Consider the following 123546-nt stretch of genomic DNA (forward strand, 5'->3'; position numbering starts at 1 on the left):
GTTCGAACCCTCAAGAAGCCCTGAGAAGGGTAGTAAGAAATTTGAGCATCCTGAGATCACCATGCTGGAGAGGACACATGGAGGTGCCCTGGTTGACCATCCCTGCTGAGCCCAGACTTCTAGCCAACCCTGCTGAGCCATCAGACGTAAGCAAAACCATCCTGGGCCCTCCAGGCCAGCTTACCCCACAGTTGAATACCGAGTGACTAAGTTGACACCTTACCCTGCCCAAATTTCTGACACACAATTGTAAACTATTAAAAGAAAGAAAGAAAAAAAAAGCTGTTTTCAGGCACTAAATTTTGGGGTTCTTTGTGACACAGCAGCAAATAATCAGAACAGAAGAAAACAAAACTATTTTATTACTTAATATTTTAATAATCAGTGCACAGAATACCAGGAATAGGGTGTTTGCTCGCATAATAATCTCATTTCCCAAACTAATACCAAGATCATACATAAGGGTGAAGCAAAAGGAATGTATTCATCAACGTCAAAAAAACAAGAATGATTACTCTCAAAATTATCATTTAGGTTTTCTGGAATTTTAGGTGCATTTCAATGAGCAATAGTAACACAAAACTCATTTATTCTTTTTGGTATCTGATACCTGGCCAGTCCTGACATCCTCTCAGCCCACACTTTCCTCCAGTCACTGCTGGGAAATCTGTTTTTTTGCAGGTGTAATCTGGAAGCACCTTCCTTCAGCTTCCCCTCGCTTCTCTAACTGTTCTGCCCCCGGGGTTTCTCTGACATCCAGAAAGATGCCTGCCAGAACCTGCTTAGCACCCAGGTAGACACCTAGGGCCGGAGAGCTTGATCATGAGACTTGTGCAGCGTCACAGGCTCTGTGCTCAGAAGGGCCCCAGGCTTGATTTAAGACTCTTCTATCATTCATTGTCTTGAATTTCTTACTACTTTTTGAACAAGGATCTATAAATTCATTTTGCACTAGACCTCATGAATTTTATACCTGGTCCCACATGCACCCATTGAAATAACAGCCCTTGACCAGAGTCGCAACAGAATCTAGTGGGTAGATACCCACTTCCTCTGTCCCTTGAATGGACAGTTCTGAGACACATTCTACGTGGCTGCACAGCAAAAGCCTGTCTCCACGATCCCCTGTCTTTGAGTAGCCACGTGAGGACAAACATTTGTATTGGCTCTCCTGCTTCACTGTTTTTCTTCTCCAACCCCCAGGCTTACGTGAAATCACTTCCCCCAAATGCACGCAAGTCCTGCTAGCAGACATCATTTTCTAGGAATAATACAGGCTAAAGTATTGTTTTTCAAGTGCTTTCCATGCCATAGTTCTGGATACCAGGGATTCAGACGTAATCAGATGTAATCAGAACAAACCAAATCCAGGTGGCAAACACATGGTTAATTAGTGAACAAATAAACAGGATCATTATAGATTGTGATAAGTGCCTTGAAGAACACAAACAAGGTGCTCTAAGAGTGGGAAGTGTGGGGACATGGTTATTGAACTTGATCCCTGAGGGGCTTCTTTGGTGATTCAGATGGTAAAGAATCTGCCTGCAATGAAGGAAACCTGGGTTAGATCCCTGGGTTGGGAAGATCCTCTGGAGAAGGGAATGGCAACCTACTCCAGTATTCTTGCCTGGAGAATTTCATGGACAGAGGAGACTGGCGGGCTACAGTCCATGGGGTCACAAAAAGTTGGACACGATTGGGTGACTAACAAACACACATGAGGCCTGAATCATAAGAAGGTGAACATATGCCAAGGGCTAGAGTGAAAAACACGTTCCAGTCAGAAGGAGTAGCAAGTCCAAAGGAACTGAGGTGACAATGCCCTTTGTGTGTTCTAGAGAAAGAAAGAAGGCAGAGTGGTAGGAGCCCAGAGAACAAGGACAAGAGAGTATTAGATGCTATTAGAGATAGAAAGGGCTTCCCTTGTGGCTCAGCTGGTAAAGAATCCACCTCCAATGCGGGAGACCTGGGTTGGATCCTTGGGTTGGGAAGACCCCCTGGAGAAGAAAAGGCTACCCACTCCAGTATTCTGGCCTAGAGAAATCCATGGACTGTATAGTCCAAATCACATGGCACCATGTTAAGGAGTTTGCGTTTCATTCTAAGCCCTATTGTTAGCGAGAGAGTATGTGCATGGGATCCAGTTGCTCACTGCTCAAAAGCCAATAAACAGGCCAAGTTGGTGGAAAGAAAAGTTTGCTTTATTTCAGATGCTGGAAACTGTGGGGTGGAAGGGTGGCAAGCTGTCCAAAGGCCAACTCCCCCAACTGACAAGCATGGGGTGAGGCCTTGTGGCGGGGGAGAGGGGGGGTTGCTACATATAGAAACAGCACAATCATCTCTAAGTCATCTTCAAATTGGTCATCAGCAGTCTGACCAGCATTATCTTGATTGTTTTAGGTACAGTTAATCTTCAGTTCCAGGGTCCATTCATTCCCATTTCTTTGCTGTCAATTCTCAGAATTGTGGCAGCTCATGTCCTAGGAATAGTCTGGTCATCATATAGTTAACTTTTCCACCTGGGGTTTTGGTATCCACAAGACAGCTCATAGGAATATTATCTGTAACCCTTGAGAGAGAACTAAAGGTCCTTGACTATGCTTAATGACATTATTATTATTATTTCATCTCCTTTGACTGTTTTCCTTTGTTTTAGCATTTCTCACTTCTCTGATTAAACTTATTCTTTGACTAAAATTTTCCACAGACAAAAAGCAGGCAGAGTACATGGGGACATGATGGCGGGTTGGGGGTGGCAAAGACCGTAGTGTCCTGTTCCATTTCACAATGGGGACTGAAAAGTTTTTAACAAGGGAGTGTATTTCTGATTTTGGCTTTTAAAATATGTCCCTGAAAAAAATAAAAAATAAAAAAAATAAAATATGTCCCTGAGAGGAGAATGGATTGGAGAGGAACTAATGCAAGTGTCAATGTGAGTGCTCTTGGTGGCTTATAGGAAGCTGGGAGCAGGGAAGATGGAGAGAAGGGAGGAATTGCATCAGAACAGGAGCTTCCCAGGTGGTGAGGTGGTTAAGAATCTGCCTGCCAATGCAGGAGATGCAAGAGACACAGGCTTGATCCATGTGTCAGGAAGGTCCCCTGGAGAAGGGAATGGCTGTCCACTCCAGTATTCTTGCCTGGAGAATTCCATAGACAGAGGAGCTTGGTGGGCTACAGTCCATGGGGTCACAATGAGTTGGACATGACTGAGTGACTAACACTTTCACTTTCAGGAGCACTAAGGACTCTTAGAGCTGATCCAGGGTCCTATCCCTGGCCAAAGATGAACGGGCTCCTAGTAGAACTAGAAGCATGTCAGCAACTTCTTTCCTGGATGCAGAGGCTACAGCCCCTGCCATATCCTCCCTCATAGAAGGAGGAGAGGGAAAAGCAGGGCTCCTGGCAGAGAAATGGAAAACAAAGGATCGCTGACAAGAGTAGGTCAAGAGCCACCCCTCAGGTTGCAGCAATTGTGCTGTGCAGGCTTCTCTGCCTCTTCCCAGATAAGCAGATAAGCACCACCCTTGCTCCTCTCCCCACCCTCAACTCATCCTCTGCAAATTTGTCAAAGAAGTGGAGAGCACAGGGAAGAAAAGATTGCTTTAGACATAGCATTTTCCACACATTTTTGATAATTAACAATATCCATGAAACAAAAAAGATACAATTATTTGAAAAACATTAACGTTATGCCAGATGATCTGATTATGAACCAAGAAAATCCGATTGACTCAACCATTGTAGTTTATTCATTACATCATGTCTGACTTTTTCCAACCCCGTGGGCTGCAGCCTGCCAGGCTTCCTGTCCTCCACTATCTCCCGGAGTTTGCTCACATCATGTCCATTGAATCAATGGTGCTATCTAACCATCTCATCCTCTGCCTCCCTCTTCTCCTTTTGCCTTCAACCATGTCTTTGAAATTCCTAAGAAAGTTCCTCAGAGCAGTCAAATGCAAAACAGCCAGAAATCTGTAGATGCCCCATATGTCCACAATAAGTTCAGTAATACAGTGGGAGAAACAAGCCAATTTATAATTTAAAAATATTTTTTAAACTGTAGAAATAATCCTAGTAAGAAACATATAGGGCTATATGAAAACAACCACAAAAACAGTAAATCTGTGTAACTTTAAAGCTAAAATTGTAATAAATGAAAAAACAGTTCACCTTCCTAAAGCAGATTTAATTTATGAGTTAAATCTTAGTCTAATTAAAAAGATTTTCCGTGTATGGGAACTTTACAACACGATATGAAAACAACTGCGAAACAAATACTTCCTGCCAAATCAGTAAATGAAGATTTCACAGTCCTCAGTAATTGCAGCTCTCCAATGTGAGTGGGTGAACCCTAAAGGAACCCAGGAAGGAGAATACCTGCTATCTAGCAGCCATCAGGCTACAGTTCAATTCAGTCACTCAGTCGTGTCCTACTCTTTGCAACCCCATGAATTGCAGCATGCCAGGCCTCCCTGTCCATCACCAACTCCCAGAGTTTACTCAAACTCATGCCCATCGAGTTGGTGATGCCACCCAGCCATCTCATCCTCTGTCGTCCCCTTCTCCTCCTGCCCCCAAGCCCTCCCAGCATCAGGGTCTTTTCCAACGAGTCAACTCTTTGCATGAGGTGGCCAAAGTATTGGAGTTTCAGCTTCAGCATCAGTCCTTCCAATGAACACCCAGGACTGATCTCCTTGAAGATGGACTGGTTGGATCTCCTTGCAGTCCAAGGGACTCTCAAGAGTCTTCTCCAACACCACAGTTCAAAAGCATCAATTTTTCGGCGCTCAGCTTTCTTCACAGTCCAACTCTCACAGCCAAACATGACCACTGGAAAAACCATAGCCTTGACCAGACGGACTTTTGTTGGCAAAGTAATGTCTCTGCTTTTTAATATGCCATCTAGGTTGGTCATAACTTTCCTTCCAAGGAGTAAGCGTCTTTTAATTTCATGGCTGCAGTCACCATCTGCAGTGATTTTGGAGCCCAAAAAAATAAAGTCTGACACTGTTTCCACTGTCTCCCCATCTATTTCCCATGAGGTGATGGGACCAGATGCCATGATCTTATTTTTCTGAATATTAAGCTTTAAGCCAACTTTTTCACTCTCCTCTTTCACTTTCATCAAGAGGCTTTTAGTTCCTCTTCACTTTCTGCCATAAGGGTGGTGTCATCTGCATATCTGAGGTTATTGATATTTCTCCCAGCAATCTTGATTCCAGCTTGTGCTTCTTCCAGCCCAGCATTTCTCATGATGTACTCCGCATATAAGTTAAATAAGCAGGGTGACAATATACAGCCTTGACGTACTCCTTTTCCTATTTTTAACCAGTCTGTTGTTCCATGTTCAGTTCTAACTGTTGTTTCCTGACCTGCATACAGGTTTCTCAAGAGGAAGGTTTCTCATCAGGCTATACCCACTCCCTAAGGTGAGCCCTGAGGAACTCAGGATGTGAAAACAGGATACTAGCCCCAGATAGCTGAGTGAGTGAAAAGTGAAGTCGCTCAGTGGTGTCCAACTCTTTGTGACCCCATGAACTGTAGCCTACCGAGTTGCTCTGTCCATGGGATTTTCCAGGCAAGAATACTGGAGTGGGTTGCCATTTCCTTCTCCAGTTGACCTTCCCGAACCAGGGATTGAACCCAGGTCTCCCGCATTGTAGGCAGATGCTTTATCGTCTGAGCCACCAGGGAAGTGGGTCATGTCAAAGGAATGGTTTCACTGAGGCCAGACTCTTGCATCTTCCCATATGTAGAAAAGTTCCTAAATTCTTTAACTTGAAATATCTGGTTTTCTTTAATTTACAAAATCTTTTGAAATTCAAGCCACCTGCCCTTTGCTGCAAAACTTCTATATAAAGTACAACCACCCCTCACCTCCTCAGAGCAGTACTCTCAGGCCACTTGAAATGCTATCTCTTAGTCTTGGAGTCTTAAAAATTTCCACCAAATAAAACATAACTCTCCACTTGTAGGTTGCATGTATTTTTTCAGTCGACATAATTATAAACTGAAAGAAAAAGAATTAAAGAATATCTAAGAAATATTTGAAAGAAAAAAGCTATCAGGTATTATAACATAAAGCTAGAATAATTAAAACACGGTATTACTGATGCAAAAATGGTATCTCTTAGTGAATCTCAAAACAGACTTAGGAATATAAAAAATCCAATTTATTAATGAATGAATGATAAAGAATGTATTATAAACTAACGTGGGCAAAGGGCTGGATTTCTAAGTATAAAAGCAATAGAAAAATATGTCAAAGATGACATTATATTTGACCACACAGAAATTTAAACTTTTATATAACAAAAAAATTTATAAAGATTAAAAGCAAATCACAAACTGGGAAAAAATATTGGCAGTATAAGGGACATGCATGAAGTAAATCTCCTTACTATGGATAAGTCCCAAAAAAATCTGTAACAAGAAAACTGCAATCCCAGTTGAGAGTAGTCAATGGACAGGAATAGTAATTCACAGACATACATATTGGCCAAGAAGCATGAAAAATATTTATCATCACTAATAATCAAAGAATGCAATTTAATGTAACAATGAGATAGTTTTCATATATCAGATTGGAAGGGAATTTTACTGATGATCATAGACCAGCATTTATTGGGTATTTACTATGTACTAGGTACTCTTCTGAGTGTTTATGTATAATATGTCATTTAAATGTCATAACAACTCTACAGAGTAAGCAATATTGCTTAGCCCACTTAATAGAAGAGAAACTAAGACACAGAACAGCTAAGCAACCCCTCCCAGCCAAGCAACTCTTCCTAGTCCACATAGCTAGGATGTGGTCAAGATTCAGTTTTAGACAGTTTGATTCAGGAGCCTGATCCCAGTGCTAACCTATGAGGCAAGAGTTACTGTTGGGAGGAAATCATTAAACAAACACTCTTCTGAGCTCCTGGTGGTGGAATAAGTTGGTAATGTCTCTTTGAAAAGCAGTTTGACTCTAAGTATCAAGGCTCTCAAAAGGATCTTTGGTTCTTGATTCCAATAATTTCATTTCCAAGATTCAAATTCTAAGGATGTTCGAAATAGAGAATTACATGAAGAATATTTATTATAGAATTATGTATAAGACTGAAAAATTTAGACACAAGCCAAAGTGTTCAACAATAGGAAAGCATCTACTAAAATAAATATGCATTTTAAAATACATTTAATGACATGAGGAAATGCAATAATATAAAATACTAAATTTAAAAAAGCAAGATATAATATGTATAGTATGGTCCAGGTATTTTAATACAGGACAGAAAGACTTGAGTAAACACATCAAGGTGTTCACAGTGTTTATCTCCAAGAGGTAGAATTACAGGTGAACTTGATTTCCTCTTAATGCTCTTCTGTGACTTGCAAACTTTCTATAAAGAAATCTATGAGATTTTTTTTTTCTGTAATCAGTAAAAAGCCAATGAACATTAGGTTACACTTTAACAGAATTATTTGGAACATTATGAATGACTTTTACTCCTTTCAGGAGATAAACTGCATACCAGTTTGAGGTATCTCCCAATCTTATCCACCCAAAACTAAAAACAGCAGCAGTGTGATTATTTCTGTCAAAAGCAGAGCTGCAGAGAGAAGGCCACAACTCTTTCCTCCTGGAGTCAGAAGAGGAACCACCTGAACTGCCCAAGATGTGAGCAAAGGATGCTGACAAACTTACAGCCTCAGTTTTTGTTGGTGTGCTTGCGCTCAGTCACGTCTGTCTCTTTGTGACCCTATGGACTGTAGCCCACCAGGCTCCTCTGTCCATGAGATAGTCCCAGCAAGAATACTGGAGCGAGTTGCCATTTCCTTCTCTAGGGGATCTTCCCGACCCAGGGATCGAACCTGCATCTCTTGCATCTCCTGTATCTCTTGCATTGGCAGGTGGATTCTTTACCACTGTGCCACCTGGGAAGCCCTTAGTGGGAGGAAACAAAATACATTAGAATACCCTCTTAAAACAATTTGCTTTGATAAGCACAGCTAAGGTCTGAAGAAAAAAATGTCCATACTCTCTTGCTGTTGTATTTTTATAGCATCCTATTGAAGAGTTGATGCCAGAAGACATGAACTCAGCTCTAAATTTCTCAGCTGCATGACTGTGAGCCAATCATTTTATTAGTCTCTCTGAATTTTAATAATGTCATTTCCCAACTAGGAATGCTAAAAGTGCAGGGCCAATCAGCTTAAATGCCTTTAAATGTATAGGAGTCATTTGGATATAAAAAATTCCTTAGGTAAATGAAAATTATTATTATAATTATACCTTTCTCCATACCCAAAAAGACTGATTATCATCAATGGAACAGGTTCAGTTCAGTTCAGTTCACTCGCTCAGTCATGTCCAACTCTTTGCGACCCCATGAATCGCAGCATGCCAGGCCTCCCTGTCCATCACCAACTCCCAGAGTTTACTCAAACTCATGCCCATCGAGTTGGTGATGCCACCCAGCCATCTCATCCTCTGTCGTCCCCTTCTCCTCCTGCCCCCAAGCCCTCCCAGCATCAGGGTCTTTTCCAATAAGTCAACTCTTCGCATGAGGTGGCCAAAGTATTGGAGTTTCAGCTTCAGCATCAGTCCTTCCAATGAACACCCAGGACTGATCTCCTTGAAGATGGACTGGTTGGATCTCCTTGCAGTCCAAGGGACTCTCAAGAGTCTTCTCCAACACCACAGTTCAAAAGCATCAATTTTTCGGCGCTCAGCTTTCTTCACAGTCCAACTCTCACAGCCAAACATGACCACTGGAAAAACCATAGCCTTGACCAGACGGACTTTTGTTGGCAAAGTAATGTCTCTGCTTTTTAATATGCCATCTAGGTTGGTCATAACTTTCCTTCCAAGGAGTAAGCGTCTTTTAATTTCATGGCTGCAGTCACCATCTGCAGTGATTTTGGAGCCCAAAAAAATAAAGTCTGACACTGTTTCCACTGTCTCCCCATCTATTTCCCATGAGGTGATGGGACCAGATGCCATGATCTTATTTTTCTGAATATTAAGCTTTAAGCCAACTTTTTCACTCTCCTCTTTCACTTTCATCAAGAGGCTTTTTAGTTCCTCTTCACTTTCTGCCATAAGGGTGGTGTCATCTGCATATCTGAGGTTATTGATATTTCTCCCAGCAATCTTGATTCCAGCTTGTGCTTCTTCCAGCCCAGCATTTCTCATGATGTACTCTGCATATAAGTTAAATAAGCAGGGTGACAATATACAGCCTTGACGTACTCCTTTTCCTATTTGGAACCAGTCAAAAGTCTGTTGTTCCATGTTCAGTTCTAACTGTTGCTTCCTGACCTGCAAACAGGTCTGGAACAGGTTACCTATCATCAAAAAAAGGACAGAAGCTGCATAGAACTCCAGATGTGCTGGACCACGTTCCTTTAAACCTTGATCTTCTGAGGTCCTACCTGCTCCCCTCTCAATGCCCCCAGGCCTTCAGGAATGAGAGAGAACATGAGCTCCTTTACTGAACTACATCTTGGCCTCCTCTGCTGCTGCTGCTAAGTCATTTCAGTTATGTCAGACTCTGTGCGACCCCATAGATGGCAGCCCACCAGGCTCCCCTGTCCCTGGGATTCTCCGGGCAAAAACAAAGGAGTGGGTTGCCATTTCCTTCTCCAATGCATGAAAGTGAAAATTGAAAGTGAAGTCGCTCAGTCGTGTCCGACTCTTAGCGACCCCATGGACTGCAGCCTACCATGGCCTCCTCTACCCACCTTCAAAAGTGCTTCCTTCTAGTGACCTCAGTAGACTTTTAATGTAAACAAACATTTCCTTTGAATCTCAAAGGGCCGTATTTGCTATAGTCATATGTTTGTCTTAATGGGGTGAATAACAGTGTGTAAATATTCAAAGTCTTGCCCTAAAAACTTATTAAGCACTTGTTCCTAAGTTAATAAGTATAAAGAAAATGCAAATAATTACATGGCAGCTATGTATGATTTTTAACCAAATGCTTTTGTCTCATCAACCCTGGGTCAAGCAGACATGAGTAGCTCTGGCCCACAATGAGGCAAGAATTCTCTCCCTTTCTTTTAAATAATTTTATTTATTTATTTTTGGCTGTGCTGAGTCTTTGTTGCTGTAAGGGCTTTTATCTAGCTGCAGCGAGCCGGGGCTACTCTCTAGTTGTAGTGTACTCTTTGCGGTAGCTTCTTTTGTTGCACGACAGAAGCTCTAGGGCAAGCAAGCTTCGGTAGTTGTGATACGTGGGCTCAGTGGTTGTGGCTCCCAGGTTCTAGCAGGCAGGCTCAATAGTTGTGGTATACAAGCTCAGTTGCTCTGCAGCATGTGGGATCCTTCCAGATCAGGGATTGAACCCGTGTCTCCTACATTGACAAGCAGATTCTTTACCACTGAGCCACCAGGGAAGCCCAAGAACTCTTAAAGCATTCTCCAAAGTTCTCCTAGCAAACTGAGTAGGCCTCTGGAAGTTAATCCAAAAATTGGGAAACTTGAGCTAATAATTAAAAAGAGTATCTGCCCAAGATTTTAGAGATCCAAAGTCTCAGCAAGGTTCTCTGCAAACTCTGGAAAGTCTGTAGACCTCAGTTTCTCCAATTGTAAAACCAAGGCCAAATGACCCCTAAGGTAATTTCTAGCTGAAAAGTCCATGACCATAATTGCCAAGATCCATTTAGTTCTTGGGTTTCCTCAATGACTCCAGCAGTAAAGAATCTGCATGCAATGCAGGAGACATGAGTTCGATCCCTGAATCAGGAAGATCCCCTGGAGGAGGAAATGGCAATTCATTCCAGTATTCTTGCCTGAAAAGTCCCCTGGACTGGGGAGCCTCCGGGCTACAGTATAAAGGATGGAAAAGAGTTGGATCTTGGCCTAAACTCCCAGGCTCAGTCTCTCTCCCTAGACCAAATATAACTGAAATTCATAGATTCTCCACTTCCTGAGAAGGACCATGTTTAGGGCTCAAAAGGATTCCTGCCCTGAGGCCCTCTTTTTAGAGGAACTCTTTTGAAGAGCTCTCCTCTGGTTGCTTTTCCTCCACACAGATCAAAGACTCTGCAGGGCCAAGGGATGGGCCCAACAGGAGCCTTCCCCACATTCCCTGTATTAGTCAACTCCAGCTGTCATAAGAAAATACTACAGACTGGAGGCTTAAATACTAGACATGTATTTTCTCACAGTGTAGGGGTTACAGGTTTCCCAGGTGGCTCAGTGGTAAAGAATCTGCCTGCCAATTCAAGAGACACAGGAAACATGGGTTTGATCCCTGGGTTGGGAAGATCCTCTGGAGGAGGAAATGGCAACCCACTCCGTAATCTTGCCAGGAAAGTCCCATAAACAGGGGAGTCTGGCAGGCTACAGTCCATGGGGTCACAAAGAATCAGATACGACCGGGCAACTGAGCACTCATACACACTTCCTTAGAGGCCCTATCTCCAAATAGAGCCATACTGGAAGTCAGGACTTCAAAATATAAATTCAGGGGTTGGGGTGGGGGCCACAACATTTAGTGTATAACATTCCCCTTAGAAGGAGTTCCTAGTATCCAGGACTCCACCTGGAACTTCCCTCGAGACTGCTAGGTAGCACACTTTCAACCCTGATTGTGTATGGTAGTGGGGATGAGGAGGGTACACCTTCAACGCTGAGACGGGGCACAGGAAGAAGCTGGCAATGGAAGAGGCTTGGGGCCAGGGGCTGGCCTCTGGCTCCATTTCTACCTCCAAATTCTGGAACGGAACTCTGAGGAGTGGTTGTAAAGAAATATTTCTCAAGATAGGAGAATTTTGCTAATGTCTTACTTAACAGCTTTCTAGCTTGATTAACATTTTTCCATTTTTATTGAGATATAATTGACACATGACATTGTATAAGTTTAAGGTCTACCACTTAACGATGTATGTATATACTGTGAAATGATTAATGCAATAAGCTTAGTTAACATCCATCACCTCCTATGCGTACAGCTTTTTTCTTGTGGTAAGAACATTGCTATTGACTCTCTTAACTTCCAAATGTGTAATACAGTATTGTTAACAATAGTCACCGTGCTATACCTTACATCCCCAGAACAAATTTATTTATTTATGAGGTATAGTTTACTTGATCTATGACATTTAAGCAGTTAAAACATGGTAAGTGGGGCTGGTTAATACTCTGTCTGGTGCCCTACAGACGTGAGGGGCAAACCTGGTGGGAGTGCTGTCCAAGTTCCCTCTGGACTCCCTTTTCACTTCTCTCTCTGATAAATTAGCCAGCCTTCATCAGGTAAGGATGTTAAGGAGATAAATACTAGTCTGATTCTACCTGAGAGCAGGTTCTTGACTCATCCCTACTATATCCTGAGAAGAATTCCATGTCATGATTCCTATATCACAGGACTAATACTTAATTCAGATTTATGCCAATACTTCATTCAGCTATATGCCAATTGATGTCATAAGCCCTTTACATGCACTGATTCATTTGATCCTCCAGCAACCTGTGAAATAACATTATTACTATTCCTATTTTATAAATAAGGAAATAGAAACACAAAGAAGTTAGGAAACATATCCAAGATCATCCAGCTAGTAAGTGGCAAAGCTCAGATTTGAACTACAGTTTGGCCTCAAGATCCTGTTCTTAACCATTTTGCTGTAAACCACTCAAATAAGAGGTAATATTTATTGAGCTCTCCCTGTGTAACAGACCCTGTGCTATTGCTAATACTATGAGGTTGGTACTATTATTTCCTCATTTTATAGATGGGGAAACTGTACTTTAAAAAGACTAAGAAACCACCCAGAGGTATACCCCTTTCAAGCCATGCTGGTAGATTTGAACATGGGTAATCTGATCCAAGCACATGCCCTTGATTAGACCATTTCTGTTTGTTCAATGTCTTTCCTTGAAGGAGAAGACACAAATGGCCAGGGGAGCCTGATATATCATTGGGTCAGATTGTGACAGTTACCACAGAGGAAATTCATCTATGCTCAATGAAGAAATAGGCTGTTTTGAGTAATATGGCCATTTGAGGAAGTTAAATGGATTAAGATTACAGGTTGTGTTTCGCATTAGGAAATATAGTTGCATTTTTAGTTCCTGTGGCTTGATATGAAATCTCAGAGTGAATCATTAGATTCTGACTTTAAACATGTCTTCCGTCCCCATAAGAGTGATCTATTCCTCGAGAATTTATGAGCTATATATGAAGCAGGTGAGATCTTAAAGCAGCCTATCCCTCAGACCTGTTTCAGTTTATAATAAATTCCTCCACAACAAAGAAATCTGAAAGTTTGTCAGCAGGGAGGCTTTTCCAATGATATCACAGTTTTCCTGCTTAGGGCATTGCTGAAGTCCTCACTGATGTGATCAAAAGCTGGAAACATAACATGAAGCATGTGTGAAAACACACAGCTGCCCACCTCCGAAGTTTCATATCTAAAGGTTCCCTCAGAGCCAACAGGATCACTGAGGGACAAAATGGATCAGGAAATATCATTTTTCAGTTCCAACTATGATGACACAGCTCTCTGGTGTGACCAAATCATGTTATGGCTGTAGTCAAGGACCCAGTGGATTCCCAGGGACATGTCTTGGCTCAGGGTGACTTCAAGCGTTTTCAGTCCTTCTGTCTAGTGCAAGGTTTTGTTTGCTGATCTTCATTGTCTTTGAAAATATTGTTTGATTATAGGGAAGGGCCTACGTTGAGTAGGTTAAAATTTAAGCTCACAGTCAACACAAAAAGAGCTTAGCTCAGGGGAGAAGATGTCTGCCTATGCAGTGTGATTTCTTGGGAAAGAACCTATACCTCAAAGCTGAGTCCTCTTCAGTTACTGTCTTAGATTTCTATAGACACTCTTTATTTAGCCAAGCAAAGCCTTATCTATATTCACGTTTATAACTAAAATGTTCTCTCTGTCAGAAAAAAATAGGTATCTAACCCAATTACGGTCTTCACCAGTGGCTCAGCAGTAAAGACTGCCTGCAATGCAGGAGCTGCAGGAGACAGGGGTTCAATCCCTGGGTCAGGAAGATTTCCTGGAGGAGGGTATGGCAACCCATTCCAGTATTCTTGCCAGGAGAATCCCATAGGCAGAAGAGCCTGGAGGGCTACAATTCATGGGGTTGCAAAAAGTCTGACAAGACTGAAGCAACTTAGCATGCATGCAGGCAACCCAATTATATTCAAATTACAAGTTCAGAATACTATAGGTTAAGTTAGGACAGTGGATCTCAAATTTTACTATACATTGCAATCATCTGCAGGGTTTTTTAAAACAAAGATTTCTGGACCTCACCCTGAGAGTCTCTAATTTAGTAAGTCTGGAGTTAAGCCTGAGAACATGCATTTTCAAAAAGTTACCAGGTGATCCTGATGCTGCTGGTGTGTGAACTATAGTTTAAGAGTCACTGGGCTGACGGTCCCCAACTTTTTTCTTCACACTCACACACCTGGGCTTAGGACATGGAGGATGGGTTGCTCTCCTGTCAGCCACAGGGGATCACCAGGGCGGTGATCCTGGCTGTGCATTAAAAACACATTAGAGCTTTCAAAAAATGTCATTCAGGATTGTACCTTAGACCAAAGAACTCAGAACACCTGGAGGTGGGCCTCGGAGGTGGGCCTCAGGCCTGGGAATTTCATTTTTAATTCCCCAGGTAATTATAAAGTGCAACCAGGGTTGAGAATCTTCACTAGCATGAGATCATCTTGGGAAGGTCTAAGGCAGAGATTCCCAGTTTAACACCACTCCATCAGGTATTTTTGGGTTTCTCTGGTGGCTCAGATGGTAAAGAATCTGCTTGCAATGCAGAAGACCCGGGTTGGATCCCTGGGTCAGGAAGATCCCCTGGAGAAGGGAATAGCAACCTGCTCCAGTATTTTTACCTAGACAGAGGAGCCTGAACGGTTACAGTCCATGGAGTCTCGAAGAGTCGGACACAATTGAGCAACTAACACTTTCACTTTGTTTTCTTTCTCAGGTATTTTTAATACATCTTCATGGGGTAATATGCCTTCTGTCCATTTTGTAACCAGATTGAAAACCACCAGATAACAGTGTTCAAAAGTTAAGGCGTGAACACGTGCAGGGTCAAGCCAGTCCAGAAGTTCTCTTGCTCTTTGTCCATCCCTTGCTCAGCCAGCCCTGCCTTACCAACATCGTGCTCATGTGAACATGCTTGCCCCCTGCCTCAGTGAGTGACCGTTCTAACCCTTAGGCCAGAACAACTTCACCTGCTAATTTACTAAGGGAAAACTTCTGCCCTCGTGATGGTCATTCACCTGAGGGGCTGGGGGGGAATGTGGTTCAGCTGCCTGTTTCCTGGGTAGCTGATGAGTCCATCTGAGGTCAATTTCTCCTAGAAATGGTAGCCTCCTCCCTGCCGCCCCCCACCCCCCCACCACACCAAGAGCAATTACTGCCACATTCTGCCTACTGTCTGCCATACAGTGGCATGTTGCTCCAGCTCCTTTTGCTGCAGACGTGAAAGATCCCCTCCTCAATACATCATCGTGGTCTCTGTCACTGTTTACATGCTCCATTCAGCCGCCAGGCTGGGCAACTACAAGGCTTGCAGGTCTGCGGGTGCAGCCTAACAACATGACATTCCCAAAAGCTAAATGGTCAGTGGCACTTGTCTAGATTCTTTTATGATTGTCATCTTCCTTTTTTGTTGTTGTTGTTCCTATAATTGATTAGGAGAAGGATAAGTTACAAGCTGGGCTTCCCTGGTGGCTCAGAGGTTAAAGCATCTGCCTGCAATGTGGGAGACCTGGGTTCGATCCCTGGGTTGGGAAGATTCCCTGGAGAAGGAAACGGCAACCCACTCCAATACTCTTGCCTGGAGAATCCCATGGACAGAGGAGCCTGGTGGGCTACAGTCCACGGGGTCGCAAAGAGTCGGACACGACTGAGCGACTTAACTTTAAGTTACAAGCTGGGAGTAGCAGTAAAATAAAGGAACTGGAATAAACATGATTGCTTCCTTCTTCTGGCCTTTTCTCCTGCCCCACTTTCACCCCTACACCCTCCTTCTGTATCTGCTGATATCTGGACTAGAGGGAAGGCTGGGCCCCATTGGCTAAGACAGATGACCTGGAGCATCCTGAGAACTGCTGCTACCTGAGGCCTTTTGACGCTGAGAATGTGGACCCCAGAAACAGGGGAGATCAGAATGGGTGTTACAGTGAAAGGCCCCTGGCTCCCAGAGATGCTTGGAGCCAAAACTACGTGATCTCTTATACTAACTGACTCAAAATCAGATGTTGCTAGATAGTGACCCTGAAATCTACAGTTTCCCACTGCAATACTAACACTGCCTGAATGACTAAATACAAGATACCTATCTTCCTGGAGTTTCAAGTTTCCCCACATATACAACAAGGAAAGCATGCTAATCTATCTACCAGAGGGGTATTTTAAGACCAACCAACATGTTCTTATACAATGGTAAAAACAAAAAAATGAAAAATACTCATAGCTCAGCTTTATTCTTTGCATTAAAACATACTGCCATTTTTTAACTTCACAATATTTCTAGACACCTAATTCTACCTTTATAAATATCCAAGAATTCTAGAGTTCATAATTCTTTAATTATAACTTTAAAACATGTACATATAATTCAACCTTCTGCATAACAAGCAGTCCATAAATATTTGTTGACTAAATGATGGATGATGGGTCAATTGACTAAATGAAGGCATTTCAAAATCAGATATATCACTAATAAATAAAATCACAAGTTGTTACTCTAAGTGAATAACTCAGTGACTATTTCCTAAGCTGAATTAATTACCAGAGTCTATAACAGCTCTGCATTAGAGATATTAAATATGTGAAATACATAATAAGTTTCCAAAGTGATCAATTTATTCATGGTTGAGTTTGAGGCAACAGAAACGGAAAAAGTTAACAACTATGTTAATGAACAGGTGCTTCTTTCTGTGCTCTGACCAGAAGAATGTAATCCCCAGAACTCCTGCTCTGCTTTCCTTTCCCTTGTTTTCCATAGAATTTAGCCCCTTCCAACATACTGTATAATTGACTTACATGTTATGTAAACCAATTGGCTCTTGGGATTCACAGCTATATGGTGAAATCCCATTGACGATTGAAAAATGAGGAAGTTAGGGACACCCATGCACTCAGATATCTGAGTTTAACTTTCTAGTCAGCCTTCCACATCCAACTTTCCACATTCATGATTCAATCAACTGAAGATCATGTAGTACTATTTATTGTGGGTGGGGTAGAAATTTTTAAGTTTAAACCTGTGTTGTCCAAGGGTCAACTGTGTCAGTTTTTTAAAATTTCTACATTTTTCTTCATATGTTCTCATACTTGGTATGAGCCTATTGGATTACAGGACCCAGAAAGAAACTCACTTTTAAAAATATGCAGATTTTGGGTGGCCATAAATTTAAGTTGTAAATAATGTGTTCCTGAAAACCTAAAACCAACATTTGTATGGCCCACAGGAACACATGCAATCTAGTGTAAAGGAAATAATGTTTGAATGTATTCTGCACTGGTCAGAATGAATTTAGAATACTCTATGTCCATTTTTAGACAACTTTCTTTCAACGAGACAGACCCAAGCTTCACAGCAATTAGGTAAAATAGAACTCATTGTGAATCTTCATTTTAAAGACTGTGTTAGGATGGGCATGACAGCTGATACCTCTGGTATTGAAAAGGCAGCCTGTACAGCATATCTTCGTCAGCTCAGGTCACTATAACAAAATACTGTAGTGTGTGTGTGCTAAGTCGCTTCAGTCGTGTTTGACTCTTTGTGATCCTGTAGACTCTAGCCCAACAGGCGCCTCTGTCCATCAGATTCTCCAAGCAAGAATACTGGAGTGAGTTACCATTTCCTCCTCCAGGGGGATCTTCCCGACCTAGGGATTGAACCTGTGTCTCTTATGTCTCTTTCATTGGTTCTTTACCACTAGCGCTACCTGGGAAGCCCCAAAATACTGTAGACTGAGTGACTTAAATGCAGAAATTTATTTCTCACAGTTCTGGAGGCTAGAAGTTCAAGATCAAAGCGCCAGTCTATTCAGTTTCTGTTGAGAGCGCTCCTCGAGGCTTGCAGATGGCTGTTTTCTCACTGAGTCCCCACATGGCCTTTTCTCACTCAGTGCATGCAATGGAGAGAAACAGACCTTTCTTCCTCTCTCCTTTTAAGACCGCTCATCCTCTTAGATTAAGATACCACCCTTATCACCGCATTTGGGGCTTCCCTGGTAGCTCAGCTGGTAAAGAATCCACCTGCAATTCAGGAGACCCCAATTCAATTCTTGGGTTGGGAAGATCCCCTGGAGAAAGGGATAAGATACCCACTCCCGTATTTTTGGGCTTTCCTGGTAGCTCAGGTAGTAAAGAATCTGCCTGTTATGTGGGAACCTGGGTTGGGAAGATCCCTTGGAGGAGAGCAAACCCACTCTAGTATTCTTGCCTGGAGAATCCCCATGTACAGAGGAGCCTGGTGGGCTGCAGTCCATGGGGTCGCAAAGAGTCAGGCATGACTGAGTGACCAAGCACAGCACAGCACAGTTGTAACTCCCTCTAAGAAAACTTTCTAGCAAAACTTTTCAACAATGAAACCAATCCCCCACCCTTTGAGACTGTGGCCTTCCTATCACTGGAAGCAGTAACTCAGTTTTAAAGAAACTTTTTCCCAGTGATGTTAGAGAGGGGATTCCTAAATGATCAGCAGCTTAGAGAAGAAGACTGCTAGGCTCTCTCCAACTCAAAACTTCTACCTTGTTTAAACTTTTATAATATTGCTATTTTGCTAGTTTCACCCCAAGTTGTCTCCCTCTCAAAGGATTGAAACCATAAGTGGCTACATTGGCATAAGGAGAAAAGTCTATTAAAAGGCTTGGAACAACACAATTCAAACAATTTTGAATTAAGTAAAATTTCACAATTCTTGGTTTTGCAAAGAGGAATGAGATATCTATGATTCTCATCTAGAATTTGCTTGAATTTGTGATTTTGTGTGGGGTTGGGAGGAAGTGGTTTAAGTAAACTCTTAAGCTGCACCCCAAACACTGCTTGCTATCAGTTTCTTAAGAAACTCAAGAGGTTAAATATGATTTTATGAATAAGGTGGGAGCTGTCTGATATGTAAGATCATTTCAAACCTAGTCTTGGTAACCTTTAGGTAGAAGAAACTAAGAAAAGTGTACTAGATTAAGAAAGAAAAACATGAATATTCTTTCACTGCTTTTCTTCCAGAAACTACATGGCCTCCTACTATGACTGCCAGATGTAATAAATTTTCAACAAAAATTTTTAGTTCTGGATGAATCAAAAGTACTTGGCAACTAACACTATTTATTAATTCTGAACTCTGTTTTACTGTGAACTGCCTTATGGTCAAAGATTTTAAAATAGAATATTTTAGATTAATATAAATGTTTCATATTTTCACAAAAATTATAAGTCAATAAACATAAGACATTAAATGAGTTATTTGCAATTGATGCCTTACAGCTTAGTAAAATAGTAAAGTCTGCTACCTGCCACTGCAGCAGACATAAAGAGACTCGGATATGATCCCTGGGTTGGGAAGATCCCCTGGAGGAGGGCATGGCAACCCACTCCAGTATTCTTGCCTGGAGAATCCCCATGGACAGAGGAGCCTGGTGGGCCTCAGTCTATAGGGCCACAAAGAGTCAGACATAACTGAAGCAACATGAAGCTTAAAAAAATGAGTTATACTGTTAAGAACATTAAGCAAAAACGGTATCAAAAGCTATACTTATTTTATGAATAGAGAATAGTTTCCTGATAAATTAAGAGCAGTGCTCCTACCACACATCAGTCAGGACCCAACAGTCCTGACTGTTAATGGGTTGATGGTTGATACTGTTTTACATCCTTGGACACAGGACAAAGAAGAGATTTCCCAGTTGGAATACATACTTTATTGATAAATCCTAGCCTGACCCCCAAAAAAAAAAAAAAAATCCTAGCCTGGGCTCACTTGTAGGGAAAGGTCTCTGTCTTCAGATAATGGCTTCATCCAGCAACTAAACAGTGCCAGTCACATATATCTGACTATACCTTATAGATATATCTGATTATATCTTATAGTCAAATAGTCATGCAATTTATATGTGAAAGTGACAGGGGCACTTTTGAGAGTAAAGGAGACATAATCACACTGGCTTAACAGGCATAAACAAGAACTGTGTGCCAGATAAACATTTAGTGGCCATATCCATAGGAGACATTGTGTTCGAGGCCCCAACCTCCACTTCACCCCCAATATGAATAATCATTCTAAGATAGTGCTCCCCAAAGTGTGGTTCCAGACCAAGTAGTACTAATCATATAGCAACTTGTTAGAAATGTAAATTCCAACCCAAGACCTACTGAGCCAGAAACTCTGAGGTAGAACAAGGTGGCAATATGTGTTTGTATGAGCCCTCCCAGGTGAGTCCAATGTAGACTGAGGTTTGAGATCCACTGATACAAGCCATTCATAATATTCAATTTCCTTCAATGATGGGTTTAGGAACAGGCAGGCCTAAAGCCAGTTTGAGCCAATGAAATACATAGACAGATTAGTTTGAGATTTTTGGTTAAGATAAATCAATCATTCTTTTGTTGGATATGAACAAGGGAATACACTGCCCGACTGTTAAATGTGACACCAAGAACTGCAGAGCAGAGACATGAAAACCTGGCACTGTTTAGTTGCTGGATGAAACCATCCCGAAGCCCCTCCAACTTCTGGACTGTATTAAAGAATTAATGTGTGGAAGCCATTTCTGGCCCAATGAGCAGAAAGCATCCTTACACACTAGTGCTCATTCCCACTTTTCTTGAACCTACCTTGGCACTAAACCTTCTTCCACAATGCCATCCTTTCTCAAACCTTTCTCCCTTCAATCCCCACCCATTTTCACATAGTCAAATTTCATTCCTCTTTCAAAGTCCAATTCACTCCATCCTTCATAAAGCTCATCCTGACTTCTCCACCCCAAATTGTCTCCTCTTCTTTAGAATTCAGTTACTTTCTGAGCCACCGATTTGTTTTCATCATATACTATCTTCTATGACTTTCTTTTAAGTTTAAGTGCCTTATCATCTGTAAGTCCCTGGCACCTGGCTTTGTGTGTGGCATTCCAGCCATGCTCAGGAAATATTTCCTACAGGTGGTGATTCCATTGGTCCATGAAGGTAAGAGTTGGTGTGCCACCAGTTGCTGTCACTTTTAGCAACTGTTCCCCATCTCCAGGTCACAGACATTCCTTGGTTTATGACCACCACATCAAACCCTGGCTTGTGACTTCCCTAACGGTCCAATGGTTGAGAATCCACCATCCAGTTCAGGGGTCATGGGTTCGGTCCCTGGTCAGGGAACCAAGATCCTACATGCCATAACTAGGCCCACAAGCCACAACTAGACAGGCCTGCACACTGCAACGATTCAGCCCTGGCACTCTAGAGCCCATGCTCCGCACCAAGAGAAGCCCGTGTACACCACAAGACCCAGCACAGCCAAAAAAAGAAAAACCCTGACTTAATTACAATGCTAATCCTGTGGTGGCCTAAAATTAAGGTTAGACAACTTTATAACATCTATTAGCCAGAATCTCCAGCAGCAAAAAGACACAGGTAACCAGATAAAAGGTTGGTCACCCTTCCAGGACAGTACTTCACTGCATTGATGCAGCTCTACATGGTGAGTCGGAAATGGAGTTTCTAGATCATCATTAGCACTTCATCATTAGCACTTCTCTGCATTTGCTTTCTTCAGAATCTGGATCCCAGCAGTGGGGTTTTGTTTGGTGGCAGGAAGCTAAGGGTGTGAGAAGGTATGTGAGCCAGAGATTACTCGGGCTTCTAAGAAGACAGTACATCTCAGTGTTTGAGGATGTGGGTTTTAGAGTCAGACTACCTGGATTAGACTCTCACTGAAGACTGCTGTCTACTTAAAATCTTGGGCAAATCATTGGACTGCTCTGACTCTCGGTTTCCTTGTCTATAAAATGGGATAATGCTCATACCTATCTCATGTTCTGACATGCAAAATAAATAAGATCATGTATGTAAAATCCTTGGTATCACGCCTGACACATAGTAGATAGCAGTTATTGTTAGGAACCCAACCTCTCTGTGGCTCAGTGCTGACTTCCCTGCTCTCTGTGGTTGTGGGATGTAAAGGGCCTAGTTCTTCCCTGTTCACAGACTAGGCAGTGAGTGAACAGTGCAGAGTGGAACTGGAGTCTCACATACAGTAGAGAGAGCAGGCTTGGCCCTGGCTTTCTGCCTGCCTGGCAGCTGTGGGTTAACATCTGAAAGTAAACACTACCAATGTCCTCCTTAGCACCACACTTCCACCTGCTCCCCACCTCCCCACCCACTACCCTCTCACAGAAGTCACTCTCAAAGCAAGGAAGTTCTGCGGTTGCTACTAACTCCCTACATCTCCTTAGCTCTTTGCGGTCTTTGTCTCATTTGGCCCTCATACCATCCCTGTGCAGTACCCAGGCGCGGCCTTTGTTAGTCCCATTTTACCCATCAGGAAAGTGAAATTCAGAGAGATTATGTGAATTTCTCTTCCAAAAGCTGAACAGTCAGGAAGTTACAGAACCAGGACTCAAAGATGTTCTGACCCTTGTCATCTGCCCACCCGCTTCACGGCCCATATGCCTGTCACATGGAATGAGGTTTTCCAAAGTAAAGCATATTGTGTATGTTCTACGTGTAAGATAATTGAAGTCAGATTGTAGAATAGTAAAAATTTTCTCACCTTCCTCTCCAGGATCTTTTGCTCAGTATTCAAGTATGTGTACTGCTCCCAGGAAACACACGGTTCAGGTCTGTTCTTCAGTTAGTTATCCAAAAAAGTATCTAAGGTCGTGTTTTAGGGCTTCCCTTGTGACTCAGTTGGCAAAGAATTCGCCTGCAATGGGAGAGACCTGGATTCAATCCCTGGGGTTGGGAAAATCCCCTGGAGAAGGGAACAGCTACCCACTCCAGTATTCTGGCCTGGAGAACTCCATGGACTGTATAGTCTGTGTTGCGTTTTAACCCTAAGCTGTAATCAAATCCTATTTAACTTGAGTGTTTGCCCAAGTCTCTACTTCTTGTGTTTATTCAAACCAAAGTTTCCATATGTGACTAGGTATAATGATTCTTTTCCTTCCCTTCAAATTCCAGGCAGGAACGTGAAGTGTTTAGAAAGATTTGGAGAGTTGGGGTCACTGCAGTGTGAATTCACTGTAACAAGGAACATTCCAAGCACTTATTTGAAGTAGAGAATTTTAACAGTGTGAATTACATTAAGCAAGAAACTCCATCTTAGGACAACTAATTTTGGAGGCAGAAGTTTTGTTTTCAAATTAGCTAGGAACTAAAGATATGGCTATCAATGAGACAAGCAGTCTTTGTCCCTGAGTTGTCCATATTAACTAAGTGGTAGAAAGAACCTGGGTTTCATTGCCTTATCGACCTGGCTTAGAATCCTGGGTCTGACATTTACTAGGTCTGTCACCTTGAATAAGCTCCCTAGTCTCTCTGAGCTTTGATTTCAGTAAAATGGGAAACTAGTACCAACTTTCCAGATTGGTGGAAAGATAAAGTTACCTTAAGTAGAATACCTTCACATAATACATGGTTAACTCATAATGGTGGGCATAATTTCTTATCCTAAGCAGTTAACAAGAATTATACTATGGCAGTGTTTCCTAAACAATCCTTAAGATGATACAATGTATGATATCAGAACAATCTATCTCTGACTTCTATCAGGCTCAGCCAGTTACTCAAAACCCTCAATTATTTGTAGACAAAAGACTGTTATCTCCATGTAATGGAATCACTGGAGGGTTTAACATCAGACCCAGGCTGCTCCACTGGATCCTGTATCTTACCTACCTGGAAAAATGGAAAGAGCCTAGGACTGTGGGTTATCATCCCAATTCTGCCATTAACTATTTATTTGAACCACGGTCTAATTAGAAGCAGAGCAGGTCCCAAATTTCTCATCTATAAAATAAGGTTGGATGTACAGTCAAATTTCTGGAGTATTTACCAATTCTTAAAAGTTAATGATTCTGGAATTTGAAAGAATCCTGAGTTGACTTGCAAATGGGTAGCAAAAACTAGAAACATCAAAAAAAACAGAAAAAAAAACGACAAAACACCACCACATCATTACCAAGAACACCAAGTAGACAAATTGCTGTGTGTGTGTGTGTATGTGTCTGTCTGTGAGTCTATGTGTAGAATCAGGATAGATATTTATGTTTGTTTTTGTAAAATGGGAGACTAGTACCAACATTTACGTTTTTGTTGTTATTTTGAGACCCTAAGCCACAGATCTCTACCAAGCTATCACAGTTCACTAGGCAGTATGCAAGTGTTTGAATGGTTAAACTTAATAATAATTTTAATGACAATAATAACATACCTTAACATTTATATTTTTCTGTATAAATCAACTTTACATATACTATCTGATTTAGATTTCATAATAACTTGTATTTTTATAATTTTTTAGAATATGGCTGATTTACAATGTGTTAGTTTCAGGTATGCAGCAAAGCAAATTATATATATATATATATATATATGTATATATAATATAGTGAAAATGTTGGTTGCTCAATCATGTCCAACTCTTTGCCACCCCATAGACTGTAGCCTACCAGGCTCCTCTGTCCACGGAATTCTGCAGGCAAGAATAGTGGAGTGGGTAGCCATGCCCTACTCCAGGGAATCTTCCCAACCCAGGGATTGAACCCATGTCTCCCACATTGCAGGCAGATTGTTTACTGTCTGAGTCCCCAGGGAAACCCCATATATAGGCATACTCATTCTTCTTCAGATTCTTTTCTCATATAAGTTCTTAGAAAATACTGGGTAGCTAGCTCCCTGTGCTATGCAATAGGTTCTTACCAGTTATCTACTTTATATACAGTAGTGTGTATGTTAATCCCAATCTCCTAATTTATCACTTCTCCCAAAGTTTCCCTTTTGGTAACCATACATTTGATTTGGAGATCTCTGAGTCAGTTTCTGGCTTGTAAATAAGTTCATCTGTATCATTTGTTATTTGATTTCACATATGAAAGTGAAAGTTGCTCAGTTGTGTTCAACTCTTTGCGACCCCACGGACTATACAGTCCATGGAATTCTCCAGGCCAGAATACTAGAGTGGGTAGCCATTCTCTTCTCCAGAGGATCTTCCCAACCCAGGAATTGAACCCAGGTCTCCCAAAGTGCAGGCTGATCCTTTCCCAGTTGAGCCACCAGGAAGTCCAAGAATACTGGAGTGGGTAGCCTATCCCTTCTCCAGTGGATCTCTCTGACCCAGGAATCAAACCAGGGTCTCCTGCATTGCAGGTGGATTCTTCACCAGCTGAGCTACGAGAGAAGCCCAGATTTCACACATAAGTGATAGCAGATGATATTTGTTTTTCTCTGTCTGACATAGTCAGTATGATACTCTCTAAACCCATCCATGGTGCTGCAAATGGCATTATTTCATCCTTTTTTATGGCTGAGTAAAATTCCATTGTACATATATTCCACATCTCGATTCATTCCTCGGTTAGTGGACATTTACGTTGCTTCCATGTCTGAGCTTTTGTAAAGAGTGCTGCAATGAATGTTGCACATATCTTTTTGAATTATGGTTTTCTCCAGATATATGCCCAAGAGTGCGATTGCTAGATCACATGGTATTTCTATTTTTAGTTTTTTAAGGAATCTCCATACTGTTCTTTATATGACCATAATAACTTATGGAAAGAGATTATATTCCCATTTTACAGATGAGGAAATGGAGGTTCAGATGAGACCTTCCTAAAGTTAGTGACCTGCCTAAAGTTACTAGACCGGAGAAGTGGTAGAGCTGTTTGGTCTTCTGTCTCTTCTCCAGTGACTCTTCTCAGACCCATAATATAAACACCAAATCATAACTAATTGCCCCTCATGTGAAAGACGTCTGTCTGCCTCTCTTCACCTAACTGGTTGCTTCCATCCAGGCCCAGCAGAACAGAAATCAGAGCCAACAGCTGCCCACCGCTTGGCCAGTGCCTTGCAGCATCACGCATAATGTGATCACTATGAACTTTGCTTAGAGACTAACACACAAAGCGTCAAGTCATCTGAGAGCACAAAACACTGATTAATAGTTCTCCATATTTGTATAATTCCCACTTTTCTAGAATGTTAGCTTTACAAATACGATCATATAACCCCCACCCCACCCCCGCCAAGGCAGTGTTAATGATGTGACCTATTTCCTTATGTGTGAAAGGCCCAAGTAGAATATTGGAACTTGTTACTTGCCTCAAAGAGGAAAATATTTTGTTTGGCACATATTGACTGTTAATCCACAAGTTCAACCTGCCTATTCTACTTAGGAAAAGCACAAATGAGTATGGACCCACAAATTCAGGATCTAAAATATTCTGTCCAAATCCAAGAGAAACTGGCCCTCTTACAAGTGAAAATCCAACCAAAGTGAAAAACACGTCTCACAGAGACGATACTGTATGTCTTCAGAGACTGATGCCAGGGCCATGCTGGGGGTTTTCAGAGTCATGCAGTGGAAGCTCCTTCCACCCATAACTTGCCATAATCCTAATTAATTTCTCCCCATTGTTTGGTCTTTTTACTCAAGCTATAGAGTTTCTCAGGTCATGAAGGAGTAGATGTTGGTGTCTACAGTTTTTTCTGTTGGGGATAATGGTGACGAAGCAAAAGAGGCTGAATACTGCTGGGAAGTTAGAACCTACATTCTCCTCATCCTCTCCCCTCACAAACCAAACCCCAAAAGCCATGTAAAGAGGGACTTGAAGCTTGGCTGTAGGAGAGGCAAGAGTAGTGGGGAGCAAAAGCCGTACAGATGGCAGTAGTCACATGAAAAGATACTTGACATCACTAATTATTAGAGAAATACTAACAAAAACTGCAATGAGGTACCACCTCACACCAGTCAGAATGGCCATCATTAAAAAGTCTACAAATGCAAATGCTGGAGAAGGTGTGGAGAAAAGGAAACCTTCCTAACCTGTTGGTAGGAATGTAAATTGGTACGGCCACTATGGATAACAGTATGGAGTTGCCTCATAAAACTAAAAATAGAATTACTGTATGATCCAATAATCCCACTCTTGAGCATATACACAGGCAAAACTATAATTAAAAAAAAAAGACATGTGATCAGGTAGAGAAGGAGGTGGGAGGGGGGATCCGGATGGGGAATACATGTAACTCCATGGCTGATTCATGTCAATGTATGACAAAACCCACTACAATATAAAAAAAAGAAAAAAAAAAAGACATGTACCCTAGTGTGTTCATAGCAGCACTATTCACAATAGCTAACAGAAACAACCTAAATGTCCATTGACAGATGAGTGGATAAAGAAGATGTGGTACATATATACAATGGAATACTACTCAGTCATAAAAAGAAAAAATAATGACATTTGCAACAACATGGATGCAACTAGAGATTATCATACTAAATGAAGTAAGTCAGAAAGAGAAAAACAAATACCATATGATATCATTCATATGTAGAATCTAAAATATGACACAGATGAACATATCTATGAAAGAGAAACAGACTCACAGATATAGAAACTTGTGGTTGTCAAGGCAGGGGAGAGGGAGAGAGATGAACTGGGAATTGGAGTTAATAAATGCAAACTATTACATTTAGGAGGTATATCAACAAGGTCCTAATACCACAGGGAACCATATCCAACCTCCTGAGATAAATTATAATTGAAAAGAATAGTTGAAAATATATGTGTGAGTATAAAACTGAGTCACTTTGCTGTGTAACAGAGATTGGAACAACATCATAAATCAACTGTACTTCAATTAAAAAAAAAAAGAGTAGTGGGGAACAGCCTGGCAGCTGCCTCTTTCCAAGACCACACCCAGGCTAATTTGAAATTGCTATGCCTTCTAGGTGGGCTTCCCAACTGGCACTAGTGATAAAAAATCCACCTGTAATGCGGGAGATGCAGGAGATTTGAATTTGATCCCTGGGTCAGGAAGATTCCCTGGAGGAGGGCATGGCAACCCACTCCAGTATTCTTGTCTGGAGAATCCCATGGACAGAAGAGCCTGGCGGGCTATAGTCCATGAGGTCACAAAAAGTTGGACATGACTGACTACATACGTATATCCTCCAGCTATGTCTATTCTTAGTATCTATATCAGAGGGATTTATTTGAAGACTTCTTAGAGCTAATAAACACATGATGAGTGTAGTCAGTAGAATAAGCTTCTAACAATATTGGAAATTGCTTGGGCCATAACGGTAGGATGAAGAAACAAAAAGTATATGGAATTAAAACATATTCTTAGAAAATAGGAATAATTCTCAGCCGTAGGAGCATGGGTGTCATTGGCAATTGCCATTTCCTGCCCAGCATATATTCTCCCTCCATGAAATAACCCCCTGTATTTGCTTTGGGGAACCATCCTCTCATTCTTAGACATGTCTCTTGTGTGAAATACATAAGTGGAACCCAGCGAACTGAAGCTAATCAGTTCAGCTCATTCTCTTGGCCATGGTTTATGTGTGGACATGCAACCTAATTAGAGCCAATGAGACATGAGATGTTTGCTAGAGCTTTGGGGAAAGGCAAGCTTTCACTCTTCTCCCATTAAAATGATGTAGTAATGTTAACTTTCAAACTTTTGCAGGTATTTTGTCACCATAGAATGAAAACATGTAATGACTCAGGTGACCTCTTAGTAGAGCCGAAGGCTCTAACTATACTATGGAAGCAGAGTAAAGAGATAAGAGAAAAGACACATCTGGGGTGCCAACATTTGAGCCATTGGATCAAAGTTTTCCTGGAGCCTCTGGACTTCTCTCAGAAGTAGTACTGGGTTATTCTGTTATTTACAGCATAAGGAGCCCTAGTTGATCTAGACATTGATGGCTGACTACGTATTTTAAATTATAAAAATAACTTGATACACTATAATTTATAAACAGCTGTTTCTAGAGTGTTCAACAGCACAGTCTCAGGATTCAAGTCCCAGATTCTCCATTTAGCAGCAGTGAGATCTTGGGAAAATTGCTTCACCACTGAGACTCAGTCTTTTTCTTTTTTTATTTATTTAATGGCTGCCCCAGGTCTTAGTTGTAGCATGCAAACTCTTAGTTGCGGGATTTGGGATCTAGTTCCCTGGCCAGGGATGGAACCCTGGCCCCCTGCACTGGGAGCGTGGAGTCTTGGTCACCAGACCACCAGGGAAGTCCCTCAGTTTTCCCATTTCTAAAACAGAGATAATAACTATACCGATTTCATAGAATTGTCTTGAGAATTGAAAATTAAGACATAAAGCACTTAGGAAAATGTCTAGCGCATAGTAAGCACTAAATGTTTGTTATTATCACTCTGATTTTCACACATAGTAAACCTTACTCAGAGAAATTAGTGCCATGACATCCCTGAATTAGACGGAACAACATGACAGAACTTTGTGGCTAGAAAAGACTTTTCTCCAAAGTCTCTCTCAATACGATCTGATAAGTTCAAAATGGTATTCCCTGGTGGCTCAGTGGTAAAAATCTGCCTGCAATGCAGGAGATGCAGGCAGGAGATAAAGGTTCCATCCGTGAGTCAGGAAGACCCTATGGAAGAGGAAATGGCAATCCATTCCAGTATTCTTGCCTGGAAAATACCAATCCATGGGGTCGCAAAAGAGTCAGACATGACTGGAAGACTAAATAACAAACAACAACAGCTTTCTTATTACCTCCTACCAGGTAAACACTTCAGAGCTATTGCTCATTCTTTCATTTCTTGTTCTGCCTTCACACACGCAGCCAAAGACAGGATATGGAAAAACATTTGTGATTATGATGTTAAGAGGTAAGAGAGTATAAGAGAAAGGAAAGCATGAAGAAAGCCAAAGGGGGAGAGATGTGTGACAGGAATCCTACCTCCCACAGTTGCACAATGCACAACTGAGTGAGCCACAAAAGAAGTTTGGTGCCAGGCAGTTTTTCAGTTTCCCCCTTTATTCACCACAATAGAGAGTGTGACCTACCTTGAAAGTCACTGGCAAATTTTCTACATGACCTCTGAGGCTCAGTCCCAAGTCAATCAACCCCTAGGAAAATATCCCGTTCCAAGCTCTGGCCTAGATGGTGGTGGTGTTTAGTTGCTAAGTCATATCCAACTCTTTTGTAACTCCATGGACTGTAGACCCTGTGGACTAGAGTGAGTTGCCATTTCCTTCTCCAGGGATCAAACCCACGTCTCCCGCATTGACAGGCAGGTTCTTTATCGCTGAGTCACCAGGGAAGCCCCTGGCGCAGGTACTTGAAAGCAATTTTCATCTAGTTGATCTTTCCCCTCTTCTATCCACACAGCAGATATCAGACTAAAAAAGTAGACACTCTTCATTCCAGTGTGAATCCAGTATGACTTCATTCAGGTCAACACCTATGACTGTGTTGGCCAATGTGAGAAGAGGAAGCCTAGATTTGGAAGAGCTAAAAGCTTTATTCTGGTATGTTAAAATATTTTCGTATTCATTCCAAAGTATGCTTTTTCTCTTTGCACCCCCCTTTTACTAAATTTTTCCCATTGCTTTAGAAAAATTAGTTCATCATTAGCAGAGAATCAAGTTGTCAGACTCTTAACATCCAAGTTCAGAAAATTGGATCCAGGTATAAGACAGAGAGACTTGGGAAGAGTGTGTGCTGATCAGGTTTAACTGCCCCTCTACTAACATCAAGCTCCCATCCATCCCCACCTTCAGGCAAGATAAAGACTTTCCAAGTTGAGGATCACAGAAGTGGATAAATGAGGGTAGGCAAGAGAATTCAAGGTACTGAAGGTGTAAGAAAGTGTCCTTCTCCATGCCCCTTACCTTGAGGTTGGCTCCAAGGTGGGGAAAGATGATGAAGGCTCATGATGCTGTCAGGAATCTGTTACTGTATGAAATCCTGGGAGGCAAGATCCTCGTAGATGTTTCTTAGTCCACAAGGTTGTGACAGTGGTGAGTTAAAGATGACCACACAGTGTGCCACAGGTAAGGAAAGCCTGAGACAGCCTTTCTAAATCTCTAACAGCCCCAGAGAGGCAGAGGCAAAGAGTTAACTTGCCCCTCTGCCCCCCAAAAGGGCACAGAATTTAGCTGACAAAAGGCCCAAGAGGCTACGTAATTGAGACGAGTCATGAAAGTGGAAAGTGGCATGAAGTGTATATCAAGAGTCCAGTTGGGCCAAAGACATCTCCATAGGCGCCTGATGTGGGGGTGATGACACCTAAGCACAGGGCTATTGCTCATCTCAACAGATGCCAGGGCATGTCAAGACTGAGGACAGAAGCCCTCTCCTACTGACCCAGAACTCAGCTTATTCTGGAAAAAAGGAGATAGTGGATAATGCCTAGAATTATTTGCATTCTTTTTCTGTGAGTTTCTCAGGGCTTAGGGCTGGGAGAAGTCAAAAAAGACTTCTGGAAGGAGGATATAACTCCCAAGATATTGAAGGAAAGTGACCAAGTTAGATAAAGAGAATGAGGAAGACAGGGATAGGCCAAGGGAGCAGCATAAGCTATCTTTGCTTGGCGTGGAAGCAGGAAATTGTATGCTGGAGGCTGGCCCGGGCGCCATTAGCAAATTGGTAATGTGATGGCCAAGAGTTAGAAGTTATATTAGAGATAAGGCTAGAGAAGTGAGTAGAGGTCAGGTGAAGGGGGACTCTTACGACTTATAAAAGGGGCTAAGGTAATAGGAAGGCATTGACAGACCCTCAAGGAGTGAGATGGTCAGATTTTCAGCACTGTGCGTTTGGATGTGAGGGTTTCCTCTGGATATTTACTGCTCCCTAACAAAACTTAGTGACTGAAAATAACAAACAGTTTACTATATCTCACAATTTCATGGGTGAGAAATTTCAGCAAGACTCAGCGAGGCAGATTTTCTGCTCTATGTGGCCCTGATTGGCATCACAATAATATTTGCCTTGCAGCTGATACAGTTTGAAGGTTCTAAGGTGGCTTCATTCACATGCCTTGTGCCAGGACATGTGCCTGGTGCCTGGTCTCTCTCCATGTCACTCTCACCATGTGACATATGGTCTCCATATAGTCTAAGAAGGCAGGGGGACTTATAATGACAGCTTAGGATTTCCAGAGACCAAAGTGAAAGCTCCTCTAAAAGGCTAGCCAACTGGCATACTGTCACTTTCTCTGCACTCTATTGAATAATCAGTGCAGTACTCAAGCCTATGTAAGTGAGGGAGGAAGGGAATAGACCTCATCTTCCACAGATGATTATTAAAAAATTTGTGGCCATCTTTAACCCACCACAGTCTGAGGATGTGAGATTGGAGGTAGAGAAGAGTGCAGAGTTCCTATAATCCCCAGTTCCTGAAGTATTTGTGCAGGAATATTCCCAGAATGGGCTTCCCAATGAGTCATAAAGAATCCGCCTGCAGTGCAGGAGCCTCAGGAGACAGGGGTTCAATCCCTGGGTTGGAAAGATCCCCTGGAGGAGGGCATGGCAACCCGCTCCAGTATTCTTGCCTAGAGAATCCCATGGACAGAGGAGCCTGGTGGGCTACAGTCCATGGATTCAGGTCGCAAAGGGTCAGACAAGACTGAAGCAACTTGACGTGCATGTATTCCCAGAATGCTCTTACATAGAAAGCTCTCTTACTTTAGTATAATTGATGATTTATTTAATCCCTCTTTCTCTCACTAAATTTTGAGGGAAGAAAAATATGTGTCTTATATAGATCTCAATCTGAGTGTCTAATACATAGTTGATACTCAATAAACATTTATGGAAAAAATAAACTGAATAAATTGAAATGATTGAGAGCCCCTTAATTTCTGGGTGTTTAGGACACCAGAGCAGCCTCCTGTTTGATATAATTTCTTCATCAGATACAGATCTTCTTATTGACTTAAGAACTGCTTGAACTGAATATATAAAAATAACACTCACTATGAACATTTACATGAAGAACTTTCAGCTTTTGTTGGCTGTATGAGTCTTCTAATGCGGTATCCCACCAGCCTCTAATGGAGGCAGGGCTTTTGTCAGAGGCTCTGGAGGGCAATGAGGGCGGAAGAGTGGCCTCCTTCACATTTACCTGGGAGTCTCCACATGCCTTCTCTAGGAACCTCGGGGGTACTTGGCACTTAACAGCTCCTCCCCTAAACCTTCAGGCCCCAAGTTGCCCACAGCTGATGCAGCATTGATTGCAGGATACCAGCAGCATTCTTGGAGCATTGCATCCTGATTGCAGGATACCAATCTGAGGATCTCCAAGTAGCTGAGTCATACTGGGTATCATGGCCACCAGGGCAGGTCCCAGGGGACCAGACTGGTAGGTTGCATTGCCCACAGCCAAGGTGTCCACACAGCAGGGTCCTTGTCTCCAAGCCCCAGCAGCAGAAGGTTGAGCCGTCCTTCCTGGCTCAGCAGGGCCCCACATAGGGCCATGTTATGTTGGAGCAAGTGTCCCAAGAGCCCATAAGTACAGGCCCGCACAGAATTCTACTAAAAACTTAGCATCTTCAAACAACACGCATTTATCTCACAGTTTCTGTGGGTCAGGATTCCAAGCACAGCTTGACTGGATTCTCTCCCTTGGGTCTCCAAAGGCCGTGATCAAGTTGTTGGCTGGGGATGCTGTCTCATTTGGGGTTTGACTGGGGCAGGATCTGCTTTTGTTGGCAGAACTCAGTTCCTTGAGGTTGTAAGACTGAAGGCTTCAGTTTTGTACTAACAGTTGGCCAGAAGCCAGCCTCTGTTCCTTGACACACAGATCTCTCTATGGTAGCTTGTTCATCAAAGCTGGCAAGGGAGAAAGAAAGAGTCTCCTCACAAGACGAGCACTATAATCTCATGTAATATAGAGGCCACAACATGGAAATTTGATTTTTCAAAGCCACGATGAAGAGACTCTTGTAAGATGGCACTAAAATCTATGCAACACAGTCACACATATCCCTTTACACTCCTGGGAAGAAAATCACATGAAGAGCACTGGAAAGCAGCAGGTCAGAGAGTTCACCCCACGAGTCTGCTTACCATGTTGCTTATAACAACATTATGATTCTCATAAGATGAAATATGAAGTAGATTAGCTTTCTTTCCAGTGTAATTGGACTCTGAAACAGAATTCCACTTGTTATTTGTCAATCATGGAAAATGACCAACCCCTAAAATTCTAAAGAAAAATCAGGACAGACAGTTTTCAGAACATTCCAGTTATCTCAGAAAGTAGTGTTATTTAATTTTTGCCTTTTCATCAGGCACTGCCATCTTCCCTTGGGGAGACAGACGTGCATTTGCCTAAGCCACAATTTAATGCAATTAGTATCGTATCTTTATCCAAATGCTAGCCAAGGGGCTGGGAATTCTTACCCATACAAGCCCACAAAGCACATATTTTTAAACATTCATGTTGGTACTTTCTCACCTATCTAGTTTTAGTATAAGTATCAGACTTGGAGCTAAGGAATGTATTTTGCAACTGAGGAGGATTCCTTCAAACAAGGGCCAACAAAGGAGAGCCCCTTCTTCTGCAGGAGTGGTCAGAGTAAGCAAAAAGAAAATCTGCTCCAACTCCTCAGGATGGTGTTCTGAAAGCAGTCTGGGCCATCCCAAAGCTGTGGTCCCAATACCTGACTTCTTTATCCTATATGCATGTCTAGGAACAGTATGAACCTAACTGCTACTAATTCCTGCATTAGCCTTTCCTTCTCTGGAGCCAAGCTCCCTGTGAAAAAGGTAATACAACATTATTGACCAGCACTGGGCCATTTGACAGGGTTTTCCAGAAATCCAGAATTACCAGAAGCTGGACTCCCTCGGCTTCAATTTGTGTTGTGTGACCTTTTGACAGAGTAGTACTTATTTCATTTCAAACTCTCTTGCTTTACTATAGTTATTCATTAAAATGAAATCACATAAGAAATAACATTAAGATGTTTCTGCTAACATCTCAATTTTAAAATGACAGTCATAAAACTCTGGTATTACAAGTCTAAATATGGTCAACAATAATATAAGTGGCCTTCCAGTAACTAGTAGGGAGGAGGAGTGGCTTTTTGAAGTTCTGGTCATGTTCTGGTTCTTGATCTAGGTGCAAGTTATGTGGCTGTGTTCAGTTTGTGAACATTTTTCAAACTGTACTCTTACAGTATGCTCATTTTTCTGAATATATATTATTCTTAAGTAATATTTTAAGTGTTTAAGCCATTTTGAGTTGATCTTTGTGTATGGTGTGAGGATGTGTTCTAACTTCATTGATTTACATTAGCTGTTCAACTTTACTGTCTGAGCCATTACAGAAGCCCAGACTTTCCCAGCACCACTTGCTGAAGAGACGGTCTCATCTTCATTGTATTAATATATTCTGGCCTCCTTTGCCAAAGATTAATTGACTGTAGGTGTGTGGGTTTATTTCTGGGCTCTCTACTCTGTTCCAATGATCCATATGTCCGTTTTTATGCCAATACCATGCTGTTTTCATTACAGTAGCTTTGTATTCAGTAGAATTTTTGAAATGGAGACATAATGTTGCTAAGTTTTGTTGCCATAAAATGAATTTTTCCTGTTTTCTAGTTTAGAAATTTACTTACAACTTGATTTAAGTTCATATTTCATTACAAACTTCTTTTATTAAGTGGATTACAATGTGCCTTAAATAGCTTCATTTTGAAACATATATTTAATTAATTACTTTTAATTCTTTTCAGTGAATTAGATGTTATTAGGTTCCAAATAGGTCGGGTCATGGTGGAGAGGTCTGACGGAATGTGGTCTACAGGAGAAGGGAATGGCAAACCACTTCAGTATTTTTGCCTTGAGAACCCCATGAACAGTATGAGAAGGCAAAATGATAGGATAGTGAAAGAGGAACTCCCCAGGTCAGTAGGTGCCCAATATGCTACTGGAGATGAGTGGAGAAATAACTCCAGAAAGAATGAACGGATGGAGCCAAAGCAAAAACAATACCCAGTTGTGGATGGGACTGGTGAAAGAAGCAAGGTCCAATGCTGTAAAGAGCAATATTGCATAACAGTTGCAATATTAGGAATGTTAGGTCCATGAATCAAGGCAAGTTGGAAGTGGTCAAACAGGAGATGGCAAGAGTGAATGTCGACATTCTAGGAATCAGCGAACTAAAATGGACTGGAATGGGTGAATTTAACTCAGATGACCATTATATCCACTACTGTGGGCAGGAATCCCTTAGAAGAAATGGAGTAGCCATCACAGTCAACAAAAGAGTTCGAAATGAAGTACTTGGATGCAATCTCAAAAATGACAGAATGATCTCTGATCGTTTCCAAGGCAAGCCATTCAGTATCACAGTAATCCAAGCCTATGCCCCAACTAGTAATGCTGAAGAAGCTGAAGTTGAATGGTTCTATGAAGACCTACAAGACCTTTTAGAACTAACACCCAAAAAAGATGTCCTTTTCATTATAAGGGACTGGAATGCAAAACTAGGAAGTCAAGAAACACCTGGAGTAACAGGCAAATTTGGCCTTGGAGGACGGAATGAAGCAGGGCAAAGGCTAATAGAGTTTTGCCAAGAGAACGCACTTGTCATAGCAAACACCCTCTTCCAACAACACAAGAGAAGACCCTACACATAGACATCACCTGATGGTCAACACCGAAATCAGACTGATTATACTCTTTGCAGCCAAAGATGGAGAAGCTCTATACAGTCCACAAAAACAAGACCTAGAGCTGACTGTGGCTCAGATCATGAACTCCTTATTGCCAAATTCAGACTTAAACTGAAGAAAGTAGGGATAACCACAAGACCATTCAGGTATTACCTAAATCAAGTCCCTTATGACTATACAGTGGAAGTGAGAAATAGATTTAAGGGACTAGATCTGATAGACAGAGAGCCTGATGAACTATGGACGGAGGTTCGTGACATTGTACAGGAGACAGGGATCAAGACCATCCCCATGGAAAAGAAATGCAAAAAGGCAAAATGGTTGCCTGAGGAGACCTTACAACTATTTGTGAAATGAAGAGAAGCAAAAAGCAAAGGCGAAAAGGAAAGATATTCCCATTTGAATGCAGAGTTCCAAAGAATAGCCAGGAGAGATAAGAAAGCCTTCCTCAGTGATCACTGCAAAAAAATAGAGGAAAACAGCAGAATGGGAAAGACTAGATATCTCTTCAAGAAAATTAGAGATACTGAGGGAACATTTCATGCAAAAATGGGCTCGATAAAGGACAGAAATGGTATGGACCTAACAGAAGCAGAAGATATTAAGAAGAGGTGGCAAGAATACACAGAAGAACTGTAAAAAAAGATCTTCACGACCCAGATAATCACAATGGTGTGATCACTCACCTAGAGCCAGACATCTTGGAATGTGAAGTCAAGTGGGCCTTAGAAAGCATCACTACGAACAAAGCTAGTGGATGTGATGGAATTCCAGTTGAGCTATTTCAAATCCTGAAAGATGATGCTGTGAAAGTGCTACACTCAATATGCTAGCAAATTTGGAAAACTCAGCAGTGGCCACAGGACTGGAAAAGGTCAGTTTTCATTCCAGTCCCAAAGAAAGGCAACCCGAAAGAATGGTCAAACTACCGCACAATTGCACTCATCTCACACGCTAGTAAAGTAATGCTCAAAATTCTCCAAGCCAGGCTTTAGCAATACATGAACCGAGAACTTCTGGATGTTCAAGCTGGTTTTAGAAAAGGCAGAGGAACCAGAGATCAAATTGTCAACATCTGCTGGATCATCTAAAAGGCAAGAGAGTTTCAGAAAAAATCTATTTCTTCTTTATTGACTATGCCAAAGCCTTTGACTGTGTGGGTCACAATAAACTGTGGAAAATTCTTCAAGAGATGGGAATACCAGACCACTTGACCTGCCTCTTGAGAATTCTGTATGTAGGTCAGGAAGCAACAGTCAGAACTGAACATGGAACAACAGACTGGTTAAAAATAGGAAAAGGAGTACGTCAAGGCTGTATATTGTCACCCTGCTTATTTAACTTATATGCAGAATACATCATGAGAAATGCTGGGCTGGAAGAAGCACAAGCTGGAATCAAGATTGCCGGGAGAAATATCAATAACCTCAGATATGCAGATGACACCACCCTTATGGCAGAAAGTGAAGAGGAACTAAAAAGTCTCTTGATGAAAGTGAAAGAGGAGAGTGAAAAAGTTGGCTTAAAGCTTAATATTCAGAAAAATAAGATCATGGCATCTGGTCCCATCACCTCATGGGAAATAGACGGGGAGACAGTGGAAACAGTGTCAGACTGTTTATTTTTTGGGCTCCAAAATCACTGCAGATGGTGACTGCAGCCATGAAATTAAAAGACGCTTACTCCTTGGAAGGAAAGTTATGACCAACCTAGATGGCATATTAAAAAGCAGAGATATTACTTTGCCAACAAAGGTCTGTCTGGTCAAGGCTATGGTTTTTCCAGTGGTCATTTATGGATGTGAGAGTTGGACTGTGAAGAAAGTTGAGTGCCGAAAAATGATGCTTTTGAACTGTGGTGTTGGAGAAGACTCTTGAGAGTCCCTTGGACTGCAAGGAGATCCAACCAGTCCATCCTCAAGGAGATCAGTCCTGGGTGTTCATTGGAAGGACTGATGCTGAAGCTGAAACTCCAATACTTTGGCCACCTCATGTGAAGAGTTGACTCGTTGGAAAAGACCCTGATTGGGGGCAGGAGGAGAAGGGGTCGACAGAGGATGACATGGCTGGATGGCATCACTGAATCGATGGGCATGAGTTTGAGTAAACTCCAGGAGTTTGTGATGGATAGGGAGGCCCGGCGTGCTGCGATTCATGGGGTCGCAAAGAGTCGGACACGACTGAGCGACTGAACTGAACTGAACTGAGGTTCCAAAGATTTTAAGACACACAGCAATACTGTCTCCAGTTCTTTGAGCTGATGTTTAATTTTTTAATTTTCCAAAGTATTTTATACTAATAATGAAAACTATAAAACTATGAACCTGGTTAAAGCAGGACCAAAAACTGAGAAGGATGGAAACTTTTTAAAGAATAAGATTGTTCTTCTTGGGCATTCAGAAGAGAGGAAAAAGATACTAAAGAATGATGGTCCTGGTTTTTCCAGGGAATAATGAAACAAGGCTCCGCTATAGTGTTGGGATAGAGCTGCCAGTTCAGGGAATTAGGAAATAACGCTGACAAGGTGTCATGGCTGAAGGTCAAGGGAATTAAAGATACTAGTGAGAGTGCAACTAAAATGGTTGATAAAAGGGTTCTCAGAGTTTAGGAAGATAAGAGAAGGTGGGAAGTAACAGATGAACTATGAGAAAAAAGATTGGAGGTCACACTAAGGACAAATGACAGACTCAGTGGGAGTAAGTAAGAGAGGCAGAAGGTGGGTGGCTGTGGGTAGAGAGGGAAACACAATCCAAAATTTTGCAGGTAGTGTACTTTCATCTGATGACTGGCTTCAAGGTGTGGCTACATGTGTGGGTTCCTGATATAGAGTGAAGTTGAAGATGACTGAAAAAAAGAAAGATGAGAAATTGTGAGGTCAGGGTGCTAATGAGTCATTATCATGAATGCTGATATCATTGGGTCGATGAAGGACTTGGGGATAGTTCAAGGCTGACACAGAGTTTCAGAAACACAGTTGGGCACAGGCAGGGAAGTGGATGGCCAACCTGGGTAGGGCCAGATTTATGCAAATAGCAAGGCAGGCAGTTGGTCTTTGAAATTTATCACCTTTGTTTGTTCTGTAGCAGTTTCTCTTAGTTTTGTTCATTTACTCTCAAGTAGCCTCCAAGTTCTCATGTCCTCTCACTGTACAGGTTCCCCCTCTGATTCTGATATATCTAAAATCCTGAATAAGTCTCAAAGCACAAATGGAAAGTTCTCAATTGTTATATCATTTTTTCCCACTTTTCTTTGCATTTTACAGGGTATTCTAATGACAAATCCTTATCCTGAAAGCGGTTGTTTCAGGACCAGTACCTTACAGAGGTTTTGCAAAGTCAGATAATTCCAGCCCAGGGGAGATGAGCTCTTGCTGTCCTGAAAAATCTTTCTCCAATATTGATTTATTGTTTTAGCCAAGGACTTTAACCATTCCCTGGGCTTCCATGATGGCTTGGCAGTAAAGAATTTTCCTGCAATGCAGGAGATGCAGTTTGACCCCTAGGTCAGGAAGATCTCCTGGAGGAGGAAACGGCAACCCATTCCAGTATTCTTGAATGGAAAACTTCATGGACAGAAGAGCCTAGTGGGCTATAGTCCATGGGGTTGTAAAGATGTAAAGTCCACGATGGAGTGAAGCACACAAATTAACCATTCCCCACAAAATGGGAGTCTTTTATGGGTTAGTGTTAGCCAACACAAAAATATCCACAAAAGGACTCACTCAGTTATTTGCTTTCCCGCCTAGTGTACAATACAGGCTACTGTGCTGTAATACATTGATTCCCTCTGTCTACCTCTATGCCAGAGAAGTATTGTCATTTTCAGTATACACTGCAATACAAACAAAAAGGTTGAGGAAGCACTTTCACAGTAGACATTCAAGAAAGATAACAGCAGATGTTTATTGAGCATCTACTGTGTGCCAAGCATTTCATGTATTTTAGTTCATTTAACCTTGGGAGCAATTCTGTTAGGTTGGTACTGTCAACTACAAATTGGCATTTGCCATCTATCTCTACACAGACTAAATAATTTACTGCTGCAGCTGCTGATTTTCAATACCTCCTGAAAGGAGTTCAGGAAGTCAGAGCAGAAATGAGGCATTCTATGCTCTGGGAAAAACTGGCAGGACAGGTCTTCAGATGGTTAGATATTTTCAGGAGCTGATTTCAAGAGCCCAGTTCTTGTATCTCTTCATATCTAGAAAAGCACCAAAATCCTTCATGGTGATGACTGCTCCTTGTGACTAGCAGAAACCTGTAAAAAAAAAAAAAAAAAAGTGCTTTAGTGCATATACTCCCCTTTCACCAAAATCCTGGATATATGGACCTTCCCCCTACCTCTTTGGAGCAGTTTCTCGGAGGTATCTGAGGTGCTGTCTCCTGCACTATTGTCTTCATTTTGCCCCAGATGAAACTTAACTTGCAACTCTCACATTTTACACTTTTTTTTAAGTTGACAGTACTGTTTTTTTCTCATTTGATTGAAGAATCTGAGAAGACCTGCCCAAGTTCATAGACGTGGAAGATAGCAGCACCAGTATTCAAACCCATGCAATCTGAAAACAGAAAATACACTTAACGGGTATCAGTTCAGCTCAGTTCAGTCACTCAGTCGTGTCCTACTCTTTGCAACCCCATGAATCGCAGCACGCCAGGTGTTCCTGTCCATCACCAACTCCCAGAGTCTACCCAAACCCATGTCCATTGAGTCGGTGACGCCATCCAGCCATCTTATCCTCTGTCATCCCCTTCTCCTTCTGCCCCCAATCCTTCCCAGCATTAGGGTCTTTTCCAATGAGTCAACTCTTTGCATGAGGTGGCCAAAGTATTGGAGTTTCAGCTTCAGCATCAGTCCTTCCAATGAACACCCAAGACTGATCTCCTTGAGGATGGACTGGTTGGATCTCCTTGCAGTCCAAGGGACTCTCAAGAGTCTTCTCCAACACCACAGTTCAAAAGCATCAATTCTTCTATGCTCAGCTTTCTTCACAGTCCAACTCTCACATCCATACATAACCACTGGAAAAACCATAGCCTTGATTAGATGGACCTTTGTTGGCCAAGTAATACCTCTGCTTTTAAATATGCTATCTAGGTTTGTCATAACTTTCCTTCCAAGGAGTAAGCATCTTTTAATTTCATGGCTGCAATAATCATCTGCAGTGATTTTGGAGCCCCCCAAAATAAAGTCTGACACTGTTTCCACTGTTTCCCAATCTATTTCCCATGAAGTGATGGGACTAGATGCCATGATCTTAGTTTTCTGAATGTTAAGCTTTAAGCCAACTTTTTCACTCTCCTCCTTCACTTTCATCAAGAGGCTTTTTAGTTCCTCTTCACTTTCTGCCATAAGGGTGGTGTCATCTGCATGTCTGAGGTTATTAGTATACATTGCCCCTAAATAAATGTCCATTAGATTTAAATGAAATTTTTAAGGTTTTTTTTTTTTTTTTTTTTTTTGGCTGTTTTGGGTCTTCGCTGCTGCATGGGTTTTTCTCCAGTTGTGGCAAGCAGGGGCTACTCTGTAGCTCTCTAGTTTCAGTTTGCAGGCTTCTCATTATGGTGGCTTCTCTTGTTGCAGAGCACAGGCTCCAAAGTGTGCAGGCTTCAATTGTTGCAGCACATGAGCTCAGTAGCTGTGGCTCCCCGACTCTAGAGCACAGGCTCAATAGTTGTGGCACAGGGACTCAGCTGCTCTGCAGTACGTGGGATGATCCCAGGTCAGGGATCAAACCTGTGTCTCCTGCATTGGCTGGTGAATTCTTTACCACTGACCCACTAGAGAAGCCTCAAAATTTTTTTTTTTATTTTTTAATTGAATAATACTTTATTTACAATGTTGTGTTAGGTTCAAGAGTATAGCAAAGCGATTCAGTTACATATACTATTTTTTCAGATTATTTTCCCTTATTGTTGCTGTTCAGTCACTAACGTGTCCAACTCTTTGAAACCCCATGGAGAGCACCACACCAGGCTTCTCTGTCCTCCACTATCTCCCTGAGTTTGCTCAAACTCATGTCCATTGAGTCAGTGATGCCATTCAACCGTCTCATCCTCTGTCACCCGCTCTCCTCTTGCCCTCAATCTTTCCCAGCATGAAAGTCTTTTCCAATGAGTTGGCTCTTTGAATCATGTGGTCAAAGTATTGGAGCTTCAGCTTTAGCCCTTCCAATGAATATTCAGGACTGATTTCCTTTAGGATTGACTGATTTGATCTCCTTGCTGTCCAAGGGACTCTCAAGAGTCTTCTCCAGCACCATGGTTTGACAGAATCAGTTTGGTGCTCAGCTTTCTTTATAGTCCAACTCTCACATCTGTACATGACTACTGGAAAAACCATAGCTTTGACTAGATGGACCTTTGTTGGCAAAGTAATGTCTCCACTTTTTAATATGCTGTCTAGGTGGGTCACAACTTTTCTTCCAAGGAGCAAGTGTCTTTTAATTTCGAGGCTGCAGTCACTGTCAACAGTGGTTTTGGACCCCAAGAAAATAAAATCTATCACTGTTTCCACTTTTTCCCCATCCATTTGCCATGGAGTGATGAAACAGGGTGCCATGGTTTTAGTTTAGTTTTGTTTTTTTTTTTTTTCATCATCTTAGTTTTTAATGTTGAGTTTTAAGCCAGCTTTTTCACTCTCCTCTTTCACCTTCATCAAGAGACTCTTTAGTTCCTCTTAACTTTCTGCCTTTAGGGTGGTATTATCTGCATATCTGAGGTTGTTGATATTGATTATAGTTCCCTGCGCTATACAGTAGGTCCTTGGTTATCTGATTTATATATAGTAGTGTACATATAAAACTCCTAATTTATCCCCCCTCATTTAACATTTTATAAGTTTGCTTTAAAATAAATACCTCCATAAATGGCTGAGCTAGAATACACTCCAGTCACTCTCTGGGGGTTAGATATAGGATGACAGGAAGCAGCAAGAACCAAAGACACAATGAAGCTTTGTCTCTTCTGCAGCACAATCCCCAGCTGGCCTGGGACTCCCTTAGCTAGACACAAAACAGGCCCACTTTCCTGTGATTTAAAAATGATCTGATCAACTAAGAGATCATAATTTGCTTTGTGTTTTACTGTATCTGAATCCTCAATATAATGAAGAACCTTACAATTGTTAATTTATGGGTATAATTTGTTCAAGTCCATTAAATCATTATTGCCCTCCAATAGCCTGCCATTCTTCCACAAAAGGCGCTGGCCTTGGGTGTGTTTCTTGATAAACACACACACACATTTATCTTTTAAGCTTCTCATCTTACTTTGAAAAAAATATATATCAAAGTGAGCCTAAAGGTTCATTTTCCAGACCACTAGCGGGAAAGAGAAAGGTTGTAATGAAACTGGTTTTTATTTGGTATTTTTGTCACAGATTGGGAGGTACAAATTGCAAGAAAAACTAGTTTCTTGGCGTGTCACCAACTCTGAGTTTCTCTGATCAATCACGCCCAAACATATTAACTTAAAAACATATATTATGGCAAGGTTCTTTTATGTAAGACTTGGACCAAAGCCGCCACAATCTGCGGTAATCTCACGTGGAATCATTGTCACCAAGCCCTTCACGTTCCCTGAGGAACTCCCACGCTTCCCCAGTCCCCAAGGACAGCCGGCGGTCCCTCGCGGCTCCGAGGTCCCTGGGGAAGGCACTGAACGCAGGCCAAAAGAGCCGCGGCAAGAATCGAGGACGGACGGCGCAGGTAGCACCCGGGCTTTAGTTCACGACCCCGTTATTCCACGGGAAAATGGAACATTCCGCTCCTTCCGCCCGCAGAGGGAAGGTGGGGGAACCCTTCGATCTAGTCTGGGAGAGGCGACGCGGGCGCAGCCACCGGAATCCGGGACGCCAGGAACCGCGTTACGGGAATAGCAGCCTCTCGGAGTACCGCCTCCTCGCCTTCGGGCTACAGCTGAACCAATGCCGGAGCGCGCCGGGTATCACAGGGGCCAATCAGTTTACAGAGTCCAAGTCCGGGGGCGGGGCGTTACGGGGCGCCGCGGGGCGGGGTCAGGGGGCGCTTTGCCCCGCAGCGGGAGGAGGGCCGCGTGCAGCGTCTGCTGGAAGGTCCCGGGAGCTACCCGGAGCTGGGACAAGGAGCCGACAGGCCAGCGGAGCCGCGCGGGGAAGGCCCGGGCGCAGCTGAGCTGGGGGGCCGCGGCTGCCGGCGGACGGACTCGGCCGGGCCAGGCGCCGAGTGGGACGTGCTCTGTAGAGTCGCGGAGGAGCGAGTCACCGCGGCCTGAGGTGAGGAGGGGCCTTGGCCGGGTTGAAGGGCCGTGTAGCCGGAGGGTGAGGGCTGCGTCGGGGCGGCCGGGTCAGGGGACTCGAGGGGGCCATCCTTCGCCGGGGGAGGGGCGCCCCGACAGCGCGCGCCCCAAACTTCTTGTTATTCCAGCCTGGAAATCCCCACATTCCTTTCTCTCCCTGTTCCCACATCTCCGAATTTGATCTCCACAAGTTTATCACCTAGATTTCCCAACGCTAAAAAAAGCCTCACTTACACACAAACACACACGCACACACGACACACACACACACCCACCTTCTTAAACCTCTAGTTTCCAACGCCTTTCTTGACTTTACCCCTTTTTGGCTACCAAGTCCTGGTTTTCCCCCCGTCACCTTCTGTCTCCCTTAAATTCCATTAGCCCCGCACTTGACCCTTCATTTTCAACTCAGAGATTAATTTCCTTTTCATCATTGTAACCCTTCAAGATTGCTGAAAGTTACACCGTGTACTAAAATTCCTCACTAACGCCTCTTTTCATCTTTTGATTGCTCACAGAGCCAGGCCCTAATGAACCCCACATACCACTGTAACCTGAAGGCGCCGGATTTTTAAAAAATTCTATCACCCCTCCCCCAAGTTTAAAGATCATTCCAAGCAGCAGAGTTCTGTTTTTCAGTATTTTTTCGAACTGAAAAAGAAAAAAAATCACAGCTTAAAAATAAGACCTGCCACTTTTGTTCTTTTCTTTTTTTTTTTCCCATTTCGGTTTGATTTGTGTAGTATTGGACATTTCAGCGATTATACTGCTTTAAAATAATTGTTAGGGTGCCAGGATGAAATTCTAAAAGATTGGAGTGTTTGGTTTAGTCAGTACTGTAAACAAACCCTTTAGACTGTGTGACTGCCAGCTTCAAGTTGGAACAACTCTTAATTTGAAATTACTGACTCAGATCATCATATGAGCTATTCGCCATTATCATAATTTCTTAAATTCATCTTAATTCCTATTTGGAAGTTTTTTTGAACTGTAAACTGGAATACTACAATTATAGAACCAACTTGCTATTAAGTTAAATTATGCTTTCCAAATATTTCTCTTTGGGGACAATTTTGAATACTTGTTTTAATCACAAGTGGAAGAAAAAATTACTGGATGGAGAAAGTGTCATAAAAGATAAATTTTATGGTAGAATTTTTCCTTCATCCCAATTCTGTATTATTGACTCTACATGTTTAATTTTCTCATAGGTAATTTGGACTGTACATGGCTAATTTAATGCATTTTCTTATGTACTGAAAAATGTGTTCAGTTATTTATGAATTACCATATTTTCAATTTGTTTAAAATTTTTCCAAGGGGATTTACATTTCAGGTAAATGTTAGGGTGGATGTCGATTGTCGGATACCTGTGAAGTTGATGTTACAGTACACACTTTATAAAGAAGGAAACTAAAGCTCAGTGTCCCTTTGAAACATAGATCTGTGTAATTCCAAATCCTCAATCAGTCATTTTGTCATGCTAACACATTTCTCATAGAGGGTTCACTGCTACAATTTGGTTTGGGAAGAACTCCCCAAAATTCCTCTGCAGGGAGGGTTTTTTTCCTCCCAGAAGCTATTTGAGAGCAGCTTATTTTAATGGGAGTCAGTCTTCCCTGGCGCTAATACATTTGCAGTTTGGCTCTTAGAGAAGCATGGAATGTTCTCCCAGTCTTCTCCATTTCTTTGATTGCAAAGACATTTTGATCAGAGTTGAAGTTTCTACTGAGCTTTATTATTTTACATAACAAGTACTAAACACTTAGTAGTTACTTTAGGAACTCAGAAAAATGCATGAATTGTCCTTAGGACCTTCAAAGAGTTTACAGCAATTGGGTAGACATTTTGTGAAAAACAACAAGAATGCAAGATAGTTTTAATTAAATGCAGAGTGATACAGAAGATGCTATAAATATCCAGATTAGGAAGTAATCATTTATGGGTTGAAATGATCAAAGGATTTACCAGAGGTCATCAACCTTGAAACCTGGGTATGGGTAGGTGGTGGTTTAGTCGATAAGTTGTGTCCGACTTTTTCAACCCTGTGGACTGTAGCTTGCCAGGCTCTTCTGTCCATGGGATTTTCCAGGCAAGAATACTGGAGTAGGTGAAACCTGGGTAAGATTTGGATAAGGGGAAAAATGAAAGGAGCCCATTCCAAATAGAGATTTATGTGGAAAGGGTCAAAAATAATCAAGGTATAGTAAGGATAGTAGTACAATGTGTGTGTAATACTTATTTTGTGTCAGTCACTGTTTTGAACACTTTGCTTATATTAATTCATTTAATCCTCATAACCTTATAAAGTAGATCATATTATTTTTCTTTTATAAAGAAAGAAGCCAAAGCATAGAGAGCTTAATTAACTCACCTGGTGCCACGGGGCTATTAAGTGGTGGTGGTTATTGTTCATTCGCTAAGTTGGTTCTGACTCTACAGACTTGTGAACTGCAGCACACCAGGCTTCCCTGTCCATCACTATCTTCCAGAGTTTGCTCAAACTCATATCCATTGAGTCGATGATGCCATCCAACCATCTCATCCCGTTACCCCTTTCTCCTCTTGCCTTCGATCTTCCCTAGCAGCAGGGTCTTTTCCAGTGAGTCAGCTCTTCACATCAGGTGGCCTAAGTATTGGAGCTTCTGCTTCAGCTTCAGTCCTTCCAATGAATATAAAGGGTTAATTTCCTTTAGGATTGACTGGTTTGATCTCCTTACTGTCCAAGAGACTCACAGTTTGAAAGGATCAATTCTTCAGCCTTCTTTATGGTCCAGATCTCACATCCGTGTATGACTTCTGGAAAACCATGACTTTAACTAGATGAACCTTTGTCGACAAAGTGACGTCTTTGCTTTTTAATACACTGCCGAGGCTTTGTCATGGCTTTTCTTCCAAGGAGCAAGTGTCTTTTAATTTCATGGCTGCAGTCACTGTCTGCAGTGATTTTGAAGCCCAAGGAAATAAAATCTGTCACCATTTCCCCCATCTATTTGCCATGAAGTGATGGGACTGGATCCATGATCTTAGTTTTTGAATGTTGAGTTTTAAGCCAGCTTTTTCACTCTCCTCTTTCACCTTCATCAGGAGGCTCTTTAGTTCCTCTTCGCTTTCTGCCATTGAAGTGGTATCTTCTGAGATATATCCAGAATTTATACCTAGACATCCTGACTTCAGAATCTGAACTCCTAAAGCTGTAAGTATACTACCTCTTCATACAGTATACTTGAGTGACAGCTGGAATAATATGGCCATTCCAGAAGGTCTTTTAAAACCTACTCTTAATTGTCCACTGTGTGCTTCAGAGGGCTTCCCTGTTGGCTCAGTGGTAAAGAATCCACTTGCCAATGCAGGAGATGTGAGTTCAATCCCTGGGTCTCAAAGATCTGCTGGAGAACGAAATGGCAACCCACTCCAGTCTGCTTGTCTGAGAAATCCCATGGACAGAGGAACCTGGGGGGCTGTAGTCCATGGGGTTGCAAAAGAGTCATACATGACTTAACAACTAAACAACAGCAACAGTGTGCTTTAAAGTATGTTAGATTCTCAGGATATAAAAAATATAAACAAAAATTACATTGTAAATGCTCTGAATCCTATTAGGGAACTATATACAAGTGCTTTGGGAGCAAAGATGTTTATGGGAGTGGGGAGGAATTCCACAGAAAAGATGATGTTTCATCTGAGTTATAAACCATTACTACAAAGCAGAGTTTGGGGAAAGACATTTCTAGAGTCACGGAACAGCATTTGTGGAAGCACACTCTGAAAAAAAAAGTGTGTTAGAGAAAGCAGTAGTTTGCTGTGACTTGAGCTTAAAGTCTGTAAGGGTAGCTAGGAGGACGTGATATAAGGAAAGAGCAAATTGTGTGGCATGGTAAAGTTAAGTAAAATGAAGAGCTTAATTATTTGCTTTGCATTTAGGAAACTATAAAAATAATTTCAGCATGATCAGAGTAGAAACCAGATTAGTTGTAGTTTTCTCTAGAGCTTGAGGGCAAAATCTGAATAGAGGGTTTTGGTTTTTTTTAAGAATAGATTTAAATATTAAAAAGAGAAATTGGACAAGCACGCTGAAACCAAATTTTCAAGTTCTTAAGTAGCTAAAATATTGGGCATCATTATTCACCCTTTAAAAAGCTATGAGGAAAAGAATGACAAGTTTGAAATATGTTTAGAGATATTTCACCCATCAGTAATAATATGCAGAATGAGTTGGAGGGAAGAAAGAGACCAGAAACAGGAAGGCAATTTGTAAGAACTGAGGTGATCAGTGCCTAAATTAGGTTGGTCATGGTAGAGAGTAGAAAAGAAAAACAAGTGGGAAAGGTTATGAAAGAAGATTGAATAAGATTTGTAACTGAGAAAAGCTAGAACGTAATGGATAGGCAAGAGACAACGATGGACCCTACTGAAGAAAATTCAAGAAGGATGTGTTTTTAGATGAGGATTCCGTGCTAGCTCAGTTGATAAAGAATCCGCCTGCAATGCTCAAGACCCTGGTTTGATTCCTGAGTTGGGAAGATACCTTGGAGAAGGGATAGGCTACCCACTCCAATATTCTTGGGCTTCCCTTGTGGCTCAGCTGGTAAAGAATCTGCCCGCAATGCGGGAGACCTGGGTTCTATCCCTGGGTTGGAAAGATCCCCTGGAGAAGGGAAAGGCTACCCACTCCAATGTTCTGGCCTGGAGAATTCCATGGACTGTATAGTCCATGGGCTTGCAGAGTCGAACAGGACTGAGTGACTTGCAGAAAGCACTGTGATTTTTTTTTTTTTAAGTGGGTGCATTTATATATTTATGTGTGTGTTGAGTGTGTATTTTTAGACCTATTAAACTTATTTGAGTTACAGGCAGAATATCTAAGATGATGATATATAACTGAACTTAGAGGAAGATCTCAGAATATTTGAAATTATTTTGTGTGAAGGTAGCAGTTGAAGTCATACATTTTCAAAGAAGTTGGTATTTTAAAAGAAGAATAGATGCCAAATACTTTTGGGTACATTCAGAGCTAGAAGATAAGACCTAGCAGAGAATTCTGTGAATGAGACAGTAAAGTGAATAAAGGAAAGAATTCAACCTCATGATATGGTTACATAGAAACTGAGAGATAAGAAAATTCAGGAAGCAGAGATAATCAATGTGAAATGCTTCAGAATGTTTGTGACATTGTTAAATGGCTACAGTCTCTTTTTTATTCTATTTATTATATCTTACTGCAATTTCATGAGAAATATTAGCCAATTGACTTGAGCCAATTGACTTGAATAAGAGAGCTCCATCCCTTGAAATGTGGTATATTATGAATTATTGTTTTAAAGCTGAATGTATATATATCCATAGAAGGAACTTCATTCTTTTCAGCACAATGAATTTGTTGCCCTGTGAAAATCTGAATATTCTGCTTCTAAATTCTCATTTGCTTTTGACCCAAATGAACTAGTTTCACCGTTTGCTCTAAGATAGATTGGTTTTATCATTACTTCTGAATAGTGCATTTTATATTGGTCTTCTGTGCAGTCTGTTTTTGTTTGGGTGTTCTGTGGTATGTGTTCCCCTGTAGTAATAATTTGTAAGAGACTTTCTCCAACTCTAAGGTCAAAAATAGACTGTATTTTCTTCAGTAGTCCTACAATTTTGGTTTTGCATTTAGATCCTTAATCAATCTGGGATATATATGCTCTTTATTTTTTTGCTTGTGGAACCAGTTGTCTCAATGCTATTTATTGAATAGTCCTGTATTTCCCCAGTGATAGCAGTAGCTTTTTTTCCCATAAAATATTAAATTCTTATACACACAGAGACACACATACACATACACACTTGTGTCTGTTTCTGGACTTTTTGTTTTATACCTGATTTAATTGTTCCTATGCCAATGCCATGTTTTAATTACTATAACTTTATATAGTATGTCAATAGATGTAACATCAAGTATTCTGTTTATTCTTTTTGAAAATTGGCTTCAGGCTGTTCTCTAATATTTTATGTAAAATTTTAAGTTGGTTTGTAAAGTAAACCACATTGCAAGTTAAATTAAAATTATATTGCATTAATATATTTGTGAAGAACTGATGTGTCTATATGTGTGTATATATATTTTTTCTTTCCACGGTGTTTAGGTCTTACTAATCAACAATTTTTAGTAAAGTTTTGTAGTTTTCTCCATAAACTTATGGCATTGCTCAGATTTTACTGTTTTGCCTAGATATATTTTATTATTTTAAATGCTATTGTCAATAGGATTTTTGTTTTCTATTACATTTTCTAACTGGATATTGCCAGTGTACAGGAGAGGGATTTTTTCATGATCTTTTTGTTCAACTGTTATGTTACACTCTCAGTGGTCTTAGTAGTTTGTTAATTGATTCCCTTTGTTTTCATATCATCTACAAGTTTTTCTTTTTCCATTTTTATATCTTATCAGTTTATTATTTTTTGTTTAAGCCTGCTAGAACAATGTTGAATAACTGTTGACTCAAAGCATCTTGTTTGACGCCTGACCTTAATAGGAATGCTTCTGATTTTTTTCTTTAAATATGTTTACTATAGGTTTCTGATAAAGTACTATGGCAGAAACAGCAAGAGCAGCACTGCTAACAGCTGTTACTGTTTATTGAGTATGAGGCAAATGGATTCTAAGCAGTCTGTGTGTGCTGACTTATTTACTCCTGACATTTCAGTAGGTGGTGGTATTATCCTCATTTTTATAAATAGGGAAAATGAAATTTAGAGCTAGTAAATAACTTGCTTAAGATGTTTTACAAAAAATAGAGGATCTAGAATTTTAATACAGGCAGTCTGATTATAGAGTCCATCCTCTTATCTACTTCATTAAGAGAAAGATCCGTCTCTTTCAGTTGTAGTTTTGCAGTACCTTGTTGTTATTTAAAAATTTTAAATGAACAGTTGTTGAATAGTATGAGATGCTTTTGAAGCATCTAGTGCAATGATTGTGTTGTTTTCTTTTCAATCTTTTAATAAATCTAGGGGATAGCATTGGTGTATTTTCTTATGCTGAAAGATACTTGTGTTGTTTAGGCAGAATACTTATTCAGTTCAGTCACTCAGTCATGTCTGACTCTTTATGACCCCATGGACTGCAGCATGCCAGGCTTCCCTGTCCATCACCAACTCCCAGAGCTTGTACAAACTTATGTCCATGGAGTTGGTGATGTCATCCAACCATTTCATTGTCTGTTGTCCTCTTCTCTTCCTCCCTTCAATCTTTCCCAGCATCAGGGTCTTTTCCAGTGAGTCAGTTCTTCACATCAGGTGGCCAAAGTATTTGAGCTTCAGCTTCAGCCTCAGTCCTTCCAATAAATATTCAGGATTGATTTCCTTTGGGATGGACTGGTTTGATCTCCTTGCTGTCCAAGGGACTCACAAGAGTCTTCTCCAACACCACAGTTCAAAAGCATCAATCCTTTGGTGCTCAACTTTCTTTATGGTCCGACTCTTACATCCATACATGACTACTGGAAAAACCATGACTAGATGGACCTTTGTCGGTAAGGTAATGTCTCTGCTTTTTAATATGCTGTCTAGATTTGTCATAGCTTTTCTTCTAAGAAACAAACGTCTTTTAATTTCATGGCTGAGGTCACCATCAACAGTGATTTTGGAGCCCAAGAAAATAAAATCTGTCACTGTTTTCATTGTTTCTACATCTGTTGGCCATTAAATGAAGGGGCCAGATATGATCTTTTTTTCTGAATGTTGAGTTTTAAACCAGCTTTTTCACTCTCCTCTTTCACTTTCATCAAGAGGCTCTTAAGTTCCTCTTCGCTTTCTGCCATAAAGGTGGTGTCATCTGCCTATCTGAGGTTACTGATATCCTCCCAGCAGTCTTGATTCCAGCTGGTGCTTCATTCGTCTGGCATTTTGCATGATGTAATCTGTATATGAGTTAAATGACCAGGGTGACAGTATACAGCCTTGACGTGCGTACTCCTTTCTCAACTTGGAACCAGTTTGTTTTTCCATGTCCAGTTCTAACTATTGCTTCTTGACCTGCATACAGATTGTTCAGGAGGCAGATAAGGCAGTTGTATTCCCATCTCTTGAAGAATTTTTCAGAATTTGCTGTGATCCACACAGACAAAGGCTTTAGCATAGTCAGTGAAGCAAAAATAGCTGTTTTCTGGAATTCTCTTGCTTTTTATATGATCCAGTGAATGTTAGCATTTTGATCTTTGGTTTCTCTGTCTTTTCTAAATCCAGCTTGAACATCTGGAAGTTCTCAGTTCACGTACTGGTGAAGCCTGGCTTGGAGAATTTTGAGCATTACTTTGCTAGCGTGTGAAATGAGTGCAATTGAGTGGTAGTTTGAACATTCTTTGGCATTGTCTTTCTTTGGGATTGGAATGAAAACTGACCTTTTCCAGTCCTGTGGCCACTACTGAGTTTTACAAATTTGCTGGTATATTGAGTGCAGCACTTTCACAGCATCATCTTTTAGGATTTGAAATAGCTCAACTGGAATCCCATCACTTCCACTAGCTTTGTTCATAGTGATGCGTCCTAAGGCCCACTTGACTTTGCATTCCAGGATGTCTGGCTCTAGGTGAGTGATCACACCATCGTGGTTTCTAGGTCATTAAGATCTTTTCTCTATAGTCCTGTGTATTCTTGCCATGTCTTCTTAATATTTTCTGCTTCTGTTAGGTCCATACCATTGCTGTCCTTTATTGTGCCCATCTTTGCATAAAATGTCCCCTTGCTATCTCTAATTCTCTTAAAGGTATCTCTAGTCTTTTCCATTTTATTGTTTTCCTCTATTTCTTTGCATTGGTCACTGAGGAAGGCTTTCTTATCTCTCCTTGCTATTCTTTGGAACTCTGCATTCAAGTGGGTATACCTTTCCTTTTCTCCTTTGCCTTTCACTTCTCTTCTTTACTCATCTTTTTGTAAGGCCTCCTCAGGCAACCATTTTGCCTTTTTGCACTTATTCTTCTTGGGGATGGTTTTGATCAGTGCTTCCTATACAATGTCATGAACCTTTGTCCATAGTTCTTCAGGCACTCTGTCTATCAGACCTAATCCCTTGAATCTATTTGTCACTTCCACTGTATAATAGTAAGGGATATGATTTAAGTCATACCTGAATGGTCTAGTGGTTTTCCCCAATTTAAGTCTGAATTTGGCAATAAGGGGTTCATGATCTGAGCTACAGTCAGCTCCTGGTTTTGTCTTTGCTGACTGCATGGAGCTTCTCCATCTTTGGCTGCAAAGAGTATAATCAGTTTGATTTCGCTATTGACCACCTGGTGATGTCCATGTGTAGAGTTATTTCTTGTGTTGTTGGAAGAGGGTGTTTGCTATGACCTGTGTGTTCTCTTGGCAGAACTCTGTTAGTGTTTGCCTTGCTTCATTTTATACTCCAAGGCCAAATTTGACTGTTATTCCAGGTTTTTCCTGACTTCCTACTTTTGCCTTCCAGTCCACTATGATGAAAAGGACATCTTTTTTTAGTGTTAGTTCTAAGAAGGTCTTTTAGGTCTTCATAGAACTGTTCAACATCAGCTTCTTCAGCATTAGTGGTTGAGGCATAGACTTGGATTACTGTGATGTTGAATGGTTTGCCTTGGAAATGAACCAAGATCATTCTGTCATTTTTGAGATTGCACCCAACTACTGCTTTTCAGACTCTTTTGTTGACTCTGAGGGCTATTCCATTTCTTCTAATGGATTCTTGCCCACAGTAGTAGATATAATGGCCATCTGAATTAAATTCACCCATTCCAGTCCATTTTTGTTCACTGATTCCTAAAATGTTGATGTTCACTCTTGCCATCTCCTGTTTGAGCACTTCCAGTGTACCTTGATTGATGAACCGAAGATCCCAGTTTCCTATGTAATATTGTTCTTCACAGCATTGGACTTTCCTTCCATCACCAGTCGCATCCTCAGCTGGGCATTGTTTTTGCTTTGGTTCCGTCTCTTCATTCTTTCTGGAGTTCTTTTTCCTCTCTTCTCCAGTAGCATATTGGGCCTGGGAGTTCATCTTTCACTGTCCTATCTTTTTGCCTTTTCATACTGTTCATGGGGTTCTCAAGGCAAGAATGCTTAAGTGGTTTGCCATTCCCTTCTCCAGTGGACCACTTTTTATCAGAACTACCCATCATGACCCATCTGTCTTGGGTGGCCCTACACGGCATGACTCGTAGTTTCATTGAGTTAGACAAGGCTGTGGTCCAAGTGATCAGTTTGGTTAGTTTTCTGTAATTGTTAGCATACAAAGAATAGTCATAATCAAGAGACTCGACACTTGGTGGTGAAAGGCAATGATCTTGCAAGATGGGAGAAAGTGAGCCTGTGATTGAACTAGCTTACCACCTTGAGAGGGCTTCCCTGGTGGCGCAGTGGTACATAATCTGCCTACCAATGCAGGAGATGCAAGAGATGCAGGTTTGAGATCCCCTGGAGAAGTAAATGGCATCCCACTCCAGTATTCTTTCCTGAAAAATTCCATGGACAGGGGAGCTTGTACTGTCTTGGGGTTGCAAAGAGTGGGACATAACTGAGTGACTGAGCGTGCACACGTGAGCACACACACACTACATTGAGTTTACAAACCATGTCAGAGGTAGGAGAAATCTAGGTCTAGGCTAAGCCCAGTGGATACTTTTTGAGTTAAAGTGACGACTAGGGACCCCAAGATGGGTGGAGTTCATAGAATAGAATACTGGAGAGCTCTTGAAGTAAGAGGATTCTTAAATGCTTCAGCGCGCCCCTTCAACTATTGAGCCGAGTACTGACCAGTGGGTGCATATAAAGAAACTGCTGGAACTTCCCTGGCAGTCAGTAGTTAAGACTTTGCCTTCCAGTGCCAGGGGTGCATGTTCGATACCTGGTTGGGGAGCTTAAATCCCACATGCCTCCAAGCCAAAAGCCAAGACACAATACAGAAGCAATATTGTAACAAATTCATTAAAGTCTTTTTTAAAAAATGATAATGAAAGATATTTTAGATATACAGAAATTTTAAAAATTTATCACCAGTTGACCCATATTCTGAAAAGAATGTTAAAGGAGTCCTTCAAACAGAGGGGAAGTATCATATGGACATGTGGCTCTATACAAAGAAGTGAGACACTCTGGTCACTACATGGGTAAATACATAAAATTTTCCTATTGTTTAAGTCTCTCTTAAAATAATTGTTCAAACAAAATATGCATGGGGAGTTTATAACATATAAAAGTTACATTCCAAAATAGCACAAAGTCAAGAGAGGAGAAATGGGTATATACTCCATGTAAAGAGTTTACTTTACATGAGGTGATAACAGTATCACATGCAGGTAGATTGTGATACATTAAAGATATATGAAAGTGAAAGTGTTAATCGCTCAGTCTGTCTCTGTGATCCCGTGAAACAATGTATATTATAAACCATGAAGCAATCTCTAAAATAAAAAACAAAGAATTATAGATTATAAGTCAACCAAAGGTGACAAGTGACAAACAAAAACAAATGCTTAGTTAACAAAAATAAGGACAGGACTTCCTTGGCGGTCCAGTAGTTAAGACTCTGTGCTTCCACTGCAGCAAGTACAGGTTCCATCCCTGGTCAGGGAATTAAGATCCTGCATACTGCACCCTACAGCAAAAAAAAAAGATAGGGACAGAAAAACAACAAAAAAAAAGGAGAACAAAAACCAGGAAACAAGTACATGCTGCTTAGAAAACCAAAGCAAAACAAACACCAGCAACAAAGAAGATAGTACTCTAAATATGAAGAGACAAACAGTCTAAACATAATAGGATGGGGAAAGATACATATATCAATAGTGCCAAAAGAGCCTAAAATATTTACTGTGTGGTGCTGTAGGTAATAAGCTATGTCAAGAACTATCAGCTGCCACCAGAAGTTATGAATAGGCGAAGAAGAAATCTATCTAGAGTCTCAGAAGGACTTTTGATCTACAGAATTTTAAGAGAATAAGTTTGTTTTAAGTTTGTGGTACTTTGTTACAACAGCCCTAGGAAACTAATACTTTGTTTGTGTCCTCAAAATAGAGTATAAGGATTTTGCATGTTTTGCTCCATTCTGTATTCCTAGTATCTAGAATCACACTCAGCATAGTAAACACTTAATATTTATTTGTTGAATGAATAAACTGAGTTCATTTTTGAAGCAGGTGGATAACATATATTGCTGTAATAATATATATATAATTCGGGGCTTCCCTGGTGGCTCACTGGTACAAGAATCTTCCTGCTAATGCAGGAGATATGGTTTTGATCCTGGGTCAGGAAGATCCACTAGAGAAGGGAATGGCAACCCATTCCAGTATTCTTGCCTGGGAAATCCCATGGACAGAGGAGCCTGATGGGGTCGCAGAGTTGGACACAGTGTAGTGACTAAACATCTTCTGCTTCATTGACTACGCTAAAGCCTTTGACTGTGTGGATCACAACAAACTGGAAAACTCTTCAAGAGATGGGAATACCGGACCCCCTTACCTGCCTCCTGTGAAATCTGTATGCAGGTTAAGAAGCAACAGTTAGAACCAGACATGGAACAACAAACAGTTTCCAAATTGTGAAGGGAGTACATCCAGGCTGTATATTATCACCCTGCTTATTTAACTTATATGCAGAGTACATCATGCAAAATTCTGGGCTGGATGAAGCACCAGCTGGAATCAAGATTGCTGGGAGAAATATCAATAACCTCAGATATGTAGATGACACCACCCCTTATGGCTGTAGAGGCTCCCTCCCAGTGAAGAAGAACTAAAGAGCCTCTTGATGAAAGTGAAAGAAGCGAGTGAAAAAGTTGGCTTAAAGCTCAGCATCAAAAAACAAAGATCATGGCATCCAGTCCCATCATTTCATGGCAAATAGATGTGGAAACAATGGAAACAGTGACAGACTTTTCTTGAGCTCCAAAATCACTACATATGGTGACCTCAGCCATGAAATTAAAAGATGCTTGCTCCTTGGAAGAAAAACTGTGACAAACCTAGACAGCATATTAAAAAGCAGAGACATTTCTTTACCAACAAAGGTCTAGTCATGGTTTTTCCAGTAGTCATGTATGGATGTGAGAGTTGGACCATAAAGAAAGCTGAGCACCGAAGGATTGATGGCTTTTGGGCTGTGGTGTTGGAGGACTCTTGAGAGTCCTTTGGACAGCAAGGAGATCCAACCAGTCAATCCTAAAGGAAATCAGTCCTAAATATTCATTGAAAGTACTGACGCTGAAGCTCCAATACTTTGGTCAGCTTATGTGAAGAACTGACTCACTGGAAAAGACCCTGATGCTGGGAAAGATTGAAGGGAAGAGGTGAAGGGGACGACAGACAATGAGATGGTTGGATGGCATCACCAACTCAAAGGACATGAGTTTGAGTAAGCTCTGAGAGTTGGTGATGGACAGGGAAACCTGGCGTGCTGCAGTCCATGGGGTCACAAAGAGTCGGACGTGACTGAGCGACAATTAAACTGAACCATTCTGTCAATTTTAAAACAAGGTAAGCCCTCGAATAAAAAAAGCAAAAGAATTAGAAAAAAACATGTATTTCTGCCTTATTGATTAAGCCAAAGCCTTTAACTCTGTGGATCACAGTGAACTGCGGAAAATTCTTCAAGAGATGGGAATACAAGACCACCTTCCCTTCCTCCTGAGAAATCTGTATGCAGGTCAAGAAGCAACAGTTAGAACCATACATAGAACAGTGAACTGGTTCCAAATTATGAAGGGAGTACATCAAGGCAGTATATTATCACCCTGCTAAGTTAACTTGTATGTGGAATACATCATGCGAAATGCCGAACAGGGAAGCCTGGCTTGCTGCAGTCCACGGGATTGCAAAGAGGTAGACACGACTGAGCAACGACTGAACTGAACTGAAACCCTCAAATGGGCTATATTACACATAACGTTTTTGATAGTACTCTTGTGTCTCCATCTCTTAGGTTGGACTATGAAATCAAGTTTCTTAATAGATGTTCCTTTATCACATTTCAGTGACAGTCCTATAAAAATTAGGAAACATTACTTTCTAACAGTTAAAATGTGAAACCTACCTTTGCCTATTTTCCTTTTACTGTGTTTCATGGCACTACTCCCATAAATCTAATTGCTTTGAAGTAATAAGTACTTTCATGGGACTTCTTGTTTCAGAGTTTTGTTATGAGACTATGGTGCATAAATAGAAAGATTGCCCTTTTTCGGAACTATACAGAAACCTCTCTACAGTGTGAACAAGGTACTTGCTAGGGTAGTGGGTCAGGATGACATGACCACATAGTACTTTGCATGCATACTCAGTTGCTGTGGTGTCAGACTCTTTGTGACCCTGTGTATTATAACCCAGAGGCTTCTCTGTCCATGGCAAGAGAATTATCCAGGCAAGAATACTGGAGTGGGTTGCCATTTCTTCTTCCAGAGCATCTTCCCAACCCAGGGCTTGAACCCATCTCCCGCATTGGCAGGTGGATTCTTTACCACTGAGACACCTGAGAATCCCCTCGTAGTACTCTACCAAAATGTATGTATCTTTTGTTCTGTTGCTTTGATGAACAGTTGAATGACATGGTAGATTTTTCTATTCTAGGACTATTCAAAGTGGGGAAGTAAAGGAGTAAAGCAGGTAGAAAAAAAGGGATCCTGCAACTTAGTTCATTTTTATAGCTTCACCTGAGACAGTTTAAAGAATTCACTATGAAATTGCTTTGTTATAGATTGACTATTACCTGGTTAGGGAATATAAAAGTGAAGTTAGCATTAGTATTTCATGAAATAATACTGTTTCATACATAGTACTCTGAAGTCCTCATCAAGAAGTTAGTAGTTTTATCTGGGAGATAAAACACATTAAGTAAGTGTTTTTTAATTTAAATTTTATTTACTTTCTAGTACTGAAGCCACATGGTACAAAGTCAGAAAGGTACAAAGAGTGTACTGTATAGAGGCTCCCTCCCAGTCTAGTGTCTCAGACAGCCCGTCGCAGCTAGTATTTGAATTTTTATCCTTGCTGAGATATTTTATGTACATATTTAAATTAGTATGTGTTTTGTCTTTTTTGCTGTGTCTTTGCCCATGAATAATAAATACACTGTTTATACTTTAGCAATGTATTTTATATACACTTCTATATCTGTACATGTTTTATGACTACAGTATGCTATATTTGTATATGCCATAGTTTACCTAGTCCCTTATTCACAAACATTTAGGTTGCTGCAGGCTTTTACTATTAAATTGAATGCTATAGTGAATAACTTTAACTTTGTACATGTGTTGTTTTGCTTATATCCATAGCATACTGTAGTAGAAGTAGAATAATTAGATTCAAACATGTGTACTTTAATTTTGATAGAGCAACACTGGCCATACACCTTGTGTAGGTAGGGTTTTTGTTTTTAACTGAGGTCTAATGTACAAACAATGAAATTCACAGTTTTAGGTGTAGAATTTGAGGGGAAGGTTATGCTAGTTTACACTGTAACTATCAGTTTATGAGAATGCTTTTATGTCATATTTCACAACACTTAATTACTTTTTAGTCTTTAATTTTTTTGCCAGCACTCAAGGTGAGAATATTGCAGTACTTTTGTTTGTTTACTATTTTTACTAAATACAACTTACATACAATGAAGTACACAAATCATAGTATAGAGCTCATGGTTCACTATCCCAGAGTGTTTTCTCTGCCCTTACACTACCCTCCCTACAAAAGATAACCACTATTGTGACCTATCCCCATAGATTTAAGTTAGCTTATTTTTGAACTTAATATAAAGGAAATCATATAGACCATACTTGTATTGCATTTGGATTCTTCTGTATTATATGTGAAATTTAGTTATGTTGCTGTGAGTACCTTTATTTTATCCTTTTTCATTGCTGTGATTTAGTTACTTGAATATACCACAATTTATTCTACTGCTTGTGGATTTTTGGTTTGGTTGCTTCTACTTTTCAACTTTCATGAATACGATTTCTGTGAAAATTCTTCTACATTTCTTGAAGAAATTTAGCACTCATTTCTTTTGCCTGGACGTGTTATCTGGATAGGTTTTATTTGTTTTTAATTGAGGTCAATTTATAAACAATAAAATTGACCAACTTTTCCTGTACAGTTATTTAGAAAGCAATTTCCCCTGGGTCTCTTGCATTTCTACATGTCTTACGAGCAATAGCCCTAACTGCCTTTCCTTCCAGACTATCTTTTCAAGGATATTGAAAGATAGAAATGGTATCTCTTCATAAAGCAAAGAGCAGGTTTCTGACAGCCGTGGAAAGCAGATACCGTGTTTCCCTCCAGAGTAGAGGGCAGGGGTACTTGTGTGTGTGTGTGTTAGTCGCTCGGCCACGTCTGACTCTTGGCAACCCCGTGGACTGTAGCCGGCCAGGCTTCTCCATGCCTGGGATTTTCCAGGCGAGAATACTGGGGTGGGTTGCCATCTCCTTCTCCAGCAGGGGTGCTTCCTGCCATTTTAAAAGACAGGCTTCCATAGGCTTAGTCTTCCTCTCCTGGAACACAACCCTCTGCAGGTACAGGTGTTCCATGACTCCTTTCACAGTGTTCTGTGAATTGGGGTTTGGGCACCTGGCACAGGAAAATGCTGTTAATTCTAACTGGTGTTCCTGGTATGAGTAATAAAATCATATGTATCTGACTCAAGAGTCTCGTGTCTTCTGCCAGTATCCATGAAACTAACAGGTTAACTTGTTAACTTGTAAGTAGGATTAAATCTCAGAGCCTTCATAATTCTTGACACAATGTGGTAAATTTTGACAAATGTGTAGAATCTTATTACCATCCTAGTCAATTCATAGCACATTTCTGTCCCAAAAAGCTCCTTTGTGCCCCTTTGTATCTATTCCCCTTTCCCTAGTTTTGCCATTTACTGAATTTCTCATACATAGAATTTTATATTATATCAGCTCAGTTCACTTGCTTAGTCATGTCCGACACTTTGCGACCCCATGGACTGCAGCATGCCAGGCCTCCCTGTCCATCACCAACTCCCAGAGTTTACTCAAACTCGTGTCCATTGAGTCAGTGATGCCATCCAACCATCTCATTCTGTGTCATCCCCTTCTTCTCCTGCCTTCAATCTTTCTCAGCCTCAGGGTCTTTTCAAATGAGTCAGTTCTTTGCATCAGGTGGCCAAAGATTTGGAGTTTCAGCTTCAGCATCAGCCCTTCCAATGAATATTCAGTACTTATTTCCTTTAGGATGGACTGGTTGCAGTCCAAGGGACTCTGAAGACTCTTCTTCAACACCACAGTTCAAAAGCATTACTTCTTTGGCACTTAGTTTTCTTTATAGTCCAACTCACATATCCATACATGACTACTGGAAAAACCATAGCCTTGACTAGATGGACCTTTGTTGGCAAAGTAACGTCTCTGCTTTTTAATATGCCGTCTAGGTTTGTCATAGCTTTTCTTCCAAGGAGCAAGTGTCTTTTAACTTCATGGCTGCAATCACCATCTGCAGTTATTTTGGAGCCCCAAAAGATAAAGTCTGTCACTGTTTCCACTGTTTCCCCATCTGTTTGCCCTGAAGTGATGGGACCGGATGCCATGATCTTAGTTTTCTGAATGTTGAGCTTTAAGCCAACTTTTTCACTCTCCTCTTTTCAGTTTCATCAAGAGGCTCTTTAGTTCTTCACTTTCTACCATAAGGTTGGTGTTATCTGCATATCTGAGGTTATTGATATTTTTCCCGGCAATCTTGATTCCAGCTTGTACTTTATCTAGCCCAGTGTTTCTCATGATGAACTCTGCATATAAGTTAAATAAGCAGGATGACAATATACAGCCTTGACATACTCCTTTCCCTATTTGGAATATAGCCTGTTTTTTATGGCTTCTTTCATTCAACATAGTGCTTTTGAGATTTGTTCATGCTGTTGCCTATATCACTAGTTTGTCCCCTTTTATTGCTGAGTAGTATTCTATTGTCAGAGAAGGCAATGGCAGCCCACTCCAGTACTCTTGCCTGGAAAATCCCATGGGCAGAGGAGCCTGGTAGGCTGCAGTCCATGGAGTCGCAAAGAGTCAGACACGACTGAGCAACTTCACTTTCACTTTTCACTTTCATGCCTTGGAGAAGGAAATGGCAACCCACTCCAGTGTTCTTGCCTGGAGAATCCCAGGGGCGGCGGAGCCTGGTGGGCTGCCGTCTATGGGGTCACACAGAGTCGCACACGACTGAAGTGACTTAGCAGCAGCAGCAGCAGCAGCAGCAGCAGTATTCTATTGTATGGATATACTACTGTTTGGATATTTGTTTATCCTTTCACCAGTTGATTCACATTTGGATTGTTTCTAGTTTGGGACTATTATAAACAAAACTGCTGTAGGTTTGGATATAAGTCTTCATGTGGACATTTATTTTTCTTTCTCTTGGATACATTATTAGGAGTGGAAATGCTAAGTCTTATGATGTGCTTTTAATTCGTAAAGAACTGCCAAATTGTTTTCCAAAGTGTTTGTATCATCTTACATTCCTATCTGACTTAATTTATATCTCATTATGAGTGAGGTTGAAAGTATCTTTTCATATGTTTGAGTTACTTGTATTTCCTTCTCTATAAATTGCCTGTTTGGCTCATCTTACATGTTTTCTTCTAAACAGGGAAGGTGAGGTGTTGGAATTTTTGTAATGATTTGTAGGCATTCTTCATATATTGGGATAATTTTGGTTAGGCTATGAATTACAAGCTTCTTTTTTCCCATTTGGCTATTATCTTTTGAACTTGCCAATGGTGAGGTTTTGCCATGTAGAAATTTGTCTCTCTGAACTCTTCAGTCTCAGAGAGTATTTACTAGCAGTGCAAGACTTCATAATATAGAAACAGGTTTGCTCTTTTAATTGACCTTAAAGTATAAATTGGGCTTCCCTGGTGGCTCAGTCAGTCAAGAATATGCCTGCAATGCAGGAGACCTGGATTTAATCCCTGGGTCCAGAAGATCCCCTGGAGAAGGAAATGGCAACTCACTCCAGTATTCTTGCCTGGGAAATCTCATGGACACAGGAGTCTGGTGGGCTCCAGTCCATGGGGTCCCAAGAGTTGGACATGACTTAGTGACTAAAACCACCAAAGTATAAATTATGTTTCCCAGCAGTATTTTATGTAGCCATAACGTTAGGGGGGATAAAGAAAAATATTCTAAAGAGTTAAGTTTGTTTTCTGCATTCTTACAAGAATTTTACCACCTTTTAGAAAAACAACTATACAGTGGAAACAAAAGAGCTTTAGAACTTGTGTCTTTATTATGCACAGTAAGAGTAAAATATTGAAAATAATATTGCATGTGTCTTTTACAGAAATATCTATGCAAGATGTTCACATTGCAAACTTGGATAGTGCAAGCCTTGTTTATTTTCCTCACCACTGAATCTATAGGTAAGGTTCATGAGATATCCTACCTCCCAATCCCACAAATTAGGTTTGTGTATTGCTGAATAATTATATAATTATGCTTACATATTTATTCTTTAGGATCATTATTGAAAGAACGATGTTGTCTTAAAAATGGGCTCAAGTTAAAATGCTCTTGACAAATTATAATTTGTATCATTTGAGTTGAAGCAGTCTATAATCCTAAATCTTGTTCAGCTGTACTAATAGTTAAGTTTAATGTTGAGAAGGAAAAACGGGGATTTTGTTTATTTTTTTAAATAAAGAAACAGGATCAGGTTTGTTAACTTTTAGCACTTCACTCCTTAATAGCCAAAGATGTCACTGAGCAGCAGTGAGATTGTGATATCAGAAGAAAGATCACCTAGAGCAGTACTGCCTCAACTGGTCCACAGCCTGAGAACTGGTTGTTATTGGTCCATAATGAGATGGATACAGAAATTAAGAATAAATGTTTAGAAACTCTTTTAACAATTTGACATAGCCATGATATCCAAGCATGTGATCAGTGGATTTGCCTCATCAAACGTAATGTAAAACAAAAGTGTATGTCTGTAAAGGATTGGGTAAAGAAAACCTAAACTGCTCCTTCACCCCAGATAATTTGAGAAGCATTGCTGTAAGTCAAACCCTCTCCAAATTCAAGAATGCAGCCTCTTGTTAAACACTGAAAATGATACAAACCTTACGCTGAAATTTTTTCTCATTTAAAAGTCTTTCCTTAGTCTTAAACCCAAATTTTCTTCCTTGTAACTTTTTCTCATTAATCTTAAAAATCCTTCTATTGTAGTTCCACTTTCCTTTGCCACTGCTCAAGTCTTCAAGTATTGAAGGACTGCTTTCTAACACCTCTCTTGCCCAAATTAAATTTACCTAGTTATCCTAATTATTCTTTGTAGGACTTGGCTTCCAATCTGTATGCACTGATTACCCTCCTGACTCTTCTCTTGATTTTCCATATCATATTTAACATATAATGCCATCCCACTTAATTCTAGTTAACAACAATGAAACTTTAGCCATTCACTTAATCTGTGTCTCAGTTTCATGATCTGTAAGATGGGGATAGTAATGTCTCTAACTTCTAGGGTTATTGTGAGACTTAAATGAGTTAATACACAGAAGGCATTTGGGTAGTACCTGGCGCATAGTATGCTTTATAAAAAGAAATGTAATAGTATATTTATTATTTATTATTAAGGTTTGAATAAAATGCACTTAAGGAAAAAATATATCAGAACTTGACATATTCTGAGTATAGTGATTTTATTATTTACTTTTGAAGGATCATCTTTATTAAAGCAACATAATTTTTTGCCAGTTAAGATACACTGTAGTTTTATGTTAAGCTATCTACCAGTCATTGAAAATTCTCAGATTGTTTTCATGTCAGTTACTTTTAAGCCATTTCCCCTTCACTCTATATTTATTTATCAAACTAAACAGAAGATGATTTTGCCAAATTTATTAGCCTATCAGTCTAGTCCTTCAGCACAATTTTGAATCCTGACATTATCCAAATTGTTAGCAATCCATTATAATCTTTTGCTGATTTGATAAGTGTGTGTGTCTCTTTTCCCCCTAAGTTGTTGATAAAAAGATTGAAAATGACAGGACTACATTATTTGTTGCTGCCAGACAGATTACTCTAAAGCTTCATGCCTTAAAATGGCATTACTTATTATTTTTCATGGTTTATGTGTGACAGGCTGTCAGACACACAGTTTCTCCTTTTCTCTGTGATATCTGGGTCCTCAGCTAGAATATTCAGAGATGAGGACCTGGAGTCATCTGAAGTCTCATTCACTTACTATGTCTGGTGTTGATGCTGGCTGTAGATTGAGGGCTTTTGGGCTCTTGGCTAGAACACGACATGTGGTCTCTCCTTGCGGCCTTGGCTTCCTTACATGTGGCTGGATTCCATGGCAAATGTCGCAAGAGAAAAAGAGAGCTAGTCAGAAGTTGTATTTTTTGATCATCTAGCCTTGGAAGTCATTTAGCACACTCTGTTGGCTAGGGCAGGCATAAGCACTCTTAAAGATCTGAGAGCAAAAGGGAAACATAGACCCTCATTTCTTTGGAGGAGTATTTGTCACTTTGTAAGATGAGCATGTTGAATGGGATACATTTATAAGTATGACCTTCTTTGGAAAGGACAGTCTGCCCCAAGGTTTGCGGGGAGGCACTTCAGCATACTACTATAGCCCCCCTCTCATTGACTTTTTTTAGTCAGTGATTTTTTTATATGTAGGTAATCAATCAAGTGAAAATCTATTAGTTTGAGGTTATGAAATACCTGTTTTTATAGATCAAGAGTAGTCAAAAATCAGCCTAGTAGCCCTTAAACACGGGTTTCATTTGGCACAGGATGGTTTCAGTGAGCCTGTGTTTCATTTCAAAAACTGGAACATTTGCCTGTTTCTAGTATTTCTTATTCTGTGTGATTAAAAATTGTTATTTAGTCTCTGGCTATATCTCATGTTCTTTAGTACTTTAGTACTTTAGTACTAAAGTACTTTAGTACTCTGAAGTATATTCCTAGGTTAAGGTTCCCTCTCATTATTAAAGAGAAAGTCAAACAGGAATGATTTTACCAAGGAACAAAGTAAGATTGGAGGAGTTTTAAGGACTTGCTCATTATCACAAGGTAACTTACTAGCATGTCACAAGATGGAAATTGAAAGGAGTTTGTGCACTAGGACTTGCCATTGACATGAATCAATAATGGCAAGGTCATGTAAATAGGCCGCATCATGAGTTTTGAAACAAACATTTTGACTCTGGGCCTTATGAGCTTAATGACAGATATGGAATAAGAAGTTAATTGTTTAGTTTTTAAAAGTAGTTTTTTCCTTTGTGCAGTCTAGCCTGGGACCAAGTTGAGAATTGGAAAAATCTGCCAGATATTTGAGGTTGACTCCATAAAAGTATCTTAGTGTTCTTTATAAAATAAAGGATTGAAGTAAATTCTCTCCACGGTTTTTGTCAGTTTTTTTATTCTCTGATTCTGTACATCTTTTACCTTAACTGCTAGAACCAGTCACCTCTGAGAGACCTTTCCAGATTCTGTCAGTGTGACTAGATTACTTGTCTCTGGATAGTAGTAGTAATGATGATTTGTTGTTGTTTAGTCTCTAAGTCATATCCGACTCTTCTGCAGTGCCAGGGACGGTAGCCCACCAGGCTCTGCTGTCCATGGGATTTCCTGGGCAAGAATACTAGAGTGGGTTGCCATTTCCTTCTCCAGAGGATCTTCCCAACCCAGGGAGCAAACCTGCATCTCCTGCATTGGCAGGTGGATTCTTTACCACTAAGACACCAGGGAAGCCAAGTAATGGTGATAGGCTACCATTTATTGGAGGCCTTGTGAAGACCAGGCATTGTAGTAGGTTCTTTACATAACTAATATCTGATCTCAAGAAACTTTCAAGATAGCCATGATTAACTTCATTTTCCAAGTGAATAAATTGAAGCTGTTAGAACTTCAAATTCCATTGGCAAATGGGATTCACTCAAGAAAGCTGCCTTAAGTTTCTAGACAGGATAGAGAAGGAGGATGGAATCATGTCAAATATTGAGCATTTTATCTTGATGGTAATAGGTAGTCATTAAATAATTTAAAATAGGGAAATGGCATAATCATTTTTGAACAGTAACTTTGGGAGCTGTATGTTTAAGATAAACGAGAAGGAGGTCAGATTGTGGTATAATATGATAGCCTGAGGGCCAGCAGCCAAAATAGGGTTGATGAGAAGAGGTTGCTTTACATTCTAAGAATGTGGAAACAAAAAGAGCCAGGGAGTGTGGGAGGAGGCTAATTAGAGAGGGAGGACTACAAAGTTATCTAGCCTAGGTGACTAGATGGGAGTGGTGTTGTTCGCAGCAATAGAGAAATAATAAGAAGAAAGAATAAGTTTGGAAGGGACTGTGATACATAGCCTATGCCCCGACCAGGAAGGCTGAAGAAGCTGAAGTTGAACAGTTCTATGAAGACCTACAAGACCTTCTAGAACTAACACCCAAAAAAGATGTCCTTTTCATCATAGGGGACTGGAATGCAAAAGCAGGAAGTCAAGAAATATCTGAAGTAACAGGCAGATTTGGCCTTGCAGTACAGAATGAAGGAGGGCAAAGGCTAACAGTTGTGCCGAGAGAACGCCCTGGTCATAGCAAATACCCTCTTCCAACAACACAAGAGAAGACTCTACATATAAACATCACCAGATGGTCAATAGCGAAATCAGATTGATTATATCCTTTGCAGCCTAAGATGGAGAAGTTCTATACCGTCAGCAAAAACAAGACCTGGAGCTACTATGGCTCAGATCATGAGCACCTTATTGTCAAATTCAGACTTAAATTGAAGAAAGTATGGAACACCACTAGACCCTTCAGGTATGACCTAAATTAAATCCCTTATGATTATACAGTGGAAGTGACAAATAGATTCAGGGGATTAGATCTGACAGACAGAGTACCTGAAAAACTATGAATGGAGGTTCATGACATTGTACAGGAGGCATTAATCAAGACCATCCCCAAGAAAAAGAAATGCAAAAAGGCAAAATGGTTGTCTGAAGAGGCCTTACAAACAGCTATGAAAAGAAGAGAAGTGAAAGGCAAAGGAGAAAAGGAAAGATATACCCATTTGAATGCAGAGTTCCAAAGAATAGCAAGGAGAGATAAGAAGGCCTTCCTCAGCGATCAATGCAAAGAAATAGAGGAAAACAATAGAATGAAAAAAAAACTAGCGATTTCTTCTAGAAAATTAGAGATATTAAGGGAACTTTTCATGCAAAGATGGGCACAATAAAGGACAGAAATGGTAGGGACCTAACAGAAGCAGAAGATATTAAGAATAGGTGGCAGGGACACACAGAAGAACTATACAAAAAAGATCTTCACAACCCAGATAATCATGATTATATGATCACTCACCTAAAGCCAGACATCCTGAAATGTGAAGTCAAGTGGGCCTTAGGACGCATCACTATGAACAAAGCTAGTGGATGTGATGGAATTCCAGTTGAGCTATTTCAAATCCTAAAAGATGATGCTGTAAAAGTGTTGCACTTTGTATGCCAGCAAATTTGGAAAACTCAGCAGTGGCCACAGGACTGGAAAAGGTCCGTTTTCATTCCAATCCCAAAGAAAGGCAATGCCGGAGAATGCTCAAACTACGGCACAGTTGGACTCATCTCACATGCTAGCAAAGTAATACTCAAAATTCTCCAAGCCAGGCTTCACCAGTATGTGACCTGAGAACTTCCAGATGTTCAAGCTGGTTTTAGAAAAGGCAGAGGAACCAGAGATCAGATTGCCAGCATCCAATGGATCATCGAAAAAGCAAGAGAGTTTCAGAACATTTATTTCTGCTTTATTGACTATGCCAAAGCCTTTGTGTGAATCACAACAAACTGTGGAAAATTCTTCAAGAAATGGGTATACCAAACCACCTGACCTGCCTCCTGACCAATCTGTATGCAGGTCAAGAAGCAACAGTTAGAACTGGACATGGACACAGACTGGTTCCAAATCAGGAAAGGAGTATGTCAAGGCTGTATATTGTCACCCTGCTTATTTAATTTATATGCAGAGTACATCATGAGAAATGCTGGACTGGATGAAGCACAAGCTGGAATCAAGATTGCCAGGAAAAATATCAATAACCTCAGATATGCAGATGACACCACCTTTACTGCAGAAAGTGAAGAGGAACTAAAGAGCCTCTTGATGAAACTGAAAGAGGAGAGTGAAAAAGTTGGCTTAAAGCTCAACATTCAGAAAACTAAGATCATGGCATCCGGTCCCATCACTTCAGGGCAAATAGATGGGGAAACAGTGGAAACAGTGACAGACTTTATTTTGGGGGCCTCCAGAATCACTGCAGATGGTGACTGCAGCCATGAAATTAAAAGATGCTTGCTTCTTGGAAGAAAAGCTATGACCAACCTAGACAGCTTATTAATAAGCAGAGACATTACTTTGCCAACAAAGATCCATCTAGTCAAAGCTATGGTTTTTCCAGTGGTCGTGCATGGATGTGAGAGTTGGACTATAAAGAAAACTGAGTGCCAAAGAATTGATGCTTTTGAACTGTGGTGTTGGAAAAGACCCTTGAGAGTCCCATGGACTACAAGGATATCCAACTAATTCATCCAAAAGGAAATCAGTCCTGAATATTCATTGGAAGGAATGATGCTGAAGCTGAAACTCCAGTACTTTGGCTATCTTATGCGAAGAACTGACTCATTTGGAAAGACCCTGATGCTGAGAAAGATTGAGGATGAGAGGAGAAGGGACAACGGAGGATGAGATGGTTGGGTGGCATCACCGACTTGATGGATATGAGTTTGAGTAAACTCCGGGAGTTGGTGATGGAAGCCTGGTATGGTGCAGTCCGTGGGGTTACAAAGAGTCGGACACAACTGAGTGACTAAACTGAACTATGATACATAAAATTTTAGACATGTTCATTTTAAAGTACTTATGAAGTATCTCAGGTGGATGTCTTATAAGCCACTGAAAACAGGAAGTTAGAGTCAGAAAGAGGGTTTTAGATGTCGTCAACATGGAGTAGGTCATAGGTAAATCGTGTAGTTGCATTTTATTTTTTTATATAATTTGGTTCTTTGTTTTTTAATATGAGATTGTATCCCATATACTTATTGTTAAAACCAATGTATTTGGTCATCTTATTTTACTCATCCTGTTTTTATTTTACTACACCCTTGCTCTTTTTGTCTGATTTTGACATACGAACAACGTATACTGTCTTTGCATGCCCCCATCTGCACCCTCAACGGCATTCAGGACTGGCGAGAGCAGAGACCACTGCCTGTGTTCTGGTGGGTCTGTTTAGACACTGGGTGTGAGTTGAGAAACACAATTGGTGGCGGAGCAAATATGAATCACCCTGCAGGCAAACTGTTTCCTAAAGCAAAGTAGATTGTTATAAAAACGGCTGAAATTTGCATAGGTTTTTTTTCTTTTTTTCTCTGTAAAATCCAGCTTCATCTGCCACGTAATTGGTATAATTCTTTTCAAATTTAGACATTAAATTCTGGTGATACTAACTTTCACTGTGTTTCTTCTTTTTCTGTGTCTTTAGAGATATTTTAGTGATGATAGAGGAACTGTACTAATATAGAATGTCATTTTGTACCAGGAAATTTCAGTTTATTCTTACATTTTCTGTTATTATTCCTTTCCAGGTGAACTTATAGTTCCATGTGCTCATATCCACCCTGAATCTTCAGTTGTACAAATTGGTTCGAATTTCACGGCAGTTTGTGTGCTAAAGGAAAAATGTATGGATGATTATCATGTGAATGCTGATGACATTTTCTGGAAAATAAACCGTGCTACTGTTTCTCGTGATCAATATACTATCATAAACAGAACATCATCTAGTGTCACATTTTTAAATATACCTTTAATAAATGTTCTGCTCACTTGCAATATTCGTATGTTTGGACAGATTAATCGGAGTGTTTATGGAATCAGAATCATTTCAGGCTGTAAGTTTTGTTTTACCTTTTTTATTTCAGACTTTGTCATGACTGTTGAATTGCATCTTTAATGTCCATTGTCTTTTGGTCTTTTTGAAATGCAGTAACTGTCAGCTCAGTGAGTTTTGGATTTTTTTTAACGTTTTAAAAAAAAATAAGCTTAGAAGTAGAACTGCACTTGCATTACAAATGTATAAAAGCCTAAAGAGTAACACAAGTTTTATATTTTTCCTGAAAGTCAAGCATCTGTCAACTTTCTAGAAAAATATTTTGACATGAGACACCCACCAAAAATGTTGAGTTGAAATCTGTGGCTGTGTTCATAGTAACTTTCAATATCCCTTAGTTGTGGAGAAAATTCAGTGTAAAGCCGCTATCTGAAGAAGGTGAATCAATACTGGAGAACCCTTTTATATTGAAGTAGACAAATAAATTTATTGTGATCCAAGAATGGATCGCCAAATTTGTGGATTATCTAACACCATAATTTTAGCATTTGCTTTCTCTCCAGCAGAGTTTGGGAAGGGAGAGATATAAATGAATCATTTTTGCTTCTAATTACTTGCCTCTTACTAATGTTCAAGTGTTAGTTTCTAAAATACACTTGAGAAGTCAGTTGATAATGCTTTCCAGCTATAAATGAAAGTTGACTTTGTCTAGAAAGTTAATTTGAAACATACCTATTAATGACAGGTATGATAGAAAATGTATGTTACTATCTAAAATGTTTGAATTTACATAGAAAAGAAATGAATTTTTTTAGTCACCAGTATTCCGTTATGTCTTTTCTTGGTTTTGTTTTTTTCTGTCTAATTTTGGTTATCTTAAATGTCTGGAGGAGTATATAAATTGCATGCTTTTTGTGAATATGAAGCTTTTTGAAAATTGCTAATTTTTCCCTTTTAGTGCCTCCTGAAAAACCTGAAAATTTGAGTTGCATTGTGAATGAAGGAAAGAGAATGATGTGTCAGTGGGATCTTGGAAGGGAAACACACCTGGAAACAAACTACACTTTAAAATCTGAATGGCAAGTTATTTTAAATTTGTTGTACATTGAATTTATTAAGTTTGCCTTTGTGGTAGAATTTTTATCTTGTGAGGTAGTATTATTAAATGCAAATTTTAAATGTTTTTTATTTTAGAACACCTGAAACATGAAAGTAGAAAGAATAGTGTAAGAAATCCTCACGCTTATCACCGAGCGTCAATAATTATCAGCTCATTACTAGTCTTACTTTATATAATCCCCACACTCAGATTATTTTAAAGAAATAGACATCATATCATCTCATCCATAAATATTTTAGTACTTTTATGGAAAAGATAAGGACACTTTAAAAAAAATCCAAATATAATTGAAAATACTCTCATATTGTTACATTTTTAGTGTTCAAATTTTCCCAGTTGTCTCATGAATGTATGTATATATTTTGACACTTGTCAAATCAAGATTTAAGTAATCACCATATATTGCTAATTCATATATCTTGTCTCTCCTAACCATAGGTTCTCCCTTCTTTCTTTGCAGTTCAGTTGTTAAAATAATGGTTATACATTATTTAACACATTCCTCTGTCTGTCCCTTTATTTACTAAAACTTGCCATTAGATCTAGACAGTTAATCAGTTTTTTTTCCCCCAAAAAAATAATTCATAGAGGAGTTATATATATTTTCATTAGGAACAACCATATAATGTTTGTTTGTTTTTCTTTTTCTTATATTAAAATTTGAGCAATGGTTTCAGGTATTACAGAATTTCTGTTTGGTTTTTTTTTCAAATATAAAGAAAAGTTGAAAGAATTTTACAGTGAACATTTCTACATGCTTGTTACCTAGATTCTACAGTTGACATTTTACTGTACTTGTCTCCATCTACCAACCCATCTCTTTTTAATGAATTTCAGAGTGAGTTAGAGACATCCATATACTTCCACCTTAATCACTTGAGCATTTACATCATTAATTAGAGTAATGAATCCCTAGCATCTTCCAACGGAGAAGGCAATGGCAACCCACTCCAGTACTCTTGCCTGGAGAATCCCATGGGCGGAGGAGCCTGGTAGGCTGCAGTCCATGGGGTCGCTAAGAGTCAGACATGACTGAGCGACTTCACTTTCACTTTTCACTTTCATGCATTGGAGAAGGAAATGGCAGCCCACTCCAGTATTCTTGCCTGGAGAATCCCAGGGACAGAGGAGCCTCTTGGGCTGCCATCTATGGGGTCGCACAGAGTCAGACACGACTGACGTGACTTAGCAGCAGCAGCAGCAGCATCTTCCAAAGGTAGATACAAGGGATTTTTCTCCTCATTATGAATTCATATTTAAACATTGGATGTCTTGTTATTTATTTATCTGGCTGCGCCAGGTCTTAGTTGTAGCATGCAGGATCTTTGATCTTCATTACATCATTCAGTTTCTTTAGTTGCAACATGCAAACTCTTAAGTTGTGGCATGTGGGATTTAGTTCCCAGATCAGGGGTGGAACCCTGACCACCTGCATTGGGAGCACAGAGTCTTAGCTACTGGACCATTGGGAATTCCTGATTTGATGTGTTTTAGTCCATTACAGTTATTCTTCTTAATACTTAAATTGTCCCATCTTTGGTTAGTGGGAACTTTTCAGTTTTATCCTTTTGACACAACTTCATTAGTTCTTTGATAGCTTCCTGATTTCTAAAGTGACATGATGTTCCAGGTTCATCTTAATATGTTTTCTGCTCCAGACCTAGAATCAACCAATTCCCAAGTAATCATGGTTCCACTTAGTGTGGAATACAATTTAGAGACTGTAGTCTGGGTGTTGGGGAGCTTATTGCTACTGGGTTGTTGTTTTTAGGCTTTTTTAGTGAAAAGAACTAAAAATGTTTTTAAGATAAAATACATCATGAACTCGTACTGGTATTTCCAATTTAAAATCCAGACTATAGGGTTTTAGTTAATTCACCTATCTAACATCTATATCTCCCTTCTTCTAGCTGTTTCATTTTGCTTGTGGTTATTAAGAATTTTCTTCATTGTATAAAGTAATAAATTAATCCACACAAATTTCTAAGACAAAGTATGTTTCTAGAAGTCTCTGTTCCCTGTCTCCTTTATCTTACTTCCCCCCTCCTCCCAAAGGATACCTGTTTTGATTTGGTTTTGATTTATCCTATTTTAAAAAACAGTGTGTGTGTGTATATATACACACACACATATGCATACATATGCATATATATTCTTAATTGATGCATGATTTAAACATATGTGAGTAAATTTAGTCATATCACTTGAAACTTTCTATGATAATAGAAATTAGAAAGTGGTTGGAAAGGGCTGAGGGAATTTTCTGGAAGGATAGAAATTCTACCCCTGCTCTATCACCTCCTGTCATATTGTGTTTTGAAAAAGCATACTGTGATTAAAGAGACATTGCTGATACCGTAAAGATTCTGTTCAAGGAAAAGAAAGAAACAGCACTGATATCACTAATAAGTTTTGGTTGGAGAAGGGTCATTGGGTTAGAGCATAAGATTCTAAATATGATATTCTTAAAGTAAAATTTTGAAAATAATCTTGTGTTTTAAGATATAGATCAAACTCAGTTTTGAAGAAAAACAGATGAATGTTTAACAAATTTTGTTTCTAGTGTTCAACAGTTTGTTTTAAACTTATTGAAATTAACTTATTTATTCTAAGCTGTGATAATCTGGGTCTCATCAAACTCGATTTTCAAGTAACCTTTTTCACTCTAATTTATTCAAATCTGTTTTTAATGACTGATTTTTACCATTTTTGTATTTAGGGCAACAGAGAAGTTTGAGGATTGTAAAGCAAAACGTGACACCCCCACCTCATGCACTGTTGCTTATCCTTCTGTGTATTTTGTCAACATTGAAGTCTGGGTAGAAGCAGAGAATGCCCTTGGGAAGGTTGCCTCAGATCATATCAATTTTGATCCTATAGATAAAGGTATTTATAAACCTAAATTTGAGGATTTATTAGAATATATGTGTCTTATAAATTTGTTTTGAGTTTAATTAATGTAAAAATAATAAGTATTTATTTTCTTAGTGACTTCTACAAATTAACTTTATCAAGAACATTAAAAATACTTTGGAAAAAGAAAAATATCCGTAATCCAACCACACTGACAGCTGTTTTTACTTTTAATATTATCTCTGATATCTATTCAGATATCAAACATCTTGTAGCATTATAGTCATAGTATATATGCTTCATTTTTATTTTTTTAAATTCCATATGTCATCACTATTTAACTTTTAATATCTGAACCTGAAAATATTAACAAATGTAATAAATTGACAAGGAAAAGAACTAGAATTTCTTTAGGAACCTTTTCCTTCCATTATAGTAGTATGGTATAGCATTTTTTTAGACAAATTTGTTCATTTGGTGAGAATAAATGCATATTGTGAAATAAAATATAGAGTATATTGGACTTTGTAAGAAGTTGTAAAAGTAAACCATGGTAAACATTAGGATCTTTTTTATTTTTCAGTGAAGCTCAATCCACCGCATATTTTATCAGTCAACAACTCAAAGGAACTGTCTAGTATTTTAAAATTGACATGGACTGACTCACCTTTTAAGAGTTTTATAACTCTGAAATATGACATTCAATATAGGACCAAAGATGCCTCAACTTGGAACCAGGTAAATTGAAAGTTACTGTTTATTCAAGTAGTCTTTTCTTTAACCCACTAACCTAAAGTCTCAGTCATTTTCTGAATGTCTTAAATTTCTGGTTATGTGAAGTAGTTTGCTTGACACTTCTAGATCTGTATTTCAAGCAAGGACCAACAGGAAGACATCCAGATAGAGAATACAATTTTGCTCAGCACAGTAGATTTTAAGTGAACTATGGAAGTGATGCAGAATGAGAAGGAATAGCATTTTTGGTGAGAGGTGAAATGACCACAGATAACAGGAAGCAGATTAGGTAGAGGAGTAAGAATGAAGAGGTTATATGGGTAAGGTAGAGCAGGCATTAACAAACTACATCTGTAGGCCAAATTCAGCCTCTCATCTGTTTTTGTAAATAAAGTGTTATTGGAACACAGCCACAAACATTTGTTTACGTATTCTTTCTGATGATTTTTATGCTACATAGAAAGAGTTGAATAACTGCAACAGAGACCATCTGGCCCACAGCCTAAAGTATTTACAGTCCAGCCCTTTATAGAAAGATTGCCAGCCCATGAAATAGAGGGATTATAAGATTGAAAAATAAAAGGACTGTATACCCAAAGTTACAATAAACTGTGGAAAATTCTTAGAGATGGGAGTATCTTACCTGCCTCCTGAGAAACCTATATGCAGGTCAAGAAGCAGCAGTTAGAACCAAACACGGAACAATGGACTGGTTCAAAATTGGGAAAGGACCACGTCAAGGCTATATATTGTCACCCTTCTTATTTAACTTATATGCAGAGTACATCATGTGAGCTTCCCTGGTGGCTCAGATGGCGAAGAATCTGCTTGCAGCACAGCAAACTCAGGTTCAGTCCCTGGGTCGGGAAGATCCCCTGGAGAAGGGAATGGCAATCCACTCCATTGTTCTTGCCTGGAGAATTCCATGGACAGAAGAGCCTGATAGGCTACAGTCCGTGAAGTTGCAAAGTTGGACATGACTGAGCAACTAACACTTTACTTTTAACTTTCTTTCATATCATGTGAAATGTTGCACTGGGTGAGTCACCAACTGAAATCAAGATTGCTGGAGAAATATCAACAACCTCAGATATGCAGATAATACCACCCTAATGGCAGAAATTGAAGAGGAACTTAAGAGCCTGTTGATGAAGGTGAAAAAGAAGAGTGAACAAGCTGGCTTAAAACTCAGCATTCAAAAACCTAAGATTATGGCATCTGGTCACATCACTTTATGGCAGATAGACAGGGAAAAAATGGAAACAGTAGTAGATTTTATTTTCTTGGGCTCCAAAATCACTGTGGATGGTGACTGCAGCCATGAAATTAAAAGACACTTGCTCTTTGGAAGAAAAGCTATCACAAACCTAGACAGTGTATTAAAAAGCAGAGACATCATTTTGCTAACAAAGGTCCATCTAGTCAAAGCTATAGTTTTTCCACTAGTCACATATAGATGTGAGAGTTGGACCATAACAGAAGGCTGAGCACCAAAGTATTGATCCTTTCAAACTGTGGTGCTGGAGAAGACTCTTGAGAGTCCTTTGAACTGCAGGGAGATCAAACCAGTCAATCCTAAAGGAAATCAACCCTGAATATTCATTGGAAGGACTGATGCTAAAGCTGAAGTGTCAATATTTTGGCCACCTGATGTGAAGAGCCAACTCACTGGAAAAGACCCTGATGCTAGGAAAGATTGAGAGCAGGAGGAGAAGGCGGTTACAGAGGATGAGATGGTTGGATGGCATCATTGACTTAGTGGACATGAGTTTGAGCAAACTTCGAGAAATAGTGAAGGACAGGGAAGCCTGGCGTACTGCAGCCCATGGGGTTGCAAAGAGTCAGATCCGACTTAGTGACTGAATACCACCACCACCACCCAAAGATGATGTTATAAGCAGAAGAAATACTAGGAGCTTTTAATTTAAAAGGCCATCATCATAGCATTAGATCTGCATACTACTCTTCTGTTGTAACTCGGTTTACCACTAACAGTATGCCTTTGCTTTGTTTCTCTGGTTGCAATAATGAGCTCTGAAGGGAATTGAGCCCGTGACTTTCCTGCTTCTGTCCTCCATTCCACATGGACTCAGAATACAATCAGAAAAAGCAGCAAACTAAAGTGGATTAATGCTTCATGTTGTACGTGAGGATTGTACAGAGAAGATACCTACCAGAAGTTCTTCAAAATTTTTTCAATACCATAGAATCTTAATTCACTTATAGAAAAAAGACTGACACATTTTGTATTCAATATTGAGATCTCAGAGTGGTAGAAAGAACCTGTTATTTGTCTATGTTTGAAGTGAAGTGAAGAGAAGTCGCCCAGTTGTTGCGACTCCATGGACTGGGGCCTGCCAGGATCCTCCATCCATGAAATACTCCAGGCAAGGATACTGGAGTGGGTTGCCATTTCCTTCTCCAGGGGATCCTCCTGACCTAGGAATAGAACCTGGGTCTCCTGCATTGTAGGCAAAGGCTTTACTGCCTGAGCCACCAGGGAAGTCACTAAATCTATGTTTAGTCTACTCTCTTTTTTTCTGAAAACCTAGTTTATCTACAAAGATAGTTTTTGTTTTTCGTAATTGGGCTGGATATCTTCCTTTTGCCCATCTAGATTTATATTCTACCCTTCTCCACCTACTCTTGGTCTTGGTATGCAGACCTGTATGGATTTTATCTGTTGGTTCTCTAGTTTACTAGTAAGTTCCTAGTTAATGGGTAGAGGGGTCTTGGCAAGAGGGAGGAGAGAGAGAAGTGAGATCAGCATATTTTTTTGCGCTGCTTCCTCCCTAGAGCTTTCCTGTCTCAACCTAAAGTCAATACTGCTCTCAGGTTAACCCTTTGTGACCCTGTTCTTCCAGGTTCTGGTACCACCCCTCTTCCCTTTGATTCTAAAGGTGGTAACACCACTAAGCTCCAGAGTACTGCCTATACTGCCTAGTAAGGTTTCTTACACTCTGCTCATATTTCCTTTAGTAAACCCTTCTTGAATTAAATTTTAATTGGAATTTCTCTTTTTCCTATTAAGACCATGAGTGTTATAGGAGCATAGAAGAAAGAAATAAAGGATGAAAAGAAATAAAGGATGAAAAGATTAATAATAGTTGTTTCCATATTTCCCAAACCTATTAACTTTTACTAATTTTGACTGCTTTTTTCACTTGAATTTATTTCTCTGCAGAGCTTGAGTCAAATTAGTTTTTTTTCATTAGTTATTAGGCTTGTTTCATTAATTAGCTTCTAAATATTAGGCAGTTTAGAAGATCTGTAATAAATACCTCTGGACTTTTTGTTGGTCAATTTGCTTTGTTTTCAGGTTCCTCCTGAAGATACATCATCTACCCGATCTTCATTCACTGTTCAGGACCTTAAACCTTTTACAGAATATGTGTTTAGGATTCGTTGTATGAAGGAAGATGGTAAAGGATTTTGGAGTGACTGGAGTGAAGAAGCAAGTGGTATCACATATGAAGATAGTAAGTAGATAAATACATGAAGAAAAAAAATTTGAATTTTGACTATAAATTTTATCTGCTTTTAATAATATAGACTTCATTGCATCTTTTGTGGCCATTTTATTCAAACTGTTATTTTACACTTTTTAAAGGATCTCAAGATGTAAAATTTAATATACATTATTGATAGTACAAATCTATTTAATACCTAATTAAAGGAAATTGTGGAATGGTGTCTTAGGTACAAAGAGAAAACCATTAATAGTTGGTAAATCCAGGACATTTTATTAAAGGAGAGTAGTCTAGAAATATCTCTTAACTGGAGGATCATATCCTGAATCTTTAAAATCATACTACCTACCAAAATATGCATTAGACCTTCACTATCAAAAAGATAGCTGTAGTGTAGCTTTTATTCATTTTTTTATCAGTACTTAGTAAGCCCCTGAAAAAGCATTTTTGTGTTTTGATTGGTTGGTTTATTTTCATTTTCCCTTTGTTTTTCATGATAATACAGTGCATATAGCGTAGAATCCAAAAGGCATAAAAGGATACACGATATAAAGTAAGACTCCTTCCCCAAAGCATCTGATGTTACTAATTTCATCTATAACCATCAAGAAATAATCCTATGGAGGGGGGAAGACAAGATGGCAAAGGAGTAGTGGACATGGAGTACATCTCCACAAATGTTTCAGGAATGCATCTTCAGATACAGATCTTTCAGAATACCAGCTGAGAGCAGGCAGGAGTCCCTGACCCCTGGAAAGGAATATATAGATCCACATAAAACTTGGTAGGACGAAGGAAGGAAGTGAAAAAGAGGAGAGTAAGCAGGACTGGACCCATACATGGAGGGTGAGGGAACTGAAGCAGGGGTCAGATCACCACACTGGGGCATTGTTTGGGATGCAGGGAAGCATTTGAGGCTGTTAGAGAGTGCAGCAATTGATCTGTGACAGTCTGAATGGAGTGAGAACCCCACAGATGATCCTTGCCGCATCCATATGTATCCCAGACAGGAATGCAAGTCCTCTAGAATGCATGGTGGCTGGGAGCTGGAATGTAGGGATTGGGGAGCAATCCCAGGGTGAGGTCTGCTGTTGACTGCAGGGAGATGGCCCCCAGGGACGTGAGGGAGGAGATCTCAGAGGCGAATGACTCTGGAGGAAAGTCGGGTAGTCATGGAGGTAGGGTGATACTGCTGAGTCACATGCAGGGGGATGGAGCCATCACTGTAGTCTGTCTCTCCCCACATGCCAGCTGATCAGCAGAGAAAGAACCCAGAGAGGGAGGCCCTTCGAGTGCACTGAGCAAGAGAAGCACCCAGCCAGCTTCCCTGGTGACTCAGACAGTAAAGTGTCTGCCTGTCGTGCTGGAGGCCCGGGTTCAATTCCTGGGTTGGGAAGGTTCCCTGAAGAAGGGAGTGACAAGCCCCTCCAGTTTGCTTGCCTGGAGAATGCCATGGACAGGAACCCAGTGGGCTGCAGTCCATGGGGTTGCAGAGTCAGACATGACTGAGTGACTAACACTTTGACACTTCATCACCACCCTAGGAGGGACCTTTGAGTGCCTTCTTTACCAAGAAACAAGAAAAGGACCAGCCAGGGAGACCCTTTGAGGCTAGAAAAAAACTCTTAATAGTGCCACCGCTCCTGCACCTGAGGCAGCTGGCATCCCTGCACACTTTGTGACTCCAGGGTGAGAGGGTAACAGGCAGGAAGGCCAGGGATCTCCAGACGGAGGAAGTAGGCTGCAAGTGTCAGACGTATTTTCTGTCTCTTAAGTGGCAGGAGGAAACAAACTACAAGTGACAGATTTTTTTTTCCCCCTTCTCTATACAAAATTATTTATTTTGTATATATATATGGGGCTTCCCTCATAGCTTAGTTGGTAAAGAATCTGCCAGCAATGCAGGAGACCTGGGTTCGATTCCTGGTTTGGGAAGATCACCTGGAGAAGGAAACAGCAACCCACTCCAGTATTCTTGCCTGGAGAATCCCATGGACAAAGGAGCCTGGCAGGCTAGTCTGTGGGGTCACAAGAGTCAGAAATGGCTGAGCGACTAAGCGCCCACACATACACAGAACCGACAATGGCTCAACAAACCAGTGTATTTTACTCATACAGTTGTCCTCCTACTCTGTGTTAATGAGACTATGTATTTGTTTGGAAACCTGCCTTTCTTCAAGATTCATGTCAATCATTTTATGGCCTGAGATGACTCACCTTGTACCAATGTTATCTCAAAATGAATTTTGTGGGTGAGGGGTTTGGTGCCATTCTCTGAAGTTTTGAGCCATTTCCTTTCTCTAATTAGCAGCCTGCTAGTAGGTGTATATATATATATATATAACTTCCTGCTAAAGACCAGCAGGGGAGCACTCTTTCTGCCCCCTTCTGATGTCTATGTCAGAAGTGTTCTCCGTCTCTTTTATACTTTAATAAAACTTTATTACACAAAAGCTCTGAGCGATCAAGCCTCGTTACTGGCCCTGGGTTGAATTCCTCTCCTCTGGAGGCCAAGAATCCTTGCATCTTTCATGGCTCAGCAACAACCTTTCAAGGGTCCTCGCAATCCAAGCAACTGTATTACCTCCACACTTGATCTCTACTGGGGCAGAGCTGCCAGAGGCTAGAAAAAACTGTAACATACCTCCTGTGTCCATGGCCACAGGCTCCCCTGTGCTGCCAAGGTCCCTATGATCCAAGTAGCCACACCACCTCCATGCTCTATCCTCTGTGGGGCGGAGTGGCCAGAAGCTAGAAAAACCCTAAGAGCACTATATCTCCTGTACCCGTGGCCACCAGCTCCCCTACATTCCTGGCACTGCCAGGGCCCCATAATCGAAGTAGCTGCACCATCGCCACACCCGGTCCTCACTGAGGCAGACGCAAGTCCTCCAGGGCAGCCTCAGGAGCAAACTCCTGTGGACGACTCACATTCAGAGGTGGGGATAAAACCACAATTGAACTTCAGGGGCAGTGTGGCTAAGGAAGAGGATTGAAAACCTTTCACCTTTCCACCAGCTGTACAAGCTGCAGATTAAACCCACACAGTCAAGTACGCAGACCCTGTGTGTGTGGAATATAGAAAAGGAGAATGAGAATTCCCACAAAAGAAAATGCCTAACTCTGGCAGCTGTGGACATTGGAGGCAAGAACATTCAGGAATACGGCCAGATTATAGAGTCTGAGCTGTCCCCACAGCAGGTCCAGAGACCAGTCTGGTATTGGAGGGCATCCTAGGGAGGCAGAGGTGATTCACAGTGAGGAAAAGGATGCTGACAGTTGAGATCAGAGAAAAACATTTATTATTTTTCTTCTGATTTATTCTGTAGTTGGTTCTGGAATTTTTTTTTTCCCCTGTTGCTTTGCTGTGGTTGTTCATTTTATTATTATTAACTCTATTTAAGCTTTGGAGAACTTTTTTTTTTACATCACACTTTGTATTTCCTTTATATACTTCTACATCTGTGTTTTCTTTTTGCAGTTTTATGGGGTTTTTTTCTTTTGAAAATTGTTTTGCTTGTTTATTTTTCTTATTCTTTTCCTGGTATATTCTTTAATATATATAAATCTTTTTAAATATACTTTATTTAACTTTGCTTTTCTATCTTTTGCCTTCCTTTTCTTTGACCCTGTTATTTCACCCTATTCATTAGTCTGTTGTTGTTGTTTTTTTTCTTTATTCCCCAGTTGGCAGTCTGTTTTTGTCTTGTTTTCTGATTTGTGTTTTGTTTTTAATTGGTTGATACCGTTTTTGGTTTCCTTTGTTCACCAGGTCACTCTCTTATACTTTCTTTTCTTTGGACTGTTCTGCTTTTGTGTGTGTGTGTGTGCGCGCATGCACATGCCTTTGTTTTTGATATTTGTCTGATTTTGTATTTACTATTTGGGATTCATTTTTTGTTTCTTGTTTTGTTTTCTGTTTTGTGTGTTTGTTGTGAAAGTCACTCAGTCATTCCGATTCTGTGTGACCCCATGAAACTGTAGCCTGCCAGGCTCTTCTGTCCATAGGATTCTCCAGGAAAGAATACTGGAGTGGGTTGCCATGCTCTTCTCCAGGGGATCTTTCTGACCCAGGGATAGAACCTGGGTCTCCTACATTGAAGGCGAATTCTTTACCATCTGAGCTACCTGGGAAGCCCTGTGTTTGTTTCAGTCCTCTTTAATGCCATAACAAATGGCTTGTGGAATCTTGGTTCCCTGGCCAGATATCAGGCCCTGAGCCTTTGGAGTGAGAGGGACGCATCCAGGACACTAGACTGCCAAAGAACTCCTGACCCCATGAAGTGTTAATCAGTGAGAACTCCCATGAAGACTTCCACCTGTATCCAGGACCCAGCAGCACCCAGTACAGGATTCTTCACCCAAAGAACAAGCAAGACAAAAACAAACCCAGTCATCGGCAGACCAGCTTCCCACAGACACTCGAAAATACCACCTTACACAGCCCTGCCCATCAGAGGGAAAAAACTCACCTCCTCCCCTCAGAAGGCAGGCACAAGTCCTTCCCAACCAAAGCCTACCACTGGAACAACCTCACCCACCAAGGGCAGAAACCAAAAGGAAGAAGGAATACAACCTTAAAGGCTGGGAAAAGGAGACTCAAACACAGTTATCATGCCAGTATGGTACTGGCACAAAAACAGAAATATAGACCAATGAAAGAAGATTAATTAAAAGCCCAGAGATAAACACATGCACCTGTGGGCACCTTATCTTTGACAAAGGAGGCAAGGATATACAATGGAGAAAAGATAGTCTCTTCAATAAGTGATGCTGGGAAAACCAGACAGCTACCTGAAAAAGAATGAACTTGGAACACTTAATAAACTCAAGAAAAATAAACTCAAAATGGATTAAAGACCTAAATGTAAGACAGAAACTATGAAACTCTTAGAGGAAAACATAGGCAAAACACTCTGACATAAATCACAGCAAGCTCCTCTATGACCTACCTCCTTGAATAATGGAAATAAAATCAAAAACAAGTGGGACCTAATTAAAAGTTTTTGTACAGCAAAGGAAACTAAAAACATGGTGAAAAGACAGCCCTTAGAATGGGAGAAAATAATAGCAAATGGAACAACTGGCAAAGGATTAATCTCCAAAATAAACAAGCAGCTCATGCAACTCAATACCAGAAAAACAACCCAATCAAAAAGTGGGCAGAAGACCTAAGCGGACATTTCACCAAAGACAGATGGCTGATAAATACATGCAAAGATGCTTAACATCACTCATTATTAGAGAAATGCAAATCAAAATTACAATGAGAAATCACCTTATACCAGTCAGAATTGCCATCATCAAAAAATCTACAAACAGTAAATGCTGGAGAGGGTGTGGAGAAAAGGGTACCCTCTTGCACTGTTGATGAGAATGCAAATTGATATAGCCCACTATAGAGGACAGTATGGGGATTCCTTTAAAAACTAGGAATAAAACTACCATATGACCCAACAATCCCATTACTGGCGTATACCCTGAGAAAACCATTATTGAAAAAGACACATGTACCCCAGTGTTCACTGCAGCGTGATTTACAGTAGCAAGGACGTGGAAGCAACCTAGATGTCCATTGACAGATGAATGGATAGAGGCTGTGGTACATGTATACAATGGAATGTTACTCGGCCATAAAAAGGAACGCATTTGAGTCAGTTCTAATGAGGTGGATGAACCTACAGCCTATTATACAGAATGAAATAAATCAGAAAGAGAAAAATAAACATTGTATATTAACACATAAATGGAATCCAGAAAGTTGGTACTGATGAACCTACTTGCAGGGCAGCAGTGGAGACACATACGTAAGAGAACAGACTTGTGGACACAGGGGAGGAGGAGAGGGCTGGACGAATGGAGAGTAGCATGGAAGCATACATGCTGCCATATGTAAGACAGACAGCCAGTGGGGATTTGCTGATGACTCAGGGGGTTTAAACCCGTGTCTGTGACAACCCAGAGGGGTGGGGTGGGGTGGGAGGTGGGAGCAAGGTTCAAGAGGGAAGGGACATGTGTATACCTGTGGCTGGTTTATGGTGATACATGACAGAGACCAACACAATATTATAAAGCAGTTAGCCTTCAATTAAAAATAATCCTATGGAATACAGATTTTTTTTTTTCTGAACGTTTTCTTGTCACAGTCACCCTCTTGAGGTGTCAGTGGCAGCAGCTATGACTTTGAAACCTTCCCTACCTCCTAAATCCCTTCACTTCCACAGAGCTCTGCCAGAGGTTTCATGAGAGTTGTGTGAATTGAGAATGTCAAAGGCAGAAAAGTAAAGTAACATTCTCCACCACAAATTTTCTCTTATTCTGAAAAATGCCAAGAAAGAAAGTAATCCTACTCTCGCTGGTTTGGGAGTCAGATTCCTTTGTCTTGGCTAGGAATTTTGAAACTGGTATTCTTGAAGAGTTTAAAAGTACATTGATCAGTTTGGGGGAGTTCCTAAACTACTTTAAGAGGTAGACAAAATATTTGGGTTCATACTTGTGTGCATTTTCTGGAGAGAGGGCATATAACCTTTGTCAAATCAAAAGAGATTTCTGGTGTCCCAAAAGTTATGAACAATTCGATTATGCATTTCCTCAAATTAGTGAAAGAAGCCAGGGTTTTTTTTAACATTAGAAACAGTTTCTAGCCTCTAAAATTTCCTTTATAGCTTTGTGTTCTTTATTCTTTCAGGGTGCTGCACTGTACTCATGTATATATCTATTCAAACCCCCTGTACCAGCAGCTTTCCCCCCAGCCTTCCTGGTGTGCCTTTCCCGTTTGTTTTGTCCACCTGTAGTTACTTCTTCACGATCAGCACAACACTGCTTAGATTTTACTCAGATTATTTTTTAATCCTATTTAATGCCATATTTTACAATTATAAAATTTTTGAATTTTTAAAACCTAATTAGCAATCAGATTTGATGTTTTGTAAAGTGCTTTTTCACATGGTTGGTGATTATTACAACAATCCTGTGAATTTATTTATATTATATTCCATTACATTGACTCCCAGTGTAAGGTAATAAACTTAATACTATGTTACTCCATTTATTTTATTTGTCTGATATCCTTAAATATACGCATTTAAGGATTGTACACATGTATTTAAATATATTTCAGTTTGATTTTTAGCAATAAGAAATAGTGATACATCTTTGGTTATTGCTTAGGATATATTTGTACCTTTACAATTTTAAGATTACTAAAGAGTTGCAATATAATCTAAATTGTCAAGCTATCACCCTGAGTAAAGGTGAAGTCCAAGACATATCATGCTGAGGTGGGAAAATGCTGGTGTAAAGACAGAAATATAGACACCATATCATTGAAGGGCAAGAATATTAAAAACAAAGTAAAAGAATAATTTCTAGGATTTTAGCTTATCTTGTTATAATAGAAAACTTTTATTTTAAAAATTTTATATCATCTCTTTAGGACCATCCAGGGCACCAAGTTTCTGGTATAAGATAGAGCCATCTCATGCTCATGGCACTAGATCTGTACAACTCAAATGGAAGGTAAGAAAAAAAATTTGATTATATCCTTTTATCTCATATAAATATATTTTATGTGGTGTCATGGGTGGAGCTTAATTTTTGGTATCAAATAGTATTTGATAACTTTAATAAAAATGCAAAGCTTTATATATACTAAAAAGAAAAGGTTCATAAACTGCCAGTGATACCTCATAGATATTTCAGCATAATTCTGTCAAAGTTCTATAAGGGGCCTGTGTTTTATCAAACTTTCCTCAGTGCCTCAAATAAATAACATTTGGGGTAGTCAGAGTGTATGCTGGTAATAGGAAATAAAGTTGTTGTGCACTCCATAAATGGTCATGAATGGATCATGCTAAAATAAGGTAGAAAGAAAAATATTGAGACTTAAAATAGTTTAGGCCAGAGCACCATCAGTGAAGAATTGTATAGAGAACTAATAGCTAACAGAATGGTGCTACTTTCTTTCTTAGTTTACTCTTCATTCAGTGTGTAGTAGTTTCCCTTCAGTAGCGAGTTCAAAGTAAGGTTGCCAGCCCCTTGCAATTAAATATTTAGAGATTTGACATAATAGAATTTGAACATGAAGAAAAACATTACCTTTATTCAAGATTTGTGAAATATGTTTTAAAAGTAAATTGTCTTATTACAGACATTGCCTCCTTTTGAAGCTAATGGGAAAATTTTGGATTATGAAGTGACTCTCACAAGATGGAAATCACGTTTACAAAATTACACAGTTCAGGACACAAAACTGATGGTGAACCTCACAAATGATCGCTATGTAGCAACTCTGACAGCGAGAAATACTGTTGGCAAATCAGATGCGTCTGTGTTAACTATCCCTGCCTGGGATTTTCAAGGTTTGTCCCTAAGATGGAGCCTCACTTAAGAATGGTAAAGGGTAGTTAGGTATGGACAGGACTCCTGTAAAAACATAAGTATTCTAAGACTATGTCCTCAGTATCTGCAGTGGTTTAAATTTTTAGAAATCAATCAGGAACCAAATCGTTCCATCATTTTGTGGTTCACTTAAACTTTGTACTAAGCTACTTAGTTCGTTTAAGCATTTTATGATTATTTGTCTTTTTTAAAAAATATATTTTTTAGGTTTGAGGAACTTATTATATACATTAAACTTAAATATATTATTTTTCTATAGCTTTATCTGTAGCTTTCAAAGAAGAAAATGCAAGTTATATACACAAAATACTTGAAGAATTTGGGGAAAGGAATTGAAGTTTGAAAATAAGTTGACTGTATAAATTAGTGCTTTTATTCATGTAGATACAGTTTAATCTTATGTACTATGAAAACGTGATAGCAAGATAGTTCACATGGTTATGAAAATGAATGTAAAATGTTGGAACTTCAGAGTTTTAAATGTTCATTTATCATATCGGTATTCATACTTTGTTTTAAAGCTACTCACCCCGTAACCGATCTTAAAGCATTTCCCAAAGATAACGTGCTTTGGGTAGAATGGACTGCTCCAAATGAACCTGTAAACAGATACATACTTGAGTGGTGTGTGTTATCTGATAAATCGCCCTGTATCCCAGACTGGCAACAAGAAGATGGTACTGTACATCGCACCTATTTAAGAGGTATACCTTGCTAGAAACACTTAAGTCGTTGTCCTTTTTCTAGTTCTTTAGACAGATTTTTCTTGTACTTAATCTTTTCTGCTTTGTAGACTTTGTGGTCCATTGAAAAGACTTCCAGTTTATCATTGTTACTAGTTAACTCTTGTTTACTAGATTTGTGACTCTCAGCAAGTCATACTTACTAACCTCACTAAACTGCAGGGTCTGTTTATGGACTAAGTGGGGTTAATACTATCTTCTTGTAATACTCTCTGTTGTTTTGATCATCAAAGGAACACTCACAGAACTGTAAAGTAAGAAAAATACAAGGTAGTACAATCTCTGCTCCTAACTAGTATGTTCTCTGTACCTGATTTAACTTCATCCTTTAATGAGAAAAATTTCCCTGAGCTTCTGGATGGCTTGTTAACTTTTTATAGCTGTTGAACAAGGGAAGCAGAATCAGAACTTATATTTTCTTGTGTTTTAAACTGGAAGTACTAATAAAGGACAGAAAGTAAGAGCTCCAGTATGGATTGCTTTCATTGCAAGTTACTACTTTTCAAGTAGCTTTAAAGTGATAGAACAACTTTAAGGAGGAAACAAAGCACTCAGTTTGTACATGTGTAAAGAGGATAACCATTAGAATTCAGCTACAAATAATATGATTAATCATAGAAAAGCTGTTAAAAAATATACTGTTTATATATTGCCATAAAGAGCTTTATTCATAACATAGGCTGTTTGGCCCTCATTAACCCATTATTTAACATATAATTTTACTAATCCCACTTATCTAGTTTATCAGTCTTGTCCAAGTAAAAGCAAAGTAGAGCTAGAGAGAAAATAGATTGGTAGTAACTGGACCGTGGATGGCATACGTGCTCAGTCATGTTGGACTCTTTGCAACCTCCTGGACTGTAGCACACCAGGCTCCTCTGTCCTTGGAATTCTCCAGGCAAGAATACCAGGGTGGGTTGCCATTTCCCTCTCCAGTGGCTCTTCCCCACTCTGGGACTGAACCCGCATCTCTTGCATCTCCTGCATTGGCAGGCAGATTCTTTACCACTGGTGCCACCTGGGAAGCCCTAGCTGGACGGTAGAGCAAAGGTTCTGGGGACCTTCAGGTTGTGCAGGTATTCCCACAGAACTAAGTAGGCCTGATAAAACATCACTGTATAAGCAGAATATAAAAATTATCTTCTTGATAATATGGAATCATTAAGAAAATGACTGTTTATGAAGACAAAGAAGCATATATAACTTCATGAATAAACAGTTAAGGAAATGTAAGTTCCTGTTGAAGGTATAAACTTCAGTTTATAAACAAAAATAAGTTTTTTTGTTGTTGTGTGCTAAAGACATAGATTACTGTGTTAATTTGGGAAGATTATAAATAAAGGAAGAATTTTTTTTTTTTCTGTGTAAATTTCTTTTTTTTTTTTATTATTATTTTTTTTTGTCATATATTGATATGAATCAGCCATAGATTTACACGTCTTTAAGATAATTTTTTCTTTTAAAATTCTGTTATTGTGGGAAATAACACTTAATTGTCTTTTTCCCCAGTCACCTGGCCAACCACAGCCGTTTGTGCTTTCCCTAGCTCTGATTACTGACATCTTGCTCATAGGCAGTTCTCAGTTAGGTAAAATGTACAAAAATTGTCAAACTATAAGAAAGACCCATTTGATAAATCCTGAATATAAATGCAGTCATTTATTACTTTTATTGACAGTATAAATATTTTTATTCACTTATTGGCAGTAAAAATAGCCTTTTATTTTCATAAAGATGTACTCTGTTAAGCTTGAATCTAGTACACAAAAGGCAATGTTTACTTAAAAATTGTAGTGTTAAAAGAAAGTTCAGTGGTAATCATTTCATAGTGTATGCAGATGTCATTATTATTTAGTACACCTGAAATTAACATTGTATATCAACTGTGTTTCAATTTTAAAAACATAAATGAATAAATAAAAGAAAATTCAATGATCATGAAATTATAGTGTAAAAGTAAGCAATGGAGTTAATTAAGTTTTTTTTCATTGTAAGGAAGAAAATGCTTAATCTACTATTCTTATTTTAGGAAACCTAGTAGAGAGCAAATGTTACTTGATAACAGTTACTCCAGTATATGCTGATGGACCAGGAAGCCCTGAGCATATAAAGGCATACCTTAAACAAGCTGGTAAGTCCAGCCCTACTTTCTTTGAAAAACAGTCGCATTTTGTACTGACAAAGACATTTTATCCTTTTTAAATAAGGATATGTTTCATTATGTTCAAATAATTTCCATGATAATGAAATTTTACCAAGTTCTAGTAGTTTACTAAATTCTTATGCTTTTCAGTTAGTAAATACCTTATTCTGTTTCAGCACCTTCCAAAGGACCTACTGTTCGGACAAAAAAAGTGGGGAAAAATGAAGCTGTCTTAGAGTGGGACCAACTTCCTGTTGATGTTCAGAATGGATTTATCAGAAATTATACTATATTTTATAGAACCGTCATTGGAAATGAAACAGGTAATAAAGCTATATCAGTTATTAAGAATCAGGTGTTTTTTCTTAGGCTTTTAAGTACTAATTTAAATCTTACCTTCTTGTGTTTTTTACATCTTAATATAGCATTTTATGCTCAGAAAAGAGATACATGAAAATATGCTTTATGGTTGCCTTCACGATCCTACTAAAAATACATTGTTTTCTAGTGAAATATGGTTTGATTCCTTTTTTTGTACTCTCCCAATATCAAATATAGGCCAAACCATGCAAGAGTAGTTGGTTAAAGTGCACTTACCGCTTTCTTCCAGCTGTGAATGTGGATTCTTCCCACACAGAATATACACTGTCCTCTTTGACTAGTGACACTTTGTATATGGTGCGAATGGCAGCATACACAGATGAAGGTGGGAAGGATGGTCCAGAATTCACCTTTACTACACCAAAGTTTGGTAAGGAATAACGATGCTTGAGTTTTCCTTCTTTCTCTTTTCTTTTAAAAATTTAATCAGACTAAAAATGGGCTTAACTTACATGCTAAAATTTTGTTTAAAGTGCATCTTTGGATTCATATAAATGATGTGTTCATAAATTATGATTTTTGTTTTGTTGTTTGGTTATTTCTTTAAACTACAGAAAATGTTTTCCATACTTTGTTGTTGTTTCTTCAACTGCTTCTAATTTTACCGGTACTCTATAAATCCCAAAATAATTTGTTTATCTTTCTAAACGGGTTCATTTTTTTCACTGGCAAAACTTGGGTATGGTCTCGCTTAGTCAGACGGGCGCGGAGACGCTTCTGGAAGTAACGTTGCGTTGGCTGCCCAAGGAGAACCCCAAGTTCAATTCAAACTTGTATTGGTTGGTGATGGTGGTACTGGAAAAACTACATTCGTGAAATGTCGTCTGACTTGTGAATTTGAGAAGTATATAGCTACCTTGGGTGTTGAGGTCCATCCTCTTGTGTTCCATACCAACAGAGGACCGATTAAGTTCAGTGTATGAGATAGAGCTGGTCAGGAGAAATTTGGTGGACTGAGAGGTCAGTGTGCCATTATAATGTTTGATGTAACGTCGAGAGTTACTTACAAGAATGTGCCTAGCTGGCATAGAGATCTGGTATAAGTGTGTCAGAACATCCCGATTGTGTTGTGTGGCAATAAATTGGATATTAAGGACAGAAAGGTTAAGGCAAAGTCAATTGTCTTCCACCGAAAGAAGAATCTTCGGTACTATGACATTTCTGCCAAAAGTAACTACAACTTTGAAAAACCCTTCCTCTGGCTTGCTAGAAAATTGATTGGAGACCGTAACTTGGAGTTTGTCGCCATGCCTGCTCTTGCCCCACCAGAGGTGGTCATGGACACAGCCTTGGTAGCACAGTACAAGCACGATTTAGAGGTTGCTCAGATGACTGCTCTCCCAGATGAAAAGGATGACCTGTGAGAAAGTGAAGCTGGGGCCCAATGTCAGAAGTCTAGTTATATAGGCAACTATCCTGTAATGTCAGTGGTGCAGCATGTTTGCCACTTTATTATCTAACTAAGCAGAACATGTACTTAATCTTTGGATGGTGAAGGAGATATTTGGGCTTTGGAATGAATGTGGCCGTTTAAAAATAAAGAAAAGCTTCATTTTTTTGGACCTGCATATTTAGGTGTTTTGGAACACAGTTTCCTCCTTGAGTTTCAAATATAAGACTGCTATAGTCACATGACTATATTGAGAGGTGGAATCTTGTTTGTTACTGTCATTCCCACTCCTTTTCATTTAGAATCAGGATAAAGTTGTATTTCAACTATCTTAAAAAAAAAAACAAAAAAAAAACTTGGGTATAGTCTCTTCTCTTGTGCTTCCTTTAATGGGCAGGTTGCCTGGAGAATTCCATGGACAGAGGAGCCTGGCGGGCTACAGTTCATGGGGTGGCAAAGAGTTGGACACAACTGAGCAACTAACACACACAGGCTGTAAAGACTAATCCACGCTTGCAGTCTCGTTTCCATACCTCCAGCTCAGTTTTTGACCTGCTGAAACCAGATTTCCACCCCACCCACCACTCCACTGAAACCTGTCTGCTGTCACATGTGGAAGACCTCTTAGTTGTCCTGTCCAGTGCATGCTTTTCAGTCATCTTTTCTGCCTATACTTGCCGACATTTGATCCTTCCTATTGGCCTGTTCATCCTTAAAACAGTCTCTTCCCTCGGTTTATTTTTCTAGTAGCACTCTCCTGAGTCTCCTCCTTGTGTGGTACTTTTTCCTTGGTCTCCTTTTCTGCTCTTTTAAATGTTTTGTATTCTCCAGAGCTCTGTTCCTGGCACTGTTTTCTTGTCTTCCATTCCAGAGTCCCTGTCTAAGACTCCAGCCACGCTCTCTGCTCTTCCCAGACAGGTTTCTCTTTCTTTGTTCCATGTCACAACTCTTTGCCAGACCCAGAAATTTAGGGGTAGTCGTAGTAAATTTCTCATCTGTTTCTCACTTACGCAAACTAGCAAGTTCAGTTGCTCATGCCTTCTAATTACTGCTGTGCATGCCCTTTCATAATCTCTTTCTTTGACCCTAAACTTCTTTTCATTTTCCCCACCTCTATGTCTTTTCCCAGTACATTCCCCTATACCTTTTCTTGCTTTGGCTATTCCTGTAGCCTCTCTACAGCAGACTTAAAATGCATTCTTTCCTGTAACTACTACGTTTTGAATCATCATTCAGTTACCTTATTTTATTGTTATTGTTTTTGTTATATCCAAGAACCAACACAGTTAATGATAAATAGTAAGCTCCATGTTCCTTGTTGGTTGAATGTTTGCTGTATGAGAAAATAAGTGGATAAGTGACTACTACATAAGATAGACATTGAAAGATCCTGAGCTTTGCTGTGTGATGGCCAATAATGAATATAGTCTGTGGGATAAGATTTGTGTTGACATGTTTGTAGAATATATATGTAACAAATACAGGTTTCTACCTCTAACCAAAAGTTGAGCATTCCTCTGAAACCTTTTATAAGCCAGAATGGTTTAGAGCAAAGAGTATCCCTCACCTTGGGCAAGTTTGCATTATGCCACTGCATTTTCATGAAAGACCTACATTAAATGCACTAACAAGCTTTTTTTTATAAGTTTATTTTCGTTAGCAAAAACAGACAATGTAATTTATGAAAAAAGTTTTTTAGTATATTAATGTAAATCTTTTGTGAAAGTGAAGTGGTAAAATTGAAACTTTCTGAAAATGGGGGCATACCTGTAATATTGGAAATAAAACTTTGTGCCATGATCTTTAGAAAAAATAAAAGTAATTAACTTTAAAAATTTATGCTGTTAACAAAAGTAGTGTTCATTATAAGGAATTTAGACCATACAGTAAAACACAAAGAGGAAGAAAAATCACTCCTAATCCCTCATCCAAAATAATCTTTTAACATATTTATATATCCTCCTAGTCTTTTCTATGCATACATTTTTTCCCCAAAACTGAAATCATATTTAGTATTGTTTCATCCACTTTTCCCTCTGACCTATTGTTTTATGGATCCATTATACCTACTTCACATGGCTTTGACTTTGCCCTCAAGGACCATATAGCTTAGTTGAAGAAATAAAGTATAAGTAAACAATACAGAGAGCTATTTGAGCCATGCTACTAGTAAATAGAACAAGAATTTAAAGATACTGGTAGTGGAAAGTTTCACCTTCAAAGATTTTTGTGGAGAAGACAATACTTGAGCTTTGAAGTTAAGATGTGGACAGACAGGGAGAAGAAGGCATCCGGGAGCAGCATGAGCAAAAGGCCCAAGACATGGACGCTTGGAAGGAAGTTCAGCGCCAGTAAAGGACAGGTTCTGCCTGAATTTGATGTGTCATGTGTATGAGAATCTTAGCATTCAGGAATTAATATTTTCCAACCTATAGTTTATTCCTCTGATTTCTCAGTTCCTATTATGCTTCACAGGATGTAAAGCGATATGTGTGGTGGGAAGGTAAGACTGAGTAATGTGTGGCTGTCGCATTACTTTCATACATTTTTCCTGTAAAAGACTAAGTGAAGGAGGGTTGGAGGAGTTTACCAGAAACAACCAATCATTTAAAAATCTCTAATATAAATTCTCCCAATTAGCGATTCATTTGATTACTAAGCTCTCTTTCAGATTCAGAGAGGGATTTATGTGGTATTGAGGAATCTGAGGCTTGCTGCTTTTTAGGTGATATTATTCCTACTTCTGCTACTCCTTGTGCCTGTTAAGGTTCTCCTAAAATTCTTAGCCCTATATCAGTAAATAATGATTAAAAATTTTATCTGAATTTTACATTTTTATTCCTTATAGAAAGTTACATTTGTAGCTCAGTTGTTGAGATCGTTTAGAGCTTTTCCAATTCTACTCCTCTAACTCAAAAGTAAGCTTTTGCTAAGATTCTGCTGAGTGCAAATGATAAATAAATAGGTTTGAAAGCTGTTACCAGGTATATTATCTATCCAGTAAACTGAACTAATCAGTTTATTCCCCCAGCCAACTTCTATTTTATGTATACTTTGTGGTCAGGTTACCATGACCTAAGGCATAAGCAACTAGGATATGATTTACCAAGGGGGAGGGATGGGGAGAGGGAAACACCTTTAAGTTTGAAAAGTTTGTAAAAAAAAAAAAAAAAAAATTAGGATGGTATTTCATCTTTTCAACAGTAATCTGGTTGGAAAGTTGCATTATTTGTCTGTAGCATATGTGTCAACAATTTTCCTTCTTTCCCCTTTTTGTTTTTTAGCTCAAGGAGAAATCGAAGCTATTGTTGTACCTGTTTGCTTAGCATTCCTATTGACAACCCTTTTGGGAGTTTTATTCTGCTTTAATAAGCGAGACCTGTAAGTACCCTTGTTCATATTTTTGCATTTTCCCCCACTTTTATTGACCTATAATTTACATGCAGTGAAATCCATTTGAAGTGAACAGTTTGATGAATTTTTGTAGCTGTATGTAGATGTGTAACTACCACCACACTTAGGATGGAGAACATTTCCATCACCCTGGAAGTTTCCTCGTTCTGTTTTGTAGTCTGTCCTCTCCCTCAGCCCCTAGCCCCAGCAGTCAAATGATCTGTGGTTGTATTTTTGCCTTTTCTAGGATTTCACATATATAGAATCAAGCAGCATGTAATTTTTTGTGTATGATGTCTTTCACTTGACTTTTTTGAGATTCATCCATGTTGTTGCATATACTAATATTTTTCTCCTTTTTATTCTTGAATAGTATTCTATAGTATAGAAAGATCAAAATTTGTTTACCCATACATCTGTTATGAAAATTTAAGTTGTTTCTTTGATTTTTGGCTATTATGAGCATTCACACACATATCTTTGTGTAGGCATATATTATCATTTATCTTGAGTCAATATTTAGCAGTGGGATTGCTGGATCATATAATCCAGAATTGCTGGATGCATATTTAACTTTATAAGAAACTGTCAAATTGTTTTTCAAAGTGGCCATATCATCCTGTATTCCCACCAGCAATGTGAAAAGTTCCATTTGCTCGATATCATCCCCAGTTCTTGGTACTGTCAAGGTTTTTAATTTTAGCCATTCTTTCTCAGGGGTTTATAGTGCTATCTCAGTGTGATTGTAACTTCTGTTTCCCTGAGGACTAGTAATAGATACTTTCATGTGCTACCTTACATCTTCTTTTGAGATATGTCTTGAAATCTGCCCATTTTTAAATTGGGTTATTTGTTAATATTGAGCTTTAAGCGTTCTTTATATATCTTGTTACAAATTTTTTGTCACTTATGTTTTGCAAATTCTGGACTGTGGCTTGCCTTTTTGGTTTCTTAACTGTGACTTCAGAAAAGCAAAAGTGTTTAATTTTGATCAAATCCATTTTGTTAGGGGTTTTATTTTTTAATGGTTGTTGATGTTATGTCCTTTTTATGAAATTTTGCTTAATCAAGTGTCATAAAATGTTCTCCTGTATTTTCCTCTAGAAATTTAATGATTTTAACCCTGTGCTGTGATCTGTTTAGGATAAATTTCTGTGCATGGTGTGAAGTCAAAGAATTTTTTCCATAGATATCTAACCATTCCAGCATTATTTATTAAAAAGACTGTCTTTTCCTGTTGAATTGCCTTCAACCTTTACCAAAATCAGTTATTCGTATAAGTCTAGATCTATTTGTGGACTCTTAATCCCGTTCCTTTGTTATGTATGTCTATTGGTGCTGATACCACATGGTCTTGATTTATTATAGCTCTACAATAAGACCGGGTGGCAGAATTCCTCCAGTATTTTTTTTTTTTTCAAAATTATTTTTTCTAGATTCTTTGCCTCTTCATATAAAATTATCACCTTATAAATTTCCCTTAAAAATCTGTTAGAATTTTTAGTGGAATTTTATTGAATCTATACATCAGTTTAGGAGAAAGTGCAGTGTGAACTTGTTCATGAGTCACATGTATCTTTCAGTACATGAACATGGTACATTTTTTGTTTCCTTTTGCAATGTTTCGTAGTCTTCAGGCTATGTTAAATTTATTCCTTCCTAAGTGTTTTTTTATGCTATTATAAATGGAATTTAAATATTTTTATTTTCTAGTTGTTCATTTCTGGTGTGTTGAAAATTGATCCTTTTAAGCATATTGATCTTGTATACTAAGATCTTGATAAATTAATTTATTGTAGTCACTTTTTAGATTCCATAGGACTATACAGTCCTATGACTATACAGTCATGCTGCCTGCAAGTGAAGATGGTTATTCCAGTCTTTATACTTTTAGTTATTTTTCTTATTCTACTAGCTAAGACCTTCAGTAAGTACAATGTTGAATAGATGTGTTAAGAACCAACATCTTTGCATTCTTCCTAATCTTAGGGGAGAGAGCATTCACTCTTAACACTATTGCATATTTTTTTTTAAACACTATTGCATATTATATTAGCTGTAAGTTGAGGAAGTTCTTATATTTCTGTTTTGCTAAGAGTTTTTGTCATGAATGGGTATTGAATTCTGTCAAATGCTTTTTCTGCATCCGTTGAGATGAGCTTATGATTTTTCTTTTCCTTTCATAAATATGGTGAATTTTATCATTGATTTTCAGATGTTATGTCTTGCATTCCTTGGAATTTGCTGGATTCGGTGTGTTAAAAATTTTTGTATTTTTATGTTAAGAAGTGGTATTGATTTGTCCTTTTTTGTGGCATCATTGTTTAATTTTGGATTCAGGGTAATACTGATTATCTCATAAAATGAATGCCCTCTTAAAGTTAATCAGTACATATTACCTCAATTTTCTGGGAGAGTTTGTATAGGGTTTGTATTATTTCCTCTTTAAATAACTAATGGAATTCACAAGTGAAGCTGTCTGGGGATGCTCTTTCCTTTGTAGGGAGATTTTTAATTACAAATTGAATTTCTTATAAGTATAGGGCTATTGAAGTTGTCTTTTCCAGTCTGTTTCAGTAATTGGTGTCTTTCAAGGAATTTCTTTTTTTTTTTTTGGTTGGTCAATTTATTTAGGTTGTTACTCTATTGCTTTTTCTATTATGTACAGACTTCATAGTTGTTCCTGCTGGACAATCTGTTAGGATCTTACTACCCATCTTTATTGTTTATTTGAACTTATTCTCAAGATGACTCATTTCCTGTGTACTCACATACCCTTGTGAACCTCTGATGTTGTGCTAGGGACTATGTTAAACATATTTAAATAGGTTTTTGATGACGGATATCTTGAATTAATTATTTTTATGTTAGCCTTTTCTTCCTTGTGAAAAATCATATTATTTTATCTTGTACCAGTGTGATAATTTATCATTGTCTGAATTATTTTAGTTGGAAATTGAACATTTTGGGGTTTTTGTTTTGCAGAGAAGGTGTGCCACAATGTTTTGTACCCCTGGCTAAAGTTTTTAAGTGGTTATTATTGCAGAATTTGATTTCAGAGATTTTTAAAAATTGAATACTGATTACCAGCTCTAGTCTTATTACCAAACAGTTTTTCTTTAAGGATAAAGACTCAGATCCTTATGCATTTTTAAATAGTATTTTATTCTATTGGATACAAGAAAAATGATGTTTTTGTTAGCTTTGGAGTACAGTAGGTATTTTTTGTTTAATTGGTTTTATTCTTAAGATTTAGATGATCACGTTTATTACAAGTGGTTCTCCATATGCAGTATTTCTTTCCTCTCCAGAATTAAAAAACACATCTGGCCTAATGTTCCAGATCCTTCAAAGAGTCATATTGCCCAGTGGTCACCTCACACACCTCCAAGGGTAAGATAAAATGTTTCTGACTACTTAGAATACACAAGCATATTAGGATATATTTGTAGAGTTTATGAAAGTAGTACATAAATTAGAATTTTAGTCAAAATTAAAAATAGTACTTGCATATTCTAGGAGTTTATTATCACCATAGCATGTTTGTCTTTATATTCCTAATTCTATTTAGTATACATTAAAAATATTTGACTGAACTTGTAAGTTGAAAGCCTAGTGTTTTAATACAGCTATGTGATAATTCTGTTGTAAGAATCTATGATTTTAATATGATTAAATGACTTCTGGAAGCCTATAATAAATTTCTTAGATTTCCTTAAAGGGAAGATTATTTCTATTTTTTTTACTTCTGACAGTCCTCCATAACCTATGAAACTTGAGTTTGATTTTTCTTAATGTTTTCTTCATTTTTCTATACAGTTAATCCTAGGCTGCCTAGACTAGGCATGAAATATGAAATTTTACTTCTAGACTTTTGTTACTATTATTCAGTCCCTAAGTTGTATCCAACTCGATGCGATCCCATGGACTGCCGCACACCAGGCTTCCCTGTCCTTCGCTATCTCCTGGAGTTTGCTCAAATTTATGTCCATTGAGTTGGTTAGTTTATAAAAATGTAACACCCCAACAATATTGATTTGGAATTCTGACGAAATACAGTCTAATTCTTACCTTTTAAACAAATTTCACAAAATCCATGATTCAAGTAGTTAGCAGTGACTTAGTGATATAGATTATCTTTGCACTATTAAGTTACTGAGAAGTTTCAGAGATGCATTTTGTGACTCTAATATGTTATACATAATTATTTCAGATTTTCTAAATGATTGTGTACCATAGGTAATAATTCATTTTCTGTCTTTCTTAGCATTTTAATTCAAAAGATCAAATGTATCCAGATGGCAATTTCACTGATGTAAGTGTTGTGGAAATAGAAGCAAATGACAAAAAGCCTTTCCCAGAGGATCTAAAATCTTTGGACCTATTCAAGAAAGAAAAAGTTAATACTGAAGGACACAGTAGTGGTATTGGAGGGTCTTCATGCATGTCATCTTCGAGGCCAAGCATTTCTAGCAGTGATGAAAATGAATCTGCACAGAACACTTCAAGCACTGTCCAGTATTCCACAGTGGTACACAGTGGCTACAGACACCAGGTACCGTCAGTCCAAGTCTTCTCAAGATCTGAGTCCACCCAGCCATTGCTCGACTCCGAGGAGCGGCCAGAAGATTTACAGCTGGCAGATAATGTAGATGGCAGCGATGGCATTCTGCCCAGGCAGCGGTATTTCAAGCAAAACTGCAGTCAGCATGAAACCAGTCCAGATATTTCACATTTTGAAAGGTCACAGCAAGTTTCCTCAGTCAATGAAGAAGATTTTGTTAGACTTAAACAGCAGCAGATTTCAGATCATATTTCACAGCCCTATGGATCTGGGAAAATGAAAATGTTTCAGGAAGTTCCTGCAGTGGATGCTTTTGGTCCAGGCACTGAGGGACAAGTAGAGAGATTTGAAACAGTTGGGATGGAGGCTGCGGTTGATGAAGGAATGCCTAAAAGCTACTTACCACAGACTGTAAGACGAGGCGGCTACATGCCTCAGTGAAAGACCAGCCCCGGTTACAGCTTCAGAAGTACCTGTAAAGTAAAGCTAAAAGTACTTTATCTGTGATTTCAGATCTTCACTCGCTGAAGATGATCATTTGCCCTTAAGGACAAGAATGTACTGTCCTGCCACATGGGCTTTTTCCATCCCAGTATATCTGGGATTCAACTTTAAGCACTACATAAACTGACTTCATCCTCTGAATAGCTGAATGACTTTGTGCTGTTTCAGGATGTTTGCACTGAAGAAAAAAACAAAGTTTGTCTAAAATTTATAAAGTGAAACTTTTTGTTTTGCTGTCTAGAAAACAGAGGGTATTTAAATTAAAGCTAGTCATAAACAGCTATACTGATTTTAATGAGAATAGTCATTGAATATCAAATCTTAGGGAGAGAATTAACAAAAATTAGAGGAACAAGGTCTTAGACCCTCTACTTTAGCTGACAACATAATTTAAGAAGAATCCAGATGATACAGCTAATATGAGCCCAGCTTTTGTTGTCTGCCAGAAAAAATTGGGGTCATTTATAATCATACCAACATGTAAGATATTAGTCCTCTTCCATTGGTAGTGACACTGCCAGTTACTGGAGAAAAGGAATTCTGTTTTAACACGGCAAACTAAAAATATTAATTTTTGAATATTAGACAATCAATAATTAAGTAAATTTTCAAAAATTTGCTTTCTATTGTTATTGACAACCTTTGAAGTTACACTTCACACACTCAGCAGAGTGTCTGGATAAGAGCTAGGAATGAATATGACAAACTATCTCCAACATTTAATACATTCTTTGCCATTAATAAAGGCTTAAGATTATTAACACTTTTCTATAACTATATATAAACTTCATTGACCCTTCTTTTTAAGACGTCAGAGAATTTGGTTGATTAAGCACTTTATACAATATATCTTCACCTTAAAATGTGTTTTGACTTAATACGCTTTGTTTTTCAGTAGGCCAAGATTGAGTTTGTTTGTTTTTCCTAGTTGGTATCTGAAGCAGACTAATAAGTTATAGGACTTGGGCGATAATCACCAAAACAAAATACCACCCCTAAAATGTACATATTGACCTTAGTAAGGATCACAGTTAGCAAATATCCTTATTGTAGAGGCACTTAATGAAGAGATAGTATTTAATGTCTGCCAGTTCTGAGGGAGGTGGAATTTAATTCTACATGATGATTTAGGAATATTTTAAACCTCATCCCACATGTTCTCTTCTTCAGGGGAAAAGTGAGTTGAGCCTCCAGAGTTTAGTTCTATACTCACTTTCACATTCATGTTATCCTCTACCCACCACCTTTGACAAGGAGGCAGGGCGAAAGCCAGGGGCGCTGAGTAAGTAAGAAGAAATGGATCATGTATTGACTACTGCTCTCAAGTAAGTTTGTTTTTCTGTCATATTTAAGATACAGAAACCAGACCCACTTAAAATATTTGCAGAGGTTATTGAAGAATAAAAGGTTGAGAAAATTTAGTGCACATTTACAGTTGAGATGTAAGTCTACTCATTACTCTCTCATCAGTATTGTTCACAGTAGACTTCGTGTTATGCTTTATCCTTTGTATTCTTGCCTAACACTTCACAGAGTTCTTTCACATATATGGTCTTTGTGAGACAGAGCAGATGCTTTATTCTGATATATCCAGTTATTTAGGCAAAACCAACATGAGATTGGTAGACTGTCAGAATTAGAAGGAAATGAGGAAAAGTAGGGACAGACCCCAAACTCACACTCGACAAGGTAATAGCATCACCACCATTTAAGTTGACCATCAAAGGCTGGTCCATATCAGGAAAGGATTGGTCTTGCTACTTGTCAACAAATTTATATCTACTACATTTTTTTCATTTCCTCAAAATAAGTAATCATGTTGTTTTAACCATGTTTAGCTCTGACCTTCCTCCTGACAACATAGCAGTGTTGTGAAGAACATTTTAATGTAATGATTGTACATGGGGGGAGGGCAGTTATAAAATGTGAACTCATGATCTAAAGGAATGAGAACAAATAGTTATTTAAGAAAGGACATCATTATAAGTAAATTTATATGTTGAAACTTTACATACAACATGGTGCAGTGAGCGAATGCCCTCTAACCACAAAAGCACTTTAGGTATATTAAATGGATGTTTGGATACTGTGCAAAAATTCATTCAGGAAATATTTATATAATATACGTCTTTGCCCCAAAAGAGAAAAGCAGTTATAAAACTTAAGTACAAGATTACTTTCATAAGGCATGTCTTAGAATAATCAGTTTTGATACATGTGAATTATACTTTAGGTCGGCAGAGAAATTAGGTTAATTTATGTGAAAGTTAGACTATATTTAAGGTAGTGGGTTTAGTACTCATTAAATATCTAGTATCCAAAAATTTGATGCAGTTACCCTCTTGTAAGATTGAAAATAATAAGCATATGTTACCTTTGTTATTACTGTAATTTGATTATTCATTACTGGTGTCTTTGATATCTTACCCTCATCCTTCATAAAGGCGCGATGCTAAATAATTCTTGGAAAACTATCAGACTTCAAACCTACTAAAACCTTACAGTTTAATTCTTTTTTTAACATGGATCATTCATCACTGGGAAATATACCCAAGACGTGAGTAGAAACAAGGGAAAAAGCAGTCATTCCCATGTTTTGTGTTCACGTGTGTTCTTCATCTAGTTGTTTAACTTCAGCCTTTTTCTTTGATGAGAGATTTTTTTTTAACATGTGAAGTCATCTAGTGACCCTAGTTTATTGTGAAAACATTTATTTATGAAAATTCACATTTAAAGTGAAACATCTAAAATAGCTCTATAAATAGCAATCAAACAAGTTTTAAAAAGATGTCTTTTTTCTGCTCACATAGTTAAATAGTTAAATAATCATGACATAAATTTAGAAGTAGAATAATTGTATAGTAGCATTCCCTAAAATATTTCTGTTAACTGGCATGTATTGACTAACTGTAAATCAAGTAGGAAAGCTCTTCCTCTATTCCATTATATTCCACACCAATCTCCTCCTCTGGTGTCAAGAACAAATTTCTATACCTTACACTTCTGTTTGTTGAAATGGGTAAAATGTCAACATAAGCTACATAAAACTTAAAAGTTCAATTAATTAAAAATATTGGGATAACTTTGTTGTAGGTTGTGTTAGATTCTATTGCCCTCTAAGATTACTTTAAAAAAATTTTTGCACTTTTTTTGTAAATGAAAAGAATATGAAGCCATACAGTGGCAAGATATTTAGGTTTAAGAAATTTTAAACTAACAAACTTAACAGCCTAGTTCTTTAGACTGGTCCTTGATAGCAGTTCCTTTCAGGCTATTTATAAGCAGAATTTAGATGCAAGTCAAAACTTTCCAAATCCAAATACTGATCTTTGGAGTTAAATCTATTTTTTTTTTCATTGTATATTCTACTTGTATGTGTACTCACATGATATTCTAACATACATTGCATTAAAAACAAAAAGGTGGCTCTGGATGAGCTCTTTTGTTACATATTCCTAAATTTTTAAAGGCTTTTTGTAGTTAAAGCAGGTTAGTTTAACTTCATTACCCAGTTCTTCTTTATACTTGATAGACCATGATGAAAGTGCATTTGAGGCCAATGGTGGTAGATGTTACAGACCTTTTATCCCTTAAACATAAGCTTTGACAATGATAACTACATATTTCAAATGCTATTACATGAATATAAAAATGTGATATGTCAGAAATAAAGGGATAATTTAAAGGTGGATATTTGAAATTTCTTTAGTCTTAGTATATATGTATGTTGAATAGTATACTCTAAAAATAAGTGTGCAATTTGCTAGTGCTGCAATACAGTGGTTAGCATTAGGTATGTCTCCTCTTTATACCGTGGCTATGTCCCATTTAAATATAAGTGCAATCCTTTCAAGTTCACTTGCTCTTTTACCTTGACCTAATCTAACTTCATATAGAAGGCTTGTCTAGAAAGAGTAGTGTGTGTATTTTTACTTTTGCAGAATGAATTGCATGTGCAAATCGTAACCACAGCTACTGTTTTTATGTTGAAATAACTAAATGTTCTGTTATATATCAGCTCTAATCCTTTAAGTAAATGTAATAAATTCTTACTCAAATTTTTTCTGGGTGTGGTCACTACCATTTGATGTCATTACCCATAATATTTAAGGTAGCGGTGTTTATCATTATTGGTGTTGAGGCTTTGTGTAAGCTTGGTGCTTTTGGAGGGTTCTGTGGTTTCTTAATTCCTCATTTAACATAATGGATCAGGCTTTAGAAGAAAATCAGTACCCTACCTCAGCCTTAATAAATACAGAATAGACTTGGAGATGGCAAATTTATGAGTTTTCTGGATTTACAACATCATTTCTAGAATCCCAGCATCTCACCTCTCATTGGATATTTTTCAACTGGTTGCCAGTGAAAAGTGCAGAGGTGCGGTGCCACCTTGTGGCCTGTCTGTCTCCACACCCTACTGGAGTCTTGTCACGGTGAGGCTTGAAGCCGACTGATCCATAGCATCCGACCACCACTCCCCTGAGCTTGTTAAGTGTAGTGTATAAAAGTACTACTTCCACCTGGAAGGAAATCTGAGCTACTGGATTTTTGTAACCTCACATTGTGATTTTATCTAAGTATGCAGGGAGTGAGAAGTCCACACACAAGTTAACTTCATCCTTTCACACATATATACTAAAGGTTGTAGAAACAGCATCTCAGCCTTGGGCTATGTGTTTGTGTACATCTTTGGTTAGGTCTCTTGCAGGCTGTTACAGCATGACTCTTTTGTAATACTTCTTGTCTTATCCTAATTTATATTATGGGTCCAGTCCATCCTACTGCCAAAAAGGCATTCAGTTTTCCTGGCCCAGAGACAAACAATTTTAACTTCTGGTTTAAATTTTATTCTTTTTAATATAAAACCTTCCTTCAACGCTCTCAAAATATAAACAAGAATAGTACAAACTGTACTCTTATATACATGTTTGCATTGCATGTGTGCTCAGTCATGTCCAACTCTTTGCAACCCTGTGGACTGTAGCCCGCCAGGTTCCTCTGTCCATGGGGTTTCTCCAGGCGAGAATACTAGAGTGGGTAGCCATTCCCTTTTCCAGGGGATCTTCCTGACCCAGAGATTGAACACATGTCTCCTGCATTGCTGGTGGGTTCTTAACCACTGAGCCCCCTGGGAAGCCCACATACATATTTCATTGATGTTGAGTCGCTAAGTCATTTCCAACTCTGCAACCCCATGGACTGCAGCATACCAGGCTTCCCTGTCCTTCACTATCTGCTAGAGTTCGCTCAAACTAAGTCCATTGAGTCGGTGATGCCATCCAACCATCTCATCCTTTGTCACCCCCTTTTGCCATCAGTTTTTCTCAGCATTAGGGTCTTTTCCATGTTTAAGTCTAGTTAAACATGCTCTGGCTACTCAATAAGAGTATAGAAGAGAAGGAGGCAAGGAGGCCTGAGATAGAGAAGGAAGTGGAGAAGCAAAGGGAAGCATATAGTGACTCCAGGTCAATGGGCTTTCCTGGGGGCTCAGACAGTAAAGAATTCACCTGCAATGCAGGAGACCTGGGTACAGTCCCTGGGTTGGGGAGAGCCCCTAGAGGAAGGGCATGGCAACCCAGTCCAGTGTTCTTGCCTGGAGAATCCCCATGGACAGAGGAGATTGGCGAGTTGCAAGTCCATGGAGTTGCAGAGAGTCAGGACTGAGAGACTCTTTTCTGTGCCCCTCCTCACCAGAGGGGACCCGCACGTCCTTTCTCTGGGTATACATCTCTGCTTCACCTGTCTTAATTTCTCTGTGTGCTCTCCCACTTGTTGCGCTATGTTTCTAAAAATAGACTTTGTATAATATCTACATTTACAGTTTTGCCTCAGTGATAAATGCATTTTTCACTGGGGCAAAGATCCAGGGAAAACTAGCTTCTGGCCTCTAGCTTTTGTTGGTCTGATGGCTAGGATTCCTGGTTTTCATCCAGGCTTTGTTGCTATTCAATCTCTAAGTCGTGTCCAACTCTTCACAGTGTCATGGACCACAGCACGCCAGGCTTCTCTGTCTTTTACTATCTCCCAGAGTTTGCTCAAACTTAGGTCCATTGAGTCAGTGATGCCATCCAACTGTTGGAATAGTGTATAATTTCCTCAGTTCTGTCTTGACTCAACAAAGATTTGAAATGGTGGACCAGTGTGACAGCTCAGTTACACCTCAGAGTTTTATTCAATAAACAAAGGGGATAGTACACTCTTGAGGCATGAGGGCAGGCCGACCCCAAAGGAGAGGTCTCAACCCATCTTGGCTCCCCATTTTTTATATGTTTTTTTCTCCTCCCCTGCCCCGCCCCTGCCCACACAATGCAAATTAGGGCTAGCCAGGAAGGGGGCCTGTTTGTTTCACCTGAGGTTCTCACTCCGGTCTGTGGATTTTTCCTTTGTTCCGTTTTCGAGGGCTTTTCTGCTTTCTTTGCCTGTCTTTTAGACACCACCATTTTGGACTCTTTTTTCCTGTTCTATCTACCTAACACAACCATCTCATCCTGTCACCCCCTTCTCTTGCCATCAGGGTCATTTCCAATGTGTCGTCTCTTCACATCAGGTGGCCAAAGTATTGGAGCTTCAGCTTTAGCATCACTCCTTTCAATGAATATTCAGCATTGATTTCCTTCAGGATTTTCTGGTTTGATCTCCTTGCTGTCCAAGGGACACTCAAAGAGTCTTCTCCAGCACCACAGTTTGAAAGCATCAACTCTAGCACTCAGCCTTCTTTAGAATCCAACTCTCACATCCCTATGTGACTACTGGAAAAACCATAGTTCCAATTATGTGAACTTTTGTCGGCAAAGTGATGTCTCTGCTTTTGAATATGCTGTCTAGGTTTGTCATAACTTTTCTTTCAAGGCGCAAGTGTCTGAATTTCTTGACTGCAGTCACTGTCCACAGTGGTATTCCCATCTCTTTTTTTCCTCAGTTTGTTGTGATCCACACAAAGACTTTAGTGTAGTCAATGAAGCAGAAGTAGATGTTTTTCTGGAATTCCCTTGCTTTTGCTATGATCCATCAGATATTGCCAACTTGGTCTCTTGTTCCTCTGCCTTTTCTAAGTCCAGAACTTCCATCTGGAAGTTCTTGGTTCACATACTGTTGAACTCTAGCTTGAAAGATTTTGAGCATTACCTTGCCAGCATGTGAAACTAGTGCAATTGTGTGGTAGTTTGAACATTCTTTGGCATTGCCTTTCTTTGGGATTGGAATGAAAACTGTTCTTTTCCAATCCTGTGGCCACTGCTGAGTTTTCCAAATTTGCTGACATTTTGAGTGCAGCGCTTTAACAGCATCATCTTTTAGGATTTAAATAGCTCAGCTGGAATTCCATGACCTCCACTAGCTGCTTTGTTGCTCAGTCGTGTCCGACTCTTTGCGACTCCGTGGACTGTGGCCCACCAGGCTCCTCTATCCATGGGGATTCTCTAGGCAAGAATACTGGAGTGGGGATGTTCCCAACCAAGGGATCGAACCCAGGTATTCTGCATTGCCGGCGGATTCTTTACCAACTGGGCCACCAGGGAAGCCCTTGCTCATAGTAATGCTTCATAATGCCCACTTGACTTCACACTCCAGGTTGTCTGACTCTAGGTGACTGACCACACCATCATAGTTATCCAGGTCATGAAGACCTTTTTGGTACAGTTCTGTGAATTCTTGCCACCTCTTCTTAATATTTTCTGCTTCTTCTAGGTCCTTGCTATTCCTGTCCTTTATTGTGCACATCTTTGCATGAAATGTTCCTTGGTATCTCTAGTTTTCTTGAAGAGGTCTCTAGTCCTTCCCATTCTACCATTTTCCACTTTCTTTGCATTGTTCACTTAAGAAGGCTTTCTTATCTCTCTTGACTGTTCTCTGGAACTCTGCATTCAGTTGGGTATATATTTACCTTTCTCCTTTGCCTTTCACTTCTCTTCTTTTCTCAGCTATTTATCTTCTCAGACAAAGGCTTCTTCAGACAATCGTTTTGCCTTCTTGCATTTCTTTGGGATGGTTTTGGTACTGCCTCCTGTACTATGTTATGAGCCTCCATCCATAGTTCTTCAGGCATTCTGTCTACCAGGTCTAATCCCTTGAATCTATTTATCACCTCCACTGAATAATGAAAAAGGATTTGATTTAGGTCATACCTGAATGGCCTAGTAGTTTATACTACTTAATTCAATTTAAGTCTGAATTTTGTAATAAGGAGCTCATGATCTGAGCCACAGTCAGCTCCAGGTCTTGTTTTTGCTGACTGCATAGAGCTTCTCCATCTTTGGCTGCAAAGAATATAATCAATCTGATTTCAGCATTGACCATCTGCTGATGTCCATGTATAGAGTCTTCCCTTGTGTTCTTGGAAAATCGTGTTTGCTATGACCGTGTGTTCTCTTGGCAAAACTCTGTTAGTCGTTACCCTGCCTCACGTTGTACTCCAAGGCCAAACTTACCTATTACTCCAGGTATCTCTTGACTTCCTACTTTTGCATTCCAATCCCCTATGATGAAAAGGACATCTTTTTTTTTTTTTTTTTTGGTGTTAGTTCTAGAAGGTCTTAGAGGTCTTCATAGAACTGTTCAGCTTCTTTAGCGTTAGTGGTTGGAGCATAGACTTGGATTACTGTGACGTTGAATGGTTTGCCTTGGAAATGAACAGAGATCATTCTGTCATTTTTGAGACTGCACCCAAGTACTGCATTTCAGACTCTTATTGACTACGAGGGCTATTCCATTTCTTCTAAGGGATTCTTGCCCACAGTAGTAGATATAATGGCCATCTGGATTAAATTCACGCATTCCAGTCCATTTGAGCTTGCTGATTCCTAAACTGTTGATGTTCACTCTTGCCATCTCCTGCTTGACAACCTCCAATTTACCTTGATTCAGGGACCTAACTTTCCAGGTCCCTATGCAGTATTGTTCTGCACAGCACTGGACTTTACTTTCACCACCAGACACATCCGCAACTGGGTGTCATTTCTGCTTTCGACCAGCCTCTTCATTCTTTCTGGAACTCTCTCTCTGCTCTTCCCCGGGAGCATATTGGACAACTACCAAGCTGGGGGAGCTCATCTTCTGGTGTTAAATCTTTTTGCTTTTTCCTACTATCCATGGGGTTCTCTGGGCAAGGCGGAGCTGTGCTGTGCTCAGTCACATCAGTCGTGTCTGACTCTGTGCGACCCTGTGGAAGAGCCCACAAGGCTCTTCAGTCCATGGGATTCTCCAGGCAAGAATATTGGAGTGGGCTGCCATTTCCTTCTCCAGGGGATCTTCCCGACCCACAGATCCTCTTAAGTCCCCGACCTGCGTTCTCTTAAGTCTCCTGAATTGGCAAGGTGGGTTCTTTACCACTAGCGCCTCCTGAGAAGCCTAGCACTATTCATGGGGTTCTCAAGGCAAGGATACTGACGTCACTTGCCATTCCCTTCTCCAGTGGACCACGTTTTGTCAGAACTCTCCACCATGACCCGTCCATCTTGGGTGGCCCTGCATGGCATGGCTCACAGCTTCACTGAGCTACACAAGCCTGTGATCCATGTGATCATTTTGGTTTGCTTTCTCTGATTGTGATTTTCATGTCCAGGCTGCCTCAGTTCAATTCCTGGTCAGGGAATTAAGATCTCACTTCACACCACTGCTCACGGCTGCCTTGTGGAGATCACCCTCAGCACATGCATTTGCTCCAGCCACATGTAGAAAGACGTCAGAGAGAAGTACCGGTGTCTCTCTTTCCCAAGCACAATGCCTGTTAACACAGCTTCCGCATCCTCATTATGTGTGCTTAGTCTCTCAGCCACGTCCGACTCTGTTACCGTGAGGACTGTAGCCCGCCAGGCTCGTCTGTCCATACGGAGTCTCCACGCAAGAATACTGGAGTGGGTTGCCATGCCCTCCTCCAGGAGGTCTTCCCAACCCAGGGATCAAAACCAGGTCTCCCACACTGCATGTAGATTCTTTACCAATCTGAGCCACCAGCTAAGCCCATGTAGTCTCATTACTTTATTAAAAAAACAACAACTCTTTTAACGGTGGAACCTGACAACTGCAGCCAGTGACAAAAAGACCCAGGGGAGAGCATTTTTCCGCAGTGCTCAGATCACACCCCTCCTCTCCTGGTTGGTTCTGCCATGAATTTCACGTGTCTCTGCTGCTAAGCGCAGGTACCCACCTCCCAGCCTGACCTCTTCCGAGGCCTTTTTTTCAAAGTGGTTTTCCAGCTGTGCCTGCCCAACTCCAGTTAACCCACTAGAGGGCAGCATTGGCAGCAGGAAGGGCCCGCTGAGGTCCTGCTACTCCAACCAAAAGGTCAACATTTGCTTTCCAGGCTTCATCTTCTGATCCTGTTTTTCCAGCCTCAGACAGCCTCATCTCCAGGTATACACTCGCTAGTTACCAGACCATATTGTGTTTCTTCCGATCTCCCGGCCCATGAATATGGTTTCTTCTAAAATGGTCTCTTGGCCACAATCCATAGCTCAGCTGGAAAATTCTTGCCTCAGTTCAGTTCAGTCACTCAGTTGCATCTGACTCTTTGTGACCCCAGGGACTGCAGCACACCAGGCCTCCCTGTCCATCACCAACTCCCGGAGTCCACTCAAACTCATGTTCATTGAGTCACTGATGCCATCCAACCACCTCATCCTCTGTCGTCGTCCCCTTCTCCTCCCACCTTCAATCTTTCCCAGCATCAGGGTCTTTTCCAATGAGTCTGCTTTTCGCATCAGGTGGCCAAAGTATTGAAGCTTCAGCTTCAGTCCTTCCAATGAATATTCAGGACTGATCTCCTTTCGGATGGCCTGGTTGGCTCTCCTTGTAGTCCAAGGGACTCTCAAGAGTCTTCTCCAACACCACAGTTCAAAAGCATCAATTCTTTGGTGCTCAGCTTTCTTTATAGTCCAAGTCTCACATCCATACATGACCACTGGAAAAACCATAGCCTTGACTACAAAGGCTATAGACAGACTACAGGCTATAGACAGACCTTTGTTGGCAAAGTAATGTCTCTGCTTTTTAATATACTGTCTTGGTTAGTCATAATTTTCCTTCCAAGCTATAGACAGACTACAGGCTATAGACAGACCTTTGTTGGCAAAGTAATGTCTCTGCTTTTTAATATACTGTCTTGGTTAGTCATAATTTTCCTTCCAAGCAGCAAGTATCTTTTAATTTCATGGCTGCAGTCACCATCTGCAGTGATTTTGGAGCCCCCAAAAATAAAAGTCTGATGCTGTTTCCACTGTTTCCCCATCTACTTGCCATGAAGTGATAGGACCAGATGCCATGATCTTAGTTTTCTGAATATTGAGCTTTAAGCCAACTTTTTCACTCTCCTCTTTCACATTTATCAAGAGGCTCTTTAGTTCTTCATTTTCTGCCATAAGGGTGGTGTCATCTGCATATCTGAGTTTATTGATATTTCTCCCAGCAACCTTGATTCCAGCTTGTGCTTCCTCCAGCCCAGCATTTCTCATGATGTACTCTGCATATAAGTTAAATAAGCAGGGTGACAATATACAGCCTTGATATACTCCTTTTCCTATTTGGAACCAGTCTGTTGTTCCATGTCCAGTTCTAACTGTTGCTTCCTGACCTACATATAGAGTTCTCAAGAGGCTGGTCAGGTGGTCTGGTATTCCCATCTCTTTCAGAATTTTGCACAGTTTATTGTGATCCACACAGTCAAAGGCTTTGGCATAGTCAATAAAGCAGAAATAGATGTTTTTCTGAAACTCTCTTGCCTTTTCGATGATCCAGCAGATGTTGACAATTTGATCTCTGGTTCCTCTGCCTTTTCTAAAACCAGCTTGAACATCTGGAAGTTCACGGTTCACATATTGCTGAAGCCTGGCTGGGAGAATTTTGAGCATTACTTTGCTAGTGTGTGAGATGAGTGCAATTGGGCGGTAGTTTGAGCATTCTCTGGCATTGCCTTTCTTTGGGATTAGAATGAAAACGGACCTTTTCCAGCCCTGTGGCCACTACTGAGTTTTCCAAATTTGCTGGCATATTGAGTGTAGCACTTTCACAGCATCATCTTTTAGGATTTGAAATAGCTCAACTGGAAAATTCTTACCTACTCACCAATAAAAGCCTCACACATATCCTCCTGGGTGAGACCTTTTCCATTCTCTTCCTCTCTCCTTCCCTGTGGAGTTAAGGGCCTCCTGCATCCTGAGACCAGATGGATGCCAGTGTTCATCTCTCTCTGACTGGGGAGCTGAACCCCCCGAAGGCAGGGTCCCTGTCTTACTTGTCTCTAAGTCCCTGGCACCTAACATAGTATTTGGTATTTATAGGTGCTTGAAAAATCTTATTTATAGAAAGAGCTGGATGAAAGTATAGACAGAACAGACTTTTTGTTAGTGAATTTCTTTTTAGTATGTGTCTCAGATTTTGTTTTACCCAGAGTTGCATAGCACCATGGGAAGTTAGGAACCTGTCCTCTTCTCCACCTCCAATGTGAAAGCTTCTGCTGATTTCCATCCCCAAGCCCCTTCCACAAAAATTCAAGAAAAAAATGAAAGCCAGTATGGATCTTTACAGACTATTTTATTCAGTCTTACCCTTGCAGACAAATAAAATGAGAAGATGAACAAATGAAGTGAAACAGGAGTGCAAAACTCAATCAGGAGGGTTCTAATAGAAAAAGAGGACAGCCCTCCTCTCAGAGGTCATTGTCTGGAATGGAAGATGAAATAGACAGGCTTAGGATTAGCCTTAAAAAAGAACACATCAGAAAAGGCAAATAAGTCCAAGCCACACACCAGGCTCTGAGTTATCTCCAGGCTAAACAATAAGACAGCTCCAAATAGAGAATGATCCCCCGATTTCTCAATGAGATCTTAAAGAAAATGATGTGAACACTTTGGATGTTTAAACTTCAGAGGTGTTGCTTAAGTAGTCAGAAAAGAATCTACCTGCAAATGCAGGAGACATGGGTTAGATCCCTGGGTTGAGAAGAACCCTTGGAGAAGGGAATGGTAACCCACTCCAGTATTTTTGCCTGGGAACTCCATGGACAGAGAAGCCTGGTGGGCTATAGTCCATGAGGTCGCAAAGAGTCAGACATGACTGAGCGACTAACACACACACAAGGTACCTTTTTAAAAAGTCATTTATTTTTATTTATTTATTTTTGGCTGCATCAGGTCTTTGTTGTCGCACAGGATCTTGGTTGGGTCATGCAGGAGCTTTCATTGCAGCGCACAGACTTCCCAGTTGTGGCTTGCAGGCTTAGTTGCTCCGAGGCATGTGGGATCTTAGTTCTCTGACCAGGGATAGAACCCACATCCCCTGTATTATGGGAATATAGATAGTGAATGGAGTGGGCACTGTAGGTACTTCACCAAATACAGGAGAGAAGGTCAAGTGGGAAGAGAACACACTGGAGAGATTTTAAAAATACGTATGCATTTTGGCTTCAAAAGTGCATATGCAGCATGATATAAAGAGGAGACTGAAGCTGAAGAAATACCTGGGCTAGAGGCCAGGCTTGAGAATGTAAGAATATCACCTGTCATTTCAGTAAACAGAATGGCCATAAAGCCATCAGCAATTACAGCCACTCCCTACCTGAGGGGAATTCAGAACAGAAAAACAGGATACTGGCCCCAGATAGCTAAGATGCATATCGAAGGACTGATTACAAAAAGCCCAGACTTTCGAATTGCAGAGATAGAAAAGCCTTAGATGCATTAACTTGAGATGTCTGGTTTTTGTGATTCACAGTAATCTTTTGATGTTCAACTATGTAGGTGTTTTTTGGCTTTTGAGGCAAAAATTTCTGTATATCCTGGTTCCCTCTTTACCTCCTTGGAGCAGTTCCTCAGAGCTAACTGATAGCCGGTCTCCTGGGCTACTGTCTTCAGTAAGACCAGTGAATGAAACATCATTCTCAACTTTTAGGTTGAGTTTTCATTTTCTTTTTTCAGTCAACAGGTGATGCAGGTTTTTTTTTTTTGTTTTTTTGTTTTTTTTTCAATTTTTTAACTGAAAAAAGGTATCAGTAATTGTTTCCCAACATCTGGTGAATCCTGAATGAGAGGTAGACGGGAGAAAGTGTTGAGGCAGAGCCCACAGGCCTGAAGCAGACAACCCAGCTGACGCTCAGGTTTCCCAACCTCAAAATCTCCAGAGCACTTCCTCTCCTCCCCTTCAGCCAAACAGCCTCCCCTCCCCTGCCTACTTGCTCCAACACTCCCACTGGAAAAGCTCCATTTCAACAACCCACATGCCCCACCCACTTTTTCTATCAGGGTTGCCGTCCTCCCCCACGCCAGGATAACCAGGATCCTACCAGGGCCTCTCCCTCCCTGACCCGCGTCCAGAGGTCCATGCCCAGGACACACCTACTTGCCTGCCTCTCCTCCTTCTGCAAAATATTTTGGGGCGGACCAGCACGATGTCCAACCAACTGCAAATATAAAATTATTCTTTCACCACTGCAAGAACTATTTCTTACCTTTCCTTCACTCCTCAAAAGTTCTATCACCATTTACTTTCCTGTCTCACATTCAAAATACTATTTTTAAAAAATCTTTTAACACAAGTAATAAGCATATCTTTTACTCAGTGGGCACTTAGTACATGCCAAATAGTGAATTCAGCTCAGAATAATCCTCGCTTCATTTAATCTCCACTTAATTAAATACAGTGATACTATTCTCCCCACCCATTTTTTTATAAAGAAACTGAGGCCAAGGAACTCAGGCAAGGCCGCAGGTGAGCAGGCAGCAAGGCATGGGCTCGAAACAGATCCTCTGCAATGATCCTGCTCCAAACACTCAGCTCTAGCCTCAGTGTTGGGGGTGTCCCTTCACCGGCCCAGGCTGCCAGGGGAACATTAAATTGACATAATCTTTGACCAACACACATAGCATAGAACCTGGGTGCGTGTTAAGTCACTTCAGTCGTGTCTGACTTTTTGCAACCCCATGGATTGTAGCCCACCAGTCTCCTCTTTCCATAGGATTCTCCAGGCAAGAATACCAGAGTGGGTTGCCATGCCCTCCTCCAGGGGATCTTCCTGACCCAGGGATTGAACCCACATCTCTTACATCTACCTGCATTGGTAGGCGGGTTCTTTACCACTATCGCCACCTGGGAAGCCCTGTCCCTGGTTCTTGTTAAATAAACACGTGCTCTGTATTTTTAGTTGCTAAATGTGACCGCCCTGCGGGGATGCTGGTGTATCTCCCCATCCGCCAGGGTCCCAAGCATTGCTTCCTGCCCTTGTCCCTGTGGCTCCTCTTAGGTGGGCATCTGGTGTCCTTGGCCTCCACACACACCATCTGCAGTGATTTTGGAGCCCCAAAAATAAAGTCAGCCACTGTTTCCACTGTTTCCCCATCTATTTGCCATGAAGTGATGGGACCGGATGCCATGATTTTAGTTTTCTGAATGTTGAGCTTTAAGCCAACTTTTTCACTCTCCTCTTTCACTTTTATCATGAGGCTCTTTAGTTCCTCTTCACTTTCTACCATAAGAGTGGTGTCATCTGCATATCTGAGGTTATTGATATTTCTCCTGGCAAGCTTGATCCCAGCTTGTGCTTCTGCCAGCCCAGCGTTTCTCATGCTGTGCTCTGCATATAAGTTAAATAAGCAGGGTGACAATATACAGCCTTGACATACTCCTTTTCCTATTTGGAACCAGTCTGTTGTTCCATGTCCAGTTCTAACTGTTGCTTCCTGATGTGCATACAGGTTTCTCAGGAGGCTGGTCAGGTGGTCTGGTATTCCCGTCTCTTTCAGAATTTTCCACAGTTTATTGTGATCCACACAGTCAAAGTCTTTGGCATAGTCAATAAAGCAGAAATAGATGTTTTTCTGAAACTCTCTTGCTTTTTCGATAATCCAATGGATGTTGGCATTTCTGGTTCCTCTGCCTTTTCTAAAACCAGCTTGAACATCTGGAAGTTCACGGTTCACATATTGCTGAAGCCTGGCTTGGAGAATTTTAAGCATTCCTTTACTAGCATGTGAGATAAATGCAATCGTGCAGTAGCTTGCGCATTCTTTGGGATTGGAATGAAAACTGACCTTTTCCAGTCCTGTGGCCACTGCTGAGTTTTCCAAATTTGCTGGCATATTGAGTGGAGCACTTTTACAGCGTCATCTTTCAGAATTTGAAATAGCTCAACTGGAATTCCATCACCTCCACTATCTTTGTTCATAGTGATGCTTCCTAAGGCCCACTTGACTTCACATTCCAGGATGTCTGGCTCTAGGTGAGTGATTACACCATCATGGTCATCTGGGTCATGAAGATCTTTTTTTATAGTTCTTCTGTGTAGTCTTGCCACCTCTTCTTAGTATCTTCTGCTTCTGTTAGATCTCTACCATTTCTGTCCTTTATTGTGCCCATCTTTGCATGAAATATTCCCTTGGTATCTCTAATTTTCTGGAAGAGACCTCTAGTCTTTCCCATTCTATTGTTTTCCTCTATTTCTTTGCAGTGATTGCTGAGGAAGGCTCTCTTATCTCTCCTTGCTTGGAACTCTGCATTCAAATGGGAATATCTTTCCTTTTCTCCTTTGCTTTTCACTTCCCTTCTTTTCACAGCTATTTGTAAGGCCTCCTCAAACAGCCATTTTGCTTTTTTGCATTTCTTTTTCTTGGGGATGGTCTTGATCAATGTCTCCCGTACAATGTCATAAACCTCAGTCTATAGTTATTCAGGCACTCTGTCTATCAGATCTAGTCCCTTAAATGTATTTCTCACTTCTACTGTATATTCATAATCATTTTATTTAGGTCATACCTGAATGGTCTACTGGTAGCATATTAAAAAGCAGAGACATTACTTTGCCAACAAAGGTCCATCTAGTCAAGGCTATGGTTTTTCCAGTAATCAAGTATGGATGTGAGAATTGGACTATAAAGAAAACTGAGCACCATATTGTTGATGCTTTTGAACTGTGGTGTTGGAGAAGACTCTTGAGAATCCCTTGGACTGCAAGGAGATGCAACCAGTCCATCCTAAAGGAAACCAGTCTTGAACATTCATTGGAAGGACTGATGCTGAAGCTGAAACTCCAGTTTTTGGCCACCTGATATGATGAACTGACTCATTGGAAAAGACCCTGATGCTGGGAAAGATTGAAGGCGGGAGGAGAAGGGGACGACAGAGGATGAATTCGTTGGATGGCATCACCAACTCAATGGACATGAGTTTGAGTAAGCTCTGGGAGTTGGTGATGGACAGGGAAGCATGGCATGGTGCCGTCCACGGGATCACAAAGTGTCAGACATGACTGAGCGACTGAACTGAACTGAAACAGGGATGCAAATACCCAGAGACTACCATCAGTCACCTCCCCCCGCTGCCCCTCTCCAGCGAAGGTGACCAGGCACCATGGCCAGAAAGGAATGGGGGGAAGCTGGGATGACCATTCACAAGCCCTGAGGGTGGCAGCCCGCTGCCCCATCTCCCAGGTTTGGTCCCAACTCACATGTAGTGGTTCTGATGCCACCATCTGCTATCCCCAGGCTCTCACAGAGCCTCGCTGCCTGCCCGGCCCATGAAGTCAGGAATGTGTCCATCTGTGGGCCTGCACATCCACTCTGCTGTGTGCAGCACAGCCATGGGTCACCAGGACCACCCTGTCATCACCTGGGACTGCAGACCTTGGAGGGACCCTCCCAAGCTCATTTGCATCAGGCTCTCCCAGCCAAAAAGGGCAGGGGGTCTCAAAGCACAAGATGCAGATGGTAGGAGCCCTGGGTTTCATTTTGTTGTTTTCTCTTAGGATTGTCTCCTTTTGAAGTTTTTCCTTTGGGTTTGTTTTTTGTTGTTGTTTGTTTGTTTCTGGTTTCTTGTTTTTGTGTGCCTGTTTGGGGGATATTTTTTTAATTTTGTTTTTGTTTTGTTTTGGCAGGGAGAGGTGGAAAATATTGCTTTGGATCCAAGAGACACTGCCTTTGTACAGCATGTTCTCTGTCTGGTTTGAAGTATTATGTGTTCTCTGGAACCAGTCCTGAGATTTCATGGAATTGTCAGTTTAGGAGGCTGTTATCTTACCATCAGAAAATCTTCATTGACAATCCTAGAAGCTTTTTCCTGGAACTTTTTTTTTTCCCTAGAAGACAACAAAGGCTAGCTGATCAAATATGTCTTGGGAGGGGCTCGAGTTATGGACATATGCTGACTCCTGTAGAGAATATGTTCAACTTAACTTCTAAGTAGTTATTTGTGATTTATTTGCAAGGGCAAAGGGGAGTTTTTCCCATCCTTCAGGTTGATCTCTATGAAGGAAAATCTGGAATAAAGTGACTCTGAGATGTGTATATATCACACTGTGGTTTTGACCCCCCAGCTCCGGGGGTTTTCCACTAGTTGGGATGTGCTTCCTTGGAGTGCAGAACGCTGCTGTGTCCTAAACATCACGTTAGTACTTGGAATTCTGAACTGCGTGGAAGGTTATTTAGACCCAGCACAGACTCCCCTTGCACCTCTCCCAGGACCTTGGCCTTGCAGTTCTGATGGGCCAAGACTCTCAATGGCCCCAGGGGTCAGCCCACGGTCTGGTTTCTTGGTGCCTCTGTCTGGGAGCCAGCCCATCCAGAGGACTATGCACCCTGGTCAGCTCTCCGCCCCAGAGAAAAGGGGCCTGTCCCTGCAGAGTGAGCCCTGTGGAATCCAAATGAGCTCATAATCCAGTGTGTCTAATTTTGGGGTGACCATTAGTAAGTCCTCTGGTTCACAGATCATGCCAGGCACTCCAGGCAGCTTGGCTGGCAATAAGGTTATTCAGGTCTCTGTCCAGGTATGGTCTGTATCTAGCTTCCATTAGACTCAGGGACTGAGCCAGACAAGGCTGGACCCTGGGTCAGGAACACTAAGAGGTAGACAAACTTAATCAGAGACAGAGTGAAGCCTTGGTTGGACCCTTAGTGATGTGCTTCAGACTTCAGACTGAGCTCAGCCCCAGGGGAAAGAGGGAGACAGGACTCCAGAGGAACCATCAAAGCGATGCAATGGTGCTGGCTTTGTAGATGGAAGAGGCGGCAACAAGCTAAGGAATAAAGGCTGCCTCTAGAAGCTGGAAAAGGCATTGAAACAGAAGGAGCACAACCCCGATGGCACCTTTATTTTAGCCCTGTGAGATGACATTGAACTTCTAACCTACAGAACTGTAAGGTAACAAGTTCATGTCACTAAAGGCACTGAGTTTGTGGTGACCAACCTAGACAGCATATTAAAAAGCAGAGGCATTATTTTGTTGACAAACATCCGTCTAGTCAAAGCTATGGTTTTTCCAGTAGTCATGTACGGATGTGAGAACTGGACAATAAAAAAAGCTGAGTGCTGAAGAATTGATGCCTTCAAACCATGGTGCTGGAGAAGACTCTTGAGAGTCCCGTGGACTGCAAGGAGATCAAACCAGTCAATCCTAAAGGAAGTCAGTCCTGAATATTCATTGGAAGGACTGATGCTGAAGCTGAAGCTCCAATACCTTGGCCACCTGATGAGAAGAGTCAACTCACTGGAAAAGACCCTGATGCTGGGAAAGATTGAAGGCAGGAGGAGAAGGGGATGACAGAGGATGAGATGGTTGGATGGCATCACTGACTTGATGGACATGAGTTTGAGCAAGCTCCAGGAGACGGTGAAGGACAGGGAAGCCTGGTGTGCTGCAGTCCACGAGGCCACAAAGAGTCAAACACCACTAAGCAACTGAACAACAAAGTTTGTGGTAATTTGTTACAGAAGCCATAAAAAACTAATATTTGTTAACTCTTTAAAAGTGTAGCACATGAGCAAATAAAAGGAACCTCACCCATTACTATGATATGGAGTTTGGATGTTACCTGTGGACCATTCCACTGGGGATTAGGAAGCAGGCCAAAGATGGAACTAGACCTCTGTGTAGAAATCATTCTAGAGGTCATGTGGAAGGTGGATCCATAGGGTTGCAGCAAGGGAAACCAGGGAGGAGGCTGCTCAAAGACCCAGACCAAAGATGACCTAGCTAGGGGTTGGCATGGGATTTGGGAGAATAGAGTAGAAAGGCTTATGGGGGAGAGAAGCTTTGCAGAGAAAAGGTAAGAATTCGGTGACCCACTGGATGCTGGTGGCGAGGAAGGAAGGAGTTTCAATGACTTCAGGTTGTCCAAGTAGGAGAATGGAGAAACAAGGTTTGAAAGAGGAGGGGTTGGTTGAGGATATACATTCTTTGTCTTGGACATGTTCATTTCAAGTGGAGATGTCCAATGAGCAATTGGAAATGCAGATCCTGGGGTCAGTGCAGATGGAAATTTTCGGATGACACAGATGCAGCTGAAGCCTGGGTGTGGATGACAGAGAGCTTGTGGAGTAAGCTGTCCACCGGGGACTCAACCCCAGGGATCTGCGAGGTTCAGATGGTAAGTCAACCAAGAGGAGTCTGAGAAACAAAGATCAGAAGAGTGACTAGGGAGGAGTGGAAAGAGTGAATTGGTTGGGAGGGAAGGTCACATGCAGGGCCCTGATTCAACTCTCATGGGAAGTCCCCTCTTCCAGCAGACCTCCCTGTGTCCTGCTTGAGGGCCCAGGGTGTTCACAGAGTCTATCACTCTGTTGCGGCGTCTTGTCTTGCTTCTGCAGCATCCCAAGCCCATCTGGAAGCTCAGGCTCCCTTGGGTCTTCTCTCTTCTTGTCATTCTCTGTTCTGAGAACAGGGACATGGTGTCTGCCTCCACCTCCACTCACTCCTGGATCAAAAACCAATCTCGGAGTCCTGGCAGGCACCTCCACACCTTGAAGAATCCACTCCTCTTTAATTCTCTCTGATCTCAGGAGCCAACTTGTTATTGGCCAGAGAGGCAGAGCAGCTCAGGGGAATTAGCGGCCCAGTTCCAACCCACCATTCCCCAGTTGCCCAATCTTGGCCAAGTCCCTGAAGCCTCTCTGAGCTCAATTTCCTTGTCTGTAAATTGGATAATGGTACTACTCTATTGGGCTCAGACAGTAAAGAATCTGCCTGCAATGCAGGGAGTTTGATCCCTGGGTTGGGAAAACCTCCTGGAGGAAGGCATGGCAACCCACTCTAGTATTCTTGCCTGGAGAATTCCATGGACAGAGGAATCTGGAGAGATACAGTCCATGGGGTCACAAAGAGTTACGACCAACTGACACTTTTGCTTTTTTCACTACCCTTTCACCCCTTCATGAATCACAGCCTTGTGTATCCCTTGGACTACAGGGAGATCAAACCAGTCAATCCTAAAGGAAATCAACTCTGGATATTCATTGGAAAGACTGATGCTGAAGGTGAAGCTCCAGCATTGGACACCTGATGTGAAGAGAGGACTCACTGGAGAAGACTCTGCTGCTGGCAAAGATTGAAGGTAAAAGGAGAAGAGGGTGGCACAGGATGAGATGGTTCAGTGGTACCACTGACTCAATGGACATGAGTTTGACGGTGAAGGACAGGGAAGCCTGGTGTGCTGCAGTCCCTGGGGTTGCAAAGTGTCAGACACGACTTAGCGACTGAAAAACACTACCCTATCGATGGTACCCACCTTTCTGTAAGTTGGATAACAGTACCACACGAATTGTGAGAATTGCTGGATAGTGCGCAGAAAGCTCTTAGTAAGTGCCATTAAGCATCAGGTAGGATTGACCTTAGTGATGAACAGAACAAAACCTGCGGTAACCCCCCACCCCAGGGCTTCTCCAACAACAGTGGGCACACATGTGCCTTATATGTGAACACTTAAGAGGTCAGTCTGAAGCCTTTGTTCCCAAATTGTCTGCTCCTAAAGCACTGTCTTTCTATTCCTCTAGAACATTTTAGCAGTTCCATTTTCTCAGTATTGAAAATAAAAATAAAAGACTTGAGCTGCTTGGAGAAGCTGCTGCTGGGGTGCGGCTCTTTCTACCCTGACGTTTGGCAGAGCCGTGGGGTCACAGACAGCAGAGGTGGAGACGGAGGTGCATTTCCTCTTCTCTTGGAAGCCTGTTTAGAGGCCTGAGGGGGAGGAATTGCTGGAGAGGGAGAAGGTGACAGTACAGGAGAGGCCAAGGAAGGGATGGATGCGAGCAGGGCCACCTTCGCCTCTGACCTTCGCAGGAGAGATGGGCCTCCATGAGTGGGGACCACGTCACCTGCTG

General features: G+C 40.2%; 1 protein-coding gene and 1 pseudogene across 2 annotated transcripts; both read left to right on the forward strand.

Annotated features, from left to right (window-relative positions):
• The first annotated feature begins 44727 nt into the window (after nucleotides 1-44727).
• Nucleotides 44728-105537, forward strand: IL6ST (interleukin 6 cytokine family signal transducer). Of its 2 annotated transcripts, XM_061129776.1 has the most exons (17): nucleotides 44728-44902; nucleotides 48013-48121; nucleotides 64227-64305; nucleotides 71535-71840; nucleotides 72738-72858; nucleotides 75619-75785; nucleotides 76336-76490; nucleotides 79807-79966; nucleotides 87393-87475; nucleotides 88107-88317; nucleotides 88879-89061; nucleotides 91130-91231; nucleotides 91420-91566; nucleotides 91854-91994; nucleotides 96299-96395; nucleotides 99719-99800; nucleotides 100675-105537. In XM_061129776.1, exons 3-17 carry the CDS (start codon nucleotides 64242-64244, stop codon nucleotides 101410-101412), a joined length of 2757 nt encoding a protein of 918 aa, XP_060985759.1. In that variant the 5' UTR covers nucleotides 44728-44902; nucleotides 48013-48121; nucleotides 64227-64241; the 3' UTR covers nucleotides 101413-105537. The 2 variants fall into 2 exon arrangements, with proteins under 2 accessions (XP_060985759.1, XP_060985758.1); XM_061129775.1 differs by lacking the exon at nucleotides 48013-48121.
• LOC133046786 (GTP-binding nuclear protein Ran-like) lies at nucleotides 92007-96279 on the forward strand (annotated as a pseudogene).
• Nucleotides 105538-123546: the final 18009 nt, after the last annotated feature.

The sequence above is a fragment of the Dama dama genome, chromosome 25, assembly GCF_033118175.1.
Source record: "Dama dama isolate Ldn47 chromosome 25, ASM3311817v1, whole genome shotgun sequence".
In the NCBI taxonomy this organism is placed as follows: Eukaryota; Metazoa; Chordata; class Mammalia; order Artiodactyla; family Cervidae; genus Dama; species Dama dama.

Excerpts from the sequence above, each read along its gene's own strand:
- IL6ST (XM_061129776.1), top strand. The coding sequence starts at position 64,242 with ATGTTCACATTGCAAACTTGGATAGTGCAAGCCTTGTTTATTTTCCTC. Across the intron at positions 64,306-71,534 it reads CCTCACCACTGAATCTATAG|GTGAACTTATAGTTCCATGT; the intron begins GTAAGGTTCATG and ends ATTCCTTTCCAG. Across the intron at positions 88,318-88,878 it reads CCCTGCCTGGGATTTTCAAG|CTACTCACCCCGTAACCGAT; the intron begins GTTTGTCCCTAA and ends TTTGTTTTAAAG.